This window comes from Saimiri boliviensis, chromosome 9 (genome assembly GCF_048565385.1).
Source record: "Saimiri boliviensis isolate mSaiBol1 chromosome 9, mSaiBol1.pri, whole genome shotgun sequence".
In the NCBI taxonomy this organism is placed as follows: Eukaryota; Metazoa; Chordata; class Mammalia; order Primates; family Cebidae; genus Saimiri; species Saimiri boliviensis.
In genome coordinates this window covers 122,119,076-122,261,703 of record NC_133457.1, presented here as the reverse complement: position 1 = coordinate 122,261,703, position 142,628 = coordinate 122,119,076, and the positions used below count along the sequence as shown (strand labels likewise).

At 47.4% G+C, this 142,628-nt stretch overlaps 4 protein-coding genes across 7 annotated transcripts; all 4 read right to left on the bottom strand.

Moving 5' to 3' along the window:
• Positions 1-25,307: 25,307 nt before the first annotated feature.
• Positions 25,308-95,993, bottom strand: GNAS (GNAS complex locus). 4 transcript variants are annotated; one of them, XM_074406709.1, is made up of 13 exons: positions 95,912-95,993; positions 40,763-40,835; positions 37,496-37,540; positions 32,680-32,734; positions 32,476-32,595; positions 30,610-30,707; positions 27,192-27,246; positions 26,993-27,066; positions 26,837-26,895; positions 26,612-26,732; positions 26,365-26,495; positions 26,113-26,180; positions 25,308-25,828 (listed from the first exon to the last, which is right to left on the bottom strand). In XM_074406709.1, the coding sequence occupies exons 1-13, from the start codon at positions 95,952-95,954 to the stop codon at positions 25,682-25,684; spliced, it is 1,089 nt and encodes a 362-aa protein (XP_074262810.1). In that variant the 5' UTR covers positions 95,955-95,993; the 3' UTR covers positions 25,308-25,681. The 4 variants fall into 4 exon arrangements, with proteins under 4 accessions (XP_074262810.1, XP_039335360.1, XP_039335361.1 ...); XM_039479426.2 differs by lacking the exon at positions 95,912-95,993 and adding an exon at positions 44,579-45,097; XM_039479427.2 differs by lacking the exons at positions 37,496-37,540; positions 95,912-95,993 and adding an exon at positions 44,579-45,096 and having other exon boundaries at positions 32,680-32,737.
• Positions 45,650-47,202, bottom strand: LOC141585717 (uncharacterized). Its single transcript, XM_074406711.1, has 2 exons — positions 47,119-47,202; positions 45,650-46,941 (listed from the first exon to the last, which is right to left on the bottom strand). Exon 2 carries the CDS (start codon positions 46,581-46,583, stop codon positions 45,729-45,731), a length of 855 nt encoding a protein of 284 aa, XP_074262812.1. The 5' UTR covers positions 46,584-46,941; positions 47,119-47,202; the 3' UTR covers positions 45,650-45,728.
• On the bottom strand, positions 81,253-83,628 carry LOC141585716 (protein ALEX-like). Its single transcript, XM_074406708.1, has one exon. It carries the CDS (start codon positions 83,278-83,280, stop codon positions 81,253-81,255), a length of 2,028 nt encoding a protein of 675 aa, XP_074262809.1. The 5' UTR covers positions 83,281-83,628.
• LOC104652116 (neuroendocrine secretory protein 55) lies at positions 95,954-96,712 on the bottom strand. Its single transcript, XM_039479419.2, has one exon. It carries the CDS (start codon positions 96,710-96,712, stop codon positions 95,954-95,956), a length of 759 nt encoding a protein of 252 aa, XP_039335353.1.
• Between the last annotated feature and the right edge of the window lie 45,916 nt (positions 96,713-142,628).

Sequence of the window (142,628 nt, the reverse complement as noted above, 5' to 3'; positions counted from 1 at the left end):
TTTTGTGGAAATTGGCAAGCTGATACCAAAAATCATAAGGAAATGCAACGAATCCAAAATAATGAAAACAATCTTGAAAAAGAACAACAAAATCGGAGGTCTCACTTTCTAATTTCAAAACTTACTGTAAAGCTACACCGATGAAGACTATGTGGATATATCACATCATATGTAATAGAATTGGGAGTTCAAAAGTAAACTCAGGCATACATGGTCAGTTGATTTTTTTTTTTTTTCTTAAGCTTTCCTTCAATATAAGAGTCAATTGATTTTTGACAAAGGTGCTAAGACAATTCAATGGGGGAAAGAATAGTCAGAATGGTGGCAGGACAACTAGATATCCATACCTAAAAGAATGAAGTTAGATCCTCTTTTGAGGTAATATCCAAAATATCATTGCCTAGGCCCTAGATCAATGTTATGGAGCTTTCACCCTGTTTTCTTTTACAGTTTCACATCTTCAATCCCTTTTTTTGTTGTTGTTTTAAACATGAAGCAAGAGTCTAATTTTATTATTCTTCATATGGCTATCCAGTTTCCCCAATACCATTTATTGAAAAGATTGATTTCCCCATTTTATATTCTTGGCATCTTTGGCAGAAATCAATTGACCATAAATACATGGATGTATTTCTGGGCTTTTTATTTTGCTCCATTGGCCTATGTGTCTGTTTTTATCCCAGCACCATGTTGTTTTAGTTACTGTAGTTTTGTAGTGTGTTTTGAAGTCTGATAGTATGATGCCTCCTGTTTTGTTTTTTGGCTCAAGATTGCTTTGGCTATTTGGGGTCTTTTATCATTTCATACAAATTTTAGGATTGTTTTTTCTATTTCTGTGAAAATTTCATTGGGATTTTTATAGTGATTGCATTGGATCTGTAGGAATCTTTGGGTAGTATAAATATTTAAACAATATTAATTCTTCTAAACTATGAACACCAGATATTTTTCCATCTATTTGTGTGTTCTTCCATTTCTTTCATCACCAATTTATAGTTTTCATTATACAGACCTTTCACTTCCTTGATCATATTTATTTCTAAGTATTTTTGTTTTGTAGCTGTTATAAATTGGTTATTTTTGAGATAGTTTATTGTTGGTATGTGGAAATGCTACTAATTTTTATATGTTGACTTTCTAACCTACAACTTTACTAAATTCACTTATTAGTTCTAACAGTTCTTTTAACGGAGTCTTTAGGATTTTCCATTTGTAAGATTATGTCATCTGCTAACAAAGACAATTTAACTTCTTCCTTTCCAATTTGGATGGCTCTTTTTTTCTTCCCTACTTGCTCTGGCTAGAACTCAGTATTATGTTGAATAGAAGTGACAAGAGCAGGTGTCCTTGTGTTATTCCCGATATTAGAGAAAAAGCTTTCAACTTTTTACCCTTAAGTATAACATTAGCTATGGGCTTGTGATATATGGCCTTGATTGTGTTCAGATACATTCTTTCTATACCTAATTTGTTGAGATTTTTATTCTGAAGCAATGTTGAATATTGTCTAATACTTTTCTATATCTATTGAGATGATCATATGGTTTTTGTCTTTTATTGTGTTAATAATGTACTACATCACATTTATTGCTTTGCATATTTGGAATCATCCTTGCATCCCAAGGGAAAATCTCATTTCATCATGGTGAAGTTTCTTTTTAATGTGCTGTTGAGTTCAGTTTGCTTGTATTTTGTTGAGAATTTTTGCATCTATGTTCATCGAGGATGTTGACCTATAATTTTCTTTTCTTGTAGTGTTCTTGTCTGGCTTTCATATCAGTAAAACTGGCTTTGTGAAATGAGTTTGGAAGTATTCCCTCTCTTCAGTTTTTTGGAAGAGTTCGAAATGGATTGGTTTAGTTTTACCAAATTCTACCAAACATTTAGTTCCTTAAATGTTTGGTAGAATTCACCTGTAAAGCCATTAGGTCCTGGGCTTTACTTTGGTGGGAGATTTTTGATTACTGATTCAATCTCCTCATTTGTTATTGGTCTGTTCAGATTTTCTATTTCTTCATGATTCAGTCCTGGTAGGTTGTATGTTTCTAGGAATTTATCCATTTTTTTCTAGGTTCCCCATTTTGTTGGCATATAATTATTTATAATAACATATTATCATCCTTTGTATTTCTGTGCTGTCAATTGTAATTCTTCCTCTTTCATTTCTGGTTTACTTATTTTAATCTTCTTTTTGTCTTAGTTAGCCTAGCTAACTAAGATTATGTTTGTCATATTTTCAAGAAGCCAGCTCTTAGTTTCATTGATCCTTTCTATTATTTTTCTAGCTCCTATTTCATTTATCTCTGCTCTGATCTTTATTATTTTTTTCCTTCTCCTAACTTTGGCTTAGTGTGTTTTTCTTTTTCTAGTACCTTGAGGTATGATGTTGGATTGTTTATTTGAGATCTTTCTTCTTTTTTTTTATGTAGGCATTTATTACTATAAACTTCCCTCTGAGAACCACATCCCATAAGTTTTGGTGTGTTATGTTTCCATTTTCATTAGTGTCAAAATATTTTATTTTATTTTATTTTTAGAGACAGTGTCTCATTCTGTTGCCTAGGCTGGAGTGCAGTGGCATGACCATAGCTCACTGTAACCTGGAACACCAGGACTCGAGTGATCTTCCCATCTCAGCCTCCCAAGCAGCTGGGACTACAGGCATGCACCACCACACCTTTAGTAGAGATGGTATTTCACCAGGTTGCCAGGCTGGTCTTGATCTCCTGAGCTAATGTGATCTGCCCACCTTGGCCTCCCAGAGTGGTGGGATGGCAGGCATGAGCCACCAGCCAACCACAATTTTTTTTTTTTTTTACTTCTGCATTCTTTTTAAAAATTTGTTATTTTTTATTTTAAGTTCAGGGATACAGATATGTAAGTTTGTTACATAGCTAAACATGTGCCGTGGTGGTTTGCTGCACCTGTCAACCCATCACCTAGGTATTAAGCCCAGCAAACATTCACTATTTTTCCTAATGCTCTCCCTCCCTATTCCCCTGACAGGCCCCAGGATGTGTTGTTCCCCTCCCTGTGTCCATGTGTTCTCATTGCCGGCTGAACTCTTTAAATGTTAATAAGAATAAACCTGCAATAGACCGAAGCATATAACATCAAAAACAATGTTAATATATACAAAATTATAGTTAATAATGATAGTTATCATTGATCACAGTTGGAGAATGCTAGGGGATCTATACATTGTTTTGAAAATGAGTAAAGAGAGCGGATCAAGCACTTATCTTGCCTTTCCTATACCAACTGTATATTCACATAACCAAACAGAGGGTGCGAGGAAGCTGCACTCTTGTTGCCTGGGCTGGAGTGCAGTGGTGTAATCTTGGCCCACCTCAACCTCTGCCTCCTGGATTCAAGTGATTCTCCTGCCTCAGCCTCCCAAGTAGCTGGGACTACAGGCATGTGCCACCAAGCCAGGCTGATTTTGCGTTTTTAGTAGAGATGGAGTTTCTCCATGTTGGTCAGACTGGTCTTGAACTCCCGACCTCAGGTGATTCGCCTGCCTTAGCCTCCCAAAGTGTTGGGATTACTGGTGTGAGCTACGGTGCCCGGCCTGAGGAAGTTTCTTTTTACAGAAGCATAATACATGGAAAGGGAATGCTAAAATTGGAATTTGACCATTTTTCAGCCTCTGGCGAATTAGTGAGTGCAAATACTGAATGTCAGTGGTTGTTCACAATGAGAGGAGAGGAAGCAAGGTGTTGTGTTTTCCCCATGGACGCACACAGCATCGCCTGTACAGTCATCTCGTAACCAAATCAGGCTTGAATCTGATGAAGCCTCTGGGCCCAATGGCCAGTCTTCGTGATAGAATTTAGGAATTCAATAAACTAATTCCAGACCGTGGGAAATAAACCATTTTTAAGGAAGAAAAAGGGGAGATACAAGAGGACCTACGAATTCAGAGACTTGAACTTCTGTCAAGGAATCTTCTTTTTTGAATTCTTATCTTTTTAATGCTAAAATAATTCATGAGACAATTTACAATTGAAAATGGATGACTGAGTGGTTATTTGATGATATTAAGGAAATGTTGTTGATCCTTGTAGATGTGATAATGATATTGTGATATTTTAAAAAGTACTTATCTTCTAGGATAGATAACATTTTCCAACAGAGACAGAGACTGATTTGCCGACCTCTTAGTGGTAGAGAGGTGTGTGGTTAATGGTTCCATTAGTTTTGCTACAAACAGAGAAGTAGAAATCCTTCAAATAAAAGATGGGAACCCTGTGAAGTTTTCAACCCTCCAATAGTCTGATGTTTTCCTGCCAATTTACCTAAAGGTCCAACTTCAGTGGCCAAATGATCTAATTCTCATAAGCAACCAGCCAGAGTTTAATACCAGCTTATCTACTACATAATAATATTTCTAGGCCAGGCGTGGTGGCTCACACCTGTAATCCCAGCACTCTGGGAGGCCGAGGCAGGTGTATCACCTGAGGTCGAGAGTTCAAGACCAGCCTGACCAACATGGAGAAATCCCATCCCCACTAAAAATACAAAATTAGCTGAGCGTGGTGGCACATGCCTGTCATCCCAGTTACTCGGGAGGCTGAGGCAGGAGAATTGCTTGAATCCAGGAAGCAGAGGTTGCAGTGAGCCAAGATTGTGCCATTGCACTCCACCCTGAGAAACAAGAGCGAAATTTCGTCTCAAAAAAAAAAAAATTTCCAACTCACCTCATCTTACTTTAGCCAGTTCCACATTTTAATATTCAGCTGCTTTTAACACCCTACTCCTGTTAGCAACTTTTATTTTAGTTGAGGCTAGGGTGGAGGGTGATTTTTTCGTCTCAGTCTGTTCAGGCTGCTATAACAACATATAGTATAGACAGGGTGGTTCATGAACAACAGATATTTATTGCTCAGAGTTCTAGAGGTTGAGAAGTCCAAGATGAAGGTCCACAGGCAGCATCTGGTAAGGGCTTCTTCCTTACAGATGGCACCTTCTTATCGTATCTGCACATGGGGGAAGGGGCAAGGCAGCTGCCTGGGCCCTCTTTTATGAAGGCACTAATCCCATTCATGGGGAAGCTCTTGCGATCTAATTACCCCTCAAAGTCCCTACCTCCTAATACCACTGCCTTGGGCATTAGGGTTCGTACCTGTGAATTTGAGGAGAACATATTCAAACCATGGCAGAGTGCTTTGAATTGCAAACTTCAGAAACCTTATTCAAACTAGATTGGTCAAAAGAGAGGATGATCTGTCTCATATAACTGGGGAATCCAGAAGCTCATTTTACATATAACTGAAACCGGACATCAGAGTTATCAGGATTGGACTAGGTCTTCCAGTTCCCTCCTCTCTCTGTGCCACCTCCTGCTGTCCCATTGTCAATCTGCTTTGCCTTGTGACAAAGAGGATGGCTGCCAGGACCCTACAATTCCTGTTTTTCCCATGCCTGCATCCCAAAAGGCATTTAGGTGGCTGGATAGTGTTTTTTTAATTTAACCAATAATTAATGAATATTTGCCTAGTTTCAAATCTTTATCCTATGTGATTCTGTGATGAAAGCCGTTGCAAGTAGGGCCAGCGGCACATGCTCTTTTTCAGATAAAGTCCCAGAAGTAGAAATGCTGAATCAAAGTTTATACATTAGTTCCCCCACCATGTGCATGCATGCACCCTCTTTCCCCAGCTTCAGTTTCATGGTCCACCCTGTCAACCACCCTCTTGCTAACAGCCTAAACCCATTGCTCTTTATCCTCTGATCACATGTGTTGGCAGAACCCCAGTCTGGGATGAATTGAGTATGTATCATGCATGTACCTGAGTAGCTAAGTTCTGCAGACAAAAGCCCACAACAGGATAACCCAATTTCCCAGCAATTCCTCATCACCAGCATCCACCAAACCATCTGTCCTCAAATCCTTCTTCCCTCAAATCAACACATTCTTCCTCTCTCTGCAAAGATGTGTCAAACTTCCTGTTCTCTTCTCAAACCTCTGACTTCACCATTTCCTACCCTCACCCTTCCCACCTTCTATTGCAGAGAGAAAACAGCCCACGTGCAAGCACCCTGCCACCCTCCTAGCTCTGAAGGTTTACCCCGCCAGCATCGGGCTGTTCCTCCCAGGGCCCCACCTGTGCTGAGAGTACTCTGCACTCCGCCCTCTCTGGAGTCACCTTCTTTGGATAATTCTTCTTTCATCTGCATGTTCAGTCTTTCCCTCCTTTACACTCAATATTTGAACATACTCAGATTGCTTCAATCTTAACAAGCAAAATGAAACAAAAACAACTGTTCTTGACTTACTCTGGTCACCACTCCATGTTTCTCCTCTGCAGACGAACTCCGTGTGAGAGTTACCTCCTGTTCCAGTTTCTATTGCTGCAAATCAGATGACCCCACACTCAGTGACATTTATTATTGTAATATTTTCCATGGGTCACAAATTCAGGCAAAGCATTTCGGCTGCACCAGGTCTGAGCTTCAGCTGTTTGCTTCAAAACCTGGGCTGCGATCACCCGAAGGTGAGTTTGCCCACAGGAATGGTGGCTGAAGGTCACTGTCAGCTGGGTCCTCATTTTCTCCTCGTGTGCACCCCTCTAGGTTGTCCTGAATGACTCTGGGCTTCTTCACAGCAGGACACCTGCATTACAAGCAAAAATGTTCTAAAAAAGGGAAGCAGAGATGGTCAGATTCATAGAGACAGAAAATAGAAGAGTGATCGCCAGGGGCTAAGTGGAGTGAGAGTTGTTGAATAGGGACAGAGTTTCAGTTTTGCAAGGTGAAAAGAGTTCTGGAGATGGATGGACAGCAGTGGGAATGTGCTTAACTCTACTGCATTGTACACTTAGAAATTGCTAAAATGGGCCGGGCGCGGTGTCTCAAGCCTGTAATCCCAGCACTTTGGGAGGCCGAGGCGGGTGGATCACGAGGTCAAACGATCGAGACCATCCTGGTCAACACAGTGAAACCCCGTCTCTACTAAAAATACAAAAAATTAGCTGGGCATGGTGGCGCGTGCCTGTAATCCCAGCTACTCCGGAGGCTGAGGCAGGAGAATTGCCTGAACCCAGGAGGCGGAGGTTGCGGTGAGCCGAGATCGCGCCATTGCACTCCAGCCTGGGTAACAAGAGCGAAACTCCGTCTCAAAATAAAAAAAAAAGAAATTGCTAAGATGGTCCATTTTGTGTTCTGTGTATATTATTGCAACAGACAGTGAGAGAGAGGGAGAACGAGAATGAATATGATTCAGGAAAGCTTATGCTTTTTATGATCCAGCCTCATGAGTCACAGCAGCAAATCACTGTTCTCTGTTGGTCCGAGAAGTGACAGGTGTGCACAGATTCAAGGGTATGCGGGTAGATGCCACCTCCTGACAGGGAGAGGGAAGGTTCTGGAAGTGCATGTGGAATGGAACACATTGCTGGTGGCATTCTTGAGAAATACAGTCTTCCATTTTGACTGTCCTAATCTTCATTTCCTCAGCTCCCACAAATTCATTTCTTCCCAGTCTAGCTTTTGCTGTTTACCCGCCTGTCTAGTTAAATTCATAAATGATGTAGACCAGGCATAGTGGCTCTCACGCCTGTAATCTCAGCACTTTCAGAGGCAAAGCGGGGTGGGCAGATCACCTGAGGCCAGGAGTTTAAGACCAGCCTGGCCAACATGGTGAAACCCTGTCACTACTAAAAATATGGGCATGGTAGTGTGTGACTGTAATCCCAGCTACTTGGGAGGCTGAGGCAGGAGAATTGCTTGAACCTGGGAGGTGGAGGTTACAGTTAGCTGAGATTGCACTACTACACTCCAGTCTGGGCGACAGAGCAAGACTATCTCAAAACAAAAAAACATAAATGATGTATATGTTGTTGATAAATCACATAGATTTGCGTTTGTTTGATGTATGTTTTAATAAAGAAATGTTCAGGCTGGGCCCAGTGGCTCACGCTTGCAATCCCAGCACTTTGGGAGGCTGAGGCAGGTGGATTACCTGAGGTCAGGAATTCGAGACCAGCCTGGCCAACTCTACTAAAAATACAAAAAATTGGCTGGGTGTGGTGGCAGGCGCCTGTAGTCACAGCTACTCGGGAGGCTGAGACAGGAGAATCGCTTGAACCCAGGAGGCAGAGGTTGCAGTGAGCCAAGATTGCACCACTGCACTCCAGCCTGGGCAATAAAAATGGAAGTCCATCTGAAGAAAAAAAGTTAAAACATATTCAAAACAAGAGAGACTAATAGAATGAACCTCTGTTGCCCAACTTCAACAATTATCAACGTTTGCAAATCTTGTTTGATCTGTCCCCTACTCCTACTGGACAATTTTGCAGGGATTTCATCTTTTCTGGCCCCCAGTAGCACGAGACAGAGGTGACCTCCCCATTCCTCTTGAAATACTGGCTGCTGTTGCCCATGTCCTAATCGTCCTTCCGTTCTCAGACCTTTCAGTCTTGCTTGGTTTCTCTCTTATTGTCTCTCAGAAACCTCTGTATGTTAGAAGCCTGTACCGCTTGGTGTCGGTTTATTCTCAGTCGCCTGTCTTATGCTCTGGAGAACACCCCGGCACTCCTTAGTGAAAATACGTGCCTGCTCTTCTACCCAGAAAGCCCACTCCTGGGTATGTGTTCCAAAGCTGTGTCATCTAGGTCTGTAGGGGCCTCGTGCAGGCATGAGTCCACACAGCCTTGTTTGGGGTGGCAGAGAGTGGAAGCATACTGGGAGGCCACAATAGTCATGAGGACTGCTCATAACTGTGCCAGCTTTCCTCTCTGACTGTCACATGCCAGAGCTCCACTTCCCTGCCCTGTGGGGTGAGGTGGAGCCAGGTAATTTACCTGGGCATGGAAATGTGTGCAGAAGTGATGTGCATCACTACCAAAGGAGTTGCTGTGCTTTTTAGTGTCTGGCATAGCAACTGGCAGTGATAGAGAGGGCACCTAGGTCCCTGGGTGATAAGAGCAGAGACTTCCTGTCAGTCTATGGTGGTCATGCAGCCTGAAGGAGGAATGAGAGTCTGTGGCTAAACCATTCCCGTCGCAGGAGTGTATGTTACAGCAGCATAACCTGCTCTATCCTGACTGACAGTGACACGTGTAGATGCTGAAAGCAATGGCAGCACATACACACAACGATGTGCATAGATCTGAGAACGGGGCTGGCTGGGGAAAACACAGAATGAGATCTGTAAGCATATCGTTTATGCCACGTAAAAATAATGTGTCCCTTGGCTGGGGGTGGTAGCTCGTGCTTGTAATCCCAGCAGTTTGGAAGGCCAGGGCAGGCAGATGACTGTAGTCAAGGAGTTCAAGACCAGTCTTGGTGACATGGCAAAATCTTGTCTCTATAAAAAATACAAAACTTTGCTCGGCATGTGGTGTGCGCCTGTAGTTTTAGCTACTCATGAGGCTGAGCTAGGAGGATTGCTTGAGCATGGGAGGTCAAGGCTGCAGTGAGCTGAGATTGCACCACACCACTGCACTCCAGTCTGGGTGACAGAATGAGACCCCATCTCAAAAATAAACAAAATAAATAAGTAAATGATAAGAAAAATGTGCCCCAAATAATGTACATGTTTTTCAATAACACATACAAAGAGAAGGAACACATCAGACATATTGGAGTTGCTGCCTACAGGGAAAGAGACGTGTAGCTAAGGAGAATAAGTAAATAAATGAAACAAGCACCTTGTACACACCGTGAAAGTCTGGCATGAAGTGCGGAAGATAACAGTTCTCATCTCTGGGGTCCAATAAGGGGGAAAAGATCACTGCTGTGTCTCTCCTCCCTGGGAGCATCCAGTAATACTAGTTAGGCATTTTAAACATATTCACACAAAGATACATTCTCCCCACAACACCACATGCACACTTACAACCTTTTATAGAAATGGAAGCATGCTCATGAATACACTGCTCAGCCTGTTGCCTGCTTCTCAGTCTATGACGGTGAGGTTGGAAGCGCTGAAGCTCGGGACAGGCTTCGTCACTGACTGAACAAAAGATTTGGTCTGGGAGAACGAGGCCAAATGCAGATAAACACCCTTGCTCTTTCCAGAATATTAGGAACCTGTCAACTAATTTTGTCTTTTGCTTAAGATATTTTATTTTGTGTTTCAGTTACATACAACAAATAAATCCTAACCAATACATCCAAATGGCCCTTTAATAATACATTAAATTTCCATAAACTTTGGCCTGTTCATGGTCTGCTATTTTGTTCCCAGACTCTGTCTATTCCTGTACTGGAACCATATTAGTACGTATTATATGTGTGATACCTGGCAGGGCAACTCCGTGGCCAACACCTTCACTGCTGGAACTCCATCTGCTGTTCTCTTAGATAATTTATTCTTCCAGATGAACTATAAGATGATTTTGCCTCATTAAAAAAAAATCAGGGATTGCATTAAATTTAGAGTTAACTTACAGCAGAGGTGCCAATCTTTTGGCTACCCTGGACCACACTGTAAGAAGAATTTTCTTGGACCACACATAAAATACACTAACAATAGCTGGTGAGCTTATAAAAAAAAAAAAGAAGATCTCATACTGTTTTAAGACAGTTGATGAATTTGTGTTGGGCCACATTCAAAGCAGTCCTGGGCTACATGTGCATGGCTAATGTTTGCATGTTTTGAAGAGACAAGGTTTTACCATGTTGGCCAGGCTGGTCTCGAACTCCTAGGCTCAAGCAATCCTCCCACCTTGGATTCTAAAAGTGCTGGGATTAAGGGTGTGAGCCACTGTGCTTCATTTGGTATTTTAAAAATAACTGACTGACACACACACACACACACACACACACACACACACTCTCTCTCTCTCTCTCTCACACACACACACACACACTCACATACATACACACTCTTGAACCCCCCCACACACACTGTTATACATACCCACACTCACATACATTCATTCAACTGTGGTCCTTGAGAGAGCTGTTGCTACTTCCCGTCGAAGTGGAGAATGAGCAGGCAGGTGAAGCTCCCCTCCCCCAGGGAAGATCTTGGGCAGTTTCCGAGGGTTAAAAGTGGGGCTTCTGGAACCAAAGTGGGCCTGGAACCCCAGCTCTGCCCCTGAGCTGCTCCCTGACCTCCGACAAGGGATGCCCCTCAGTGCCTCAGTTTCTGCCTTTATAAACAGTGAGATTTTAAAATATAATGTAATATAGTCTAATATATAAATTATACATAGTTTAGTATGTAATATGTAATTCTTACACAGGTGCAATTATATGAAATACACTGTGTAAATATAAATAGTAATGTAAAAATATAGTGTTTATAAAATAAAATAAAATAAATAATGTAGCACAGTATAATATCAATAATACAATTTAATGTATATCAAGTTATGCATCTATAATTATAAAATGATATAAAAGTTATAAATTTAAATTGAAGTTATATAGCCTTAATCCATATAAAATATATTGTCATGATATAAATTACATATAACTTAATATACAACATATCACTTTATACATGTATAAATTATACATGGATATACAAACATAAATATGTAGTAATAAATAATAATAATCTAAAACAATAAATTAAGCTATATAATATAATATAAATTACATGTGATTTAATATGTAATATATAATTACAATACAAAGTATATTATAGAAATCCATGTGTAGTAATATAATACATTAATTATATAATGTAACCGAACTGGGATTTAAAGCCTGTTAATTGTTATGAGTATTAAAATATGTCAGCAGGCTCTGGCACATAATAAACATTCAATGCATATAAAAATCTGACAGTTGTGGTTGTATGATGTAAGAACAGCAGGCACTTAAGCAGCACGCTTGTGATGGTAAGTACTCCATCAATGCTAACTTTTCTTATTATAGTTAGACCGTATACACGTATTAAGAGACTTAGAACAGAGCCTTGGCACTCAGCGAGTGTTAAGCTTTTATTATCGTATGTGTAGTGAATTTTCTGTGGGGATTTTCTAAGCTGTACAATCATATCCACATGTAATCACAATATTAGCTTCTCCTTTCTCTTATTTCCAATTTCAGTATTTTTTGGTCTAATTGTACTCACCATCACTTCCAGAACAAAATTACTCGTGCTGAGAATGGGTACTGTTTTGTTGTCCCTGACTTCAAGAATATTAAGAATATTGATGGCTATTGGATCCGCACATGCATAGGCACACACATGAAAGGATATCAAAGAAGTATTCTTTTATTGCCATTTTGCCAAGGGCTTTTGTTTTAAAAACAAAACAAAACGGAAATGGACTCAATGCTCATAGATGCCTTTCAATTCTATCAAGCTGCCAAAGGCATCTTCTCTTTTGACCCATTTACATGGACAGTATATTGGCAAATTTCGTGATACTCATCTTTTGCATTCTATGGTAAATGTTTTGCTATAGTCTGAATTTTGTTTGCTAAGATTTATCTCTTACTTTGTAAGAAGTGTGTCAAGCATGGGACAAGGAGACCCAAAGCATCAACATTGTTTTAGGAGAAGTCAAATGAGCAAGAAGCAAAGCCCAATATGGCAGTGTTCTTCTAAATGTTACTATGGTTAAAACAGCGCTAACGAATCCAATGCTGCCAAAGAAAATTCACTGGCATTGCTTATTTCAAGAACAATGACGAAGACTAACCCTCAAAACGCCAATGAACTAAAACTCTCACAGTGAAGATTTGGTTTTCAGAAGATGCACTGAATTATCCATAACCAAGTCCTCACTGTGGTCAGATGTGTAGATGAGTCAATTCTGTGCCTTTTTAATAATTGAAAAAAAAGTGACTTTTTTTTGAGACGGAGTCTCACTCTGTCACCCAGACTGGAGTGTAGTGGTACAATTTCGGCTCACTGCAATCTCTGCTTCCCACGTTCAAGGGATTCTATTGCCTCAGCCTCCCAAGTAGCTGGGACTATAGCACTATAGGCATACACCACCATGTCCAGCTAATTTTTGTATTTTTGGTGAAGACGGGGTTTCACCATGTTGGCCAGGCTGGTGTCAAACTCCTGACCTCAAGTAATCCTCCTGCCTCGGCCTCCCAAATGAAAAAAAGTGACAATGTAAATGTTTATTTGAAGTATGCAGGTGAAAAACAAACCTTCCCCCCCCCACCCATTTTCATGTTCATTTCATTCATTTATTTATTTTTGAGGCAGAGTCTTGTGGTGTGGCCCAGGCTGGAGGTCAGTGATGCAATCTGGGCTCACTGCAACCTCCACCTCCCACGTTCAAGTGATTCTCCTGCCTCAGCCTCCCAAGTAGCTGGGACTCTGAAACTGCAGGCACATGCCACCATGCCTGGCTAGTTTTTGTATTATTAGTAGAGATGGGGTTTTGCAATGTTGGCCAGGCTACTGTCAAACTCCTGACCTCAAGTGATCTGCCCACCTTGGCCTTCCAAATGAAAAAAAGTGAAAATGTAAATGTTTATTTGAGGTATGCAGGTGAAAAATCTTTTTTTTTTTCTTAAGAGAGAAGGAAAAGACAGCTTTTATTTTCAACCTAGGTACTACTTTTATGGAATCAAGTGCCACTGAGATTTGAACATGACTTGAGTGAACTCACTCACATTGTCACAGGCATACACCAAGAATTTCAGTGGCTTCTCCACTACTATTACTTCTTAGTAAAAGTAAAAACCTTAAGGCAAATTATAAGCTACTATTACAACTTCAATGTATTGCTAAAACTGCTATGAGAATATTTTAATTTCTGTAAGAAGGTAATAGAAATGCTTATAGTTGTGCATTAAAGCAATTATAGAATTCCATCTGGGGTAATTTCTCAGTTGATTGTACAACAAGCTATAATTTTATGGGTAAAGGTTTAACACTTTGTTGTCATGTACTGTTGCTTTGAATGGAACCAGGTAAAGCAGGTTCAATTCACAGCAACAGTACATGCGAGTAATCAATTTTTACATTTTCAGTTACTAATTAAGAAAAGGCCTCTTCTCTTTTGTGAAATTTCATGATTTCTGCATTCAATTCTTGTTCCTCGAAACAAATAAGAATTGTTTTAGCTATTCCAGAGACAATAAGACTCTTCTTTGAGAAGATAAGTAAAATTTAATGTTTCCTTAAAATTTTGCATACCAGCAGTCTGGTTTCTCCTTCACCTTTTACCATTCCTCATTAGGAGCCTCTGTTTCTTTGATCGATAGCTTTTTAAGGCCAATCTAAGTGTGATGATTGGTACAAAAATTTTTTTGGTTTGGAATGAAGGATAACATTTTAGCACCAAATTAGCTGAATGAAACTAGATTAAAGAGTTCCCCCATACTTCAGCAGCTTTTGACATTTCAATCACAAGAGTTTTCAGAAAAAAACTTGTCATTCTGAACACTGCTACTGAAGGCTATAATTGAGAAGAAAAAATGAAACTGAGAAGGAGAAAGATTGAATAACTACAGATTTACCAAATGCACTGTGATTTTTTTAGTGATCCTTCAGTTTTGAATTATAATACTCTGAAGAATGCAGTTCGGAATGCCTCACTGGCCAGTTCCTACAATTTCCAAGAATCTTGTTTGCTAATGAGCTGTAAAATACTAAAGCAAGTACCAATCAGGGGACATTTGATGAGAAAACACAAAAGCATTCTTAACCTTTGCTCCAGGAGCTTTTTGGTAATCCCAACCCTAAGTACAATTTTTCATTTCTCACCGTTTCTCTTTCCTCAAACTCAATTTGATGGAGACACTCTGTTTCCTTTGAGGCAATCTGACCTTGGGGAACAGGGTCACAATATTTTTTTTTCTTTATTTCTCTGCTTTTGGAAAAAAAGAAGAACCAATTCTTTTTTTTTTTTTTTTTTTTTTTTTTGAGACAGAGTTTCACTCTTGTTACCCAGGCTGGAGTGCAATGACGCGATCTCGGCTCACTGCAACCTCTGACTCCTGGATTCAAGCAATTCTCCTGCCTCAGCCTCCTGAGTAGCTGGGATTACAGGCATGCGCCACCATGCCCAGCTAATTTTTGTATTTTTAGTAGAGACGGGGTTTCACCTTGTTGACCAGGATGGTCTCGATCTCTTGTCCTAGTGATCCACCCGCCTCGGCCTCCCAAAGTGCTGGGATTACAGGCGTGAGCCACCGCGCCTGGCCCCCAGAACCAATTGTTTTTATGTTATTATTATTATTTTGAGATGGAGTCTTGCTCTGTTGCTAGGCTGGAGCGCAGTGGCATGATCTCAGCTCACTGCAACCTCCGGCTCACAGCAACCTCTGACTCCCTGGTTCAAGTAATTCTTCTCGAACTATGGGCACATGCCATGATGCTCAGCTAATTTTTTTGTATTTTTAGTAGAGACGGGGTTTCATTATGTTGGCCAGGATGGTCTTGATCTCCTGACCTCGTGATCTGCTTGCCTCGGTCTCCCAAAGTGCTGGGATTAAAGGTGTGAGCTACCACACCTGGCTGAACCAATTCTTATCTCTGGTTCATGGATCCTTATTTCCAGTGGCTGATCGCAATTTTTCTCAAACTTGAACTTCATCTCTGAAGTAGTGAAGTGTGTGTGCAAGGAGGACTGCAGGTACATGGGGTTCCTAGACTTACCTTTCCATTATTGCAAAAGCCACCTTGACAATTCCTAGAGAAAAGTGATGGAAACACCCTCCTATTTCCCCAGTTGGTTCATTTCACATCTCTTTAAGGACTGTTGGCTCTGTCAACAGTGAAGGAGGTAGAAGCCCTACCCTCCTTCACTCTCCTCTGCATGCAACCCAAAATCCCACCACCTCCTGGGAAAGCGTGCATCACCAATTTTGGAAACGAAAGATCCTTAGAGCAGCAAGACATGAAAGTCATTAATTACAAAAATACAGTAGTGTCTCAAAATGTGTACTGGAAATATGTGATGTGCCCCAGGGCCTCCCTCTTGGAGGCACCCGCCACCTCAAGCTCCTTCCTCCAAACTTCGCCCTCTTCCCACCCTTTGATTCCCAGTTCAAAGATCACCCCCTCAGAGAGTTCTTCTCTAGCCACACCTTTTGCAATGATACCCCCACAACCACCACACCACATGAGCTTGCTGTAGATAAACTTTGTGACCATCGGAATTATCTTAATTACTTATTTGGTTACCATTGTATCATCTCAATTCTCCCTCTAGGATGAGAATGGTTGTCTACCCCATTGGCTGCTGTCACCTGACAACCTAGCACAGGGCTTGGTGTATTGTTGAGTGTCTAATAAATAGTTGTTGAATGCTTAAAAGTCTGTGCTATGACAAAGGATGAAAACATTGGTTCTTAAAATATATATATATAAAAATTCTTAGTAGATTTATGCAAAGAAATTACCAGAGCATCATGGTGATGAAAGGTTAACCTGGAAATTTATATCAGTAATCCCCCTGTCCTCTGCCTCACCAAGCCCCATGTAGATGAGACCCCACTTTGGAAATGTGCTTTGTCTCACAGGATAGGGAGTGCCCCTTTCAAACTGAGCCAATCTGTTCGGGGCACCATCATCTTGTTCAGCACTGGCCCTAAGGAGGTATTCAACAGATTTGTGGTTGGGAAAAAGGATTTCCTAAACAGTGTATTATATGTCATTCAGCAAAACCATGGCATTGCTTTCCAGTCTTACAGTCTTGGGCGTTTTTTGAATCAAGTGTCTTGGGTTGGGGGTTTTCTCTTTGTTCTAATCCCCCCTCCTTCTGTCTCTGTAGGGTGGAGCTGTTTTCTTCTTCCTTCTTTCTTGCCTATTAAACTTTTTGCTTCTTAAAACAAACAAACAAACAAATTTAAAAAGTGTCTTGGGTTGGAATTTAAAGTCGTATGCTCCTGGTTACCTAGGTTTGAATATGGACTCTACCAATTATTAGCTATATGATCTTGAACCAAGGAAGTGGTTCAGCTTTCTACTCCTTGGTTTCCTCATCTGTAAAGCAAGCATAAAAGCATCTTGCCGGGCGCGGTGGCTCAAGCCTGTAATCCCAGCACTTTGGGAGGCCGAGGCGGGTGGATCACGAGGTCGAGAGATCGAGACCATCCTGGTCAACATGGTGAAACCCCATCTCTACTAAAAGTGCAAAAAATTAGCTGGGCATGGTGGCACATGCCTGTAATCCCTGCTACTCAGGAGGCTGAGGCAGGAGAATTGCCTGAGCCCAGGAGGTGGAGGTTGCGGTGAGCCGAGATCGCGCCATTGCACTCCAGCCTGGGTAACAAGAGCAAAACTCCGTCTCAAAAAAAAAAGCATCTTGAGTTATTCCCTGTAAAGTGCTTAAATTAGGGAAAGGTAGGTAGTAGGCTCTCAACATGTAGTTGCTCTTACTATTATCTTTTTTTTTTTTTTTTTTTTTTTTTTTGAGACAGGATCTCACTCTGTTGCTCAGACTAGAGTACAGTGGCTCCGTCTTGGCTCACTGCAACCTCCGCTTCCTGAATTCAAGTGATCCTCCTGCCTCAGCCGCTTAAGTAGCTGGGATTAAAGAGGCATGCCACCATGCTTTGCTAAGTTTTCATTTTGTAGAAAGATGGGTTTTTGCCATGTTACACGGGCTGGTCTCAAACTCCTAGACTCAAGGGATCCACCTGCCTCAGCCTCCCAAAGTACTAGGATTATAGGCATGAGCCACCATGCCTGGCCTGCTATCATCATTAACATTGGAAGTTTTAAAAACTTTAATCTGGAAATGTAAGATTTTTCTTTCTCTTTTTCTCTATGTTTTTGTTTATTTTTTAAATTTTATTTTAGAGACAGAGTCTTGCTTTGTTTCCCAGGCTGGAGTTCAGTGGTACAATGGTAGCTCACTGTAGCCTTGAACTCCTGGCTTCAGGGGATCCTACCATCTTTGCCATCTAAAGTACTGGGATTACAAGTGTCAGCCACTGCATCTGGCCCCTTGTTTGTAAACTTTTGCTTAAAATATCCAACACATAGAAAATTAGAATAGTATAATGGACCTCCATGGACTGATCACCCTGTTTCAACAAGCATCACCTCGTGGCCAATCTTGTTTCACCTCCCCACTCCTATCAGTGATGTTCTGGAGCCAACTGGCACTGTCTGCTCAGAGGTGACTGTGCACCTCTCCTCCCAACTCCATGTCCAATGGCATACTGCTGGGAGTTTGAAACCAATCATAGTGGGGGGATTTATACCATGGGAATTGGCAAACACATCAAGGCTCCTCTCATCCCCATTTACCATGGGAGAGCCTGTGGTAAAACAGTTACCAGCACAGCTCCAACTTCTACCTTCACCCCACCGCATGATTTTGGAACATCTTATTATTTTGTTTCGGTGGGTATATCTGAAAGATAAGAACTCTCGAAAATCACGATACTCTAATCACACATATAAAAGTTAACACTAGTTTTCTTAGTGTTGTCAAATATCCAGCCATTGTTTAAATTTCTCTGACGATTTCATACTTTTTAAAAAACAGTCGGTTTGTTCAAATCAGAAGGTTTATACTATGGGGATGCAATCAGCGAAATCTGGAATATGGAAAGCTCTAGAGGACAAACAACTCAGTTTCTTCAGCAACAAAATAGTGTAAGCGGAAAGAAAAAGAGAAGAGGTAACTGACAGATTACACAGGATTTAGGAGGTAAGTCAACCAAATGTAACATGTGGACCCTATGCAAGCAGCAGTCTCTTGTATTTTTTCCTTAAGGCTTTCTTGTTTTACCTTTCACATGCTATTGATTGAAAAAAAAAATTTTTTTTTTTTTTTTTTTAAAGAGACGTGGTCTTTCCATGTTTGCCCAGGCTGGTCTCAAACTCCATGGCTCAGGCAATCCTTCCACCTTAGCTTCCCAAAGTGCTGGAATTATAGGCATGATCCTCTGTGCCCAGCCTGCTATTGATTTTTTAAAATATTATTATTATTATTATTTTAGAGATGTGGTCTTGTTCTTGTTGCATAGGCTGGAGTTCAGTGGCATAATCATAGCTCACTTCAGCCTCAAACTTCTAGGCTCAAGTGCCAGGACTATAGGCATGCACCACCATGCCCAGGCTGGTATTGATTTTTACATGTTAATCTTGTAAACCTGTACTTTGCACTTTACTAAAGAGTCTCACTTTTTAGTAATTATTTCTCCATGGATTTTTAGAGGGGAGAGTTATAATATTTAATATCACCTGCAATATTTTTTTTTTTTTTTTTTTTGCAACAGGGTCTCACTCTGTCACTGAGGCTGGAGTGGAGTGGCATGAACATAGCTCACTGCAACCTCGGCTTCCCAGGCTCAAGTCATCTGCCCACCTCAGCCTCTCAAGTAGTTGGGACTACAGGCATGTGCTACCACATCTGGCTAATGTTTTAAATTTTTATTAGAGACAAGGTCTTGCTTTGTTGCCCAGGTTGGTCTTGAACCCCTGGACTCAAGCAATCCTCCTGCCTCTGCTTCCCAAAGTGTTGGGAATACAGGTATGAGCCACTGCACCTAGCAAAAAGATAGTTTTGCTTCTCCCCTTCCAATTCTAGGTCTCTCATTGCTTTTTTTGTCTAATTAAATTGCTTTATTCATCTAATACAATGTTAAAGAGTGTGATGATGTGAAGCAGCCTTATCTTTCTTGTTTCTTATTCCTGGCCTTAGTGGAAAAACTTTTAGAAGTTTCTCATTCATTAAAATGTTGACTTTTGGAGATTATATTTACATACATGATATATACTATACTATGTATAATATATAGATATATGGGATATATATAGAGAGAGTCATTATATTAGAAAAGCATCCATTTATTACTATTTTATTGAATTTCTAAAATATAAATCAGTATTAAATTTTGGCAAATACTACTGTATTTGTTCATATTGAACCAACCTTGAATTCCTAGAATAAATCTTACTTGGGCATGATGTATTATTTTTTAATGCAATATGGAATTATGTTTGCTTTTATTTTAAAATATTTACATTGATATTCATAAGTGAAATTAATCTGTAATTTTATTTTTGGGTGCAATCTTTGGCATCCTTTGGAATCAATGGTATACTTTATAAAAATAATTTTGAGGTTTTCCTTATGTTATGCTCTGGAATAATTTAAGAAGCATTGAGATTATTTGACTTTCAAAGGTTTAATAGAATTCCCCTGTAAAACTACTTGGGCCTGGTACCTTTTTCCTTTTCCTCATTTAAAAAAAAATGAAAATATAATGTATGTACTAAAAAGTTCCAAATTCTAAGTGTACAATCCAGTGAATTTTCTCTAATGAAATATATATGTATTGTTTCAGTGGGTGTATCTGAAAGATAAGAACTCTTGAAAATCATGATATTCCTATCACACATAAAAAAGTTAACACTAGAGTATTGATGTGTGTGTGTGTGTGTGTGTGTGTGTGTGTGTGTAGTTGTTGTTATTTGTTTGTGATGGAGTCTCACTCTGGGGCTGGAGTGCAGTGGCACAATCTCAGCTCACCTCCTGGGTTCAAGCCATTCTCCTGCTTCAGCCTCCCAAGTAGCTGGGATTACAGGTGCATGCCACCATGCCCACCTAATTTTTTATTTTTAGTAGAGACAGGGTTTCACCATGTTATCCAGGGATGGTCTTGATCTCCTGACCTCATGATCTGCCTGCCTTGGCCTCCAAAAGTGCTGAGATTACAGGCATGTGCCACTGCACCCGGCCTTCAAATGGAATATATTTGTTTAACCAGCATTTAGGTCAAGAACAGACACTTGCTAGCATCCCAGAAGCTTCCCTCATGTTTCCTTCTCATAATTAGCTTCCCATCCCAGGGAGAATCTGGAGCCTTTTTGTCATGAAGCTGTCTCACTGTGCTTTGTGTTTGTTTTCTATGGTCACTGCTCGGCTTAGATTTATGATGTCTCCGCTGGGGTCAATTTTGGTAAACAGTACTTTTTTCAATGATTATCTATTTCATCCAGGCTTTCTAATTTATTTACATAGAATTATGCAAGTTGTTTTCTGGGTTTTATCCCACCCACCCCCATTATCTTCCCTAAGCCTTAAAACTGTAGGCATTGGATACATTTTTTTCAGAAGTTCCATCAAGGTACATAAAACAGGACATTATAAATCCCTCTTGGCTGGGTGCAGTGGCTCATGCCTGTAATCCTAGCACTTTGGGAAGCCAAGAAGGATGGATCACCTGAAGTCAGGAGTTTGAGACCAGTCTGGCCAACATGGTGAAACCCCATCTCTAATAAAAATACAAAAAATTAGCTGAGCGTTATGGTGGGCATCTGTTATCTCAGCCACTTGGGAAGCTGAGGCAGAAGAATTGCTTGAACCCGAGAGGTGGACGTTGCAGTGAGCCAAGATCACACCACTGCACTCCAGACTGGGTGACAGAGCAAGACTCAAGAAATAAAGAAAGAAAAGGGGAGAAAGGGAAAAAGGGAAAGGAAGGGAAAGAGAGTAGAAAGTATGGGAGGGAGGGAGAGAGGAAAGGAAGGAAGAAAGGAGTGGGAAAGAAAGAGAAAGAAGAAAGAGATACTTTTCTGTTACTTTTACATTTCTAAGTATACATAAATAGCTGGAAATCTATGTGTATTTCACATGGTGAAAAGTGAATGAAGAGGCCTCTACGAAAGACTGACAAAAGAAGACAAAGGAGCTTTGGTTGAGCTATCTCTCCCCTCTCTCTTCTGCCTGCAGTTGTACTGTGACACCATCTTGCAACCATGAGAGAGAAGCCAAGGGAATTGTGGACACATTAGTCCTGTCATTGATGAACGCTGAAATAACAGGGACCACCTACCTCTAGAATTCTTGGTAAGTGGATACAAATTTCTGTTTGCCTGTGCCATTCTGGGTCAGGATTCTGTTACTTGCAGCTAAATGCATTCCTAACTGATACAGTAAATAAAATAGGCAAAATCAGATGAGTTTTGTTGTTCATAGCATACATATTTTTTAATGTGGGAAAATTATCCTAGAGATACAAAGTCCTCCAACTCTTAAACAGGAACATGTGTAGCAATTACTTAAATTAAGTACTTATTGCAATGACTTTTTTAGTGTAACCTTTATTAAAAGCACAATTTGCTTAAATTATTCCCAATGCTTTAGATATCATTTACCTTTTTAACGTTTGAGCTAACATTTGCACAATGGGATAGGACCTATTGTACAGATTATGGGATGCATTTTAATAGGGCTTTGAAAGGATTAAATGAGATCATCCATATACAGAGTCTAGAATAGCGCTTGGCACATGGTAAAGTCCTCCATAAGTGTTATTATTATTATTTTGAGACAGAGTCTTGCTCTGTCACCCAGGCTGGAGTGCAGTGGCACGATCTTAGCTCACTATAACCTCCACCTCCCAGTTCAAGCTATTCTCCTTGCCTCAGCCTCCTGAGTAGCTGGGTCTACAGGCGCTCACCACCACACTCGACTAATTTTTTGTATTGTTAGTAGAGATGGGGTTTTACCATGTTGGCCAGGATGGTCTTGAACTCCTGACCTCAAGTGATCTGCCCACCTCAGCTTCCCAAAATGTTGGGATTACAGGCATGAGCCACCAGGCCTGGCTGTTAATTATTATGTTTTAATAACAAATTTAAATAATGATGTTAGCTATTAATACTTGATGGCTGGCTTCTTCTCATTGTTTACATTCTCAGAAGAAAATGTGCCACATCAGAGAGGCCCTCCCAGCTATTCTATCTAAAGTGAAATTCCTCCTCAATTACCTCCCATTCCCCACTGCCCCCATCCTGCTTATTGCTTCAGAGATTTTGTAACAACTGTAATTCTTTTTATCATTTATTTAGTAAGTTTGTGTCTCCCTCGCTAGAACATGAACCCCACGAGAGCAGAATTCCCTCTGGCTGGCATAGATCTCACAGTCTCTATATATTTATTGAGTCAAAAGATGACCAAAACCATCCAAGAAAGCATTATAGTAAGAGGATGCCATGGCCTACTTAGAAGGGCTATTGCAGATGTGGCCATTTTGGGAGGCATAATTCTGTGTACATTTAAGTAAAAGTGGAGGTAAATAAAAATTCTGTCTAATTCTAGACCCTTCTCACACTGTGTGTGGGGGGCCTAATGGTTTATTATTATGTTCAATCCAAAAATTCATGAATAGTCATTTATAATATTTGGCTTACACATCTCTATGAAAGTGTGGTGCAAATTTTTACCTTTAAAAAAATAGGTTGTTTTGCACTTGAATAGAGATTTTAAAATCAGATTAAAAATTTTTTTGAAATAATGGCTTATTGTAATCAAAGATTAGTAAAATTCTTTATGATTTTTTGTTTTTTGAAGATCTTAAAATTTAGATTTTAAAATAGCTCTGTAGAAGTTTTGTTTGATGGCTGGGAGTGGTGGCTCGCGCCTGTAATCCCAACAGTTTGGGAGGCTGAGGCAGGTGGATCACGAGGTCAGGAGTTCGAGACCAGCCTGGCCAATGTGGTCTCTAATAGAAAACTACAAAAATTGGCTGGGTGTGGTGGCACATACCTGTAATTCCAGCTACTCAGGAGGCTGAGGCAGGAAAATTGCTTGAACCCAGGAGGCTGAGGTTGCAGTGAGCCAAGATTGCACCACTGCACTCCAGCCTGGGCAACAAGAGAGAAACTCGTCTCCAGGAAAAAAAAAAAAAAAAAAAAAGAAGTTTTGCTTGATACCAGGGTCAAAGGGAAAAGGGAAACAAAATATTTTAAATAGCAGGGATGAACCCTAACATAGGGAAGCGAGTTTCAAACACAACGGTGTGACCAATGGGGACAAAGCCCTGAGCTGGTAGGGAGGCAGGAGCATGGCCAGTGCCACGGTCTGTGGGACGAGACCCTACCCACCCCCCTGGGTATGGAACCCCATGGTGGCCTATAGGACTTTTGCTGGGGGTCACAGGTTATGGATTCCTGATAACTGATGTCATGGGAAGAACACCAGGAGATCTTTTCTTCTTTTCTTCTTTTCTCCAAAGCCTACCGCTGTTCTTGTCAAAGGGACCCAGCAGTAGGCTTTGGCTCCTTGAGTTTGAAGCTTATCTTCCCGGCTCCGTAGAGAGCTCTGTTGGGGCCTCTCTAGGCCTCATTGGCAAAATGGCAGCTGAACCTATCCCATTGGGCAATGGCTAGCACTGGTAGATGCCTGATAACTGTGACTTTTGTGGCCCTTCTAGAAGATACCATGACGTCTCTGTCACTTATGACCAACAAAGTGTCATTCCGGCACATCATTTTCATTGCCGTAACTGCCCTATGGCCTGGGAATTTTGTTTTCTAATTTTGATGGGTATGTGGCTAGAGCTGTGACAATCTCACGTGCATTATGCGAAGATTACAGAATTTCTATGTAAAAGGGGCATACAGGTGGCCATCTGGGAAGAGGAGCTAGGGACTGAGGCTCAACCTTGATTCTCACCGAGTACCTTTACTGGGATGTGTGTGTGGCACACTGGTCCTGTGGTTGCACTTGATAGCCGCTGTCCTGGTTTAGGTGTGTTTATTTGGGGTGCTTTGGAGGATTATGGAAACTTGTGGGCTGGTCTTTTGGCTATATTTGCATAGCAAGTCCCAATTTTTATTTGGATTGTGTATTTATTTGGGGGGCTTTTGAGGGCTTAGTACTACAAATTGCATAGCAAGCACATGTGGACTGAATGTTATGCGAAAAGTTTGATGGAAATGCAGGTATTTGCTACTTTCTGCTCCCTTTGGGGCTCATTGCTCACCTCTGGTGAGCTATACTGTATGATTAACTTGGGTGAGAGTAATCTGATCTGGAAAGTAGAACGGGAAGTAGATTTGGGGCCCGGATTACAGAATGAACTTGAAGTCCCATTTGGCCAGCTTCAGAGGGCACCATCCTTGATGCTGGTCTCTTCCACCCTTTCTGGGAGCCACCCAGGAAGTGACCACAGCTTGGGGGATAAGCCTAGGGGTGAAAGACTAGGGAACCCCAGAACCTCAGATATAAGCCACACTCCAACCCTTGAGTGTGGACCCCTATCCCCACTTTCAATTACGGTGAATGTTTGCTTTTTATTATGAGTGACGTTCCACATATCCCCAGAGGTTCTTTAGCTATTTGTATCTCTTCAGTTGCATGCTTATATACTGCGCCCATTTTTCTGATGGTTTTGCTTATTAATTTATAAGAAGTCTTGGCTTATTAGGCAAGTCAACCCTTTGTTAGATTTCTACCCACCCCAGGCCCTTACCCCATTCAAATTTTAAGTGTAATTTTCGTTTTGGTAGTCACCCCCAACCCCCTTTCGGCCTTTAGGTCTGAGGCCGTAAGAACAGATGTAGTAGTGAGATTTTACACCCACTTCACCTTGGGGCCTCCCAACTTTTGATGTGAGGACCGAGTCAAAACCATGAACCACGGGAGCTCGCTCCGAACCGCAAACAACTCACGGGAGTCCCAGCATTCTTTGCTCACATTTAATTTTTATTTTGATTTTTTTAATGCTGCACAACACAATATTTATTTCATTTGTTTCTTTTATTTCATTTTATTTCTGTTTGTTTGCTGCTGTTGTTTTATTTTTACTGAAAGTGAGAGGGAACTTTTGTGGCCTTTTTTTTCCTTTTTCTTTTTCTGTAGGCCGCCTTAAGCTTTTCTAAATTTGGAACATCTAAGCAAGCTGAAGGGAAAAGGGGGTTTCGCAAAATCACTCGGGGGGAAAGGAAAGGTTGCTTTGTTAATCATGCCCTATGGTGGGTGATTAACTGCTTGTACAATTACGTTTCACTTTTAATTAATTGTGCTTAAGGCTTTAATTAAATTTGGGGGTTCCCTTCTTAGAGCAGCTCGTACTGACGAAGGTGCATGCGCTGGATGATGTCACGGCAGTCGTTGAACACACGGCGGATGTTCTCAGTGTCCACAGCGCAGGTGAAGTGAGGGTAGCAGTAGTGGCGGCCGTCCCCACTGGCAGTGCTGATCCTCTGCGGGCACAAACGCAGGGACTCATCAGTGACACCCTCTCCAGGAACCACCCTGTCACCAGTGGGGACACCCACCACCAGGGACGGCTGTTGGCCAGCCTCTGATGTCATATTAAAACAAAAGCAAAGGAAGGGGTGCAGAGAACTCAATTCCATACTGGATGCGTGTGAACTAAAACCGCGGAACTGGGTAGCTGAACCCCTGAATTTGGAGTTACGTAAATTTACATCCATGAGAGAAAGAGGAAGGGCAAGAGAGGAAACTAGAGACGGGCTCAACTCACCAGAAACTCATCTCGAATGAAGTACTTGGCCCGGGTCACGCGTGGGTCCTCTCCGGGCTCGGGAGTAGCTATTAAAAAGGGGAACGTGTATTAATGTAATTAGAAGTTCGAGCAGAGCTGGGGTGCTAACATCATGGTAGCTCCTGAACTCTTCAAAACTCTGATTTTTCCACAGGAGAATCAGTAGGAGTGGGGTGAGGGTTTTCAGAACCACTGCAATGAACAGCCAGCAAGAGTGGAAGCCACACGTACCGTCCTCAGGAGTAGTGTAGCGAGCAAATTCTGGAAAGTAGTCCTCAATCTTCGATTTCCCAGCAAGGACTTTCTCAGCGAGCAGATCTTGCTTGTTGAGGAACAGAATCACAGAGATGGTACGCAGCCATCTGCAAGGAGGGAGCCCGTGTGAATGCCTGGGAGAAGCAGGCTTTGGGCCCGGGGTCTGGAATGCGGGCCAGGGCCTCCTGGGCAAGCACAGGGGGTGGGCTGTCATTCTACAAACCTGTTGTTCCAGATGCTCTTGAAGAGGTTCAGAGCCTCCTGCAGGCGGTTGGTCTGGTTGTCCTCCCGGATGACCATGTTGTAGCTGCTGCTGGCCACCACGAAGATGATGGCAGTCACATCTGAACCAAAGAGAGCAAAGCCATGAGCGTGAGCAGCGACACTGATCCCTAACAACACAGAAGCCACGCGTTCTTCGCCAACAGCCAAGCCCACAGCGTCCTACCGTTGAAGCACTGGATCCACTTGCGACGTTCATCACGCTGGCCACCCACGTCAAACATGCTGGCGGGGAAGAGGACAGCTGGTTAGTACAGAGGGCCTGGGGTGAATGTCCAGAAACCATGATCTCTGTGGTATAAAAAGGTAACAGTTAGCTTACTGGAAGTTGACTTTGTCCACCTGGAACTTGGTCTCAAAGATTCCAGAAGTCAGGACACGGCAGCGAAGCAGGTCCTAGAAGAAAACTGAGGTCAGTGCATCTCCCCAAAGCCAACCGAAAGAGCAGTCATTGGCAATCGAAAGCAAGAGAGTCTTGAGGGGTTTGGAAAGAGTGCTCTGGTGGTGAGGGGTTTGCACACCTGGTCGCTCGGCACATAGTCAGCCTGCTTGATCACATCGATCTTGTCCAGGAAGCTGCGAGAAAAAGAAAGACACGAGGGGTGTTCACAGCGCTCACAGCAATTTGCCAACTATTTATTTATTTGTGTCTCTCTACAAAGTCAGGCTCAACAGAAGTGACTGTCCCACAGCTACACAGCACTAAGTCAATGGCACGTTTGCTTGTGCCTTGGTTACATTTATGACTCAAAGCTGATGCCTTAAGGAGGTTAGGGCAAATAGGATTTAAGATGATTTTAGGAATCGGGGGACTACGGATGTGTGCAGCAGCTAACCCGTGACCTCGGCGCAGTGGGGCCACCAAACAACGCAGGACAGTGGTGGGGCTTTGTTTTTCATTTTTATTTTTTTCTATTTCTATTTTATTCTTTACTTGTTTACTCCTGTTGCTCTCTGGTAATATTCTTGATTTTTAAAAGGTTTTATGCATATCAACCAATAGAGAAAGGACCCCAATACCAGGCTGGCCTATCACAGTCTGTGCCATTTGGCAATGCTTGACAAAAACATTTTAATTTTCAAATTGCTTGACTAAAATGGCAAGCAGTTTGAAAACTGTGTATCTCTGTATCATCAGTTTAAAAAATAAAGTGACATACTTTAAGGCATCAAGGACTTTCCCCTCAAGGGCACACAAGATTGTTTTAGTAACTCAGAATCTGGATCCCTTCCTTTTTACTTTTTAAGAATCTCATTGATTAAAGAGAACAAAAGAGACTGGCACAAAGGGGCCCTTCTTGCCCTAACCATCCTGAACAGGAAATAAACACGGAGCTCTCTTCCGTTCGGTTTCGTCCATGAAATAGAACACTCCAGATACTACACTTTTCCTTTAAAAAAGTCATCTTGTTTGTGTTGCTTGATTAGACACACAGAAAAGTTTACTTTTCAAAGAGTGGGGTAATTTAATTAATATAGAAAATGTTAGAACCAGTTTACTTTTTGGAAGGAGGGGCACACAGAGATTGGGATTGTTTTAAAGTGGGAGAATGAGAAAAGAAAATCATCAAGAGAGAAAAGTCTATTTAAAGACTCCCTAAGTTTTGTGTTCCCCTCTTCCTTTTTACTAGTTCAGAGTTAGTCTGGCTTAGAGGATATACTAACTTGCCCAATCAATCTTACATTACAGCACCAGGCCAAAAATAGCTCCCCAGCCGCCCTGGCCTCCAGCATGTTACCATGGCAACAGAACCACAGTTCTATAAATAGCTCATCAGCACCAAATCTTGTGCGAGAGACATCTGGAGTGGAGCCAGCCAAACCCCAGCTCAACAAATAAGAATAGGCAGCTTAAGAAATGGGCACGGCACCAGTGTCTTAACTTTAACATAAAGGCAGTTCAACCAGAAATGTGCCGGCCACGGCAGATGCGGGGCTGTTGGGGCCACTGGGAAGGGAGGACATTTTTAAAGTTTTAAGCTGCGTTGTTCTCTTTTTCTCTGAGTTTCCTTAAAACTTTTCATGATCTATGCAAATGGTGCAGTTTTCAGACAAAGTTTCAAGAGTAATTAAGTGTTGCTTAAAAAAAAAAAAAAAACCCAAAATCTTTTAAATGTTTTGAGAGAAAAAATGAAATCGAACAAAATTCAACAACCTGGCTAAACTACTGTTAATTAATGGAACTGTGTCTCCCTGCCCCCCAGCATTCAAAACTGGGACGGTTAAACTCTCCTAATCTTGTACCTGTACTTAACTTCTGACTTGGATCCAAAATACAAAACGCAAACAATTCCAGGATTTCCATTTGTTTTGTGTTACTATAATTAGCGTTTCCAGCTTTTACTTCAAACTTTTGAGAAAATCAGGGACTTTGTTGAAGAAGGAATGGGGACTGGGGGTTATAGAGACCAGCCAAGATGGACTGCTTTTCTGTTCCTTGAAAAAATATACAAATTTGCTCGTATATTAAGCCGTGGAATATCTATGTATGTGACAAGTGAAAATAATCAAAGATATTTCCTATGGGAAGGCAGGGCTGGGGAAAGATGAATTGATAGATTGCACAGAACCTAACGTAAGCTTGTATGATTTATAGATGAACAGTACTACCACCTCTTCCTCCCTCCTGCTCATTCACGTAATTTTCACAACCAGTTCCTTGGGCTTGGGGCTGCTAAGTAAAGCAATCCTTGCCCTTGGTGAGTCAGCCTGGCACCTTGGTTCCAATGAGTTAATACCTCCTATAGTAAAATCAGTTCCAAAATTCAACTGCTTGTAATAAGGATAGCTAAAACATCAAACCTCTACTAGACTCCGAAGTCACAGGACATTCCTACTTCAGAATATTATTAACTGAGATTGCTTTGTGCATTGTGCAGTATCAACAAACAAAAGATATTTTTACTTTTTTTTTTTTTTTTTTTTAATAACCCTGACTACTATATGCTTGCTATGTCATGTGCAGGATAAGGGAGGCCACAAACTATTTAAAAAGCAACTTTCTAGCTATGGGGTGTGATGTCCTCTGGGAGAAACCATGAAGGGTGACAGGGACAGAGGGTGGTCCCTGAGGAAATGGGAAGTCAGGTGTGAGGCAACAGGGGTAGCGGCTTGGGCATCAATCTGTTTTTGTGCAATACAATCTGTTTTATAATTTCCTTTCTTCATTTATCAGCACACTAATTGGGTGAGCCCACCTTGTGAGTGACTTTGGAGAAAGATGCCTTTCCCATCGCTACCGCAGGCCTTCACCTGTCCTCGCCGGCAGGAATTTGTTTTATTTGAGAATAACCCCACCATGGTACTGTATTGCTTAGGTGTACAGTTTAGGATTTAAAATCCACTGACCACTTACCATCCTTGAATCAAGACCGGTGTGAAGGAATAAATCAGGATATGAAAGAGTTCAGAAGTCAAGACAACATGAAAATAAACTCTACCTAGAGTCACTAAGATCTAGTAATACTAGGCAGCTACTAGAGTCACTTACCTGAGAGCAGAAAGAGCAATCAACAACTACCAAGGAGAGAGGAGGCATAGCTGTGTCTTCACCGTTCTCCTTTGTTATGTTTTAAAATTACAGCAATAAAATATAGTATGTTTACATTATTTAAAATGTGAGAGCTGCCCTATTTTCCTAAATGCTTGGGGGTCAACTCAATTAACTGCTTGCCACTAATTATGAATATTGTGAAACTAATCACCATTTTGCTCTAATAGGCATTAAATGTTTATATAATGTCACTGCATTAAAAAAAATGCAATTAAGGACTTTATAAACAATTGAATCAGACTAGAACTTTCTGCCAGTGGGATAACTGGTTGGCTTCTATGAAAGGAATCATTGACAAGTAACTGTCAAAGCAGAAATCACAGGTTTTCATGTTTTCCCATTTTTGCCTGTTTTACATGCTGATGGGTGAGGCCAGTGTTACTTACTACTGGGCGCAGTCAATCAGCTGGTACTCGTTGGAGCGTTCGTAGCAGGCACGCACTCCTTCATCCTCCCACAGAGCCTTGGCATGCTCGTAGAATTCCTGAAAGTGAACACAAGGAAGTTTAGAGAAAGACAAGACCTTGAACTAATCAAGAACGCTGTCATTCGAACCCTGAGACCAGAGTTCCCTATGTGACCAACACTTGGTGCGATTCTGAGTCCAGTGAATGAATGAATGCTCACAAAGAACTTTAATTCAACATGTTAAACATATTCAAAAGTTCACATAATTAGCTGCTGCTCTTATTGTGAATTGCTGGTTTTGGGTAGTTTCTTCTGTTATTTTGTTGTGGGGAGGGGTGGGGTAAGCTACTGAATAATTTACTTTCTTCACAGAATTGTTTAGGAAGAACATACACTAATCGGCTGGGTGTGGTGGCTCATGCCTGTAATCCAAGCACTTTGGAGGCCAAGGCGGGCAGATCACCTGAGGTCGGGAGTTCAAGACCAGCCTGACCAACATGGTGAAACCCCGTCTTTAAAAAAAAATAATAATAATAATAATAATATACACTAACCTATGTTAGGAAAATATGCTAATAAGTGATTCAATGTTGTGAAGACAAGAAACTTCATGTGTAAGATGTGCTGGGACTAAATTTTCCTTCTGGGAAAATGTGACTCTTACCAAAAAAATATGACGATGGGGGACTTGCAGTAGGAACACAACTGTTCAGAAGTTAGTAGGACTAATAAAAGGTTATTGTTCTGATACATGTTTAATAGGCTGCCATGTTTCCTTTTTCCTATTAGAAATATCGAATCATAATTTCATGGAAGTGGTTTATATTATACATATTGTTGACTGCTTTTTTTTCTTCAAAATGCTATTTTTAAAAATTTAGCTATCTATATTAACTGAATACTATTAATTTCTCTGCTAATGTAAGTTTGCAGCCAAGTCCGTCTAAAATATACAAACACAAATTCCCACGAAAGCCTGACAAAAGGCAACAGTAACTCATTGTTTTCGCTGTAGACAAGTCTCTTCCTTGTGGGCCTTACAAACGCATCCATCTTTCCAGTTCCCTGCTTAGAAGCCACTCTCCCCACAAAGGGGCCTAAACGTGTATGTTTGGGCTTGAACAGTGTTTTTGTTCCCTAAAAATAGTTCTTCAGGGAGCCAACAGTGTCATGCATCCAGAGGAAAGTCTTTTCCATGTGTTCTATTTCATGATGTATTTTTGAGTTGCAATTTAGATATATTTAAACATTTTTTTGATAATGAGAAAAGATTTCATTTGCCCAAAGACCAGGACTGACTTTAGGAAACTCTTAATAAATAACGGAATGTCACCTGTTTAAAGTGAGAATGTCTTCCATTTGGCATGTCACCGAGGCATCCCAAGGTACCTTAGGGCACTTCCAGTGGAGTCAATGGACAATGAGTATTTGTGTGCCATATTTAACATACAGCTTTGTTTGTCCTAAGATGTGAATGAGGGCATAATTAAGCCTACCATAGCTCAGGGACTTTTTTCCTCCTGAAAATTTACAATCTAATTAAATGAGATTGTAATATTAAAGAGTGATGTTTCTTTGCGAGGACAGGCGAGCTAAGATGTACAAGCTGTGACAGAATTTTGCTCATCCATCTTGAACAAAGAGCCCTAATGATGATCATTATTAAATTAGGGTTACACAGGAAATTAACTTTTTCCTAAGGATGGACGTCACTGAAATGTGTTTTTGCCTGAGGTGTGGTTTGGACACTCTTGCCCACGTGCAGGGCTGTCACTGATGTTCCTTTAGGAACGCTATGCTCAGGTGAGTGGGGCTCAGGCCACGTAAGTCGGGCTGTAGCTTACGGGAGGGAAGTCGAAGTCAGGCACGTTCATCACACTCAGAATGTAGTCCACTCTGAACTGGTTCTCAGGGTTGGCCAGCTCCACAGGGGGCACCAGGTTGCTCATGGCGGCCACAATGGTCTGAAAATGATTTAGCAGAGTGGTTAGGGAACAGCCCTGGCTGGGAGGGGCTGTAAGACAGAAAGCGCAAGGATCGGCACGTACTTCGATCGCCTCTTTCAGGTTGTTTTTGATGTCCTGCACTTTGGTTGCCTTCTCACTGCAGTGGGATTGAAAAAAGAAGAAAATCATATTGCATCACGTCAATTAAAAGTATTGCTTTCATAAAGACATTCCGACTAAAAAGCATAGTATTCTGTTCTTCCAGGAGTTGTGGGTTCAGATCTGTGCAAAGATTGGAGGCAGCTGAATAGACATGGTTGCAATTATAACCTCCCAAATGTGTCCTGAGGACATGCCCAATGGGACAGATGAGCAAATTGCCTTAGCAATCATGACTGTACCAAAAGTTGCACACAAGTCACTGACTCTTTCAGGCGGTCCCAAGGGCTTGAAGCTCCACACTACATACTAACACTTCTCTTGACCCTGTCAGCATCTGAGTAGGGGTGAGGCTGGGGTGACAGGTCACTACGAGTTTGTAGTGGAGCAAAACAGTCCCCTATTTTGACTTGGAATTCACTCAGTTGCTAGATTAGCATACTGAGAGAACCAGTGAGCACAGGTAGTGGCGTTAATAATAGTTCATTACAGGGGGCTGGGCACTCATTGACTCACGCCTGTAGGGCAGATTGCCTGAGGTGTGGAGTTCAAGACCAGTCTGGCCAACGTGGTGAAACCCCATTTCTACTAAAAACAGAAAACAATTAGCCAGGTTTGGTGGTGTGCACCTGTAATCCCAGCTACAGAGTGAGGGAGGCTGAGGGAGGGGAACTGCTTGAACCAGGGAGGTGGAGGTTGCGGTGAGCCTAGATCATGCCACTGCACTCCAGCCTGGGTGACACAGCAAGACTGGGGAAAAAAAAAAAAAAAAGGGGCCAGGTGCCATGGCTCATGCTTGCAATCCCAGCACTTTGGGAAGTTGAGGCAGGTGAATCATGAGGTCAGCAGTTCCAGACCAGCCTGGCCAACATGGTGAAACCCCATCTCTACTAAAAATATAAAAAATTAGCTGGGTGTAGTGGCACACGCCTAGCTACTGGGTAATCCTAGCTACTGGGTAGACTGAGGCAGGAGAATCACTTGAACCCGTGAGGTGGAGGTTGCAGTAAGCAGAGATTGCACCACTCCAGCCCAGGCAAAAGACTGAGACTCCATCTCAAAGAAAAAAAGGTTCATTACAGGTCTCAGGGCTTTACCACAAGTCATGTGTGTGCTGCTCCAGGTGCTGCAACTAACAGCAATGAACTTTCTAGTTCATGATATTAGTGCATGTTGGTCCATGTGCATAGGTATCAAATTAAGATTCCACCCTGTAGAAGTTCTTATACTCTATGGGGGAGGGGGTCAGATCCCTCTGGTAAGTAGAGGTTGAAGGTTTTGTAGCTTTTCCTTGACTAACTCGGCAAAATGGGATGGCCTGTGTGGTCTTTACGGAATGATCTGTATTCAGGGTCACTGGTCCCACAGGTAAAGGCTACACCCTCTGGCTTCTGGGGACCCTAATGTTAATTTTTATGCCAGATTACACTGATCCAAATGCCGTATGTCTTCCAGAAACGAGCCTTCTAATATTAGAAGCACAGCCAGGGAAGGTTCTGGAGTTTGTGTTTTTAGGGGGGCAAGAAAGGGCCTCTTGGGAGTCTCACTAGGTCTACAGCCCAAAAATGTGCAGCACACCCAGCACAGCTGCTGTACCTGTTAGGCCCTGGGAGGTGAGGGCATTGTCCTACAGAAGGAAGGTGCGAGGTCCTGCCCCTCTGATGGGGAAACTGAGGCTGAAAGGGGGAAAGCCTTGAGTTGTAGAGGCAGAAACCTATGGGGGTGGGAGATGCAGGGGATGGGGTTCATCTTTTTCGCTGTATTTTTTTTTTAATCTTTTTTGAGATTCCCAGTTTTTTAAGCATTCACTTGGCTGACGCACCAATTCATAGAATGGAGGTAGAAATTAAACATATAATTCCCTCCAGACTAGAACATGACAAAGTCAAGGCAGAGAAAAGGAGGAGGGAGGTTAATTAGAAACAGCAAACGAGCAGGGCAGGGCGGTCAGTGGGGGGGGGGGGGGGGGACGGATGGCGGGGTCAAGTGCAAGCCTGCCCACAGGCCTTCCACAAATAATGTGGTCTTCCCTTTCTCAACTCTACTCTCAAATTTCTTTCTGAATTAACATCTGCATACTTATTTGAGGGGGCCTTCACAGGTATCCACACCCTGTTCTTCTACACTGGAGTGAAGAGCTGGTAAAGTTCAGAGGGGCCATGCTCATTAGTGGTGGGGGGTGTCTGGGGAAGGGAGGGGTAACAGATGGTGCCAGGAATCCCCTCAGGGCCATTTAAGTAAAAGTGATGCAGGTCCAGAGAACCTCAGAAGCACCATGACAGGGAGAGGTGAACTTCGGACCTTGTGCACAAATCTGAAATCTGATTCTGGCCCTCAGACTCTTAAAGCAACCACCAGAGGGAAAGGGACCAAGTCCTCACCATTCTGTGGGACTGTCTGCTTTGTATGTGCAGAATCGAAGCTCATTTCTAAAATTAAGAATTTCTGGCCTTGGTATTACAGTCTAACATCAATTATTTCGATGTTATAAATTGAAAGGGCATGTGTTTGATGGTCCCCAATGCTCACTCTTGAATGCAGAATTTACCTAAAACCCCCTAGGACAAATCTATTCCCATTCATTAAAAGCAGGCTCCATTTCACAGGTAATGAAAGCTATTAACCTTTGGTTTTGAGGTTTCACAATAGTAAAATTAGATACATTTGGGTACTAAATATCCAAATCCGCATAGAGCAAGAAGAAAGTATTTCCAGAAACAAGTTTCTTTCATTCAGTTTGATATTTTGGTCTAAGCAGTAGTATGATAATTGGAAAACTTCCCGTCTTAAAATACGGATATTTTGAGAACGTGTTCAGTATTCATCTACGTATGTGAATAGGTGTGGGAGTATATCAAGTATAAAACAGCTAAAATAGAAATCTAAAATCTAATTCGGGTGTGTAATACTAAAACATAAAATTCTTCCATTGAAGCAATTACTATGTAGATGGAGATATTATACTGGGGGTTGGCAGGTTTATCATCACTTTTACTATTGCTTAATGAATTTAAACGTTGATCGTGAAATTCAGAGAAAAATCCTTAGATGTGTTTAAACTACTTAACAAAGGCAAAATATACGCCAGTAGCTAGAATTGATTGGCTACAAAACTGGGGCAAGGGCTGGAAGTACTTTCAGGGTCTTGGTGCTTCCTCCTCCCCCATCTATGTATAAAGCAGATGAGCTGCGTTCAGTTTTTCAGAGCTCCTCCCCTCCCCGGCTGCAGCTAAGTAAGTGGTGGTGGGAGGGGGGCTATTCAGGTCTCCACTTTATCCTTGTGCTTTGGTGGGAAAGGACAGACAAAGGAAGACAGAAGACAGACGCGAGATACAGGGATTGCTGAAACATGCAGAGAATTTTTATTTATCACGAATGTTAATACTTATATTTAGTTGCAGAACAGTCACAGAGAGATGTGCAGGCAAGGTATTAGTAGGGTTCAAGGGTTTAGCACAACATCTAGTACACGGCAGGTTGTTTACTAAGGAAGGACTTGTCGTATTTTGCTCAAATGCCAACTTTTGGTACAGTAGATTGTCAGTCATTTCTTATAGAGATGCCTTTTTGGATAGATGTCATACTACATTTCTGCCAATTTAGGATTTCAGTCCATTTTTTGTTTTTTCAATCATCGTTCAAGGTCAGGTAGTAGGGGCCCCTCCCCGCTCCCCCCCTCCCCCCCAGACAACAGAATAGTATTCTTATTAGAAGTTCCTAAGACCGAGCAATTCCAGCATGCAAATTGTGATAGGACATAGCCGGGAAGATGAGAAACTGTAGCCATCATCTAGGGATAATATATTCTAAAAGAAACAGATGAACAAACATGTGTCAGTTACTTTGTCCCCAGACCCCAATATTTTGCCCCTCCCCTCCCCGGCCACAGCAGCTATTTGAGATCCTCTAAGCTAAGTCAGTGGTTCTGCATGTTCTCAAGAGAAATAGCCACTCCACCACTGCAGGCTAAATACACGGCAGAGCTAGAGTGGTTACCTGGCATGCATGTGTGTGTGCGCGGCGCGTGTGCATGTGTGTGCGTGTGCATGTGTGTGCGTGTCTGTGTATGCATGAGCATGTGTGTGCGTGTGTGATGGGTGTGGGGATGCAGGAAGCAAAGAAAAAAATAATTTGATAATGAATGGAAAAATAATAGATGCCACCATAAATTTCCTTATCCGCTAGCTAACGTAAAGTGCCTTGGATTCAAAGACACTTGATCATTTTTAAAAGGCCAGAGGCTTTTCGAGATGATTCTTAACGACGACCTGCCGTAAGGTACCAAGTCATTTTTCAAAATTAAAGACGGTGCAGCATTGCGTATTTTAATAGATGGAAAAAAAATTTGTTTCAAAGAGGTCTGAAATTTTAAAATCAGACCAACAGTGGTGAATGGAATTTAGTAGACAGTTTTAAAAACAAGTAGCTGGTTCAAATGGAGAGCTAGGGGAGAAGCAAAACCGTATGGAAAAACATCAATTCTTAAAATCCTAAACTGATCATCTAAAGCTGCAATCTATAACTTTCCCCAAGCTGGATCTCATTCTACTTTAAGCATGGCCAAAAAAATTATGTTACACAGTTTACTTGCTCCAAAATATTAGGAAACGGTCTGTTATTTGCCAATGTATGCCAATATGGCTGATGGTCCTTTAAATGATTTTTATTTTCTTCCCGGGTCTCTGGCCTCAGTTTCCCAGTATGATCTTCATGTTTGTTTTGTTTGTTAAACAATTTTTCTGTTTTTGAATGTGCCTACCCATCGCTGTTGCTCCTTGCAGCCTGCGGGTCCTCTTCGCCGCCCCTTTTAAAGAGAGATTGAAAGCTCACCTAATCTGCAAGGCACCGCAATTTCACACAAACCCCACACAGTCTCTCTACATTCCGAAACAATCAGCCAAGAGCAAAAGCAACAATTCGCGCGCCATCCGTCCTCCCGTTAATCCTTGGGTCGCCTTTCTGTCTAAATTGGCCCGTCTACTGAGACTGCAGGCCATGGGGGAAGGATCCCACACCTCTGCTGCAGTATTAACAGACCTCTCTGGAGACTCTGGTCGGATACGGGAGGGATGGATAATTATTTTCTTGTGCTTTCACTAAATGTACATGCATTAGGGAGCTAAAGCAGTGATTTATCTCACAATTCTTTGGAGAATATGGCAGTACAAAAGGCTCTTAATTTTCCCAGGTCACAATCTTCACAGTGTTGTATCTAAAGGTACAAAGGCATACATGGGGGAGACTTCTGCCGTGATTTCCTGCAAAACTAATGACCTCACTTCCTGCAGTGGGGGGCAACTACCTATAAAATGGTTTTATTTATAAATAATTGTTCCCCATAAATTATCATTAAACTATGTCTGGACTGTGATGCAGCAAAAAATTTAAAAGAACCCCAACCCCCACCCCCAACCCCCACAGAAAAAAGGAGAAAAAAAACCAAAACACCCAAACCCGATCTTCATAAACAGTAGGAATTCCTCCTTGAAGGCCGAAGGGCAGCATTCTACAGTTTAGTAATTAGTTCAGCCAATGTTAACAGTGTTTATGTTTTTTGTTTTGTTTTGTTCCTGGCACTAAATGTAAGAAAAAGAGTTAGCTTTGAGTTAGGAAAATCCAAATCCAATCTCTGTATTTCTGAAGGTCAAATCAATATTATCTTGCTCTTAAAATTTTAACCGGTATGGCAGCCCGCAGAGAGTTAAAGCAAATTTAATAGCTCAGCCTAGCCCTAACAAAATGCAAGATCAAGCAGGAAAAACCCTGTACCACACAGACCACCCTTTAGGGACAGATGTCACTGTCTCATAGGGAATTCCTAGTTAAGAAGGAAATAGCTTTTGTTGCAGTACCGCAGTGAGGAAAAAGGAAAAAAAAGAGGCAGTTGGACGAGATAAAAATAAGGTATCTAGGCTCCCATGAGGAATACCCCCGTCAACCCTTTCACAGGCTAAATTTAACGTATCTATGCCCTTGTCTGCAAAGAAGGCAAACTGGGAATGTTGCTTCCTCTTTCCAAAAAGAAAACAGAAAAGAGAAGTTCTGGTTGAAAACCCTTGCTTGGTGTTATAGCCTGGCTCACTTAGGGAGGAGAATCCTTGCTATAAAAATTGTTAAATTTCAGAGCAGTCTGTAGAGTAATGAAGCTGTCAGTAGTTTATTTCAAAGGTGACTTAGCTTCCAACCGAAACAAGCTAAGGTAAACAGTGGCTCCTGCACCTTCTAAAAGTGCTAGCCACGTCCAGTTTTCATCGAAATCTTTATCTAGAGGATACATGGTCAGATGATTTTTGCTGAACTACCCTCACGAAGAAGTACTCTCGCAAGTTGCAGAGGGAAAATGTATGCAAGATTTTTCTTCAAATTACAAATTCACGGTTGGAAGTCTATCTCGGGGTTTTTATTTCGTGTTAGGATGGCAGTCTCCGCTGGCAGGGCTTCATCAGGGTGTGTCAAGATTTATGAATTTTGGAATTGGTTGGTGACAAGTGATGCTGACTTACTCAACAGCACATATGTGCGGACTGACCACCCATGAGAGTCATCATCACACAAGTAAAGAAGCCCATCTCTCTGCATCCCAACCAACATTTCGGAATTCAGGGTTAAAGTGTAATAAGCATCCTAAACTAACATGACTGTTTGTATGGGTGATGTCATCCTTTTCTAAACAATTATTTGATCTAGCAAATTCTAGAATTATCCGTAAGGAGCTGCCAACCTTGTTCTGAAAAGTGATAAAATTCACCTTTGTTTCCCGGATGCTTAGTGACTAGCAAAGGTTTTTTTTTTTTTTTTTTTTTTTTTTGGTGGTGGGAGGAGGTGTATAATTAAATGCTACCACCTTGACTGCATCTCCCCTTCTGAGATGGAAGCCAGTACAACTCAAGGTTAAGTTTTCAAATGAATCCAGGTTTAAGAAAGGGGATGGGGCTGTGCTAATCAGCTAGTAATTACAAACTAGTGCCTTCAGGCGCTTGTAATCTAGTATGGTTAACGCTGTCACACCAGTGAAAAGAGAGACAGGTAAACTTACTTTTTCTGTTTTTTGTTTGTTTGTTTGTTTTGTTTTTTTTTTTAACACATTTTGTTACACGAGAATGACGGTCAGGCCCCATGTGGGGTCTTGGGGAGAAAGGCAAGCTCCCTGATTTACTGAATGTTCCCTGTTTGCATTCCTCATGCGAGGCAGGGCCCCCTAACTTGTCTCACACGTCTAATATATAAAGTCTCTCCTGTTTAATCTTCATTCTCACTGCGGGACTGCCACACTGCCCTATACCAGGATACCTGGGAGGACTTTTCAAAGGCAAACATGCCCCTCAATGCGGCTGGGAGTACCTAACCTCCCGGTCTTTCCATCCTTCAAATGAATGTTCCCTTTTTCTTTTCTTTAGGCAGGGGTACCGATTTGATTTTTGTTTTAAAGGGAAACAATGATTTGTCCATAATTTAAGTGGGGGGGGGGCAAAAAATGAGTAACTGTAAACAAGGGCTGCCACTTCCAAATCTGTTTCTGGCGAGAATATTATTCAAATGATGTTTCCCTAATCGTTTAAAACATCCCGTGTGGGTTCATTACATTGAAACCTGCCTGGGGTGGGGTGGGGTGGGGTGGGGTGAATCTGCAGTGATCAGCATGGGCCGGACAAGGGGGCGGCGGCCAAAGCCACATTGGAGACACTGCAGCAAGTCTGGAGGCTGCGGCAGGGACCTGACCCAGAGAGGGGGCTGTCATGGGGCCCTGTGCTGTCAAGTGTCCCCTGCAACCAGGCATGATTTTCTTGGGATAGGGAGCTGTTTGGCATGAACACCGGGGCTTCATCAGTAGCAGTATTTGTTGAACCAACGATTCAAGGGAGGGGGGAGATCCTAAAGAGCCCTTCCCAGGATTTTCTAATATGTCAATTAGGAACAATTAAGTGAAAACTGGCTGCCCAGCCCCCAAAGCCTCCCTAGACTTTCTAAAGGTTAGTATTGAGTCTGTTCCTCTTACTTGGTGCCCCTGCACAGATTTGACACTTACTCTCCATTAAACCCATTAACATGCAGGATCCTCATCTGCTTCACAATGGTGCTTTTACCAGATTCTCCAGCACCTAGAAAATGAAAGTAAGTCTCAGGTTATGAAGGAGGCATTTTACACACTTGGGGCAGGCAGGACTGCTGCTGTTTTGTTTTTCCATAGAAGCAACACGCAGAAAAACAAGACACAAAATCAGAGACTTGCAATTTTCCTTGACATTTTGACGCAGAGAAAGGAAATCAAAGTCCGACTCAGTGTCTACCTGCAGTATTTCCCCAACAGAATAACAAGAATTAAAGGTTTGCTCATTTTAATTCCCCCCTTGATTGTTTAAAAAATTTTGGGGTGGTGAAGCAAAGGGGCAAAGAGGAGTGACGCGATTTTGTCATTTGATGGGTAAACAAGAAAACTGAAGTTAAAACTGTGAAGCAGAATCCCTGATTAGGAACATTCACACATAAACGTTTATCTAGACACATAATTTGTTGTCAGATGTTTCATGGTTAAAATACCCGGGATTCCCAACAATGCCCAGACACCGCAGTCTCTTCCACATCACGTAGCGATGCAGCACTTTCCTTGCTAACATTTTCACAACGCAGCTTCTTTCCATGCAGGTTTCCTACCCCTTGGGCTACTTAAAAATCCACCCCTAAGAGTGCATTACATTTTTTCCCCTTTCCACCCTCCTCTTCCCTCACAAACTATATCTTTCTAAAGATAAATTCCCTCTGGGTACAACTATGTTGCTGAGGGAAATGGAAGACCATCAATTATCTGTCATCTTCTGGAAAAACCACATTTTAATATCAAATACAGTTCTTGAGACCCTATTAGCATTAGGTAAACTGCAACAACAACAGTAAAAAGTAATACAAGAACAAAACTTTAATCCAGAGGAAAACTATTCCTGGGAACTATTGATTTTGAAAGAGATTCCAAGACCTTCCCAACCAAAAGGGTAGGAACACATGCCTCCATTTTAAATCATCTTTCATTTGTAAAAATACATGTATGTTTCATGGAAAAAACACATTTCCATCAAGCTAGAAGGAGGATTGCTATTCTGCATCTCCTTTTTAGCAAGGCACATTTTCAAGATAATACACGTGTGAACAGTTTTTTGCCCTCCGTCCACACAAATCTGCTTTTTACCCTTTTTTTCTTTTTTAAACTGTATTGTTTTGTTTTAATGCCCAGATAACAAAGCATTCCTCCTTCGCTTGCCTTTTCACAAGCTTGTAATCAATATCTGTAAAAGTTAAAATTAGTTGCCACAGAAACATTGATTTCAAAGCAAACACTCTATCTTAATTAGCCTAACTCTCATAAAATATAAATGGCACTATTAAGAGATGCTATGAAGAGAACGTCTAACATTCAGCAGGATCTTTAATATTCTAATTTCAGAAGTGTTAAACTGCGTAACGTCTATCTTTTACAGGCAACAACAGATCCGTGCCTCAGTTTCCACATTTATGAAATGTGGCTGAATGATTATTTTAACATCTATGTAGTTCTCTAATTCACTTAATTTTTATGTCATTAAGATGGAGTATAAAGAGGATTTGGGGCATTATTAGGTTTCCTCTTTTGGGGGAGGCATTATTTTGGTGAGAATCACCATTTAAAAATGCAAAATGTTGTGTCACTGGCTTGGGCTGCAGATTCCTAGGCCAGAGGCCATCAACGCATCATGATGTAATGTAGTCATATAGACTAGGACACTTAGATTAGTCTCTGTGACGCAAGGTGTGTTCTGGGTAACAGTCTCAAATTAAGTGGAGACTTTGTGATCACTGCAAAAAGGTGTTGGAAATTTAAGGTGCCATTAGATTAAATTAAAAGATACTATTAGCATCACATTTGACTTAAATCAGCATTCAGATAGCATTCACAGAAAAGATTCTAGACTTTTCCAGAGTTATACTTTGAAATCATGTTATACGCATATTAATGTCCCAATAGCACAATTCTGCTTTTAAAAGTTTTAGACAAGATAGCAACACATGTACCATTTAATTACTGATATTGCAAATGCATAAACACCAAAGGCACTTATTTTCACTTAATTTTCTGCTTTCATAAATCTGGACCCAGGAGAACAAAGTCATGACCCATCCAAAAAGCAAACCAAAAGCCATCAAAGGAAAAACTATCTTGGCCTTTTAGATTTTATTCTTTATAATCAAGCGGTTTTACTGAAATGTGACCACGAACGAGGTCTTAACTTAGCAAATTTACAAATTTATTAGATAGCTAAATCATCAAGGAAGTGGAAAACTTCCATTTTTAATTAATGCTGTGTAATTCTTTTGGTCATTTAAAATCTCTCCCCCCCCCCCAACAGCACCTTAAGGAAAAAAAAGGGGGGGGAGGCCGTTTCCTTATAGTTAACCACCTTTTTTTCTTTTTTTTGCCAGAAGAAAAGTCGAAATCCAAAAAAAGAGAAAAACCCAAAACTAAACAACTAAATGTGACTTGATAAACAACTAATTAATGTCTTTTAATTTCTTCCCACCTGCAGGAAAAGTCTCCTTAGAGCATTTTCAACACCCCCTCCCACCTTGAAAAGGACAAAAAAAAAAAAAAAAAAAAGAAAAGAGAAAGAAACCACGCCATTTCCAGACCAAGAAGCCATTTACAGACAAATGTCATTTTCCAGTTTTATCTGATTTGTGAATGTCTTTGTTTTTCTCTTTTCACAAAGCATTCTCAATGTGGCCAGCCAGCAAGAAAATGTGTTTTTTAATGGTTTATTAAAATAGTGTTGGGGGGGGGCGCTGCTTGGTGTCTGTGTGTGTGTGTGTGTGGGGGGGGGCGGCTGCTACAATTAATTCTCCGCTCTGCTTTTGAAAAAGCCTGCAAGTCTGGAAGGGGAAAAAAAGGTCATACTGTAAAATGACGTGTCATTTGGCTTCACTGGGCACTTCTGGTACTAACTATCCATTTTTTGGTGGTGGGGGGTGGTCTTATTTTATTTGACTCTCCTTCTCCTCCTTTCACCGCCCGGCCTGGCCCGGGACACGTCTGCTCCGCGCACACACAGTCGGTCCTGCCCGAAACGCACCAAGTCGCGCCCAGCGGCAACCGCCCTCCCTCCTCCCCTCTCCCCCCCCCAACTCCGGCGCCACGACTCCCTTGCGCCCCCCTCCCCCTCACTGCACCACCTTTACCGCTCCGATCCTTTCCGAGGGGCTGATGTCACCAGCCCCCCCAATCTCCTCGGCCACTTCTCCCCGCCAAAGCCTCCCTTTGGCGAGGCCCCCTCCGCCACAACGGCGCCCCCCAGCGTCACCCCCCCTCTTCTCCTCGCCCCTTTCTTCCCCCCTTTCCTTCTCCCAACAAATCTCACACCCCACGGAGGCGGGTCCCCCTCCCTCTGCCCGCCACCCTATTTCCTGTCCCCGAAACCCTCTTTTTGTCGCAGTCTCCGAAGCCCCGTGGGCCTCCCCCTCCCCCTTCCCAACACGCACCCAAACCCCTGGCGTCGTGTAGGCCTCGCGGAAAAAGAGAGAGGAGAGAGAGGTTGGGGGAGAGCGAGAGACAGACAGAGCGGACGGGCCGGGGGAGGGGGACCCGCTCCCGCGTCGCCACGGCCCCCCGCCCCGTTTTTGAGCCCCCGCCCGGCCGAATCCGCGCCCCGGGGTCCCCCTTCCGGCCTCGCCCCCCACAGACAGAGCCCGCGAGCAGGCGGGGGGCCCGGGAGCGCGCGCCCGGGGCGGGGGGCGGGCTCGGCGCGCGCGGCCTGCGGGGCGCCCCTCGGGGGCCCCCGGGCCGGGCCGGGGCCGGCCGGCGCCCCCCGCCCGCCCTTACCCAGCAGCAGCAGGCGGTGCGTGGCCCGGTAGACCTGCTTGTCCTTCTGCAGCTGCTTCTCGATCTTTTTGTTGGCCTCGCGCTGCGCCTTCTCCTCGTTGCGCTGGTCCTCGGTCTTACTGTTCCCGAGGCAGCCCATGGCGGCGGCGGCGGCGGCGGCGGGGCGCGGCCGGGCTGCGGCGGCGGCGGCGGCGGGCGCGGGCGGCCTCACGCGGGCCGGGAGGGCCGGGGCAGCGCCGGGCGGGCGGGCCGGGCGCGGACTCGGCTCCTCGGCGAGGAGCGCGCGGGGCGGACTACGGGGCGCGGGCCGCGGGCCGCGGGGCGCGCGGACGGGCGCGAAGGGGAGGGTGGTGTCGGTCGGACCGAGGGGCGCGCGCAGCTCCCCGCCCCTCGAGCCGAGGCCGAGGGGGCTGATGGCCGCCGCCGGGCCGAGGCGGACCAGAGCAGGAGCTGCGGGAGCTGCTGCCGCCGCTGCCGCCGCCGCCGCTCTTATTGCCTCGGCCCGGGCCCCCGCCGCCACCCCGAGCCAAAAGCGCCGCGGCGGGCGGGGGGAGGCGGGGGGAGGAGGAGGCGGCGGCGGCGAGGGGGGTGGAAGGAGGAGGAGGAGGAGGAGGAGGGCCGAGGAGCGGCCGCGGCGGCGGCGGCGGCAGGGAGGGCGGGAGCCGGCGGAGGGAGGCGGCCCCCCGGGAGCCCGGGGAGGGGGTCCCTCCGCCCGCGCCCGGCCAGGGACGGGACCGGCCGGGGAGACGCCCCCCACCCCCCGGGCTCGGGCCGCAGCCGGGCCGGGCCGAGGGGGGAGAGGGGGCGTCTCCGCGCCTGTGACGACCCCTCGCACGACGCCAACGCTCCACCTCCCGGGCCGCGTCGCCCGGCGCCCCCGAGGCCTCCTCCCCCTCCCGCGGGCGCCGCCGAGGGGCCGGGGTGGGCGGAAGGGGAGGGAGCGCGCGCCCGGACTTAGGAAAATTTTCGAAAGAGAGAGAGACACAGAGAGCCAGAGAGCAGGAGTGTGGAAAAAGCGAGGCGAGCACGAACCAAAGGACAGAGCAACCGAAAAGGAAAATGTGTCCACACACAAACACGAACACGAATAAAAATCCACACTACACAGCGATGGTGGTGTCTGGTGGCGGTGGGGGGGTGGGAGGGCTGTCTAGATGAGCCGCTCCTCGCGCCCCCGGCGCCGGGCGCCATGGCCCGAGCCGAAGGCACCGCTGGCCCCGGAGCGCCCGCGGCCTCTGCGCTTGGCGCGGCCGCCCAAGTAGGAGAAGAAGGCGCAGCCCAGGAACACTCGGAAGCAGCAGGTCGCCCCGAATATGAAGCCGCAGCCGCGGCCCTGCTCCGTGCGCTTCTGCAGCAGGAAGTTGAGCACCCACGAGGGGCTGCGCACGGAGAACACCAGGAACACCACGAGGGGCAGGTGGGCGCTTAGCGCGCCGGCCTTGAGCGGCCCGGGCCGCCACACGACGCCCCCCACGCGCGGCGCCGCGTAGTAGGCGTCGTCCTCATCGCCCGAGTCCGTGTCCCACTCGGCCCAGGCCCTGCTCGTGCCCCCGGCGGCGGCGCCCCCCTCGGCGCCCCCGGCGGCGCCCTCCTCGGCGCCCTCGGCGGCGGCGGCGGCGGCCGCGGCGGCGGCGGCCTCGGGGCCTCGGGCCTCCTCCTGGGCTTCTGGCACCTTCTTCTTCTTCTTCAGCATCTTCTCCACCTTCTTCCTCTCCTTCTCCCTCTTCTTCTCCTCCTTGCGCCTCTGCTCCAGCAGTTTCTTCTCGAGCTTCCTGCGCTCCTTGTCGGTCAGGAACTTCTCGGGGGGCGCCTCGCGCGCCGGGTTCGTGGGGTTCTTCGCGGGCTTCTCTGGGTCTCCGCTCTTCCGCGGCGCGAGCGGCTCTCTCGCTTCGGCCAACGCCGCAGCCGCCGCTGCAGCTTCGGCAGCCACCTCGGCAGCCGCCGCGGCCGTCTTCTTCTCGCTGTCCGCCGCCCGGGCTTTGAGCTTCATGGCCATCTTCAGCATGGTGGCCCGGCCACCTCGGGGAGCTCGGCTCGCGCCTGGCCCGGGAGCCCTGCTTACCCCCGGCCTCGGGCTGCCCGGCCCCTGTGCGCCCCGTGTCGGGGGGCTCCGCTGCGGTCCTCGCCGCGCTGCTCCGGGGCCGCGAAGCGCGGCTGCCCAGGCTTCGGGCTGCTGGGCTGGCTGCCTAAGAGTTAGCGCCAAAAAGGATGAGCAAAGAAAAAGGGGCGAGAACAAACCAAAAAGCACCCAACAACAGCGAGAAACCAAAAAGCACCAAGAAATGTCAACTCAAAAAGAAAAGTGCAAAGGCGCGCGGATGGCACGAGACTGCTGTTACCCTCAGGCGCTCCTTGGTTTGGCTCTTGGGCACGCCAATGGAGAAGAGAAAAGAAGAGAAAAGAGAGAATTGGAGGGTGCCCGAAGGCGCGGGGCAGGGCAGCGGCGCCCGGGCGCCCCTGCCCTGTCCCGGCTCCGGCGGCTCTTGCCCGCGCCGGGCGACTCGGACTTCCGCGGGAGGCCCCGGGGCTCCCCGACTTACATGTGAGTGAGGTGCACTCACACGCAAGGCAGTGCCTGCCTGCCGGCCGCCCGCCGCCGCCCCGCGCCGGGACAGGGGCTCGCTCCAGCCGCGGCGCCGCAGCCCGGAGCCAGAGAGCAGGGGAGAGCCGCGCCGGCCAGCCACCTGACGCAGCCCGCTCCGCGGTGCCGACGCGACTGAGTGTCCCCGCCGGGGAGCAGCGCTTCTAACCGGCCCCGATGACGCCCCAGCCTCTTCAGAGGACCGACCCATAGCAGCGGCCCCTATAAACCGAAGGGGAAGCGTGAAAAATCGGCCCACCGGGGACGCGCCCAAATGGGCCGCCGCGCACCCTGGGGGTGCGGGCCGGTTTGGGGACAGCGCGGGTGTGGGCCGGGGGCGCCGGGGGCGCGGTGGCGGGGGGCACGGGCGCGCCCAAGACGGTGGGCGCGCAACCCCGCCTCCCAGACCTGCCTCCCAATTTTCGGTGAGTGGTGTAGCCCTGGGCGGCGTGCAAAGTGTGCGACGGCGGCGCTTACCCCTGCTGTGCGCCTCCTTACCTCCAGCCACCCACCCCGCCCTCCCAGCGGCGCGCGCCCGCCGAGGTAGGTGTCTAGGTGTCGGAGAGCCGAATTCCAATTGTTTGCGATGTCCGCACGGGGTTTCTTTCGGATCTTCGGACGAGAAAAGTGCGTTGGGATTGCAAAGCTAGCCCTGCCCGAAGCAGCAGGCCCGCCGGTGTCTTGAGAGCGGAGGAGCGGTGGCCGGGGCTGTGGAGTCGGTGCACGAGGCGTCCTCCCAGGTGGGAGAGGTGGCGGCCTGGCCTGGGCGCCCTGGGGACTCTGGAACAGAGGGAAAAGTAGTTTACGGAACGTGAACTTATTTGAGGGTTATTTCAAAACTTTCAAGTGTCCCGCCCCACACTAGGATGCAGCACAGTGCAGGATTAGGAGCAGGGATACAAAGTTTTCAACCACTGGACTCCAGCCCGCCTTTCCTGGGACCTTGGTTGGGTCATTTGCTGCCACCGTGTTGTCTGCTGGGATACAGTTCATTCATTCAATAAATGTTTGGTGAATGCGGGTTCCGCGGCCCACCATGTGCCCAGGTGAGCCGAGGCGGCTAGGTAATCGGGCTAAGATGTGAGTAGTGTCTTGGATGGGACACAGGCCTGCATCCCGGGAAGCCCAGATATGCAAAGTCCACAACTGTCTTCCAATTTTTTCTTTGACTTCTTAACAGAGTCCATGGAACTTAAGGTGTTTGGGTGAAGAAGGAGAAAAAAGAAAAGTCTACACCTATAAATGGAAACACTTCTAACAGTCCCCAGGACTATGGGGCGACTGATACTTCCAGAGCCCTTGAGCAAACAGCTGTATCGTTTTAAGTTAACTTTGAAAATAAAAAGACACTGTTAGCCAACAGGATGACTGAAATTCCCCCCTTGTCCTCAGTTTGCTCCACTTCGAGTAAGAAAAGGTGTGACAGATGAAGACGCCACGTGTTATTTTTCTTGGCCCCTTCCGGTATACCGGGTACACCGCTATCCCCGTTGTACAAGGCCTCTTTTTTATGTATCTGAAAGGACAACAGAGGGCGATTCAAAGTCAGCAAAGAACACTTGGAATTAAGAACAGGAAGCACAGCCTAGACAGCAGACCCTCATAACCTGCAGGCCATCCTGCCCTGGGCCACTGCAGACCCCTGATTTTCTTGAACTTGGCTGAAAAGTTGTTGCCCAGCTTAAGCCAGGTCTTTGTCACACTTCTGATCATGGCCTCTGTTCCACACAAAAATACACCTTCTTTTGAAAATGCTTAAAGGAACTACTCTCCTAGCTTGATGCTTTTCACCTAACCAAAGATGGATAAAAATATTGTGTGGATACACCTAAATGTGCTCATAGGAAAACTCAGCAGTTAAGGAGGTCTCAGGATCGATGATTCCAAGGCTGCTGGTGACAGAGATAGTGAGGCTCCCTATCATCCACCACCGAAGTTAGAACTGCTTGATGACAGGGCACAGGTGCTATATCTTTAGATGTTAAATTAGAACTTCCTGGCTGAATACCATTGATTGTTATTTTAAAAAATTGTTAAAGACTTGTAAGAGGGAAGAACAGGCCAGACATTTTTGTTATGCTCCGTTTGTTCAAAAGCATCTTCCTTTCTGCTTCTAGTGTTGGAAAGCACAGATACATTGTCTTTAAGAGTACGGGGTAAATAGTAACAAATAGGACATTGATGCTTCTGCCAGGAGCTACACAGTTATACAATGTATATAATGAAGAGTCCCCTCATTTGGAAATCTCTAAGCTCCATTACCACCTTCCCCTTTTAGATAAATATCACACCTGAACTTTAAAAGGAGTGAAACTACCCCATGTCATATACTAACATGCGTTCTAGGCCAGGCACAATCGGGACCATTGTCCTAGAATGTGTAATGCAAGATCAGGCTTTACTCCTTTCAGCTCTCAATCTATGACACCATTCTTGAAAACAAAAAAAATTTTAAGTGTAGGTTTCATATATATCTTATTATGGCTACTGATGGATAAATAAAGCATTTACTTTGTAAATAAATAACAGCAGGTGGAATGATGGGTTTACAGATAAGCAAATGACACCTAGAGCTTTGAAACAAGCTGGTTTGTGGTCTGCTAGGCTCTGTTTTCACTCCACACAAAGTGGAGGAAGAAATTTTACTGAATTTTTGGCTTCAGATTTGACCTCTCCAGGCCCTAAAAGTTGTCATTTTTTTTTTTTAAGTCTTTCAGATTTGGAGGCTACCATGTGTGACCTTTTCATATGAATTAGTAATTTATTTTAATTGATCGTTACTGTTTTAAGTACCTAGTTTATGCTTTGAAAGTAGGGCAATCTATTAGCATAATTCTTGGAACAGTCCAGACTAGAGCTTTCCAGTGGAAGGGGCCCCTGGACTGGCTCAGGAAGAGAAGGGAGTTACAGAAACTTCAGCTTTCAGGGAGGGACAAAGGACAGAATGTCTTGGGTATAAAATGCCCCAGGAGATCACAGATATCTGGCTCAGGAGACTTGCTTCGTGCCCAAGCCAGCCAGTTGAGATCATAATACACGTTCCTAACCTAAAACACTAGGTCACCTAACAAAACAGCTTGGTTAAACAGATGGTGTCACACACTACACAGAGAAATGGCCTCGAAACATTTCTTTCCAACATTCCATAATTGACAACAATGGACAACATCCCCCACCAGGGTTTGAATTCTGTGGTCTTGTCAACTTTGTGGCAATAAAGGCAGTTTGTGATCTTTGGCCCCTGGTATCCTCCTTTCTCAGTGATAATGCCTTCTCTGCTTTTCGAAGCAGTGGACTTACTACAGCTTAGAATCTTGAAAACATTACTCTCCTTAATGATGTCACTCAGTTTTTGGACAAGAATGTTCTCTTTTGCCATTCATTGGTTGGGATCATTTTAAGTTGTTTCCCAAGAGCCCAGGGCAAATATAATTATAATATTATTTTAATAGCCTAGGAAACAATAAATAGGTTTCCACTGAAACAGAAACTTTAGCTGTAAGGTTTTAATAATAGTATTTACCACTTCCACAGTGTTTCCTGTGTTCAAAGCACATTCAGCACTTTAATTAGCTAGAATGACTGAAACTACCATTGCAAATCAATGTCAAAGCCTATGCCAGGCGTCCCCAAACTTTTTACACAGGGGGCCAGTTCGCTGTCCCTCAGACGGTTGGAGGGCCACCACATACTGTGCTCCTCTCACTGACCACCAATGAACGAGGTGCCCCTTCCTGAAGTGTGGCAGGGGGCTGGATAAATGGCCTCAGGGGGCCGCATGCGGCCCTAGTTTGGGGACGCCTGGCCTATACCATGTAGATGATGAAAGCAGAAATTGTAAAAAGGATTTCCTAGTCCCAAGTAAGAAGACTCTATTACTTTAGAACATAAAAGTTCTTAAAAATCGAATGTAGTGATTAGGGCATTTTTTTCTTGTCATATTCACTAGCTAGTAACTCTAACCACAAAGTAACCCTAAACTTGTATTCAAAACTAAACGTGATATAAAACTTCGTTTCAGAAGACTTGAAGTCAATTACTGAAGAATTAACTACATGGCCATATGATATTTTCCTATATAATATCCATCAACTAACTTTAAAATCATCTGTTTTTAATTCAGAACATACTCTAATTCAAACAAAATGTGGAAGTACATTGGTCAGTGTGTTTGGACCCAAGTTCTTGAGCCAGAGGCTTTGAGATGCTGTTCAAACATCTACTTAAAACAATGGCACACAATATGAGGGCAACCGGGATGTTTTGCAGCTCTTCTTGATCTTTCCTGACTCTCTGATGGGCAGGCACCATCTGTGAGAGAGGCTTCCTGGTCTCTGTGGACAGATGCCCAATTCCCAAGGCCATCAGTGTCTTTCTCACCACATCCCCATGAACCCCAGAGTGGGCAGGAATGGACTTTTAACAAAGCCACCATCTACCTTAAGAAGAGAGAAGTTAACAAAAAGACATGATATGTATTACTTTGTTCCTTTTAGGAATCTAAATGATACGATGCACATTACCCTTCCTTGAAGATTCTAGGTGGATAAACAACTTGGATATCAACAGGGAGTGGAAAACAAACTCACTAGTGGAACCAAAAGGCACAGCCATCAGCAGAACACAGGCAGCAGCTTCGACAATTAATTCCAAAACTCAAAGTCAAATCCAGGAGAAGACTGAGCAAGCCCCATTCTCTTTTGAGGCACATCAACAGATCAATGGACCCACTTAATAGAGCCCTTAATTGGATTTTTTTTTTTTTTTTAATTAAGAGTTTTACCACTCTATGGCAGGAAAGTCAATTTTCCTAAACTGAAATATCCTTCACTTCCCTTGGGAAAAAATTTCATGAGGACTAAGGTAATGGGAAAACCTGTTGCTTAGAACTTTTAACTTGGCCTTGAAGATGGAAACTCATCCAGGATGGAGAATAATGTAGGGAGACTAGTTAAAAATAGACACAGACCAGCTCACTTTCATGCTTATTTACAAGGTGCCTTATTTAAATGACACTTTGATCCAACATTTTACTAAAAAATGACAACAGGAAAAAATAAGAGCCAGTTGGTGCACCTGGAGATGTGATGCTGAGGCCAGTCAAGAGGTCTGAAGTCCTAATACAATATCCTTAGATAAGAGAAGCTCTGTCATTGCTCTTATTTTTAAAGATTTTAGGGTTTCCCCCCACCCCCCATGGTATTCACTTCTTCAAATTTAGCTCCATAGAATTAGAGTTTAGACAGTCAAAAACACTGGATGAATTTGCAATTCATTTCTTTTCGTTAAATGCTGCTTTGTGGACATATACAAATGAAACAACTGCTAAATGAGAGTTTTACATCTTCGGATTCTATTTTATCTACCTGCCAAGCAAATGTAGGTGATCATTTTCAAACAGCCTTGGCGTGAGGGGCTAGCCTGAGTTTGGGAAACTGAGATACAGACTGGGCCTCGGGTGTCATTTGCCTTCAGAGCTGAAACCCTCTCTCCAGTCCCACTTCCATCTGCTGTTAGTAAACCAGGAATTAAGCAATTAATGTGGCATAATTAGTCACACATTTAATTCATCTAGAAATGTGATACCTTTTCATCGTTTTGTATATGCCCACACATGTTTAAGTTGAAATTGAAGAATGTGTAATTATCGCTTAGCTCCACCTATTTCCCTGGCTTTTATTTTGAGGGGGGAACTAATCGGGGCCCAGGCTGCACAGCTCCTAACAAGGAGGGGTGCACCCTCCTTTCACACTGGCTCCAATTCTCCTCCCCACAGCCACCCCAGCCTTCCTCTGCTTGATTTCCATTTAGCCTCCAGTTGGTCAAAATTGTTTGCCAGGGAGCTCAGGGCTGTGCCCTCTACTCTCCCACTCAGCAGTTTATTGAGGGCTTGGCAGTGTGCACAGAGCTCTCACTGGCCTGTCAGGAGCCCCCTCAACATCAGCAGAGCCCAGATGGCACTGTCTTTCTAAGGTCTTTGCCGACCACTGGAAGTTATAAGAAGGGGGAAATCATTCAGCCCAAGCGTCAAGCTTTTGCAACTAGTCTGGGGATCAGATGAAAAGGAGATTTTTTTATGAGCTACAGACCTCAGCTCTACCCACAGCCATGTCCCAGGGTCTCTGCATGCCGCCCAATACTGGGAAGGCTGCCTCTGCCCACTTTCTTGAACATTCATGTTTTTTGGTTGCCTAAGTCTCTACTACCTTCTCAGATTACGGCTCCTTGTGTGCTAATTACACCGAAAAAACTGAAAGAATGTCGCTGACTTTACAAAGAACACAAAGCAGACTTGCCTTAAAAACTAAATAGAGCCCGTTTCTTACAGAAGGCAGACAGACTCGGCCTTCCAATGATTTGTACTATGCAGATTAATTGCAGATGGCCAATTCATTTATTGAGACCCAAATGACAGCAGGGCTTAGCTATCGGCAGGATAGATTAAAAATGTGTGTTGCTCTTGGGGGCCATTGACCTAAAATGAGAAGGTCTGATTCATGATAAACATTTTTTTTTTTTTCCTGGCACTTAATTGTAAATTAAGATTTGCTGATGATGACAGGCTAATTTAAGCTACGGTGGAAAGAGGAAAGAAATGGAAGCTGCCCACCATAGGAAGCAGTACTTGTACCGTGCAGGTAAAATTATAGATGAAATGAAAGAAGAAAATCTAATTTCTCAATATGGAAGGCAGTGGCTGCCACAGATCAAGAGGATATTGTTTTTGTAGCCCCTGTTCTCCATTATGTAAGAAATGGCCTTTTAAAAGACAGACTTGGGAAGGGGGTATTATCTCTGTTAGCCAAGCAAATTATAGATTACTCTCCACCTCCACCCCGCCACCATGAAATCCCGAAAGGGTTAATAGGTGAACAGTCGCAGCTTGGAATGATTTATTTTTTTTCTAAGGAACATTAAATACTGAATTGCTCATGCTGAAATAATGCTACAGCTGTGATCCATGGGGTTGAATTTTGGACACTGGCTCGAGTGACAGGTGTACTCATTGTATGCCCAGCTCGGCTGAAATTGTGATGCCTAACTCAAATTTTTTCCCAATTAACTGGTGAGGATTCTGGAGCCAGCCAGGAAAGGGCCTTTTGCCACAAGCACAGAAGACATGTGTGCTCAGCCTTCAACAAAAATGTCAGCCCTAAGGGAGAATGGAGCCATTGCTCCCTGATCATAAAAACAAGAAAATGGAGATCGACCTGAAATGTCTAGAAAGGTAGAGAAAAGAGACAATCTAGTTGGGACCAAGCCCTTCTAGGTTCTAAAGCAAACAGGTCTGTCCTACAATTCAAGTCTTGGAGGATTTTAGGGATTGAAGCAAGTCCAGGATTCTAGGAAATGTGTCACCAAAATTGGTATTATTAGAGGAAGTGGCACAAAGCTACAAGTGCAGAGTCTGATCTGTAACATGCTAATTACACCTATTTTTATCCCAGGGTTGCAGTGACCTAACACCAAGAAATTAAAACTCTGGAAAACTAGCCCTTCGCATATAGAAGGTATGATTACTCTGGGGTCTGGGAGCCCCGGAGAACACTTTCATTGGGTCCATGGGTCTAACCTGGGGTGAGAAAGCAGCAGTCCCCCAGGAAGGTGGTTGATTTTCAAGAGCACTTGGTAGCAGTGAGGAAAGGCACATGGGGAGCTGTGGGGTGATGTCAGCATGCAGTAAGAGGGGAACTCTGAAATGTCCAAGACCAGCCCAAGCAAACTGCACCATCTCCACGTGGTGCCCTGGTCTGGAGAGGAAAGGAAGGAGGCTATGTTTTGCCAAGCCAAGACTGATCAATGAGGAGAAAGGTTTCCTCAGTCCATTCCACTGACAGCAAAGGCCCTGGATCCCTATCTTCTGGCAAGATGATGCCAAATAGCTGAACCATACAAAGGAAATGGATATAAAACTTAATTGAGACCCAGAGACATCTGATCTCCAAGTTAAAGGACTACTCCTTATAACAGTTGGAGGCATCCCAAAGTCTAGAAAAGCCTAAATGACCCTAAATTCATACTCGTGCTATTTAACCCATGCTTCTGGGAGGCGATCAAGAACAGGATTAATTTCATCCTCAGCCTGAAAAGTTAAGTTCCTTAGTTTTCTTTTAATTAAATAATTATTTTAAGTGCATCCTTTTAACAGGATACCATGAGTTAGTTCAATGAATGAATATAAAACCAAAATGTTGACTAGTATAATCCCTAAATCGACTTACTATTTTAATTTTAGGTACTTTCATTTACCTTACACATTCTTAAATGTGTTAAATAAATGTGTTTTCCACAATTTGGCATAACTACATATTCACTAGATTTATTGGGTTGGGGGGAGGCAGAGAGGCAGAGAAGAGAACTTTTTTTTTTTTTTTTAAAGACTATGATTAAATGATAGAACTCACAGCAAACATTTAATTTCTACAATTGATGCCAAAGGTAGAAGAGATTTTGAGAAAAAAACAGATGGATAATTTCTAAAACATGTAAAGCGAAACAGCAAATCTGCAAATGCAAGAGAGAGAGAGAGAAAAAAAAAAAAAAAAAACCACCACTACTAGCAGCATGAAAACTCCAGGGAAACAAACAAAAACACATCATTGTAATTGATAGTAATTGAACCCCTGCTTAACTTTCCTTCCCATATCTGATAATTCTGTGAAATCACCTAGCTGTCAGTCTTGTCCTTTTAGAAACATGACATTGATTTGCCTAGCAGAGACTCATCATTAGAATTCTGAGGTCTGCTTAATGGGGCTACTAATAAATCTAAGTCATCAATTCTTGACCTTTTGTTTCCTGAAATTCTCGGTATGTGGTAAACTGCTGAAAACACATTTTCAAGGTCTGTGACTGTAACATGAAAAATAAAGGATCAAGGTTGGGCTTTGAAGGTCTGATCATATCTGAGTTCTGCCCTGAGTGCACCCCAGAGGGAAAATAAGTAAGATGGATTAGGAACAGCATCTGGGGGTCATATCAATACTTTCTTTTGGGCTGAGCTATTTGCAAATAGAAATGGACTGTAAGCCTGAATTACAAAGGAAGATGTGCCAAGGAGCCATTGCCCCTTCTCCTGCATTTCCTTGTCCCCTTCCTCCCCCATCTGCCTGGCTTTTTATTGCATTGAGAGATCAGGAAAAATTCCAGCCAAGAGAGTCTAAATTGGCTACGCACGAAACAGAAAGAGAGAGAGAGAGAGAGAGAGAGAGAGAGAGAGAGAGAGAGAGAGAGAGAATATCTAGTCACAGTTTTGGTGACTTTGAAATAAAAGGATTGGGTTGAGGAGGGTCAACTTTTTTTTTTTTGAGAAACAGAATCATGGACACTTTTTCTTTTTCTATAAAAGCAAAACGCTTCTCACCCTTATTTTTTGCTGGCTGGATTAAGCTGCTTGTAACCTAAGACAAAATGCAGTCAGGTAGCTTCAGCTTCCTCTAAATTCTAAGATGGCTGCAGGCACCAGACTCTGACAGTGATGTTGCTGAGAGTCTAGCCATAAAGATTTCTTTCCACACTGTTCTCCCTCCACATCTGCCTAGAAGGACTAGCCTGCTGCTTCATTTCCCGCATCCTCTGCAGTCGATTTCAGACGGCTGCAGCAGAGAAAGCAAGACCCCCACACCTTGTCTGTGTGTACCCTTCCTTCTGTACCCCTCTGAGTGCATTTGGACTACGTTGGGGTGACATTGGGACAGGTGGTTGGCTGAGCTGATCCTCTCAAATATTCAGGCAAATTGGTTGCTGGTAGACAAAACATCCAGATGCTTTTTCACGACTGAACTTTTGACCAAACTGATTGGATGCTTTGGTGTCAAGAAGACAAAAACCCAAGTCAAAAAGGTCATCAGAGTAGGAAATTTGTAGGCAGTGAATAGCAGGAAGCATTACATATTTCTAACAATGAAAAATGTGAATTTTCAGATTGTGCTAAATGACTCAAAATTGACCAGCGCAAAGCTGCAGAGTGAAAGAACGGATCTTGTTAAGGGATATTATTCCCATTTATTTGGCTTTGTTACTGCCAGAAAGTGGCTTGGAGCCTTTCTTTTCAGAGCTCTGTAAAATGTAAATGGTCTAAATTAAGACGCCATCTAATCTCAAACAATATTAATTGTGACATGAAAAATGAGACCAATTCTTCCGACATCACAATCACCAGCACCCCACATTAACTGATCATCTCACTGTGTTTCTCAAAAGCCTGAATATTTTCCTTTTCCAAAAGTCTCTATTTATTTATTTATTTATTTTCTGAGATGGAGTTTCACTCTTGTTGCCCAGGCTGGAATACAATGGTGCAATCTCAGCTCACTGCAACCTCTGCCTCCCAGGTTCAAGTGATTCTCCTGCCTCAGCCTTCTGAGTAGCTGGGATTATAAGCATGTACCACTATGCCCAGCTACTCTTTGTATTTTTAGTAGAGATGGGGTTTCGTCATGTTGGCCAGGCTGGTCTAGAACTCCTGACCTCAGGTGATCTACCCATCTCAGCCTCCCAAAGTGTTGAGATTACAGGCGTGAGCCACTGCACCCAGCCATGCCTATTTCTTTTTAAGAGGAGGGAAAAAAAAAATCCTCGAATACTTTACTTATTCTGACACTGAAAATGCACTCTCCTGAAGTGGGCTTCTTTTGACCTCCCGGCTCGGCAAACCTCTGTATCTGATTTGTCTTGTTTCTTTCCCCTCTCTGAATTAAAACACTTTCTAAAATAAAACCGCTAAGCAGCCAGCCGGTCGTACGCCAGGATGCTGCTCCTGCCTCTCTCTCCTTCCAGACAGAACTGCTGGACTCTAATGTTGCTTTCCAGGACGAAAAGGAGGAAAATGCATTTTCACATATTTGTCAAGTGTTTTCCCCTAAATGAGTCCATTAAAATCAGCAAGACCACTGTTCCTCCATCTCAGTAGCAGGCAGAATCACCATGCATGGATATAGGAGCAAATCTGTATTTCCAGTTGGCTCTGATAGGGAGATTGCCGTTGTTCTAGAGAAAGGAGGTATCTCTATCTCTGCAGTACTGCCTCACAATTTCAAGACCACTGCCTCCTCCCATAAGATTCTGCAGATGTTGCACTTGGTTTGTTAAACCTCTTGCTAAATGTAAGAAATAAAGTTGTTTAACTTGTAAATGTCCATAATTTACCTACTGCAAAGCCCTGAGTGCTTGCTGTTTCATTATCAGCTGCCCGTTAATAATCATCAAATTAGAAGTGTCTCTAGCAGTATGGCAATTTAGTGAGGGGAATAAGAACAGAAAATCACGAACTGTTCAGGGAAGTTGCCGCATAGCGGGCCTCCTGGGGCTGGGGCCCAGGGCCCCTCAGTATTTAGTTCAAGGCCACGGGGCTTTCTTGTGCGACATTACTTCTAACATAGATACTGTGTAATTCAGTTACACAAAAGCAGCCCAGACGAGCAGGCTCACATCATCTCTTGTGCTCTGCGTAAGTCTGCACCAGAGGCTGTCAACGCAGCCTGCACTTCCTGTTCCATGTCACGAACGGGCCCTAAAATTAAGGAGGGAGGTGAAAGGAAGTACAAAATAATGTACCTTTTATGCCTTTTTTTTTTTTTTTTTTTTTTTCCCCTCTCTGTTCCCTTCATCTCTAGGGACTCCACAGCTAACCCAGACACATTTTGTTACTTCCCATTCCCAGAGGGAGAGGTTTTTTTTCCAGCTGTGGGAGTCTAGAATTCACTTTTATCTCTTTCTAAACACTACCAGCCCAGAATCCTTGGGCCACTTTACGGCACTGTAGCAACAACACAATAGGGGCCTCCTGTGGACCCCATGCCTCAGATCATAGCAGGGATTCCAGGCCAGGCTGGGAGGCGGAAGTCCGGACGGCGCCATTCCCTCATCCTTGCCTGAGCTGACTGTAGTCTCTTAACAACATCTTGGCCTCCAACTCTTTCCCCATCCCTAAAACACAGCTGGCCTCCGCCCCTCAGAACATCAGTCCCAGGCTTGCTGGGCTCTGTCCCTTTATCTCGCTTCCAATGCTATGTTGAATGGTCCTTAAGTGTTCATTTCAACCTCACACCTGACTTAGCACCTGACTTTAAAGAAAAACATCCTTTACAACAATAAGTATGTGACCACTTGAAACCCCTCCAAGGCTTTCAAGGCTGGTGGAGCACAGCACAAGGAGGAGGACCAGCCCCGGGGTTAAAATCTCACAGAAGGAAAGGGGGAAGCTGGCACCTAGCAGGTGGCTCCGTCTTGCCCTTTGGGCTATCTATTCACCACTTGCCCCTGGCTGACTAGTCCTGGGCCCCACAGAATGGGCCAGGGGTGCACAGGCTCAGGGAGGGGCTTCTCTCCCCTTCTCCAAGTGCGTCCGTCATTTGGTGGTGACAGCTGCTTTGCACTCCAAACCTTGGCAACTCAGATCTCTTCTTTCAGAGGCCCCCTCCTTTTCCCCAACCAAGAGCCTCCTCTTTAAAAAAAAAAAAAAAAAAAAAAATCATGTTCTTTCATCATAATTAAAGTGCTGTCAGGGAAAATGGCACAGCCGAGTTTTGCTGGTTAAAACGACCCTCCTTCTCCACGCCTCTTTGCTTCTCTCATTTGCTAAAGTGGTCCTTTCTCTGCCTGAAATCAGGCCCTTTGGTGATGGAAATTTTAACTTAAAGCAGCGAGTTCTAAGCAGAAGCCTAACCTTGGGAGGGTGGGGAGAAAAATCAATGTTTTAAGCTGGACTCCGTCTTCAGCAAGGTGCTGGTGAGGCCGTTTTCATCAGGAGGAACGGCGGCAAAGGCTACCTCTGGGATTTAGATCCATGCAAGGTCTCCTAATTACGAGTCACTGTCAGGGTACACAATTTAGCAAAACTGGGAGGCGAATTCTCCCTGTTGACTTAGCTAAGGGTCAGGAGGAAGCTATTTAGAAGGAAGTACAGAGGTTCTGCACCTGGGAAGATAAAATCCAAATGCCTCTCATGCTCTGAGGGAAAGCATGCCTGCATGTTTACTGTCACCGTTGGCCTACGTGTTTGTGTGTTAGAAATAAAGCATGTTCTCGCTCATAGGCAGGTGATGAACAATGGGAACACATGGACACAGGGAGAGGAGCACTACACACTGGGGTCTGTTGGGGGGAAATGGGGAGGGACAGTGGGGGGTGGGGAGTTGGGGAGAGAGAGAGCACAGAGAGAAATGCCAGATATAGGTGAAGGGGAGGAAGGCAGCAAATCTGGTGTACACACTGCCATGTATGTACCTATGCAACTATCTTGCATGTTCTTCAAATGTACCCCAAAACCTAAAATGCAATAAAATATATATATATAAGTAAAAAAAAAAAAGCTGTAGCTTACAGGCATAATTCAGTGCTCTCCTCCTAGCTGAGTGTTACTGAGTCATACTGGGGGGGGGGGTACTTCCTGTGTGTTGTGAACACTGCATGGTGTAGGGGTCTTTTTAATGTCTCCTACCATTTTGTGACAATGTCACTCTAATCTTGTTAGCCATCATAGAACTTTCTGAAAGAAACCGACACTTCTGAGCAACTTTGAACTCTGCCATTAGAATCCATGACATCTATTCAAATCCACATTATGGGAGGCACTCATAATATTCATCCCAGCCATCACCTACTTACACTATAAGGAAACTTGAGTGTCAGGAGCTTTCAAAATTAGCTTAATTTCCTTTTCCTAAAGATGGTACATCTCGGAAAGGCCCCTTTTAAGTTACACTGGGGAACTTAATTGGCAGGCTTTTGGGTTTCTGTCAGGGTATTGCTAATATCTGGCAAGTCAAGATGACAATCTGGGCTGCCCTCAATGGAATCATTAGCTGTTAATACACCTCTGAGTAACTCTAAGCTAAGGTGTGAAATCAACCCAAGTGCCACTAAGCCCCAGTTTCTCCTAAGGCTATAAACTGCAGGACAGTTGGGGGGGTGCTGTTTATGTAACACACGAACAACAAGGTTGTTTTGCTGCTGGCTTACTTGCTGGCCTGGCCTTCTGCTTCTTCGCTTCTTCCCCAAGCACCCCCCATATTATATTTCTTTTTTAAAGAAAGCAAAGCAACCGTGTAGTACTCAAGCCTCTTTTATTTCCTGACTGTTCTATGTGTCATAGCCGTGGACGCTGGAGAAAAACATGGGGCTTGTCATTATCGACCAGAGCTGGATGAGTCAGGCACCCTGAAGGCTGCGATCTGAACCTGACTGTGCCACTGAATGGGGTGGAGGGCACCCGCTGCCAGGAGGAACAACACTAAGCAAGCACTATGCTGCTACTTGGAGATCTGGGGTTGAGGGGTCTGCGTGTCCTGGGGTCACAGTGAAAGAAAGTCAATTAATTGCTTTGGGGGCTGCTAGGCAGCCACAGACTTGGCTTGAGAATAACAGGGAATGGGGCTGGAACAAGAGGTGGGGAGGGGGTGACTGTCCAAAAGCCCTCTCCGGTTCCCCCCAATGCCTTTTGTTAGAATGCTACTCTTAAGGACCCCACTATTAAAAATGTGACTCTCAGGGCTTTTGAGCCTCATAGAGCTCTTTATTAAAATGCAAATGTCCCTAAGAGTAGCCCCAGACGCCTCTGCCAGCTAATGGGATTAACCGAAGAGAACACGGCCACCTGCAGGGAGGTAAGCAGCCTGGGGCCAAATCGCTTCTCAGATTTGCCGTGTGCTCACGAGATCACCCAGAACGCAAAATTCAGGCATTCCCGTTTCAGCGGCAAGTTTTAAGAAGCCACAACTTAATAATTCCATAAATCTCAATCACATTCACTATGGAACCAAATTTATCTGAGAGTTCTTTCAGTCCAGTCATCTACGCAAAAAAACCTTCCCTTGTCATATTTTTAACATAAAAAAATAGCTAGCAATCTGTGTTACGCACTCATATTTTCAAAAAAACATAAAGGTCACTATCACGTGCTGTGATAGTTACAGAGACCTATCAAGAAGACATATTATTTCAAGGGCAATGAATAGATAATTGAAAAGTATTTCTGAAAGGAAAGTTGGAAATAAAATTCTGGAAATTAAAATGCGTTTTTCTTTCCACAATGGCTGGGGATTTATTATAGAATTTGAATATATAATATCTCTATCTGCATTAGGGAACAAAAGAGACCTGAAGCTCAGGATCTAAGAAGGAGGACTAGAACTAAGAGAGAGGGCAGGCCGGGAGGGAAGATGGACGACTAGAGCGAAGATGGGGGCCAGCCCAAGAGCTAAGATGGAGGATGAAAGCGCGGGGGTAAAAGCACTCCACAGTACATCAGGACCTGGCTGCAAACGACACTTTCCCATCTGACTCTCAAAACACTAATCCTAGACATAGAAGATTTCTAAGGTTAGGTGGGAGACATTGGGCCCATTCTCCTAAGAGAATTTTAGTCTTGAAAGATCCTGGAAAGCATAGTTCGGATCCAGAGAGAGCGCAATGAAAGAAGGAATTTGGTAAAAGGCGGTTCTCAGCACCACTCCTGGGCCGGGCCTCTGCAGCCCTTGCTGGAAGCAAGCTGGGCTCCTCAGCATGACCGGTAACCCTCTGGGATATGCCTCCTGGAGAAAGGCCTCGTTCAGTTGCATGACTGACAGGTTTTCAACAGGGAGGTCTACCCATGACTAGAAACGGTTCGATCGGTGCTGTTTGTGCAGAAATTTTCAGACTCAGAGTGGCACGAAAATCTGAATGGCTGTGCCTGTCAAACGTTGTTTGTTTTGAACCCAGCAGATCCTTCTGGCTTTTCTGCAGTTTGATTATAAGGACTCGTGACACTTTTAAGTCAGCTCTGATTTGGTGTGCTCAGCTGGGCTGGAAGACTCTTAGCAGGTTGTTGAAGTCTTTCGGTCGACAACCTCCATCTTGCCTTATTTATTCCCTGTATAATGACTGAGCGGAGACTGCTCACTCTTGCTAACTCATCGGGTTTGTTTAGATTCCATCAAGGGAGTAGCAATGTCTCACACCTTTGTCTTCCCCACCGGGAAGGGCACAGATCTGGCACTCAATACATGTATATTGAATGAATGAATGAACAAATGAAAATGCCTGAATTGAGGCAAATTCACTGACCTGGCAAGGATTCATCCTTCTAAGGGACGTGGCAGATACATGAGTGGCTACTGCGAGCTTTGAGAGGCCACTAGACAGACAAAAAGGAGTAAGGCTATTTCAACCTACAAGTTAACCAAAAAATTAGGAAATAACTTAGCAGTGAGAAAAAAATGGGTATATGTGCTAGTTCCCATGTCCCAAGGACTGGGTAATAGTCCACACTTTTGCCAACTTGGGCATAACCTACACATGGGTAAACCTCAGATCTGCCAATAGTCAAAAATTTGAAAAATTAATTTGTGACAACTGTTTTCACTTGGAACCAGGATAAATTTAAGTACGTTCTTAAATTAGGCATGCCACTTTATGCTAGATTTCCATTAAACGTTTCCCAACAACATTTCTTTCTTCCTGAAGATCCACCATGACCCCTAACTCCCTGGCAACTCCAAAATGTCACAGAAGGCCCATTTTTAAAACATATTTGTGAATGAGTTCCTTTGCTTAGCTATTAGATCAGGAATTCTTTTCCCCAACACCGGCCCCTAATCAGCCATTTTGTTAAGTCTCAAAGCAACACAAATTTAGCTCAAATCAATTAGCAACACATTTCTAACTCTTGGCGCTGGGGGAAGAGTCTGAACTCCTCCTGGTGGAACAAGGCGGACGCCTTGAGAATGGAAGGAGAGGCGGGTCAGCCCAGGAAGCGGCTTCCGCCTCTGTGGGTGTGCTTCACGAGAAGCCAAAACGTGGGAGAATGGGGTCCAACCACAACAAATTAGGATGAAATTTTGATTTCATTTTTTTCTCTTGAGCTGGTGAATAAAGCCCAGGACATAGGAAGGAGCTAACGGAATGTTTTCCCCACCAATGCCAGGAAGCTGAAGGTCTGCTCTTGTGATTTGCAACTGGCTGGGATGTTCTCTCTCTGCCCCCTACCCTCAGCCCAGTACAGAGCAATCAACCTTGCCCCTGGTCTCTTCCTGCTGAATTCCCCCCTTCTCTCTTCCCCTCGCCCTTCCTTACTGAACAGAATTGTCTTCCCTCTCTAATGAACATACCCCAGGAGAATAAAACTTGTTTTTCAAAGTGGGGAGTGGGAGGGAAGGAAGAAAGGAAGGAAGGGAGGAAGGAAGGAAAAAGAAAAAAATGAAACAATGCCTACAGCGGGTCTGGCTAGCGCCCAATTCTCGAGGACGCCAATTGTAAAATTCAAAGGTTTCCCCAACATTAAAGATGTATACTTAACGTGTAAGATGCCCACTTTTCACTTGAGGGGTTGCTTTGTTTTGTTCTGGATAATTATCAAATTTAAAATTCATGTTTTTTTTTTTTTTGTTTTGTTTTTTAAAAGAACTAGAAGGTTCTCTGCATGCCAGACTTCCTAAAACAAAACAAAACCGCTTAGTGGGATAAGGCTCGTGAAAGCACTTGGAAAATGAGGCTATATGACAGGCAGGGTATTCCTAACTTTAAAATAAAACAAAAAATGGACCATCATTTTAGAATCAGGAGATAAACATTTGGGAAAGCAATAGAAGGTAAGAGGGCGGTGGTCAGAGCTTGGAGGGTGGTGGTGGCCCCATCTTGGCACACAGGACAGGCCTCTGTTCCAGCTCTTCTGGTTGGCACTTGAACCAACAAAGGACCTCATGGGGCAGTGGGATGCGGAGGAGAGGATGCCCCAGCCTGGACTGTGGGGCTGCCTCTCCTCCCGCTGCTCCTGGCCCCTCAGCTGTGCTGGCCACACCCGCCTCAGCAGTGCTCCACTCCCTGCCTGGTAGAAGGATAATCACTTGCAACCTGACCCTCTCTTCTGTTCTGGACTAGAAGTTCCTAGAGGGCAAGGACCCTATTTGGTGCTTAGAGCTAAACTTGGCAAAGGCACTCTTTTCTTTTCACCCTCTCTCCCTCCTCCCTCCCTTCTTCCTTATTTCTCTTTCCTTTCCCTCTTTTTTCCTCCTCTGTCTCCCTTTCAATTTTTTTTTTTTTTTTTTGACATGGTGTTTCGCTGTTGTCGCCCAGGCTGGAGTGCGCTGGCATGAACTCAGCTCACTGCAACCTCCACCTCCTGAATTCAAGCGATTCTCCTGCATCAGCCTCCCAAGTAGCTGTGATTACAGGTATGCACCACCACGCCCGGCTAATTTTGTGTTTTTAGTAGAGACTGGGTTTCTCCATGTTGGTCAGGCTGGTCTCGAACTCCCCACTTCAGGTGATCTGCCTGCCTCGGCCTCCCAAAGTGCTGGGATTACAGGTGTGAGCCACCACTCCCTTTCAAATTTTTAAATTTAATTTCTATTTACTTCTTTCCTTCCATTTGCACCTTCACTTCTCTCTGTCTCTCTCTCTTTCAACAATAAACAACTGGCCAAAGGGAACGGGTTTTAACTTCTGAGTTGTTCACAAGGACCTCGGGATTTCAAAAGATCAGAGAAGGAAGAACAAAGGGAGGAACGGCGATCCGTTCCCTGCTCTTCCCTGGCTAGGAGAAGGACTGAACAAGTGACGGAACTGCGGAGGACGGTGGGGAACCCGGGAAGAGCGCTCGGGAAGCCGGCCCTTAGTGTGTGCTCGTGGAGAAGGCAATTAACAGGAAACTGCACACCGTGGTTAATGCCCTAAGACTATCCATGCACCTGAGTAAAGAGCAGGGAGAGGTAGGGATCAATATAATCACAGCAGGGTGAGGGCAGGGTAGGGGGCTTTCCTGTAATATGATGATGTCATTTTAACAATAAATACAACTTCTAGGAGAAAAGGCACCAGGTCAAGTGTGGGATGTAGGTTCCGTGTCCTGTGGGAAGTGAAAGTGGGCATTTGGACCCCAGAACGGGGGGTTCTAAGAGGGTGTGGTTCCCTCTAAGGGAGGGATTTGTGCATCTGGCCTGGGGAGAAGACTGGCCAAGAAAGCCACCAAATAAACAGACCAAAACCCTTCCCCCGAGGAAAGCACTGAATAGCTGGATTGGTGTTAAAAGTAAGGTCCCCAGGCCCCAAGACTGGATGAGAATCTCAACCAAAACACCAATGGAAACATGGGGCTTTTCTCCCTGTGCTCATCCTACATTTCATCTAGAGAATTCCAAGAGCCCACTTTCTGAGGGCAGACCCAGCCATTCTGAGCTCTCTGCTGACCTCTGGTGGGCAGGAGCTCCAGTAGCCCAGGAAAAGTTGGAAAGAGACAGCCACCTGTTCTGGTCACCTCTGCTCCCCACCTGCCCTCAGCCAACACTGACGGTCACTTGCCTCAGGGTCACCTGCCCTCAGCCAACACTCGGGGCTAGAAGTCAGGAACTGTGAGTAGGAGAAACTGCAAGAAAAGCTTTAAAGACTCCCCAGAAGAATATGGGCATAAGAGAATAATGTTGTAGGAAAGTTATCGACTAAGAGAAAAATGTTTAAATAGGAGGGTGGGAGGGACCTTAAATCAATCTTTTGTATTCAGTTTCTTTCACTTTACAGTGTTAAGAGTGAGGGAAGAGGGAGTGTGTATATGAATGGGGTACGGAGGGTAGGTAAGTGGCCCTTCTCAAATAGACGACCTCATCATTTTCCAGCTGCTGGGTGGGGTGTCGGGGGGCAGAATGAAAGGGAATGGCGATGCCACCTGTTCTTGGAACCAAGGAATTTGGCCCAGACACCATCAGACCCAGCTTCCCCTCCAGTGGAAAGGAGGCCTAAAGAAGCCAGAAGCGGTCTGCCTCAAGGCAGTGCTGAGCCGCAGATGGACAGTGGGGGCCCCAGGCTTAGAGAAGACGCCTTCGCTGATGAGAATGCCCTGGTGCGCTGTCAGTGTGAAGCGCTGAGAATTAAAGAGGCGTTGAGGAGGGGGCAAACTGAGAACTAGCCCTGAGGTCTCAGAGGTCCTGAAAAACCCAATGATGCTTGCATAAATGGAAAAATAGTGATTTATCCCTAGCAAGTGCCTTCTCTGTAAGAAATCGTCGACCATGCAGCTGAAATTCTGCTCCGTCTCCCTGCATCTGCCCACATGATTTTAAATGCTCACTCGTCCAGGAAGGCCCTTCGGATTTCCCTGGTGGAACCCGGACCTCTGCTTACCCATGAACCTCTTTTCTAGCCTCTGAAAGAGTTCACCACGAAACTCTGCTCCTACAAAGATTCTCCCGGTGACGGGGACCAGAAAGTATTAATTATTTACCAAAGGACAACAGAGGGCCCTGCCGTTTGATTTCCTATACGCTCTGCCATTTTGGAACAGACATTTTAACAAGTGTGTGTGGGATAGGCTGTTGGCATACCTTGTCTATTTAAACTTTATAGGAGAATTAAAGTCATTTTAAAGTGAGAAAGACATCCCTTCTGTTTTTCCTGTTGAGGAAAACTAAGACCAGAACATAAAGGGATTTGTCCAAGACCCCAGGACCAGTTTCCAGGAGACTCGGGGCACCGAGGCTGTGAATCTGGAGGTTGCCTGATAGTGTGCTTTCCTGCCTTGGCTGAACTCTACAGACCCACTAGTTAAAAGTGACCGGAATTTGTCCTTAGATGTCAATTGCTCAACTGAAAACTTTTTAAAGCATTCCTCAGCCTTAGGGGTGGGGGCTGTGTCCCTGGGAAAGAGGCTTTAGAGAGGGGGATGCGGGTTCTGCCTTAGGCGCCAGCGTGAGAGGGAATTTTTGAAACCAGGCTGTCAATAGCAAAAGCCGAGCGCCATCTGCCAGCCGGTTCTGAGCAGCCTTGCTTTCATTGTTTCCACTTCCCAGCCCTGAATAACTCGTGTTCTCATTTGTTTTCCGCCAAAAAAAAGGGTAGTTCCTGCTCAGAAAGCCCCCGCAAAATAAGAACACTATTTAAAAAAAAAATCTCAGAAGACAGAGACAGAGACAGAGAGAGAGAAAGAAAGAAAAAAAAGGAGAGAGAAGGCGAGAAAGAAATTCAAGAGTTCCTCAGGAGGCTGATTTCTGCTCTGCATTGTGAAACTTCTGAGAAAAATAAGAGATGAGCCCCCTTTCTCCAACTAAGGCAGCCCTCATGGTCTTCCTTCCTTCTGACCCCTTCCCCCACCTTTCTCTGGCAGAGCAGGTGCCCCACTTTGAGCCTGCCTTAACGTCTGAAATCAGGCCCTAACTCTGGGGAATCAAGACTGTAGAGCCAGAAGGGGAAAAAAACAAAACAAAACAAAACAAGTCTGGGCACTGTGACTCATGCCTGTAATCCCAGCATTTTGGGATGCCAAGGTGGGTGGGTCACCTGAAGTCAGGAGTTCAAGACCAGCCTGTCCAACATAGGGAAACCCTGTCTCTACTAAAAAGACAAAAATTAGCTGGGAGTGGTGGTGCACACCTGTAATCCCAGCTACTCAGGAGGCTGAGACAGGAGAATTGCTTGAACTTGGGAGGTGGAGATTGCCAAGACCATGCCACTTCACTCCAGCCTGGGTGACAGAGCAAGACTCCATCTCAAAAAAAAAAAAAAAAAAAAAAAAGGAAAGAAAAGAAACAAGAGAAGTGTCCACTATCCACTCACTGTTAGCTTAAGTCTGAGGCTGAGATGCCTGCAAGCATTTTGGATTCATCCCTGGCACCTGAGTCCAGGTCTCTATCTCAAGCCTCCTTTCTCAAGCTGTCCCTGTCCTGTCCCCATCTTGGGTCTTTACTTCTTCATACATAAAGCTGAACACAGAGATACCCTCTGCTTCCTCCTTGACAACCCATCAAATTTAAAATGCTCTCCTGACCATGGCAGGACCCCAGGAACACTTGGCAGAATCATCCCCAAATGAAGCCTTGTCAATACTTTCAAGAATAAAACTTTAGCCTTTTCTGGATGTCAACTTGGTAAATTCATGAAATCCTAGAATAAAGTACTAGAATGAACCAAGATCCCAGGAATGAGAACCTCCAACGTCTAATCTAGTGCTTTTTGTAGTATCCCAGGACCCTCCCAAAGAGCTGTGGGTCCTCTGCCCACGGCCAACTCCATTAGATCAGACCTACCACAGAAGACAGCAAGGAGTAAACACCGTAAGCTCACAAACACCAAACTGCCCTAGGATGCACGATTTCGTAAGAGAGCTCTAGAATGGCTGGATCGCATCAGCAACATTTCCAGACTCCCACTCAGAAAGGGGAACCCTCCTGGGAGTGTCCATCCTAAAACCCGCCCTACCCATTTGTTTTGCAAAACAAAATGATCTAATGTGTTTCCCTTTTAGCAGCTGAAAATGCTTAATTATAAATAGCTAGAAGTTTTTTTCGGCAATCCAACTTAAAAAAAAATTTTCCCCTAACGTCTGGCATTTATTTTTGGGTTCTGCCCTGAGTCTTCTAAGCATTTACTTGGAAAGATGTTAAACTTCCCCAGGCAAAATGTCAAAATCAACATTCAAAAAGCTTGCCTTGGGTAATTTCTAGGATTCTGCAGTAAGAAGGTTTTATAGTTAGGGGGCATTTTGCTTAGCTGAACTTGTGACATAAAAAGCTAGTCTTCAGACAAGTTTTGATTTCAAATGCTATTTTAAATTTTACATGTCTGATATATAATTTATCAAACTGCCAATGTATTTCTATGTCTTCCCCTAAAGAAATCCTAACAGTGAAAGCTAAAGTGTTGAAATACATGTGCAAGTCTGGAGTGGAGAGTGGTCATTGTCTTTATTTATTTATTTTTCTGGCCTTTGCAATGAACTCAGAGGCCACAAATTCCAAACTCCCTTAAAAAAAGAAAAAAAACCTCCTTTGTTTGGAAAAATTAGATCTCTGATGAATCTGTAACATCTGAAAACTCTACAGAAAGACCAAATGGGGGCAAAAATATAAATGCGTTACAGTCAAAATGTAACAAAGAAGTTATAAAGTCATCTTCCGTAATGGTTACTTGGGAGAGAGGCCAGTCACATGCAAGTTAGGGGCTTAGACCACTGTCTAAAACTAAGATCACAACTTAGTCCTGCTATGATTATTCCAAGAAATAACAGTTTTAAGAGTCTGTTTTAGGATGGAGAAGGGGGTGTCCATGTTATCAAAGACTAATTGCAAGACTGTTGAGCAAGAAATGTCTTGTGTTGTTACTTCTGTTGGCTCAGCTATGTTTTATTCCTAAGAGATCTTATGCTCTTTCTCAGTATGGTCATTCAGAGAAGTGCCTCTCTCTCTTGCAATCTAACTTCCTGGCTTGGAAGATCAGTTGCTAAAGGTTATACACTCCATGCAGCAGGGTGGTTCTTTATGGGCCTGGGACTAGGGAGACCTTAGGGAGACCCAGCAACGGGGCTCACACACACTGGTTGCTAGTGCGTACACATGATCAGTTAAAGGCTCAGCTACTGTTCTGGGGGAACACATATGAAGTGGGTCCCCTGCCACCCTAGAGCTGATACGTTGTCAGCAGCCATCTGACAGATGGGTCCTTCAGGTCTTGGCATCCTTCTCTTCAGTTGAGTGTGCACCAGTCAGAGAGAGGATTCCTAGCCTGCTACAGGAAAAGGCATCCTTAAGAACCCCTACGTGGTAGATGTGATCATTTAAGGGTAAAGGCTATTTAAACACTAATTTGGCCCAGCTATGGGACTGACTTGGTTACTCAAAGTCAGCTCATTGTTTACTTCCCTGAAAGAATTCCCTTTTCTATTCTAGTTAGAATCATGTGGTTCCCTTTCTTCTCTGAGATTTCTAGAAATTACTTCTACCCAAGAATACAGGTCACCAAAGTCAATATGCACATTTCTGACTGGTTGATAGTAACTGCAGGCTGGGCTCAGTGGCTCATGCCTGCAATCCCAGCACTTTGGGAGGCCAAGGTGGGTGGATCACCTGAGGTCAGGAGTTCCAGACCAGCCTGGCCAACATGGTAAAACCCCGTCTCTACTAAAAACACAAAAATTAGCTGGGCATGGTGGTGGGCACCTGTAATCCCAGTTACTCGGAAGGCTGAGGCAGGAGAACTGCTTGAACCCAGGAGGTGGAGGTTGCAGTGAGCCGAGATCCAGCCTGGGTGACAAGAATGAAATTCCATCTCAAAAAAAAAAAACCAAGTAATTGCAGTGGACAAACTTTTCTCTGAAGATATACATAATTTTGAGATGCGCAAGTTATAATATGTATGATCTGGAACTTTCCCCAGAATTTGATACTGACGTTAGGGCAGTAGTTGTCAATGAGGGTTGACATTTGGCAATGACTAGAAACGGTTTGTGTGTTTGTGTGTGTGTGTATGTGTGTGTGTGTGTGTGAGAGAGAGAGAGAGAGAGACCGAGAGAGAGAGAGAGAGAGAGAGAGAAAGAGAGACCGAGAGAGAGAGAGGGAGAGAGAGAGAGGAAGAGAGAGAGAGGGAGAGAGAGAGTTACTGGTATGTAGGGGTCAGGGATGCTGCTACTCATCCTACAGTGCATAGGACAGCCCCCCATGACAAAATGTCAATGGAGCCACTAAGAGGACCCCTCTGTTAGACTGAGCCCCTGAAAATGCCCCTAAAATCCTAGCACATAGTTAACTAGGAGAATTCACAACAGAAAAGTAAAAAGCTGTTCTCGCTAAAGCTTTGGGGCCTATTTGAATCCAAGCTCTGTCCTGGGGTGGGAGGTGGCGGTAAAAATAAAAGGGAACCCTTCCTCACGTTGGCTGGCCCTGGCCATCTCTCTCATTTTTACACAGACATGCCATCTGTTTTCTGCCTTATACTGTCTCACCATCTAGTGGTCACCTGAAATATTAATTCACCTTCACCATCTTTGGGCCCTTCTGGAGCCAGTTATTTAAAAATTCCCACGTTGGGGGGCAGTGGGCAGAAGAAACCCCCTGAATGACATCAGTGATTTAATTAATAAGTTAATTCAGCATCTTGCAGGCCTAGTAGAGCCACAGAAAAAGCAGCTATAAGGAATTAGGATGGACACTTCCTAAGATTTCAAAAGCATGTGAAAGCCAAAAAAATCAAGGGGCTGATTAAAAGTAAGGTCTGTCTTTTTAAAAGAGAAATCCACAAGGCTTCTGCTTAAATCCCCTGGACACAGATGTTACGTAACCATAGATTTTTTTAAAAGTTACCTGTTTAAAAGGGTATGTTCAAGTGGTCTCAGTAATGTAAGTACCTATATACTTCCTAAATAACACCATTGTTTTTTTTTTTTTTTTTTTTTCTTTTTTTGAGATGGAGTCTCACTCTGTCTTGCCCAGGCTGGAATGCAGTGATGCAATCTCGGCTCAGTGCAACTTCTACCTCGGGCTCAAGCAATTCTCCTGCCTCAGCCTCCCGAATAGCTGGGATTACAGACATGTGCCACCACGCCCGGCTAATTTTGTATTTTTAGTAGAGACGGGGTTTCTCCATGTTGGCCAGGCTAGTCTCGAACTCCCAACCTCAGGTGATACACCTGCCTCGGCCTCTCAAAGTACTGGGATAACAGGCGTGAGCCACTGCACCTGGCCAATAACACTATTCTTGACAGGTTTCCTGTTTTCATTTTCTTAAACTGGACCACCAGCTATCACAACTCTAGTAAAATGGAGGCACAGATGTGTGGGTCCCAGAGCCCTGGGGCAGTTGGAATGGATAATCACTAAGACACAGGACACATGCTCCTCTTTCCTTTGGAAGGGTCCTGTCATGATCCTTCTTGGGTTCTGGACAGTCCCACAATGGCTGACTTTGGTTTCTGTGGATCATGATAAATATGACTCCTTTTTTACCCCCCAAATATCCCACAGCTTCAAACTTACCTGAATGCAGGTTCCCTGTAAAAATTCCAACATGTAATTTGCACACTAGCAATCAGTTTGATGGATGGCAAAATTATTCAAATGGGAAAGAGGAGAGAGTATGGTGTTTTGATGGAGGGCGAGAGGCAAGAGCCAGATAACTCAGAAGAGAGGCTCTTGCAGCCCAAGTCTTAATTTCCTTATAAGAATGGATGCTCACTCAGTGGTGACACTGAGCTTGTGAAAGCTCAACTGTGACACTCCTTAGAAAGTAGTACAGAGATTTTTTTCCTTCCCATTATGAACTCATTAAAGGAAGTTTAAAGTACTTACTCTGTCCCACACACAGAATGTGTGTGACAATGTCGGAAACATTGACTGACTCATAATAAATCTGAGGTCGGATAACAATTTCTACTACCTTTATACCTCTCTCCTCGCCCCAAATTGAATCATTAAAAAACATTTAGTAAGATCCAATGTGCAGTTCTGTGGGCAGAACTCCACGAGTCAAAATACTCCTGAATTTAAATACTCCTGAGGTTTAACAAATTACTCTGCAATGCAATTTGGGATTTTATTTCTAAGGAAGTACAACAGAGGCACACTCCCTTAATTTCCATTGCTCCATCACAGATCAGTTGCCTAACATTCTTCCCTTAGAATAGCTCCCAGTTGTTGCATGCAGGAAAGTGCTCCACTGATTCTAACTTGAAAGGTGTGTGCCTCGTGCTTAAAGCATCCTACGTTTCAAGAGAGCATGTGATGATCAACATAATGAAAAGTCAAACATGGTTTTATTGTGTCGTTCCCTACCTCTTTCTTGGAGGTCTCTTCGTCTTCAGTTCCCATGGGCTGGCCTGCTTTACCATCTGGCGGCTGGAAAGGAAGCTAAATACATTTTCTTTTTTCTTTTCTTTTCTTTTTTTCTTTTCTTGCATGTGTAATAACTGTAGAACAATCCAAGCTCAGGTCCTGGAGTTCAGCCTTGGTATTGAGTTGATTTATAGTTAGGAGCTAATCAAAACAGAAAGGGGAGCTGGATATGCAGAGGTGACAGGTGACAAGTCAAAAAGTAAGTTATTTCCTCATCTCTCCCTGCAACATCATTCACCTGAGAGGGACTTCACACAATTATAAATTTGGTAAGGTGGCATTCGTCTACTGCTCGAGTTGATCTTTATTTACAAAATGTAAACAAAGCACATACTCTTAAAGGTGGAGAGAGAAAGACAGAATGAGATGGCTGGTACTTTTAGAACTTACGCATGACTAATCTTGCAAGAAATACAAAAAACCAGAAAAAAAAAAAATTAAAACCCAGCAACAACAAAAAACTAACCAAACCAAAAACCTCACTTGTAGCAGGGTGAAAAAAAGTCTAGAAGAAATATGTTTCTAAAAATAAAAGTTAAGGCTTGGTACATTGGCTCACGCCTGTAATCTCAGCACTTTGGAAGGCCAAGGTGGGCAGCTCACCTGAGGTCAGGAGTTCAAGACTAGCCTGGCCAACATGGTGAAATCCCATCTCTAAAATACAAAAGCTAGCTGGGTGTGGTGGCGGGCACCTGTAATCCCAGCTACTGAGGAGGCTGAGGCAGGAGAATCGCTTGAACCCGGGAGGCAGAGGTTGCAGGGAGCGGAGATTGCACCACTGCACTCCAACCTAGTTGACAGAGTGAGACCCTGTCTCAAAACAAAACAAAACTCAAAACATTTTTGGGGATGTATATGCGCCAAGCACTGTGTGGAGAATCTGCCCTTTAAAAAAAACTCTAGATTTCTCAAATGTAACTTTGCTTCTAGTAGCTGGCCATCTTTTTTGGGGAATTAAGAAAAAAAAAAGGATATATCCTTTAATGTCTCTCTTTTCCCTTGTTCAGGAACTTTTTCCCATGAGACCCCCATGGCCAATCTGTAGCCGTGCCTTCCTTCCAGTATCTGCATTGCATAAAGGCCGCTCAGGGCTTGCAGACTCTTCAGCAGAACTCCCAAAGAGAGGCTCAGGCCCATTCTCCTCTTTCTTCCTAAAGACAGCATGATCTTATGCTCAGGGTGACCACAGGCCAGAACAGGAATCTGATGGGAACAAAAGCTCCATTCAGTCTAATTCAATGAATCTGTGAAGGTGTGTGTTAGGGCCAGAGTCCCTGAGTGCCTATTCCAAGGGGTCAGAGATGGTCAATTAGGCTGACCAGTGCTTTTAGTTCCCTCCACTGACTTGTTTTAATTGATAGTGGGGACCTTGTGACATCAATTGGCCCTGTCCTTTCTATCTCGAAAATTGCTACTCCTCCTGAGAAATTTGATTTTTAATGGGCAAATGGAGTGAGTGGGTTTGAGAGGAACCTCACATTTGCTACTACAAGTAAAAGAAACCAAGAAGTGTAGAATGAATTGTTGTTGCTACTGATGTGTCTCCTGAGAGTTACTTTATTTAAAGCCATTTGCAGAGCCACGATTTTGCTGGGGTTGGGAGTAAGTTTTATTGGGAGGGAAAACTAACTCTAAAAAGAAGGAGCATGGCTGGTATTGGGAATTTCAAATCTAGGCTAGCTTCTCTAAAAAGAAATGTATTTTTTGCTTAATACTAACCTTCCTGGCTGGGCGCAGTGGCTCACACCTATAATCCCAGCACTTTGGGAGGCTGAGGCGGGTGGATCACCTGAGGTCAGGGGTTCGAGACCAGTCTGGCCAACATGATGAAACGCTGTCTCTACTAAAAATACAAAAATTTAGCCAGGCGTGGTGGCGCACGTCTGTATTTCAGCTATTTGAGAGGCTGAGGCAGGAGAATCGCTTGAACCCGGGACACAGAAGTTGCAATTAGCCAAGATTGTGCCATTACACTCCAGCCTGGGTGACAGAGTGAAACTCCATCTCAAACAACAACAACAAACCCACAAGTAAACTTCCTGCATAAAAGTCAAAGGTGATTTCTAAGACCACATACTAACTCTTGCTAAATGGAAATTAGCCTGGACTAGAAGCAAGGCATACTTTAAAAAAAAAATCACTAGGAAGAATATGGAGCAGAGTTATTTCAATAAGATCATGAGATCCAGACCATCATTCTAAACATTCTAACACTATACTTATAATAGAGCTATCCATAAAAGTAACTGCATTTTGTTTTAATAATTATTATTTAGTGGAAATCTAAACAAGAAGAAAAGCTTGGCCGGGCGCGGTGGCTCAAGCCTGTAATCCCAGCACTTTGGGAGGCCGAGGCGGGTGGATCACGAGGTCGAGAGATCGAGACCATCCTGGTCAACATGGTGAAACCCCGTCTCTACTAAAAATACAAAAAACTAGCTGGGCATGGTGGCGCGTGCCTGTAACCCCAGCTACTCAGGAGGCTGAGGCAGGAGAATTGCCTGAACCCGGGAGGCGGAGGTTGCAGTGAGCCGAGATCGCGCCATTGCACTCCAGCCTGGGTAACAAGAGCGAAACTCCGTATCAAAAAAAAAAAAAAAAAAGAAGAAGAAGAAAAGCTTTAGATCCTGCTAAAGAAAACAAATGTGAGATTTAAAAAAAAAAAAAAACTTTACAGAAAATCGGCGTAAAACAAAAGGAAAAGAGAAGCTCGATAAACTAACACTGCAAAGTTGCAGTGCCGGCAGACGAGTGAAAGCAAACGTGGAAATGAAATATCACCATAGCAGTGACAGCCATCTCAGAAATAGGGGAGCTCACGTTTCATGTACACTCAATGGACATTTATAACCGGGGATCTGTGAGTTTGGCTATAATTCAGAAAGCAGCAGATGACTTGATATGTCATTTGACAAGGGATTTTAAGAGCACATAGTATACTTACAATAATCATGCTTTACATTTAAATAATGCTTTAAGCTTATCATAACATTTCTGGTAAGCATTATCTTATCTGAATTTGAAACTTGAGATCATTTACCTACCTTACAGTCTTTGAGGAGAAGTGCCTGCATTTAATCTCTGAGCTTTTGGTTTATTTGTCTGTGAAATGGGGCCCTATCGTGTTTTTATTGCCCAGGACTGTTTCAAGAGACAAATATGACTAGATGAAAGCCTTTTAAGAAAAGTAAATTGTGGCCAGGCATGGTGATTCATGCCTGTAATCCCAGCACTTTGGGAGGCTAAGTGGATCACCTGGGGTCAGGAGTTCGAGACCAGCCTGACCAATATGGTAAAACCCCCATCTCTACTAAAAATACAAAAAATTAGCCGGGCATGGTGGCGCACACTTGTAATCCTAGCTACTGGGGAGGCTGAGGCAGGAGAACCGCTTGAACCTGGGAGGTGGAGGTTGCAGTGAGTGGAGATCCTGCCATTGCACTCCAGCTGGGTAACAGAGCAAGACTTTGTTTCAAAACAAACAAAAATGTAAAATGTCATCAGAATATGTTGTTATTTTTATTATTACTGGTTACTAATACTGAGAGCAGTGAGATTTTCAAGTTAGGAGGGTATATACAGAAAGGGGATGATCCCCAATTCTTTTTGCTTAAAACCAGTTTTCCATGGTAGATAATGTGGGTAAATTTTAAAAAATTAATCTACCTATATGGGAATTTTTTTTTTTTTTTTAGAGAAATCTATAGGAATTAAAACTGAGGCAAAATTTCAGACTTTGAGAAACATGAATCTTATTAGGAGATTGAGAAGAAAAAATAATAAAACTATTTGGACTCCAAAATGTTGTGGCCTCATAAGCCACGCCCTTCCCACTGCACGAAAAGCTCAGTGGAGGCATTTAGAATGCAGGAAACTGGCTGTATGTTTAAAAAAAAAAGAAAGAAAGAAAGAAAAGAGAGAGAGAGGAAAAAAAGATACTTCTGCAAGATGGGATGCATTGCATTACTGTTGCACTTAGTGGCATAAATAAATTATCATACGATTAATTGTGATTCATTGAATAAATAAAACATCATAGCAGAATAGCCATTATTATATATAGCTTTTGCCTGCACAATTTTAATAAATGTGGCAGATACTAAGAAACTCTGATCTATTCCCCCTCTTCAGTTCTCAAACAAGGATGAAATCACACCTAAATGAGGTTTTAAAAAGTGGATGCAGTGGCTCACGCCTGTAATCCAAGCACTTTGGAGGCCACAGCGGGCAGATCACCTGAGGTCAGGAGTTCAAGACCAGCCTGACCAACATGGTGAAACCCCGTCTTAAAAAAAAAAAAAAAAAAGTGTTTAAGCCACCAAAATTATTTTAAAATATAACAGAAACATGAAAACAGTCTATTGGTGGATAGTGTTGAGTGAGAAAAAGAATTCTTTTAAAAGAATATTAGAAATTTAGATATTTATATTCTTTAAAAAGAATATTTATATAATACCTAAAAAACTCTTTAGATATTTTAGAATTTTCATCATATTATTGATTTCTATCTACCTTTTTTTCTGTCTCTGATTTCTTAAGATTCCCTGTAATGAGGTTAAACTGGGCAATAAAAACAAAGGTTATGTACATAAACACATATTTTTCAAGCAACAGATGAATTTGCATGTCACAAATTAGCAACCATATCAAAGGACAGCCATTTGATCTGCATTTTCAGTGGTAGAGATGTAGGGATGTCTTGTTTTATTTGTTGGGACTAGAAAGTTAGTAAAAAGTCTTGTCCTACATGTGAGTAAGTTCTCATCCTTCCTCCTCTACCCATCCCCAATCAATACTTCAGGTCCAGAAGAGGAACCTCTGGTCACCTCTGCAAAAGGAAGCCTGATGGAAAACTGTAGCCTGATTTGACAAACTGCCTGGTCCAGTTTCAGCTGGCAGCTAACACGGGCTATGGTAGTTAAGGCTTATGCTAGACATGGCTCAGGGTTTACCAGCCCTTCTTCTGGACTATGCTGATCCAAAGGTATTTGGCCACCAGCACCTAGGAACAAAGCCAGGACAAGGTGCAAGGTGACCCCAGCAAATCTCCTTTTGTTAAAGTTAATTTTTACTCCTGGTGACAAAGGGAGGCAAAGGAAACTTAGAATATTCTTAAGACCTCGTCCCAGACATGGACAGTTTGCTGCAGGATTGATGGCTGCACTATCTATGGTGTAAGTAAGTCTTCAGTACTCATGTAAATGAAGACTTACACCCTCCACCCCCACCCCCAGGAAGAATAAAGACTCAAATCGTGGAGCAAAAGCATCCGTTAGTGGAGATCTGCTAGGAAAGCTTCATTTCACAAAGGAGGCAACTGAGGCCCCACATGTAAGGTACACCACCAATTTGATAATTAGGGGTCAGGTGCACACTGCCACTTGGGTCTCCTGTCTGTGCTCACTTGTGTCCTCCCACCCCCAATTTATAGGTTTGCTTCCCAGACCTGTGCTTAGAATATTGAAATGGGTCTGTTACGGCAAAATCAGTTTCTGCAGGGAAACCAGTGCATTGTTGTTTAATGTTTGGTGGCTTTAGTGTAGTTGGGACATTGGAAATTTAAAACAACTTCCATGTTATATGTTTTTGGGTAAGTGATAATGTCATGATCTCCCTGGATGGGCATATATAAAATGATCCTCACATTTAAAATTGTGATTTGTGAGAGCCACATCACAATAGCACACAGTTATATGCCAATAATGCCATTAATAAAACCATCACATGTTCTAACATACTTAACAAATATAGCACAGCCTTAAAAACTGTGATCTTGAAATCCCTTGAAAGGTCTCAGAGAATAAAATGTAAAAATTAATCTCGTCAAGTTTGTTTGGAAGTTTTCATTTAAAGGACATATTCAGACCATTGCTAATTGCTGCTTTGATTAAATGTGGAAAAATATTTAATGCCCCGGATTTGAAGTTAAGAAGTCTCGGAGGGCTGGGGGAAGGGCAGGGAACTGGGAATGACCAGGGAAAGACAGAGATACAGGAAAGGATCTTGCTGTGGGGTGAGGGAGATCCTGGAGAGGGGAGAGAACCGAATGTGAGCAGAGGAGAAGGGGGAAGGTAGAAGGCCACCGAAACACCCTCCTGGGGAGAATATCATGATTTTAACTTCTGTAATCAGAAGACCTTTATATTTTTTTGTACCCAGAGCCAATTTGCAGACCTTACCTTTGACAAGCCTCTTTGCCCCCAGCTAAAGCTGCTTGAAAAAATGCACATTTAAACATTTACATGTTTCACAAGTCATATTCACGGTTTTTGCCATACTTTGTCCACATACTTAAAATACACTCAGAGCATTTTTTGAAAATTTTTATTTCTGTTGCATTTCAAATACAAAGATGACATTCCACTCCCAACACATAACCCTCATCTTTTTAAACCAAGCCCCTTCTACTGTACTTTTAGTAAAAATGATTGGCTTACCTCTGGCTCTTCGCTAGGAAAAAAATTAGTTCACATTTTTTAAGCACAGCCACGCCCACCCCCTTGGAACCAGCCCCCGAGTGGTTTGGGATCCAGACTTGTCTACAGCAGGTTAAGTATTTCCCCTCTCCCCCATCCCCCCACCAGGCGAGCTGAGTGTGTGCAGAATACTGAACTGATGTGTGCAGCCCCGGGCGCCCCAGGTACCTGTGTGTCTGGTTTTTCAACTGTAAAGGCGGGAGGGTTTGGCGAACGAATGAGAAGTGAGGAAACGCTTAGCGCAAAGGGAAAAAGAGAGAAAGATATACAGGAACAAGGTTACGGAGGCCGGCGAATAGCGACCCTCCTACTCCCCCAGGCCAGGAGCCCTGCTTATTTCCCGGGAGGTCCCACCACCTTCCCCGCGCGTCCTCCGCACGGCTCACCGCAGATCGCCCAGGCGCAGGTACCACCAGAGTGTGCGGACACCGAAAGTTTTTTTGCCCGCGCCATGGCGCAAACCACAAGACAGGCTGTTCCCAAGTACAAATACACAGTCGGCGGGTAATTTGGGGGTGCCGGGATAGGAACAGGGGACATTTGAGCGTATCATGCACAGGCGAACACAGAATATGGACACCAACACACATCAACGACAAGCTGTCAAGAGTCCAAGCAGCCGTGCCAGGCGAGGCGGGGGCGCGCCTTCCCCAATGACTCCAGCCCACCATGGCCCGCACCAGCCCTAGCCAGGGGAGCCCCGGGGCCCCTCCCAGGCAATTCCTGGCTCACCTGAAGCCCCTGCCTGCTGTCCAGCTTACGGTTGCTGGCGCTGGCCTGTCCAGCCGGAAACGACCCTCAGTGTCGCTCGGCACCACTTTTCTCCCTGGAGGGCATATACTTCGGCCACCCGAATCCACCCAAGATCCCCTCCCGCTCCCAGGGCAAAGTTAGGGTCCCTCCCTGGAACTTTCTAGTAGGCTCTTCCTGCCTTTGGCGGAACCCCCTCCTCCCACTGCCGAGCCCCACGCGTCCCACCGGGCAGCCCTGCCACCCCCTCCCCGGTTCCCTGGCGGCCCTGCTGCCGGCAGGCAGAGTCCGCCGCATTACCTAGAAGCAGCAGGCGGTGCGTACACATGTAGCCCATCTTTTCGTCCTGGAGTTGCTTGTCGATGAGCTTGCTGCGTTTCTTCTCTGCGCGCTTCTGGGCCCGCTTCTCCAGGGCTTCTTTGCGCATCTGTCGGCGCTTCTCCGCCAGGGGTACCTTCTTGACCTTGGAGGAGCGTGAAGCTCTGGGCTGGGGACTCTCAGATCGACCGAAGCAGCCCCCGAAGGCTTGCATGAGGAAGTTGCGGAGTAAGTTGCGCCGGGGCTTTCGGCGGCGGCGATTTCGCCGATGCTGAAACCAGCGGATGCATCCGAAGGTCCCATCGTCGGACTCGTCTCCGCTGGAGTCATCGTCGCTGCTGGCCACCCCTTCTTCGTAGTACACGCGGCGGCCGCGGTCGCGGTCGCGGCCGCGCTCGGACTTGCCCCGCCAGGCAGACGGGCGAGTAGGCCGTGGAGTAGGCGGATCGGCAGCCTGGATTTCGGGGCTGGGGGGTCTAAGGAGATGGAGCTTGCGTCTGGCCCCGGAGGCAGGGGCTGCAGAGGCTGCCCGGGCTGCTGGGGCTGCCCGGGCGGCAGGAGCGGCTGGGGCAGCTGGGGCCCCGGCGTCCGGCGCGGCTGGGGCGACAGGGGCTGCCCCGGTCTCAGCAGCCGCAGGGGCGCCGGGAGCGTCAGGGGCTGCCCGGGCTTCAGGATCGGCTGGGGCGTCAGGGGCTGCCCCGGCATCTGGATCGGCTGGGGCATCAGGGGCTGCCCCGGCATCTGGATCGGCTGGGGCGGCAGCAGCTGCCCCGGCATCTGGATCGGCTGGGGCGTCAGGGGCTGCCCCAGAGTCGGGATCGGCTGGGGCGGCAGCGGCTGCCCCAGAGTCGGGATCGGCTGGGGCTGCCCGGGAGTCGGGATCGGCTGGGGCTGCCCCGGAGTCGGGATCGGCTGGGGCTGCCCGGGAGTCGGGACCGGCTGGGGCTGTCCCGGAGTCGGGATCGGCTGGGGCTGCCCGGGAGTCGGGATCGGCTGGGGCTGCAGGGGCCGCCCCGGCTGCGGGATCCGCTGAGGCTGCCCCGGCGGCAGGGGATCTGTCCCCCGGAGAGGGGACTTTTCCTCCCTCCATGGTATCGGTGGCTGTGCCTCCTTCCATCTCCGCTGCTTCCTCCTCAACTGGGGGTCTCTCTGCTCGCTCTCTCTTATCTGGGGCTCCGGGGACCTTGATGGGCGGGCCGTCAAGCGCGATTGGGGGGCTGTCCATGTTGACGGGAGCGTCGTCGACCCCAGCGGGGGCGCTGCCAATCTCAAGCCGGGGCCCGGAGATCTCCATCGAGGGGCTGCTGCCGGTGAAGTTAGGAGGTCTGACAGCCTCTCGGGATGGGCTGCCGATGGTGCCTGGGACCCAGAGGGGAGGCGCGTTCCCGGCGGGAGTGAGGCTGACCGCACTCGGGACCGCGACTGCCGCAAACTGGCCGCCGCCGCCGTCGACTTGTGTGATGACTCGGGAAAGCCCCGGGGGTGGGCTGTCTTCTCCAAAGCCTTCTCCATCAAGCTCAAATGGCATAGCCTCCTCAGGGGGAGGGCTATATCCTCCTCCGAAGCCAGGCTTTGCAGGCTTGAGGGCTTGGGGCTCCTCGGGAGGAGCTCCGGGGACCCCTGCAGCACCTGGGCCTCCTGGAGCAAGGTCTGGGACCTGTAAGAGAGGTTGACTGCAGCCTTTCTGGGCAGACTGGTCAAACTCAAAGGGCATAGCTTCTTCTGGTGGAGGGCTGTATCCTCCCACGCCTGGTCTGCTACCACCGAAGGCTCCGGGCTCCATGAGTGCCGAGCCGAAGGCCTCAAGGCCTGCATGGGCCCCACTGGGGGATCCAGGCTGCTCCAGTGTGGGCCAGAAGCCTCCCAAGCTGGGCTGTTCGACCTCGAAGGGCATGGCTTCCTCGGGAGGTGGGCTGTAGCTTCCATGGGCTCCAGCTTCCTTGAAGGGCGCATTGAGAACCTGAAAGTTGGGCCTGGAGACCACTGGGGTTCCACAGGCCTCGCCGTCATTCTCGATGGGGATGGGCTCGCTGTAAGGCGGTTCGGTCTCCATCTCTTCGGCTGGGCTAGGCCCAGCACTGGGGGCAGCTGCCCCTGGGGCCTCCAAAGGTGGTTGCTCGGGCTGTTCCCCGATTTCAGGGGAGATATCGTGTTGTCCTGACATATTATTGCCGTCGAGGCAGTTGCGCACGCCCATAACACGGTGGCGGCTTTTTAAAATAAGTTTGGGGCTCCGTAGGACGGAGCACCCAACCGAACTAGGGTGAAAAAAAAATTTTAGAAAAAAATCAAAGTACCAGCTGGAAAGTTCTCCAGCCTCACTTTCCAACCCTTGTGAGGTTGGGGGATTCAGAGCCTGGAACCCTAGACCGAGGCTGAAGCAACTCAATTGTTGCTGGTGGAGTCTTGGCTCCTTCCTGACCACTTTTTATCCCCTCAGGCTGCACCCCCAGCCCCCCTTCCTTGGTCTGTCCTTATACCCTCGTCTCTCTTTCTTTCTGCTCCAGGCCGGTCCCGCCTGCTCGGATCTGACGAGCGTGCCGATTCGGTCCGAAAATCGCCAGTAGCGCTCTCTCTCTGCCACCAGAGGACGCCGGTTCCAGTGCCAAGCTGGCTCCGGCTCCAGGAGCCTGCTCCCGGCACCAGCAGCCCAGGACTTTGGGTAAGGGGGCTGATGAGCGCAGGCCTCGCAGGGAGGTTTCGGCTCCTTCCACTCCTCTCCCCGACTGATTTGGAGTCTTTCTCCTCGCTTCTCCCCTGTCCAGAGAAAAATCTCCTGCGTTGCGGGACACGTGACGCAAGACGTGGGCCTCGGGACGCTGGAGTACAGGAGCTGAAACCCTCCCTCCCCAACCCAACAGACTCCTCGGGGGAGGGGGGACTGAAAAAGGATTTCATCACCCCAGGATACCCCCAAACCCCTGAGTCATAGCCCCCAGCCTTCAGGCAGCCCTGGATCTCAAGTCCCTGGTCCAGAGCGCAAGACTTTTGGTGCTTAGGAAGGGGGCGCAGGTGCACGCGGGGATGCGACAGGTGGTCGTGGGCCCACCAGAGAAGCAGAGAGAGGCGAGGGCGAGGGGATGCCGAGTATGCGAGCACACAATTTGTTTTTTAAATGCCTTGGGTGTACTTTTTGCTGCTTTTGCTTGTCGCTTGTCGAGTTTGGCTCCGGTAAAGCACTTTAAGAGCCCCCATCCCCATCACACTCTGGGGGTCTCTGCAGTAGCCCATGGCGGCGCAGGCAGGGTGTTCCGCCGTTTATGTGGATGGTGACGCAGGGGAATAAGAGGGTCTCAGGTGCGCACCGCCGAGAGCAAAGCCCCCTAGGCAGTAGCTGCGGTGGTACCGATGGAGGGGTGGGGGGCGTGCTGCTCGCAGGGGGACCCCGCAAAGCGGTCTCAGAGTTTCACAGGTCCTACTGTTCTATGGAAGGATTAAAGGGGATTCTGGTTGCGGTTTATGGCCGGTTTGGGGTGGTTTCGGAGACTGGACTGTGCCGTGCGCACTGAACCCACTGGTAAACACCGTGCCGCGCGGCAACCACAGCCGAGGTGCGTGGCTCGCTGCTTCAGGCGCCCGCCGCAGAGCCGGTCAGTCCGCTTCTTTAGCCCCACTACAGCCTGTCTCCAGCACCCTTCCAGACCCTCTCCTCTCGCTATGGGTATCTTAGTGTAGCCACTTCACTTTTCCACTGCTAGAGCCCGCTGAGGCGGCACTAAGCCAGCCATCCAGCCACAAACCGGCGGTTGCCCGCGCAGCTGCGCTCTCGCTACCGTGCTGCGGTGGGCTCAGAGCCAGCGGAAGGTAAATACCCACATCACCTGATGGCCTTGGTGCGTGCACAGGCTGTCTTCTGGTCTGGGGTCTGCAGAGAGATTTGAGCCCGTGAGAAAAGCTGTTGCTAGGGGGTCACATAAAACCCGGCAGGTGCGTATCAGGTCTGTCTCAACAGTGATTGACCGATTGATGAGCCACGTTTAGGCATAGAGTAGCTGGGTAGGGGGTCGCCTGGTCTGCAGAACCCCGGGGGAGAAGAGACTGGATGAGTGTTACACAGGGCGGGCTGCAGGGCGCAGGGCGCAGGGCACGGGCCGCTGTATACCAGCCGCAGGCGGGCGAACCACTGCACGGGGCTATCTGGTTTAGTCTAACACATCCATCTTAGAGCCAGGGTACCACAGGCACCGCGCGTCCTTGCCCTCCTGCATCCACCATCCTCGTGGCGGCTGGGCAGCACGGGGGGTGGGGGGGGAGGCGAACACAGTCGGACCCTGGGAAACGTTTGGGGTCCCCCAAAGATGTATCGCTTTAGCTCTATGGGTCTACACACTTGCAGATGTCAACACTGAACTTTGGTTCAAACTTTGGCCAACTACCCCTACGCAAAACGGCTTAACCACTCGGACATCCACTGAATGGCCCAACTGGGTCCCAACACCAACTCACTCCCCTCCGACCCCAGTGCCGGGTCAGCCATTGGGCTGGGGTCATGCCAATCAAGGCTGCCTGGCGAATGAGAAGGGGGCGTCAGACCGGAAACCGGATATGGGTGGGAGGTCCCATACGGGGCGCCGCGTTGGAACGCCCAAAGAGGTTGTGCCGATGAGGTGGTTGGAAGCGGTTGGTGGGCGGGTATATGGCGGCTAGGCCTGGAAGGCCACGAGGACTGCTAGCGCTGTAGGGTCAGGCTTCCTCATGCCACAGGTCGCTGAGGCTTGGGGGAGAGATCGGGGTCCCAGGGGCCAACCCTTGGGCGCATTGATGGCGGCAGGCTAACCTAACCAACAGGGCGCCGCTGCCGGGCGAGGCGAGGAGCAAGAAGATTTCCAGGGCTGGGAGGTAGAGGGCCAGGACCCCGAGGAAAGGGCTTACTGCGAGGAGCAACCCAGGATGGATAAGGAGTTGAGGCCCCAGGGATGCTGAGCCTGCACAAGTGGAAGGTCAGTAGACATTGGGGTTGGAGCCCCAGGGAGGCTGCGATGGGTGCTCTTGAAGGGACGATTTGCTGTCGTCAGGCCTCGCGCTCATCCCCAAAGCACCATTTGTCAAGGAACGGGTTCAGGGTCTCTGTTCAATACCCTCATGTGTCTGTGGGACTCCTTTGTTCATTCTTTCTGGTATCATGATTCTTTGCCAGGGGAGCACATGCATCGAGGTGATAAAAAAAAAAAAAAAAAGTCAGACAAATGGCAATCCCTGTCCTAGGGGGTAGAGCAGCATAAAAATGAAAGAAAAGACCTCCACTTTGGAGGACCTTAAAAGTCTTGATGGAGAAAATGGCTTTTTATATGAGCCTCCAAGGAAGGGTAGACGCCTTGGCTGAATAGAAGGTGGTAGTGGGGGATGGGAGACGTTTGCCCACCACGAACAAAGGATTTAATGGTAGGAGACATGGGGCGTGGCCGGGTAAACACAACTGGCCACCTTGGCTGGCTCTTGGGGAGCAGTGGGAGAAAAGGCAGGAGAAATTAGATAGAATCTCTCTGAGGATGCCATGGAGTATGAAGGCAAGCACATTTGAGGCTATTTTGGCAGGAAACGGGAGAGGATGCTGAAAGTTTGTTCTGCAAGTGAGGATTTGAGCCTACTTTTAGGAAAGGAAGAAGCAGCATGGAGGATCATCCTGATGGAGAGAGAACAAAGGAAAGGGGTTATGCACAAAGGAGAGGTTTAAAGGAGAGACCTGGCACGGTGAAGGCAGCGGACAGGCTGAAGGACGGCACTCCGGAGGGGTCCCAAAGGACCCTCCTGGATGTGGCACCCAGATGGATGGGACACTGGGAGTGGGACAGGGAAGCCAGTGGGAGGGGCTGGCAAGGTGGCAGAGCCAATTTGGTTTTAGACATGGCAGAGTTGAAGGAAACTTGGGCAGTTGGGATGGAGATTTTTGCAGCCCATTATTTGGGAGGAAAGGTCTGAAGTTTAGAAAAAAATAAAGATCATACATTCAAATTGGCAATCATCCTAATAAAGAGGTGAAATCATGGAGTCAGATAAAACTCTCTAGGGGAGAAATACATTTGGTAATAGAATCTTGAACAGTTGGTGCACTGGACAGGAAAACGGGAGGCAGTCCAGGAGTGAGCAGGGAGAACTCAGAAGGGAGAGATGGGAGCACACCAGAAGACAGGGTTTCAGAACTCAGCCCACCTAATCTATACTTGGTGTTTTAGCCCCTGCACTGGTGGCATTTGGGGCCAGGTAATTCTTTGTTGTGGTGATTGCCCTGTGCATCGTAGGATGTGGCACAGCATCCCTGGCCTCTACCCACTAGATGCCAGTAGCATCCCCTTAACTTTAACAACCAAAATGTCTCCAGACTTTGCCAAATGTCCTCTGGGGAGCAAAATCACCCCCAGTTGAAAATCACCACTATAAGTGAAGAAAGGACCCTTAGATTTGAATAGGGATTGCCTTAATTTAAAGGTAAATTAAGACCAGGTAGAATAAATCCCAGCATTTAACCCCGATATTCCCCCTTTTTCCCCACTCTTGTTTATTTATCTGTAGTGACTGGCTACCAGACTCTGAAAAACCTGTCTTGTAGGTGAGTGGAGCTAAGAGCTGAAACATCAGCGTGGGGTCAGGGGCCCCAGAATTGTGGCCAAATGTTTGAGGAGTTGACCCACATGAAAGGCAGCTGGTGGTCTGGCCACAGGGACCTGAGGAATCCAGTATGGTAAGAGCTGGGGGTGATTGGCTAGTGGTTTACTGGGGGCCACCTTGTTTGGCCCCTGATTGGTTGGCTTGTGTGGTGATCCTCCTGAGGGCTGGTAATTTTGCTAGCTCAAGACAGAAACGTGGTCTTGACCTGGAGAGAGATGGCCAATGCTAGATGTCAGTGGGCAGTGTCTTCTGGGGCCTAACCCGACCAGTGGCATTTTTAGGATCTGCCTTTATAACCGTATAGTAGCAGACCTTAAACATAGATTTCCAGTGCTGGATGGATTGCCATCATAGGAAGAGATAAATATGTGATAGGACTGAGGAAGATGAGTCTATTGATGTGTTTATGCGGCTAAGGAAGAGGAAGTCAGGAGAGGTTGGTGCCTGGAAAAAAGGCTGATTTGGGATGAACAGAAGCTATGTGCCAGGGTCTTGACCCCTGTCCTGAGGGGCTGTGTGCTGAAGTGCAGGGCTGCCGTGAGATAACGTGTCAAGGAGGGGAGGATTGGATTGACTGTTGAAACCCGGGGATGGCTTACTTGAAAATAGTAGTTTCTACATTTGATGTACTAAGAAAGGGATGGGAAAAAACTTCTCATGCTTCCATTAAACTGCATTTCTGAGGAAAGCCAAATGGCCCACGTGCCACAGGTGGCAAACAGTGGCTTTTTGAAAATATGGAACCCCGGCCGGGCGCGGTGGCTCAAGCCTGTAATCCCAGCACTTTGGGAGGCCGAGGCGGGTGGATCACAAGGTCGAGAGATCGAGACCATCCTGGTCAACAGGGTGAAACCCCGCCTCTACTAAAAATACAAAAAATTAGCTGGGCATGGTGGTGCGTGCCTGTAATCCCAGCTACTCAGGAGGCTGAGGCAGGAGAATTGCCTGAACCCAGGAGGCGGAGGTTGCGGTGAGCCGAGATCGCGCCATTGCACTCCAGCCTGGGTAACAAGAGCGAAACTCCATCTCAAAAAAAAAAAAAAAAAAATATGGAACCCCAAATGGAAAGAATGTATTTCTTTACTGCTGACTCTCTGAAGAGCACCATTACAGCCCCATTCCGTGGTAGCCCCATGTGGTGCCCTGGGCTTCCCAAACTTAGTCTCAACTCTCTATTGACGCTTTCGTGGCACATGTATTCAAGAAGTGATTGTGCTTCTATTTACATTCTGGGATGCTTACTCATTGCCAAAAGCACAAGGCACATCCCAAGTTTAGGTAGCTACCTGTCAGCTTTCTGGATTTATCCCTGAAAGAGAAAGCAAAGTAGAGAGAGGGAGGGGAGGGAGTGGGGTGAAAGGGAAGGGAACCAAAACCATGAAAAACAGGTTTTTTTGGTAGTCATTTTCCTTTTGGTCTTCGGCTTTGTAGGGAGGTGGGTGGTGAAGTTTCTAGAAGCGCCTTCTCTGCAGCCTATTTGTGTCATTAGTTGTCAGTGAGTTTCTTTGAATTGTGGGAAAAGTAAAAGCAGAAAGAGAAGGCAGGAAAGAAGTTAGGCAACTATGAAGTTTCTCAGCCTCCCAATGACAAATGTTTTCTGAGTGCTGACTGAGTAGTAATAAGACTTTGAAGCTGTTCAATTGATTACTTTTCAATCAAGACTTGCTGCTGCCATCCGTTTCCCTTCAGCCTCTCCTCTGCCCACCTTGGCCGGTGGAGGCAGCAGCATACTGCTCTCTGCAGAGGGGTCTGCGTGGCCAGGCTGTTTGAGGCAAATCCCAGCTAAAGAAAAAAGCCTCAAATGGATGAGGCAAGATACCGGGTTAGAGGCAGGTGCAAGGCTGATTAATTAGAGGTAGGGGAAACAGTCTTTATGAAAATACTTTAAAAGCCCCTATCGTGAATTCACACCCCTTCACTCAGCTAATTAGCTATAGCTCAGCAGCCTTTTCAAAAAGCATACCGAATTCTGCTTCAGCCAAGGCACGCCACTGTCATCTGACCACCTGTGCTTGAACAGTGGGTCCAGACATTTTCTCTGTAGTTGCCTGAGCTGGGCTGTGGATTCTTTCTCCAGACTAGCTGATGATGCAGCAAAGAATTTCAGGGGAGAAGAGGTCATTCCAGAAAAGGCGAACAGCACCATGGGAAGGCGACTAAGAGAGGGGCAAAAGTGGGTGCTGGAGGAGGGAGAGGGAATCCCAGAAGGTAAATTTGGCTTTAGTGGAAGCTCTGTTTAAAATTTCTGCAATTCATGGTGGAAATTCCAGCCACTCTGGGGGCTTTTGGGCATCATTGTTTGAATTTAAGGGGAATGGTATATTTCATCTTCTCAAACGACGTCAATTACCCAGAGCAAATTTTCCTAATGAAATCTAATTGAGACAGCAACATAAGCCAGGACACTCAGAAATCAGTTTCCACATGGAGTTAGGGGGATAAGAAATGTGGTCTTCTGCTGTCTGCCAGTCCTTGGCTTGTGCCCCTTGGACCCCCCCAAGTTTGAAAGTGGGGACCTTGAAGACCAGCCTTGCTGTGAACCAAAACACAAGGCTTAGCCTTGGAGCCAGACGGCTAGATTTCTAGGTGTTAAATCTTTCTGTTTAAGTGTAGCACTTGAAGTACTTGTATGAAAACTCCATACCTGTAAAATTGGAAGTTTGGGGACAGGTCTGTAAGAAGTTCTCAGGGGACAGTGATGTAAACAGTATCGAATCTGTGAGCCTCATTAGTTGCCCTCCAGTGCCACATCGGCTGTTAAAAATGCCCTTCCTAATGCTGAGCCGATGTCTGTCCCTTGCTGCACCTTGTTCTAACCCCTTCAGCCATCAGATACTTGAAACTGCCCACAACTTTTTTCTCTTCAAGACTCTTTATTCCTTCAAACAACTTTATAACCCCCACATTTCCTGGCTTTCTGACCCCCTACCCCATTTCTAAATCTTCTTTTCTGCTCCTTCCCGGGGGTTCTCTTTTCTGCCCACATCTTCCTTTATTCTGTGATCCCTCAAATTCTTTTCCTTTTGTCTTCCTTAAATCTCTTCCCACTTTACTGCTGCCACCTACCCTCTGTCCAGGCAGCCTGGGTTTATGTTGGCGTTTCTCATAGCCATGTGCCCCTGCTAATTTGTAACATGCTTACTCTAAAATAAACCCACAGAACAAACACACAGGCTGTGCCCAGTGGGAGCGGGGAAGGCAGCCTCCTCATTTCTACCCGGGAATAGTTGCAGGCAGAGTCCTGCCTCTGCTGGCTGAGCGCTGTCAACAGGTGATGGTGGCTCCTCATCTCGGCCTCTGGGCCTTAGGAGAACTAAGTCACTATGCTGTTTATTCTGGCTTCTTTGCCCTGTGAATTAACTGGCCACTAGTGGTTGGACCAGCATAGCTATTGGAGGCTTTTAAAAAAATTCATGAGATTTTTAAACTAGGGGAAAAAAACAAATAGCAGTAAAAAATCCCCCACCCTCCACATATGGCCTTTTGATATAAGAAAACAAGAAACTATAAAACAAAATTGGGTGCTAAATCATTTAATTTGACAGAACCAGATTTTGTTTTGCCTTGTTTTTAAAATATTTGCCTTGTTTATCCCATGCATCTGTGATGGAGGCAAAATTGTTTGTTTGTTTTTTGAGGGGATGGCAGTGTACTAAAACGTCCTAGCTGTGATAAGGTCCTGAAGTACATAAACCTAATGTATAGTTATATGTCCATGGTATTAAAATGTCATGGGGAGGGGCAAATAAAAAAATACATGTTTAAAGAAGCCAAGAGGGGGATGATCATGAAAAAAGCAAAGGTTCAGAAAACTGTTTTATTTCAAATACCTGTAGCTTCTGTCCCATTTTTTCAGGTTTAGCTTAACCAGAACACTTAAAACTGTTGCCAATCAACATTCACCAACACTTGTGGTTACTTAACCAACGTCCCCATCAGTCTGCTGTCTTCCACAGCAGTTACCCTCTTTGAGCTGCAGTACTAGGTCAGTACTTGCAACCATGCTGCCTGCTCCTGCTCTGAAAAGCTTGTTCTTAGACACTGAGGTCAGAGAGAGAAGGTGGGGAACACACACACACACACACACACACACACACACACACACTACACACTAAGTACAACTTTCAGGGTGGCTAAATTTTTCCAGTTTAGGGAAAGGACACAGTAGGATTCTGCATTTTCTAAACTGCCTTTTAAGAACATTTTGCAACCAACTGTAAAGCAGATTTGACGAAAATTTATATGAAACCAACACAACAGATTTCTTCATAGCTGTGCTTTTTATTTGATCAACATTTAAAGTTTTTTTGGAGTCCCATTAGGGTTAAAATCACTAGTATAGAGTCAAATTGGACAAACCCAGGTTTCTTAATCAATCTAGACATTTGGAGCTGAAAGGGATAAAACATCTCATTCAGCAACTTAATATTAGAAGAAACTGAGGCAGAGGGGTGTTGGGTCTGACCTAAGGCCACTTGGCAAAACCAGGACTAGAAGCAACCTGGGCTGCCAGCCCCGGGCTTTGTCTTGGATCCCATGGCTCCGGTCCGGGACATCAAGTTATAGGAAATAGAGTCATTAGTGTCAAAACTCTACAACAGAACAAGAAATTCCATCCCTCATTCTTGAACATGGGGATTAAAGATGTCATTTGAGCATCTCCTCCCTCTCCTGGGTGATTTGTTAGAGAAGAGCAGGGCTTGAGCTGGCATGTGACATCACTGGCCTGAAGCTCAATTTTATTTTAGTGATTTGGTTTTTGTGATAGGTCACCTTCCTGTTAAGAGACATGCTTTACCCACACCATAATTTCTGCTCAGTTTCCTCTGAAAAGCTTTCCTCTATCTTAAAGAGCAGTATAATAATAACTGATAAATGAAGTAAATCCATGCAGATTATTTAAAAACCAAAAAACCTGATTCTTACCAACACTGAAGTTTTAGTTTTCTTTCTCCATAAACCTACACAGCTGCGAAAAGTGAAGGCTAAAGAGTAAAAGGCTGTAAGCAATTCCAGGGTGAAAAAAGCTTGCAGTGCATTAAAGAAACATCTCAAAACAATCCCAAACTGTAACATTTCTAATTCTTGAATTCCAATGAACATAAAGAGTTTTGTTTGCAAAACTTTAAACCTACACCAGGTTGATGCCACACAATATTAGAACATTGTGACATAATTTCTCAGCTCAAATAAGTTCAATTACAAGAGCACCTTTGGGTCATCCTCCCCTCCCCACAAAAAGCCAATGTCCATTAAGTAAATGATTAATGTAGTAAAGGAAATAACCTCAATATTGGGGCACACCATCATGTTTAACTAGCTTTAATCTCCTGCCCCTCCTCCCTCGCTCTCCATTTGAAATATTAAAACTGGCTGGGAATTCATCTGTGGTTAATGGTAAGATCTGCTTTATCTTGAGAGCATAGCCTTACTCCATAGACCTCACCTAAGTAAAAGGGGCCAAGTGGGCCTATTCAAATGCTAACCCTAGTTGAGCAGAGTGAGACAAAGGGCCAGTTGGGAGACTAGTGATTTAGGAATGCTTGGAGAACTTGCTAGAAATAGCTCTGGAAAAGGAAGGCAGCTGAACACCAGTTTCTCAGGCAGAGAGAAGGCTTGATAAGTCTATATAGCAAAATCTTGTCTCCTGCGGGGAGGAGGTCATGGGTACTTTCCTGTGGGGGAGTTGGTCTTTTGGTCTATCTCTCAGTTGCTTTGTATGGTCTGCACTGGCTTTTCCACCATTGAATCAGGGTGTAAAGAGGGAAGTTGGGGGAGGGGAATTGAGTGGGGGAGGGTGAGTGCCGGTAGGTAACAGGTTTTTCCAATCGGGCTGTAATGCGGTTGCGGAGGCAGTTGTGGAAGACTGTCTGAAAGACTGTTCCTAGATTGTCCCTCCCTGCTGAACGTGAACATGATGCAATGCTTACAGTTCAGGAAGCCTCCCTGAGTTGGGCTTGGTGTGGGTTCGACACGGAAGGCTTTTGAAAAACTTGTTTATTCACCCTGCAACAAGGCAACATGCTGATTTCTCTAGTGAGTAAACCGAGCTCTGTGAGAAAATGGGTCTCCCAGACCACTCAGTCTGAAGATCGCTCCCACGCTTGAAAAGCACACCAAAAAATTCAACATAACCCCTGGCTTCTCCTGCTTGTCCCTAGAAACCTTTTTGCTTGGTGAACTCAGACGGCTGAGACATTACCAGACGAAAAACTGAACACTTTGTCACAGAAAGCAACATACCATCATTGTTTACATTGAGTAGGAATTTCAAGTTAGGGGCAAGCCAAAAGCAGGGCACGCCTAGCCCGTCTGCAGCCTCCAAACTTTGGAGACTAACATGACTGCCGCAGAAAACCACTTGCAAATAAACTGGCTTCTCCGTATTTACTAGGGAAGACCGCAAAGGCATCCAACCACAGTTCGCGCTGCAGCCCGGCAGGACTGACTCTTGGACGCTGCGACGTCTTTCCTACGGAGTAAGTCCTGGAAGGAAGACCATTTAAGGTATTTTCCTTATCCTTTCTTAGGAGGTAAGAACCTGACCGTCATTCATCTCAAACCATCAAATCGCTTTACTTTTTCTCCAAATAATTGTCATCATAATAAGTAAAGCCGGCACAACAGGAGAACGCAAACCAGAAAAAAAAAAATCAATTTCCAATTCGGATGAGATTTTGTAAAGTCATTTCACATATCAGTCTTTCCCCCCAGGACTGGTGAGGAGAGCACGCCTTTCCCTCCGAAGGTGCGTTACCAGATTACAGCCGTTTTTGTGCTGGGTCACCAGGGCAGATTCCCCTCCACGTTACAGATTCTAAACCTAACTCCACCCAAGCTGAAAATGGCCGGAGCACGCCGCTTCCCCTCCCTCAGCCGCCGGCCCCTGCCCGCTTTTCGACTGATTGTCCGCGCACTGGCGCCGGATCCAACACCTTTCCCCACCTCCGCAGGTGCCGCGCTCTTTGGGGACGAATTGTAAGTTATCGTGATGTTAGACGCGACCCCCTCTCCAGCCTGTCCCTTGTTCCGCTTTACCTTTCCGCTCGCGACCACCTCGGGGGCCTCCCGGGGTCCTGCGCAAACAGCCCAGGACGTCAGCTAAGCTGCATGCAGCCTGGCCAACCTGACCAGCTGCGCCAAAAGCTTGCCAATACCCCGACGTGACCGTGTCTGTGCGTCCAACCCTGGTAGCCCGTAGAAGCACCCCCAGGGGTCCCCTTACCTCTTCTGCCTTTCCTCCAAGTACTTTCCCCCAACCGCCAGCCGCCCGGAGAGGTCTGCTCAGGCGCGCGGGCAGGTGCGCACGCTCTTTGAGGCGGTCTCTGCGCCCAAGAGCGCCCGGGGACGGGCTGTGGCGGCCAAGCCTGGCGCGCGGCAGCGGGGGAAACTGGCCCGGAGGTCCCGTGGCTTCAAATTGGCAGCGCTGAGACCTGGGCTCCGGGCTCTGAGCTGCTTAGGCGCCGCGCGCGCGCGCGGGTGATTTCCCTCCCCGGCTGTCAGCCTCCAGAGTTCTCGCTCAATCCCATTCTGACTACTTTCAGCACATTGCAACAGTGTCCCTATAGCGCAGCTGCTCCCGAATCGTGAAAGTTGGCGCACGCACCTCCCAACCACATTTTGGGCGCCTGCGAAACCAACTTACTTGAGACTAGTCTTTCTAAGAGGTAGAAAAGCGCGCAAAACAAGTGACTTACCAATGCCGCTTCGGTGTGCAGCTCCAAATCTGGGGCTCGTTCGGGATTCCGTCGCGCAGCCAGTGCACCAGCACCGGGACCTCAGGTTGTCTCCAGCGGGACGCACCGGGTGCGTCCCGCCGTCCAACAAGCCTTTGGCCACCGGGGCGCTCCTGGCATCCTGGGAAGTTTGGGGAAGCCCTCGCCGCCTCACCCTGACCCGGTGTCCTGGTTTGGCCAGCTGAGCCCCTCTCTTCCCGCTCGCCCCTAACCTGCCCTTCCTTCTCACCTCCTTTCCGCCCGCCGCTCCCACACCGCTCCCCACCCCGGGCTCCCCAGTTTAGCGGAGGGCAACTAACCTGAATCCATGAAAACAAGGAGAATCTGGACGGCGTCCTCCATTAGTGACGCCGGATGGGGATGGGTCCCTTTTTGGAAGGGGACTCCGGGGACGCCTCACGGCGGGTGGGCTTCTTCTTCGGCTTGCAGCGACGCCGCTGCTTCTTCTCCTTGGGCTCCTCAGACTCTTCGGGGTCCCTCGGATCCTTGTCCTCGGGCTTGAGCTCCTGCTCCTCCCTGGGGCTCTGGGGCTCCTGAGTGCTGGGCGGCGCGCGACTCGGGGAGGCGTCGGGGCTTCGCAACTTGAGGGCGTGCAGGCGCTGGGTGAGAGACTGGCTCTCCACGAGGGACTGGCCGAAGGTGGAGCGCTTGGGCACCACGGGGCCGCGCTCGTCTTCCGGCTCAGTCTCAGGCTCAGTGGCAGGGGCGGTCTCAGGCTCGGTCTCGAAGTCGGTCTCAGACTCGATTTCGGATTCGGTCTCGCTCTCGGTCTCGTAGTCGAACTCTTCCTCGTACTCTAGGCACTCGGGAAGGGACAGCTCAAGGTCTGCCTCCTCGTGCTCGTGGTCAGATTCCGATTCGGGGGACTCAGGGAATACCTGGGCGCCGGAGCGGTGGTGGGCGTTAAGGAAGCTCCGGCGCTGTTGGGCAGCTGCGCGCTGCTGGGCACGGGCGTTGGAGGTGGCAAGGGCGCGGAGGAGCGCGATGGAGCAGGAGAGCCAGAGGAGCGCGGTGGCTGCCCGGCGGCCTATGGGCGGGCACAGGTCGTTGTAATTTTGGCGAGCTCGGCGCCACTGCTGAGCCCGGGACCTGCGATCCATCCTCTTAGGCGCACACCGAGAAGCAGACCTGCCCTCTGGCTCTGCAGAGAGCGGCTCCAAAGTGCATCGGCTGCTGAAGCCGGGAAAGGTACACCCTACGATGTGAGAAGCTGGCCTGGAGGTCCAGCCTCACCTCCTTGTGAAGAGAAACAGGGAAGACCTACCTTCTTGACCACTTAGGAACTTTCTAAAGCTCCGCGCCTTGCTTGCCTCTCTGAGCAAAAGTGGGGAAAGGTCTGTCTCTTCCCGGGCTCCTCTCGCTGAGTCTTAGGCTCTGCAGTCTAAGACTCAGAGAGGTGCCTCCGCCGGTCCTCTCGCCTGAGAGAGGACAGAGGAGACTGAGGCGAGGAGGGACGGGCGGAGAGGTTCTGCGAAGTTGCGCGCCCGGACTTCTGCCGGGCATGTGCAGTAAGGAGGTGGGGGCCGCCTCCCCGCGAGCTGCGCGCTGGCGCCGAGCCTGTGGCGCAGACCCTAGTGGGCCGGCAGATGGCAGGAGGGAACCTTGTTTGAAAGGATTTAGGCGAAGCGATGGGCGGGGGACCTGGTGGGTTGCGAGGAGCAAGCGGGCAAGCTAGCCCGGGGTCCAGCACTTGGGCAGGTGGGCATCGGCTCCCATGGGGTCGTGCCCCTCCCCAGTTCCCCCAGTTACTGATGAAATAAACATAGCCCCGGAGCAGCTAAAAACCCAGAACCCCAGATAGCAAATATTAAGGGGAATGAGGGTCTCTACGCAGGTGTTAATGATCCCCAGCCCCCAGTCTTTTCCAAGGGCTTAATAGTTTGAGGATGGTAATTTCAGGCAGTCATTAATCATGAAACTGCCTTTAGCAGATCTGTTGTAGTGACTGTAATTAGAGAAATGTCCAAAAAAGACATGCCCAAACAGTCTGAATTGGCCAATCACCTCGACTTTTTCAACAAGGGTCTGCAGGGTTGAGGTAGTAGTTTGCAAGTCTGCAAGCCTATCTGAGAACCGCCCTGAGCTCTATTTAGCTGAGAAGGTGGTGCTGGAACTCAGGCTGGAGGTGAGAACATGGGTAAAGGGAAGCTTTTCCTCTGCTCTTAGTCCCCATAACCACTTCTCTACTGTGGGACAGTTCAGGGGTGACACGGAATTCTCACTGGAGGCCCCTTACAGCTATTTTGTAGATAGATTTTTAACTAAGGTAACTCTTTCAGCAATACTCATTGGGTGCCTCACACGTGCCAAGCTGCGTTCTAGGTGCTCAAAGTAAAGCAGTGAACAACAACAAAAGTATTGTATTAAGGACAAGACATTTTGGATTAATTTGCTGTTAATCGGGAGATTGAATCAGTCAGAATCCCTCTGTACCCACCAACATTGTTTAATCTGGCTTGAATTCCACATGAGAAAATGATCGGATCAGGGCTAGGGGGCGGCCAGACACCACTAGATCGTGTTGTTGAACTCTGCAAAGGCTGAAGACGTGGAATAAATACTGCCACTCTTTCTTGGGCCTAGAAAATCAAACGATGGCCTGCAGGAGAGATCCCTGCAGTGGGAGCTAACCTGGCCGCTGCTTTTGGTGTGTGCATGTCTTCAGTCTGGCCCTCCAAGATGATCATGGAGTGCCTTTTGGCCACAGTGACAAGTCCAAAGGCCAAACAACTCAAAGCAAAGCCATCATCCTAGAAGCCATGGGAGTATCAAGAAGGTTGTTTTACTTGAGATTCATGTCATAGATTGGGGTCCTTTTCTCCTTCTTGAGTCAGTACGGGGAATCTTAAAAGATGTTCTCCCACTGGGTGGCCCACCAGGTATTACCCTCCTGGTACTTCTGTCTGGTGTCAGCCGTTCTCACACCCTCAACTTATCCTCACACCCTCAACACCACACCTGCACTAAAGCTACCAAGCGCAGAGTTCATACCCCAGGGAGAAGCCAGTAGCCACTTTGGATGTGTTGAGGTTTTCCTTTCTGCATCTTGGCTGTGTCTATCCTGCAGCTTTCACTCTGTGTTCGTTTGTAGCATGAAAATAGTGATTGGGCTGGGCATGGTGGCTCTCGCCTGTAATCCCGGCACTTTGGGAGGCTAAGGCAGATGGATCACTTGAGGCCAGGAGTTCGAGACGAGCCTGACCAACATGGTGAAAGCCTGTCTGTACTAAGAGTACAAAAATTAGCCAGGCATGTTGGTGCGCACCTGTAGTTCTAGCTACTCGGGTGGCTGAGGCACAAGAATTGCTTGAACCTGGGAAGGTGGTCTAATAAAGTGGGAGTGATTTGTCAAACCCCACAAAAGGATAAATGTCTGTGTACCTGTTGTGCCCTGCTCTGCCACTTTTCCCGAGGAACTGCAAGGGTTTGATTATAGCAAGTGCCTGTGTGGCTGTGTCATTGTGTGGATATTATGGGACACTGGACAGGGGCATTTAGAGCTGTATATTTCAAATCCTGATCTCTGCCTCTCAGTCCTGACTGACGGGGCACGTTTCTAGATGGTCTGCCTACGCTGACCCACCCACTTTATTTCTTCCAATTAGCACAGCTCCACCGACAGCATATGGTACAGAAAGATATCGTTCAAGCTGATTTCAGGGCCTGCTGGCAAAAAAAAATCAGGAATATATGGGTGCTAGTAAATGCCCTTTAAATGGAAACTAATGTCAGCTATCAGCAACGAGGTGGATTATGATTCTTTAGTGTATATAAGAAAGTACTTCATTCTTCAGATGGAGTGCTTTATGCCTATAAAGGAGATGGCAGCCCAGAACTGATTTACTAATATAGATACACTGAGATTGCCTGCATTATTTAAAAATGTGCATTGCATAATACCTATTTTTGGACTAGATTCTGCATTAGCAATGTGCTTTCTTTGCAAGATGCATTTTAATCGGCAAACAGACATTTAACAAAACACTGAATTTTTGAGTCCCAGTCCTGCATAGTTACGAATACATCTCAGTGTACATTCAACACAGGCTCTGGGAGGAGGGAGCAAGGTACTGCACTGAAATCCGTTCCAGCTCACACTTAGTGCCGAGGTCGAGCAAATGGAGCTGTGCAGAATATGCTCTTTAAAATGCAGTACGTGCATGACTTTAAAAAGTGCTTGCTGCAGAGTGAATTTCAAAAAGGAGCCAGTGGGTGATGAACAACCTCTGTTGTTCCTGGACTAAGGAACAAGGGGCTCTCTCCGTCTGCCAGTAAATAAAGTATGGACGTATATCACCTCCGGGGCTCTGCTGGAGAGAGGCTCCTAAACCAGTTGGGCAGGAGAGCGCAGTTCTCAGCTCACTACAGTATCATCCAGTAAGCTTCTGATTTGGATGGATTGTGAAGAATATTGTCTTTAACCCCTTAAAGGATTTTCCTGTGGAAGAGGCTTTTAAGATCTATTCTGTGTGGCTCTAGAGGGCAAAATTAGAACCTGTCGGTGGTAGTTGTAGCAGAAAGCCTTCAGCGCAACCCAGAGAAGAATCTGGCATGGAGTGGGCTGTCAGAAGGTTGTTGGTGCTTTGTCAGAAGCACTGTAGTTGAAAGGACAGGTGATCGCCCCTGGAGATGTTTTTCATGGTATGAGTGAGTGAGTAGCGTTGGAACTTGGTGCCCACCACAGTCTTAGCAGGTTAGCCTCTGATTCCATTGAAGGCCTCTGGAGGCCATGGGAGAAAGGGCTTGGGGGCTCTACTGATAGACATGATCTTTTCTCTCTAAAGTAGTAAAATACTTTTTACTATTTTGGAAGCATTGAAAGCGTAAGTGGCTCAGTGACAGGAATGTTGAGATGACAGTTATGTGTTTTTTGTTTTTTGTTTTCGTTTTTGTTTTGAGACGGAGTCTTACTCTGTCACTAGGCTAGAGTGCAGTGGCATGATCTCGGCTCACTGCAACCTCTGCCTCCTGAGTTCAAGTGATTCCCCTGCCTCAGTCCCGAGTAGCTGGGACTACAGGTGCACACCACCAGGCCCAGCTAATTTTTGTTGTTGTTGTTGTATTTTTAGTAGAGATGGGGTTTCACCATGTTGACCAGGATGGTCTCGATCTCGGCCTCGTGATCTGCCCGCCTTGGCCTCCCAAAGTGCTGGGATTACAGGCATGAGCCACTGTACCTGGCCTGGGGTGGCAGTTTTAAGGCATGGCAAACAGATGTGTGCGATGGACCCAGTGGTCTACAGAAGAGCTTTCCTCACTAAGGCAGGCTCTTTGCGCCACAGCTCACTACTTGTTGAAGCAAATAAATTAATCAAGTCCATCTATTAATTACATTGGTCCTCTTTGCCTCCTTCTCTGGAGCTGTCTCGGAAATTACAAGTGAAATTGGCTATTTCATTTGTGAATTGAGCCACTTCTATGATCAAGACACTATTCCAGGCATTGTGGGGAGATCGCAGTAACTGAGGAATTCCTGCCATCCAACAACACACACATTGATGTGAAATGCTCCCAGATATGAAAACCAGATTGCTGCCAGGTGTAGAGTAATACATTCCAGCCCAGATAGACAGGGAGGGAAGTTGAGTAACTGTGGTTAGAATCAGAGGTACGGTTTGTCTGGTGGTTTTCAGAAAGAAATAAGTCTTTCCCTGGTCTGACTTTGAGATTTTCTTTTGATTTTTAAAAGCCCATGAGAATTGGTTTCAATCCACTTGTTCCTAACCATGTGTCTACCGAGTGCAAAGCCATGTGCTGGTGGCTCCGGGGGAGACAGATGAATCATGGCTTCTCAGAAGGCTTGCAGGCTATTGTCATGGGTCCCATAGAGATCAACCCATTTTCCAAGATGAAACTCAATATAATGGATTGGTTCTGCTCTGCCTGGTGAGCGGGTATAATCACTCTTGAAGATATTTTTTGGACAGTCATTGGAAAGGACTATTTTTGAAGATGAAGAGCTTTTCAAACTTTCCTTTGGACAGAAATGAATTCAGGGAGTTTGAAGCACTCCCCACCCCTCACTGTGGCAATCAGCCAGTAAGGCTCAACCCCACTGAGAATTTGGCATCGGCCCCTCCTGCCTGTTCCCTGGAGAGGACTGGGTACAATGTGGAAGCATTTGGCTCAGTTCTCTAGGGTGCTTTTTTGCTGTTATTCAGACTGCGCTGATATCAATTGGCTCTCACCAGTAAAAATGGTGAAAACCTCGAGCTCCTGATTTTGAGATTTTGGGGGAATGCCATATAGAGCTAAAAGCAAACAATAGGGGGAAATAATCACCTTTTTGACATGGCTGGTTTCTGTCCAGGCCATTGTTAGGATTACAATACTGTATTTGTGCCCTTCGTTTTTAAAGGGAGTAGGATCAGAAAGGAGCCTTCGTTTCGTGCGCAGAGATTGCTCGGAGCTGTCTTACCAGGAGCTGCCTTACTTCCCCTTCACTTCGTGCTCTGTCGAGCTTCTCCTACAGTGCCTGTCTCCCTCTCTCTCTCCCTCTGCCATGGGAGGGGCAATTTCTAGACTCCTGATCCAACGGGAAGCATCTAGAAGCCCCCTTGCTCAGGCAAAGCATCAGCTTTGGGGTACAGGCCCTCTTGGACGTAGTATCTTGTTTCTCTGCTGTGGCCCTGGAGCTTGATATTCTTGTGTTCCCTGGTTCAGCCCCTGGACTCTGACACCCTGCCTTGCTTCGTCCTGAGCTCCGGCTGTCTGCCCGGCCTGACTGACACTGAGCTTGTCTGGTTCTTTCCTGCAGCCAGCTGAGACATCATTGTCCCAGGACATCCCCAGTCCATGAGGTTCTGGCCCCAGATGTCTACTTCTGCCCTGCCCACCAGTAGCCAGTAGCCCTGCAGCCAGAGGGCTGTAGGTGAAAGCATTGCTGATTGCAAAGGACCGCTCAGCTGTCAGAAAAGCTCTCGGCTCATAGCTTTGTCTTTTGTCCAGCTCTCCTGGACATTCAATCTTTCCCCCAGCCCCCAGCCCTGACAGAGAGCGTCAAAGTTGTTTTCATCTCATCTGTTGAGGATCTGACTCACCCCTTCAGACCTGTGGGAGGGAGGAGGGAGCGAGCACACCTCGAGCCCGAGGGGAGAAACCCTTAGTGGTGTCACGGTTCAGGCACACGTTCATAGAAATACTTTCAGCTCGAGCTCTTCAAAATATGATTAGACCAATTTTACATGTCTAGTTACATGAGGCTCTGGTAGATTGGGACTATTTCTATATGTGCAAAGTGAAGTGGAGAATTGAGGCAATTATCCTCAGGCAAATGAATCTGGGCACTGTAATCAGTCCATCCTGATAACTGGGGGGAAATCGGCCTCATTCACAGTAGCATTGCTTTGTGTTAAAGAAAATTCTAAGATATTTGTTTGTTATTTTTGCTTGGCTTTATTTTTCCAAAAGACTGTCCGGTGAAGATCAGGCCCTGCCTCGTGCTGGTGTTAGGATGTGTGGCTCCCATAGGCCTCAGAATACTGTGAGTCAGTCAGGTGTGTGAGGGGCTGATCTGGATGGGTTGATAATGAGATCAGTTCCCTGGCAGAGCGGATCCTTTGCTTCCTTGCAGTGGATACTTTGTTTCCATGTCAGTATTTTCTTTTTCTTTCTTTCTTTCTTTTTCTTTTTTTTTTTTTTTTGAGACGGAGTTTCACTCTTTTTACCCAGGCTGGAGTACAATGGTGCGATCTCGGCTCACCGCAACCTCCGCCTCCTGGGTTCAGGCAATTCTCCTGCCTCAGCCCCCTGAGTAGCTGAGATTACAGGCACGCGCCACCATGCCCAGCTAATTTTTTTGTATTTTTAGTAGAGACGGGGTTTCACCATGTTGACCAGGATGGTCTCGATCTCTTGACCTCGTGATCCACCCGCCTTGGCCTCCCAAAGTGCTGGGATCACAGACTTGAGCCACTGAGCTCGGCCCCATGTCAGTATTTTCTTTCCACTCCTTCTTCCTTGTGTATGAGAACCCTGAGGTGCTGGATGCGATGGTCTGCAAGGTCACCTCCATTGCCAGGATGATAGGATTCCTAATAGGGCCCATGACTTGACATACATTATGCATGATCCAATGTCATGGAACTCGGAAACTGAAAGGCAGGGCCTCTTGACGTCAGAAACGAGAGCACATTGGAGCTTGGTGATTACTTCTGGACCCCCTCTTCCCCATCCATTGTTTGGCTAAAAGTCATCATAAATTGGGAGTCCTTTCCTTTGTTGTTCTAGAAGCTCCCTCATGAAGCGGCCATCACTTCTCTCCCAGCTCTTCATCAAGGAGGGAGGGAAGAGGAGCATGGCAGAGCTGGTTTGAGGCATGTGAGGACTTCTAATCAGATCCTAGCCCTTAAGCAATCATCTGGGTATTTAGGAAGCTTACGGCCCAGCAGGAAGTCCAGCAGTGCCTTCTGAGTGCCTAGGCACTGAGACGGTGCAGGATCCCTGGCAAAAGAGCCACGCAGGCCTGGGTATAGATCTTGCCTCTGGCTTCCTAGCTAACCAGTGACTATGCCTGGTGGCAGTGAGGGTGCTGACCAAGAGGTGAGAGAGTGAAGGGCAGGATTTTGAGGAGCCCAGCCAGGTGAAAAGAGCCTAAAATAAAGCTGGAGTTGGCAGTCAAGTTGGATTTTTTTAAATTTCACTTTCCACTTTTCTTTTAGTGGCTTCTTGATGGAAAGCCTTAGAAGCCATAGAGTTTGGTCTGCACAGCTGCACTGAGTGCCCACTGTAGGTCCTCTGCTCTGGGGAATGCAGGCAGTGAACGCAGGCAGTGAGGGGGATCTGGAAATAATGCATCATCGCTCTAAGGAGGGTCTCATTACAATCTGAGCTAAGGACCCTGGAAAAGAAACATGCTCTTTTGTTTTTTTTCCCCCGCAAGTATACAGCAGAGGAAGCCACCCTAGATTTGGGCAAGGCAGGGAATACTTTCCTGAAAAAGTGATACGTGCACATTTGAGGAGAGAACTGAAGGGTGAGCATGTGGCAGCAGTAGAGTGGGGCAGTTCCAGGCTGAGGAGTAGCCAGAGGGTGGTGCAATTCCAAGCCAAGGAACAGTGTATTCGCGGGCCCTCTGCTGGAAAGGAGCTGAGCCTATTAGGGGAGCTAACGGTCAGCAGGGCTGGAGGACAGACATGAGTGTGGAGGGGTGGGCAGGGGACTCTGGGCCCAGCAGGTCACACTGCAGTCTGTCCGTTGTCTTGAACAACCATACACAATGGGAAGCCTTTGTCCTGATGGCCATGAGGGACCGAAATCAAGTTATATATTTTAAAGATCTCTCTGGCTACAGAGTAGGGGGATGGAATTTGAGACGAAGCTAGAGTAGATAGTAGCTGGGTCTAGGGAGGTGGTTGGTTCTAGAAGTACATAAAGCTGAGGATAGTGAGAGTGGCTTTTAGAGTTATTTAGAAAGGTGACTTACAAGGCTTGGCGATCATGGATGTGGGGAATTGGCTGTGTCAGGATGATACCCAGTTGGAACTAGATGGAAGCCAGTACTTTATACTGAGCCAGAGAAGCAGGGAAAGAGGCCACGAGTTCAGCCGTGTTGAGGGGGTTGGTGGGAGGTCAGGAGTTCTGCCTTTGGCCTGAAGAGTGGAAGGTACCTTTGGGCTGCACATGACAAGGTATCAGACAGGTAGAAAGATGTTCTAGGTCTTGGGCACAGTGGAGAGGCTGTCACAGAAGCAGAAAAGGTCTAGTGCTAAGTGGGAGACAATAGAGGAGCACTCCAAATTGAGTTTCCAACCAAAGTCATTATCAACAGGAGTCATCCTGGAGCTGGAAAGCACTGGAGAGATAAGTCTCAGCCCTTTTGGTTTACAAGCAAGGAAACCGAGGGTCAGGCAGGGAAGTGGGACCTGCTGGCTAGCGGTAGAACCAACTCTTAGACTGATGGTTTTCTAGTCCTAGTTCTGTCCCTGAATTTTTTACTACACCAAGTAGAGAATCTTCCTGTGGAGGGGAACATGAGCCAAGGACTCAGATGTCAACCCCCTTGATATCAGGTCTATTTTTTGTCAGCAACCAAATGGACAGCTCACAGCTTCACATTCTTTTCTCGATCACTTTAGAACTGACGTTCCTCCGGCTCCTTATTAAAGAAAGAGCAAAGCAAGAGCTGGCTAGAAGTGGTTTGGAAGCTAGAAATAGACTATACCATGTCCTTAGTAATCATCCTGGCAAAGTCCACATGGCAGCCGGGAAGGGTTTGGCCAAGGCTAAAGCCAGTGTGACTCGGTGGCACTCTCTTTTTCGGTTGGTTGTTCCAAAAGCACCAGTTATTACTTAAAACTGGCCCCTAAAATGGGAGGATTAAGGTAAAAGAAAGGCAATTTAATTTTTCTCAAGATCCTTTTCCAAGATGTCTATACTGTGAAACTGATGACATAGCAGCAGCTTCTCCCAGCCATGACTTTTTAACTTTAATGTTTAATTGCACATGCAATGATATGAATTACTAGTATTATCTAATAGTTTTAAAACATTGCATAAAACTATGGCTGATGTCTCTTCGATGACCCTGCACCAGCCAGTTTTCATACACCACCTCGCAAATTCCCCAGAGATTACCGACTTCACAAATAATGGGTTTCCATAGAGGATGTCATCTTTAAAAATGCAAACATAGCTGTGTTTTTTTTTTAACACAGCTTATCATGTGTTTCATTGGGCTTCACATTGCAGACTTTTCACGTATCTGCATATCTGCAACCTGTTCCTGTGGGTTCCTGTAGGATCTGCTTTGTTATTTAACCGTCACCTCATGGTCTGTGGGCTGAATGAAGACAGTCACTTCCCAGTCCACAGGCCGTCAGCTCTTTCCACTCTGTCCCTGTTAGAAACTGCACTGCAGGCCCTGTCGTGGCACACACCTCCATGTACATGTCACAGGAGTTTCTCTGGAGGTGTATCAAGCAGTGGAATTGCTGCTTACAGGTAAACAGAGAACGTTGGCTACATTGCACTTCTCTACGAGGCAACCAGTGGGTCCCCACCAGCAGTGCCTGAGGATTTGTCTCCCATCCCAGAGGGTGGTGCTAACACCACCTTCTTCCTTCTGGTAGAGGAAACAGTAAGACCTGTAGCATCCCCAGACCCTCTGAATTAGGAGAGAGGGCTTGGAGCTGTTTTCCTGCTCTGCTTGTGGGGTTGGGTTTCTGAGGCCCATGACCTTGGATTTGTCAATATTTTCTCTAGCCTGTCAAGAAAAGAATTTGAACTTCAGTGAAATATATCTCAGAAATTTGTCACAAGGAGAGGGCTAGGGGAAACCTAACTAAAAGATGTTAAGAGAGGCCAAGCGTATCCCAGGTTCTGTGGCCAGTTTCTCTTAGTTGTTCATGAAGGTGACTGAGCTGTTTTAGAAATAACCTAGTTCAGCCGGGCGCAGTGGCTCACGCCTGTAATCCCAGCACTTTGGGAGGCCAAGGCAGGCAGATCACTTGAGACCAGTCAAGAGTTTGAGACCAGCCTGGCCAACATGGTGAGCCACCATCTCTACCAAGAATACAAAAAAAAAAAAAAAATTAGTGAGGCATGGTGGTGAGCACCTGTAATCCCAGCTACTAGGGAGGCTGAGGCAGGAGAATTGCTCGAATCTGGGATTGTGCCACTATACTTGCGTGAGACTCTGTTAAAAAAAAAAAAAAAGAAAGAAAGAAAAACAGAAGGAAGGAAGAAAAGGAGGGAGGGAGGGAAACGAAGGAAGGAAGGAAGTTGAAACCGCCACTGGCGGACTCTTAAGGTGCTCTGATTACAAGGCATGTATTTCTCCCCCTCATCATTTGATCATTTTAAAGCCAAATCTCCTAATCCAGGATCTAGACGGTTTAGGTAGGGAAGGGCCTCACTTTCAAGAATGCTTCCTCCAGCCTTTGAGATTCAAGTCTCTGTTCCCCTTGGCCTCCCCGCCCCCTTCCCAACTCCTTGTGCGCATAGATGAATTGGTCATGGTGTATAACTAGGGCTCCCCTAAAATTTGTCATCCAGCCAGGACATTTTTAAGCATGAAAGGCAGTGCCAACCAGGGGGATGCTGGGATGACGGGCAGAGCAGGCTGTCTGGGCCCCCCAGTCCTCCCATCATGACAGCATCCATGTTGTTAATAGTAGTGTGGACAACATTGCAAAAAACTGTACACGCTCAGTAACATAACTATAAAAATAATCAGTATTAATGTTATATTATTATTATTATTATTATTTTTTATTTTTTATTTTTTTTGAGATGGAGTTTCGCTCTCGTTACCCAGGCTCGAGTGCAATGGCGCGATCTCGGCTCACCGCAACCTCCGCCTCCTTAGTTCAGGCAATTCTCCTGCCTCAGCCTCCTGAGTAGCTGGGATTACAGGCACGCGCCACCATGCCCAGCTAACTTTTTGTATTTTTGGTAGAGACGAGGTTTCACCATGTTGACCAGGATGGTCTCGATCTCTTGACCTCGTGATCCACCCGCCTCGGCCTCCCAAAGTGCTGGGATTACAGGCTTGAGCCACCGCGCCCGGCATCATGTTATATTATTATTAGCACTTTTCAAAGAGAAGTAACCTCCCTTCTCCCATTATTCTTAAATAGACTTCAATGAGCTGAAAGTCCTGCCACTGAGAGCACTTCTTCAGTTAGGTGAACTATCTGCATGAAGGTGACATTTGCTTATCTGTCTTTCTTGCTGAAGTCATCGTCTAAAGGTAAGCAAAAGAGCAAGCTAAGGAAAAAGAAAATGATGCCCTCTCTGAGACCTTTTCCTGGGGCTGCGGATTGGGACGCACGAGGCCTGTGGATCAGTTGTCAGTGGCTTTTCTGCAGCAGCAGCAGCAACAGGGACTCTGGGCTTCCACGCTCCTTTCTCACCCATGCTGGGAGCAATGCAGCCTCTTCTAGCAGGGCTGGGATGATGCCCCGCAGCTCTGGGCCTTGAAGCGAATAGAGGTCCACTCAGACTGGGGGCTGCTGGCCTAGGGTTATGAGTGGCTTTTGTTGGCAGAGACTACAGTTAAAACCATCTAAGTGCGGAAGTACCTTAGAAATTAGAAGAAAAGTTATAGTCCCTTAGGAATACCGAGGTCATTTTTGCTCAGACTTCAGTCATTTTCACGCCACCTTCACAGTTTTTGCCATATGCCTGTACTGAAACTGCACTTAACGGTTTTCTCTGGGTCAGCTATTTCTCTATGTAAATACATTTGTTGTTAAAGGAAAATTACACAACTGCTATTGAAAGATTACCAGTGTCCCTGGATTCTGGTTAAGTATTTTGAAAATACACATGAAGCCAAGTGCATGCTCTGAAAAATGGCAGTGTGGCCCGGGTCCTTCCAGATGCGGCCCTGACCACCTCCTTGATCCTGTCTGCCATCCACCCAGCCTCTTCACTGACCTGAGAAACGTTTGTCTGGACTCTAGGAGATGGTATGAGAGGTGGTCTTGGATGACACTAAGATTTCCTACCTTGGGGACTAATGAGGTTTTGCTGCCAGTATCTACTCAGGTGCCTCTTAGCTGAGGAGTGGTAGGGAGAGTTCTCCTTCCAACCAGCAGCAGCCTGTTGAGTTTCAACAGGGCTAAATCACTTGGGGCACATTTTCTTCCCATGACATTTGTCGTCTAATAATAAGTCAACAGATGGAGTTGTCTCGATCTGCCTTTACCATGACATGTGCTCCCACTTCACATGTTTATGTTTGCAGATGCAGCCAAGAAACAGTCCGTAGAGCTGTGTCTCAAACCCCAGCGAGATGAGCCCGGCCACTTTTCACTTCCTGCTGACACACTCTGAAGTGGTGTTCCAGCCAGAAGGCCTCTCACAGAAGCCATCCGCTCACCTTTGTTCTCACTCCCAGCTTTTCTGCAGATTGGGTGCAGGGAGCTGGGTCTGTTCTCCCGTTGTGCTCTCTGTTCTTGATGGGATGCCAGAAAGTACAGTGCTCTCATCAAGTTCAAAAGTAGGCAAAGCCAAGTAATGCATACACGGTAAAATGTTTACAGCGAGCATATGATAAAACCCAGCTTCTGCATTTGGTTCCTTCTGGCGGGGAAGACCACAGGAGTAGGAGAAAGACATTCTGGTAGATGAAGTTCCTGGTTGTGTTCTTTCTTGGGTTGGGCTGAAAGGTTCACAGGGGTTGCTGACAGCATTTTTAAATAGTAAGTTTAAAGTATGTATTTGGACTGCCGCCCCGGGTCAATGGTATGGGACAGCTGAAACCGATCCAGAGCATTTGGGGAATGGGGACCTGCTGTGCTATGGCAAGAGGAGGTGGTTTTGAGGCTGAGCTGTTGCTGACCAGTGTGGCGGGACCTGGCTCACCCTTCTTCTTTCTATACAAATGAAGAAACCTCAGAAGAGTTCTTAGCACATATTAGGCCCTCAGTAAATATTTGTTGAACAATTTTTCACATGTGTATTTTTAAACTTGTTGTTTTGGAAATTTTCAAGCACACCAAGGCGGAGAGGAGGCCAGCGAGCCCCGGAGCGCAGCTGCGCTGCCCGTCAGCTTCGGCTTCTCTGGTTTCCTCTGTCACCCCCCACCTTTTGTTCTGGAGGCTTCACAGCAAATCCCAGAAATCATAGTGTTTCACTCCTGGCAGTTTTGGATAGTAGAGTGGCTTCCTCTGTTCTTTCTTTGTGGGTTCTTTTGGGATATGTCGAAGGTGACTTCTTCCTCCCCAAAGAGAGCATGTCAGGAAAACGAAGCCTCCTGTGTCTGTATCTCCCTTTGAGGGGGTTCCTCATTGCACAGGTGTGTACTTGGCTGTGTGTTTGTGTTGGGCATTGTGCTGGACCCACGCGTCAGTGATGAGAAAGGAAGCCTCGGGCCTGGGGCCTCCGTGCTAGTGTAGGCTGATGACGCGGTTAGGGGAGCGGACTCTTGCTCCTGTGAGCACTAGGAGTGTCCTAAAGTGACCACCCATCTTTTGAACCCTGTTTCACCACTCCCGAGTTGATCATTGGTGATTTCTCCCATTGCCAAGGCAGAGTGGACATTTTTAGCAGACAGCACCCCAGGGGACTGCAGCCCTGCCCCTTCTGACGGAAGGTACATTGGGAACATGCAGAGCACACATCAGGGTGATGGCAGTTGTCCCCATCCACGTGGAAAGACCTGGCCCCAGCCAGCTGCTGGGCCTCTTTGCACTGTATTAATAGCAAGGCCATGGGGCCCACTGGGGTCGGGAGACAGGGAGAGGACAGCTGTGACGGACATCACCCCATGCTCCAGGCATGTGCTTCCGTCACAGGCGGACACCGATGGCCGCACCTTGACCTGCCTCTCCAAAGCCCCCCAAACCTTGCCAGCCTTCTTGTAGGGGCAGGAATTGGCTTGCACTGATGACCCCTTTGACAAAGGAGCTGAATTGCGAATGGCATGATTGGAATAGAGGGTTCCAGTGGCCTCGTGTTCAGGGTCAGTTTGTGCTTTTATTGGATACACAGGCATGGGGGCCGAATGAGGCAGTGGTATTTAAACAGCTGGGGGGGATTGGGTTCTATATGCCAAGGCTAGACAGAGAGTTTTAAATGTCACAGGCCAAATGGAAGCTCAGTTGGCAGCAGGATGGAGTGGCAGGGGGATTTGGAGGCCACTGCCTCGCTGTGGCTAGATATGGCCAGGAGAGCCGAGTGGGATTAGGACCTGGGAAGAAGCCCAGCCTGTGGAGTGCCCGTGAAGAGGTAGCAGGAAGGGTCATATGAGTGAGCGCCAGGCGCCAGGGATGGCAGGCAGGAGCGCAGGTGCTGGGGCCAGGGGCAGCAGAACTGTGTGAAAGCACCAAGGACAGGGCCAGAGGGGCGAGGCCAGAGCCCAGCCCTAGCTCAGGGGGACACGCAGGAGCAGAGCCGGTGGTTCAGGGCCCTGTTCTGGCATCAGAGAGATGTGAGCGTTAACCTCAGCACCCCACTTTCCACCCCGGGGCCTTGGGGCAACTGATTTATCTGCCAAGGCAGTTTCCTGACTTCAGGGAAGGGGCCAGGAGAGGATTAAGTAAGAGCAAGCAGCACATGACACTCGGAAAGGTGATCGCTGCTATTATTAATAGTAAAAATTAATTGGTGACCAGCCACCATCGTGGAATGGAGCCGGAAGCTGCTCTCCAGGCCTGCTCCCACCCAAAGACGGTTTCAGCCACATAGGAGTTCCTTTAAGGAGGAACGATGACAACCGCCAACCGTTAGGTGTCAGCAGATTTTACAGAAACCTTTGGCCATTTGACTTCTCCTGGCCTCATGGAGCCTCTAGTTTTCTGGGGTCTGCCTCTTCATGTCCGTAGACAACCATAGCTAGGGGACGGCTGCCCCCTGTTGGCCAGCAACACATGCACCCGGCGCCTGCCCCCACCTGTGCCTGTCACTCATCTCTGAGCAGGGCCTGGCCTCCCTAGGCATTCGCACTTGCTCCCTCCCTGCAGTCCAGTGGAGCTATTATTATCTTATAAGAAACAAGGGTCATCATCAGAATTGGGCAGGGGCCCAGCAGCTGCGTTCTGGGTGGGGCCTCCTTGCCTTTGCGGTGACACTGGTCCGGGAGACCTGATGGATGAGCATTGAGTGGCCAGGCCTGGTGACGGGATGGCAAAGGAAAGCGGGCAGTCAGCTTCCACCAGAGGCCGGGCTGGGGCTGTGGAGCCGCATGGCTGCCTGCTTCCCTCTTGGTGGGCCCCTTAGTAACCTGAAGGGAGCACCACAGGGCTAGGGCAGTTACCATGGCAATGTCACATCTGTGTGTCCCTGGGCCTCCCTCATCTGCGTTGAGGTGGGGATGGCTTAGGAAAGCTGGGGGAGGCCCAGGCTGGTCTTAACCTGGGCCTTGCTTTTCAGCACAAGGGATTCAAGGGAGGAAGGAAATTTCTGTTGGGGCCTTTGCGGGCCTCAGGCCCCTGCGTTCATCCCTATTTGCATTCAGAATTCCCTCATTTTCCTTGGTGGTTCAGAGTTTCTCTTGCTCATCCAGGCCTCAGAGAAGAATCCATGGTAGTTGTGACCGTGGTAGTTGTGACCATAGCTAGGCCTTAATTCCTTCAGGGCCATCTATATGAAGGCTTCGAACATCCCCTCATCTTCTGAAGAAGTGCAAGTCTCCTCCTGTGGGCTTCCAGAGAACACTAGGGTTAACCTCTGCTCACACGGCCTGCCCTATGCTCAGGCTTCTTGGCACGGAGAATCCCTTTCTCTTACTGATTTGTGGTGCCTACCCTGTTCTAGGCATTAGAGGACTGCATTAATTTATGTACTCTTCATAGCAACCTCGTGGGGAAACTGAGACACACCCAGGTCAAATAGCTTGCCCAAGGCCACACAGCAGGAAAGTCACGGAGTCTGGATGTGAACTCCAGTGGTTGGTCAGGCTCTGGAGGTCGCCTTCCAAACCCCTGCCCTCAAATGCTGCCTGGAAAATGGTGGGGCTGATGGAGGGGTCTGAGGTGATGCTCTAGTGAGTCAGGAGCCCACCAAATCACAGGAGCTGGGGAAAGAGCACACTGGACAGAGGGGACAGCCTGTGGAAAGTCCCTGAGGTGGGAAAGAGCAGGCCATGAGCTCTAGGGAAGCAGGAAACCGGTCTGGTTGCAGGAAGTGAGCAGGGGCCAGGGAAGAAGGTGGGTGGCCGAGGAGACTGCAGGGCAGCCCATGGATGTGGCACTGAGGTCTGATTCCAAGTGCAGTGGGAAGCCCTGAGGCCTCTGAGCGAGGCCCTGCCAGCCTGACGGTCTCCCCGACTGGAAGATGGAATTCTTGTGGCAAGAGGAGGGCAGAGAGAGCAGGAGCTGAGCTGAGCTGCCCCACATTGGGTAGCTGGGTTCTGTTCACTGAAGGGGGTCTAATATAGTTTGGCGCTGTGTCTCCTCCCAGATCTCACCTGGAATTGTAACTCTCACGATTCGCATGTGTCGTGGGAGGAACCCAGTGGGAGGTGATTAGAGTATGGGAGGGGCTCTTTCTTGTGCTATTCTCGTGATAGTGAATCTCATGAGATCTGATGGTTTTCAGAAACAGGAGTTTGCCTGCTGCTATCCATGTAAGATGTGACTTGCTCCTCCTTGCCTTCCGCCACGATGATTGTGAGCCACCCCCCCAGCCACATGGAACTTTAAGTCCAATTAAACCTCTTTCGTTTGTACATTGCCCAGTTTCAGGTATGTTTTTACCAGCAATGTGAAAACAAACGAATGCAGGGTCTGTCTGGGAGAGGTTGCCTTTCTCTGAGGCCTCTTGCTTGACAGCGTAGAGAAGGTTTGCTGGTGCTTCTGGAATCTTCCTTGGCCCTTTGGGACTCAGCCTGTAGTCAGAGCTCTTCCCTAGACCTTAGATGGGGCACCCTTGGAGAGCTTCCTGTGGTGGGTGTCTAGGTGCTGTGTGTGGCTCTGGAGATTTGGCCTCTGGTGCCTCCCTCCCCTCGTCGACCTGGTATTTCTGGAGGGCTCAACTCAGCCTCACCTTGGCAGCTAGGCCAGGAGGCAGGGCCTTGTGGGCTTCATGTTTTTATATCTCGATAGGTGAGGAAATGAGCCTCATCTGTGTGGCTCAGTGGTCAGTGCCCAAGGCTGCATCTCCAGTTCCATGACGAAAACACCAGGTCAGGTGCATGAGTGGCTGGCGCTCACTGTGGCAATGCCATGAAGGCATCTCTTTGCCATTTTTGGTGCCCCCACTGGAGCAGGCGTCTGAACTCTGGTGATTGAGAACCTAGGGACTCTGGTGGGGCACAGAGTGTCCAAATCCCTCTCATAGCTGCAGTGATCGTACCGACCAGCATTTGGCACCCCTTTCCCCGAGAGGGTCACCTGGGGTGGGGATGTGAGGGTCCCTTTGCCTTGAGCACCTGTTGGACCTGAGGCTGGGTCTCAGCTGTTCTACCTCACACTGAGGTTGTGGTCGCCTGTGTGGGCCTGGGTTTTTTTGTGTGTGACAAAGGTTGGGACCAGAAGTAGATGGGTTCACCTGCTCTACCATTTCATGATAGGCTGGGTCGCAGGCTCATTTGCCTGGTTTCTGCTTGGGTTCCGGTTCCTTGCCCTGGCTCTGCAGGGTCCGTAGAGCACCGCAGCCCTGCCTCCTTCCTCCTACCAACCAGAGGACTGCAAAACAGGCTTCTCTAAGCCTGGCTTCTTGCACTCTGTTCTTGAGGGCCCTGAAGAAGTTGAATCTGGGTAAGATGGCTTGTCTCAGATCACACACAAAGGCCTTGGATATTAGGACTCCACACCCATTTCATAGAATTCTGCTCTCCCCCATCAGAAAAAGGGCCACGTTTTCAAAACCATAACTGCCTTTCTCTTAAATCAGCAATAAACAACAACCTAAAATTTGCCCATAAAAGGAAGTTTCTCTGATGGCCGTTCTGGGCGTTGGAAGCAAGATATCAAGTTGAATTGTGACCGAGGGGGATCACGCGTCAGGTGAGTGTGTGCGCTTGGTTTTGTTTCTGTTATTAATCCTTTGCCCTGTTTTTCTCTTTCTTTTTATCACAAACCTGTCTGCTTCCGAGGGTCCCTGGAGCCTTCTGCAGCTGTGCCTCTCCAGAGCTCTGCCTCATTAGCGCCATGTTCCTGGTTTGAAAACCATGGTACTTCAGCCTCTTCTAGATGGGAGTTGAACTTTGCCCTCTGAAGGAAAGGTTTGATAAGCAAGGAGTGTTTGGTAAACAAGATCCTTGTGGAGGTAAGAGCAGGTCTCTGAGTCCGCCGGGCCCCAGCTGCTCTGCGGGGTTTCTGTGTATCCCATTTTCCGCACGCACGTGTCCAGTTCGAGCTGGAGCTGGGCGTGTCTAGTTTTGAATAAAGGCCTATCAGACGCTCTTCAGATGTACTTGCCAGTCAGAGCCTACTGTGGAGCCACCACTGAACTTCTTTAGAAATGGCTCAATTCATTCTTGGTGGTAACTCCACCACCCACAGGAACCTAAAATCAGAGGACTTTTGGTAGCTGATTACCATCAAATCTCCACAGACAATACATGGGAGACTCCAAACCAGTCGCTATTTAAAAAAAAAAAAAAAAAAAAGGCAGCAGAGCAGTCGTGGAGCAGACCCTTCTTACTGCTGCATACGAGACGATCCCATGGAATGCAGGCAGCCACAGGTTTCTCCACGTGTGCTCTGTGGTTAGATTTCCGGTCTTCTTCTTCCTGAGGAGGTCCCTAGAGAGAGCCAGTCTGAGGCCTCACCGTTGTTTCTTCACTGGCAGCACTCAAGAGTAATCCTCAAAGACGTTCCCCTCCAGCCCCTCGCTGGGTTCCTAACTTTCCGGCTATTTCGTATCTTCTTTGTGAATGTTCCCAGGCAGAGTGGCCAGACCAACTCACACTGACAGTTCTCATCAGCCAGTCCCATCCTCCTAGAGAGATCCAGAATCAGCCACATGAACCTGACACCGGAGGCCCGTCAGCACTGAAGGACACGGAGAAGCGGCTCAGGTCTTCAGCAGAAGCAGGGCTGTTCTCCCAGTGGCTTTCCTCGACTGTGAGGAACTGGCCTGCCGCTTTGCTGGGGAGTGAGCTGCCAGCTCCTCTTTGATGTGCTGTGTTTGTTGAGAACCAGGCAGGGGTGCTTGAATTAGGGAATGGTTCATGGACTCTTCGTGCGGGGGCCCCGCACGAAACATCATTAGCACAGACCTGCCACTCAGATCGAGGTAGCCGGCAGAGCCAGCAGAGAGTAGCGTTCAGAAGAAGAATGGCAAGGCCAGACGGCAGCGCGTGAGGCCGGGGCAGAGCCGTGCTGAACTGTCGATGGCGTCCTGAGCCGGCTGGCAAGGCCGCCTAGGAGCTGAGACAGAGACGGAGTAGCTGGGAGGCGAGTTTGCTGTGCATGTTTGGGTAGAGGGCCTTGGCTGAGCACCGCGTGAGCCCTTGTGCAGAGAGGGCCCATGTCCGTGGGTCTGGTGTCCACCACAGGCCACTGAGATGGGGCGTGGCTGGGAGGGTGCAGGAGGCGAGATCCTGAGTAACATCGTGAAATTGGGCCCAACTTCGCGTGGAAGGTGAGAGAAAGGATCCTTCCGGAGGGCCCCCCCTCAATCCTGTTGTGCCGGATTCAGAGGGTTGGGTGGAGGCTCTCCCGAAGGGCTCTGGAGAACACCGCACCCACAGCCATGCCGGGAGTGGAGAGGGCAGTCGATGCAAGAGGGGCCTGTCGTGTCACCTGCTGGGTCCCCTGGAGTGGCCAGGGGCTGGGCAGTGGTTACCTCGCTGTGCCACTCCTCTGCCAGTCTCCCATGGGTCCTCACTGCTGGGATTTTCACCCATCCCCCAGCCTCAGCGGCAAGCACCTACAGGATGCTGTGCCACCCCCTTCCCATCCCCCTTCCCCTTCCTGAGGCTCCCTCCACCCTCACTACCGCCTCCTTGGGTACCCCACCGCACAGCATGCAGGGCCTGGGGCTTCTGCTGGGAGCTCATCTGTTGCCACCCCTGCTAGGCAGGAGCTCCAGGGCGAGGCCGTAGCTGCCTTGTAGATTGTTCTGGTGCCCAGCTTGTTTCCACACGTGGCACCCAGCACGTGCCTAATAAACTTGTGTAGAAAGAGTGGTGGGTGTTTGCTCTTTTATTTATTCTAAATAGAGCCCAGCTCTGCCTGCTAGAGTCCTCGAAGCAAGTGCAGTGTCTGACAGTCTTGGGTTCCTTCTGACCCATGGTGGCTGCCTGGGGGTCGTGCTGGAAACGTGGCACCCCCTACTCCTTCGTGGAACCAGTTGTCCCCACTGTGATTCCTCTCACTGCAGATGGCCCTGCCTCATGGCATCAGCACAGTGGGGAGTTGTAGGCTCACCGTCCTGGCGCCTGCCTCCCTCACCAGACTAGACCACAAAGGGCAGGACTTTCTCACACACTCAGGACAGAGCAGATCTTAGGTTCTTGCTGGATGAACCAACGGATAGGTGGATGGACAGAGCAAAAAAATGAAAAGACAAGAAAACAGGGGTGTGACAGGCAGGGTGGCCTGACCCTCCTTGTGTGGACAAGGCTTGGTGGGAGACGCTGGGCATGGCTAGGAGGACTTGGGGTGCAAGGTGTCCCCGCAGGTGTCCTGAGCACAGAAGCCAGGGTGAGCCTCCTTCCTGCTAGAGCCGGCGGAGTTTCCAAAATGAAGTCTGGACCCAGAGGAGTAGTGGCGCTTCCCCCACTGCAAGAATGGCACTCAGAGTTGAAAATTCTGGGGGCTGAGGGACCCCTGAAGTCCATTCTTGAGCCCTTCCACTAGCTGTGTCCTCCCTCGGGCAGGGGAAAGGGGGCCAGAGGGGAGCTTCCCCAGGGCCCTCTCTGCAGAGGCTGCCTTTGCCACATGGCTGGTTGCTTCCCCAAGCTAGATACTGGGAGCCACCACCACCAGCGCCAAAAAAAAAAGATAGATGCCTTTGCCACATGGCTGGTTGCTCTCTGTAAACTTGATCTAAACTGCTGTCCCGGGAAGATTGACGTAGAGAAAGTTTGTGACTTTCCAAGGGTCCTGATGATGTGAGGATGTGTAGCTTAATACAATGTCTGTTGATGGAAGAAGCAAGAATTCTCTCCACAGGTGTGCAGAGGCTTAGTATAAGCACATCTATTTCCTGGCTCTCTCCAGGAGCATGACACCACCCAGGCCTTAACGGTAGTACCATTCTCCAGTCAAAGGAACCAGGCTTTTGCTGAAAGGAGCTTATTCTGGCCAAGCATGGTGACTCATGCCTGTAATCCCAGCCCTTTGAGAGGCTTGAGACGGGTGCATCACTTGAAGCCAGGAGTTTGAGACCAGCCTGGCCAACGTGGTGAGACCCTCATCTCTACTAAAAATACAAAAGTTCCCTGGGCGTGATAGTGCACGCCTGTGGTCCCAGCTACTCGGGAGGCTGAGGCATGAGAATTGCTTGAACCTGGGGAGGCAGAGGTTGCAGTGAGCTGAGATCGCACCATTGCACTCCAGCCTGGGTGACAGACCTTGTCTCAAAAAAAAAAAAAAAAAAAAAAAAGCCCAGAGCATCATGTGGTGTCAGGAAGGAAGTGCCCCAGTAATGGCCGCAGGTTCCAGGGACACAGGAGCTGACAGAAGGAGCTCCCAAGGGCCGCAGCTGGGACATGGGACTAGCAAGGCAGTACTGGACTGTGACCCAATGCATGGGATATCCACGAGTCCAGACTGATAGACATCATTAAATAAGTAGGTGGGAGAGACAAATCTCTCGCACAGCATCATTCCAAATAATTCTGGTAGATACTCCTCCCTTGAGGAGATAGAACGTAGCTCCCCACCCCTGAAGTGTGCACAGTGCTTAGTGACTTGCTTCCAAATAGTCCCTATTGAAGGCGGGAGATGGGGCTTCCCTGTGGAGAACCCTGGGCAGCTGTGCCTTAGCCAGGTGATGGAGGTCTGTATCATCAGGAATCCTCCTGTGCCTAATACATATCCTGGATGCCACAGGATGAGGGGTACTTCATATGGTCTTCCTCCTCCAAGCCCATCATCCCAATGTAGCCATGAACCAAACATCAGATCACCCAAATTGTGGGAAAATCCACAAAATAACCCGACTAGCACTCCTCAGAATGGTCAGTTATCAAAAACAAGGAAAAACTGAGAGCTCAGCTGAGCCTGGAGGAGCCTCGGGAGATGTGATGATGAAATGTCATGTGGGCTTCTGGATGGGGTCACGGAGCACAGAGAGGGCATTAGGGAGGAGCCAGAGATGTCTGCCCACTGCTCAGGGTTCAGGCAATATTGTTCATTTGTGGTGACAAATCACATGGCAATATAAGCGATAGAACCTGGGTGCTGTGGACACAGGAGCTCGGCACTAGCTTTTCACCTTTTCTGTAAATCTAAAAGTTTTAAAATAAAACATTTATTTCAAGTGTGTGTGTGTGTGTGTGTGTGTGTGTGATATAAACTGCTGTGACCCAGCACTCATGAGCTTGGCATGGTGCGGGCAGACTCTAAACACAGAAATGGAGGCATCACGCCTTCTGGGAGAGATCAGCGGCACGGCACAGAACTAGAAAACACAGGGCTGTGAAATTGCAACCTGCCCCCAACACCTGCGTGCCTGATGCCCTGATCTACCACGTGCAAGCCAGGGGAAGAGGAGAGCAGGCGAGGTCAGAGAGGGTGGGTCCCCTGTGGGCCATAGGAAGGACACAGAGATAGGGCCCCTCCAAGCACATGGTGGGGACATTCTGGGCTGAAGGGTGTGGGGGAGCATGTGGAGTGTGTGCACATGTGTGCAGCGTCTGTGTGTGATGTATTTGTGTGTGAGTGCACATAACATATGTATGTACACTTGTAGCATGTGAACTTGTGCTGTGTGTGTGTGTGTGTGTGTGTGTGTGTGTGTGTGAGACATGACCACGCCTGTGATGGGTGAGCAGAAGCTCCCAGTCCAGGCAGCTGTGACAGCTCCAGTGAGAGAGGACAGCCCTTACAGGGGGTGACATTAGGAAGGTGGGTGGGCAGCGCACACACTGAGGGCAGAGTCGGTGTCCAGGTGGTACCTGGGGCTTTGGCTGGAGCCACAGATGTGCAGTGGGCGAGATGGAGGGGGTGGGTGCTGGGTTTGAATGGGGCTGCAGGCAGGGCATGGTGGGGTGTCCTAGAAGCTGCTGCATGCTCCTCATGTCTACAGCACAGGACATGCTGCTAGGGGAGACCCAAGCCTCCTCCAAAATGAAGGCCAGGGTCAAGAGACTCCCTGGCCAGCTGGGGCAGCCTGGCAGAGATGTCCTGGGCCTGAGGCTCTGCTGGCCCTGCCTCCCTGGCTGTTGGTAGTGGTTTCCACAAGCTGACGAAACCCAGAATGAGCTCCTGGCAGGAGAGCCTGCCTGCCCGAAACTTCTCCCTACACTCCCCTGAAATTCTTCACTTTCTCAAAAGGCAAGATGTTCTTGTAATTAGAGGTGAATTGGGGCTGATGCCACCCTCTCAAAAAGAAAATGTGCTCATGCACTAGGCATTTGCACCTGCTTTCAAATGAAGCCATCTGTGGCCTGCTCCTTCACACCGAAGTGAGACACCGGGGCCTGCAGTCCAGCCGGGTGGAAAGACACACCTGGCCCTGCTGCAATGCTGAGTTCAAGGCTGGGACGGGGATAGGAATGAGGACCCCCTCCACAGCTTTCCCAAAAACCAGCTTCTTTCTGGACAGTCCTCGAAAGGCTAGGGGAAGAGGAAGAAAAGATGGGTCCCTAGCACCATCACCAGCTCCCTGCAGCAAGTCACCACCCATGCCTCCCAGCAGACAGTCCACAAGACGAGTGCCCACCTACCACTTGCCAGACCCTTATCTGGGCCCAGGTACACAGGAGAGGGCATGAACCTGTCCTCATGGAGCTTGAAGCCTATGCCTGAGACAGACCCTGGCCAAGTGAACTGCAGGGGCTTAGCAGGGAGATACAGGGAAGGCTTCCTGGAGGAGGTGGCATGTAAGTGGAATAGAAGGTGGCAGCCAGACAACCAAGCAAAAGGGAAAGGTGCCCATGTGGAGATGACCAGTGTGTGGGAAAGCCTTGACCTCCTCTTGCCCTCCAGCTTTGATTTTCCCTAGGGGTACGAGCCATTGTTTCACATAGACAGTGAAACGCCCCACTTTGCATTTTGTAAAGTTCCTTCTAGAATGCCATCGGAGGCCAGAGTGGAAGTCAGGAGACAGGGAGAGCGGGTGCTGTTGGAGTCTTCCTGGGGCAAGGTCACAGTACCTGAACCAGGGAGGATGTGACCGAGGGCTGACAGAAGAGGAGCAGGGTCTGAGCAGCCTGGAAGGTGCCGCCTGCAGCTGTGAGGAGTGCAGTGAGTCATGCAGGGCGTGGGCTGGGCCGCCATGTGGATGGGGATGGGGAAGCTGGCGAAAGAGGCTTGCTGATGAGTTTGGTGTCTCCACACTCATCTTCCAGTGGCCATTTGTAAAATGAGGGAGGTGGATGGACTATGCTCCAAGTCCCCTCCTAGCTCAGACCCCTCCTCGGCGCCATCGGGGTGTCCTGCGGCCATGGGGAGAGCTCAAACCCCGGCACCCCTGATCCTCCAAACTACCTGTGGCACAGCCTTGGCTCACTTTGATTAAATATTCAGCCATCCTCAGCGGCAGCCCACGTCCACAGCCGATGCCTTTTCTGCATGGATGACTCACCAGAATTAATGTTCATTTGATTTTTACTATAAATTACACCTCACATAATTTCTCCATTATGGACAGAGGACAGCTCCTCGGGAAAGGCTGGAGCAGCTACTTGGTCACTCACGCCGGGGAAGCGCTGAGTCATCGCTTCTCCCACACGCAGCTGCTGGCGACAGAGAGACGCAGCCCCTGGCCGGGGGCAGGTGACCTAATGGATGCATCTCCCGAATCCTCTGATGGGAGTGGCTCACCTTGGCCCCCAGAAGAGGAAGAGGGGAGGAAGCAGCAAGAGCTCCTGTTTTCACGAACCACCTGAGCACGGAGGACTGTGAGGTGGAAGGCCAAAACCAACAAGAAATCACACTTTTAAAGATGGAAGCGTCTCCTTTCTTCCCCACTCCTTTCCTTCAAATATCATGGCCTGTCCCCAGAATCCATACAGTGGTGGGCAAGATGAGTCAGGTCCCCATCCCAGGGTGCTCTCGGGCTTGCGGGGAGACAGATTGAGCAGGTCACCTCGGAAGCCAGCACACCGCAAGGTACTCGGGAAGAGCTGGGCCTTTCCCAGAGGAAGTGGTGCCTGCTGTGGCCGCAAAGCTGAGGGGCAGGCAGTGTGCACCTGCAGGGGAACAGCGTGTGCAAAGGCCCTGGGGAGGCCAGGCCCGAGGGAGAGGGGTGAGCATGGAGCACGAGTGGAGCCAGCTCCCACCCCAGAACTGTGCTCCTTCGTTGGAAGAACAAGGAGGCGCTGATGTCCTTAAGGAGAGAACAGGGCACCATCCCCGTTCTCTGCTTAAGGACAGAACTTCCACAGATGTCCCGTCCACATGAGGACCTGGCTACAGCGGGCCTTGTGGCCTGCCTTGACCACCGGAGGGTGTGAGGGAGGGCCTGTTGCAGAAATGGAGGCCGGGCTCAGGAGACGGGCCGGCAGCGAGAGGCTGCCGTCTTCCTTCTTTTCACCAGTTTTGAAACCACAGGCTACTTTGTAAAAATCCGACAAAACCAGGACTGTGACTCATCAACCCCGATCCCCAGTGGAATAGACCAGTCTGCTTAAGCCTCCCACTGATCTTATACATTTGTCTTTTTTTTAATATCTGAAGCTCGAAAGAAACTAAAGTTTACATGAAAAAAAGCACCCCAAAAACCTAGCATACTAGATTGAAGCAGACTGTGCTTATCTGTTTTCCAAAGGAATTGAATTAAAAAACAAAGCCCACAAAGAGAACGTCACGACTTTCGCCTGCGCCCGCCCCACCACTGCCACTCAGCCTGGGTGCCTGGAATCACTCAGCCTGGGGCGCCCTCCCCTGCCAGCCCCCACCGCAGGAACATGAAGCCAGGCGCACAGGGGGACCCACCACTCAGTGGGCCCCATGGGAATCCCCTCCCACACATCATTTCTGGGACGCAGCTCAGTGACCTGTGGCACAGACACTGTCGGGTCACTGTCCCTGAGGCGCAGGGTGGTCATTTACCTAAGGTTCTTTCCTTGTAAATATCTGAGTGGACCCTGGACTCTGCTGCAAAAAATGCCAAAGGACACAAAAGTCCTAAGAGAAAACCTTCCCCTGTTCTTCCTCCAGACACCGGGTTTATGCAGAAGAGTAAGAGCATGATTCCATTTATCTCAGTGGTTCTCAACTAGGGCCATTTTGCCCCCCAAGGGAGCATTCGGCAATATCTGGAGAAGTTTTTCATTGTCACGACTGGGGTGGCGAATTGCTACCAGCAGCTAGTGGCTAGAGACTGGGGTGCTATTAACATCCTACAATGCACAAGGTGGCCCCCATAACAGAGAATAATCCAGCCACAAATGTCAATAGCGATGAGGTCCTGGAACCCTGATTTAGGGAAAATGGTGTTGGTGAAATATGTGTATACCCACACGCAGAGAAAGTGCTAGAAAGATATGCACCCAAATGTCTACATTTGTTTATCTCTTGGTGAAAGGATTTGGGTCATTTTTTATTTTTCTTTCTTATGTTTTTCTATACTGTTTGAATTTTTTAAGAAACAATGTGCATGTATCATTTTTATAATCAGGAAAAAGCTGTTTTCATTTTGTAAAAATAAAAAAGAGCTTCAGGACGTATCAATTCTGATCCAGCCCCCTCACTAACTAGCTGTCAGGAGCAGCTCTCTGGGAAATACGTCTATCTGGAAGTGAGAAGAGCAATCCTTCTTGCATTATATTACGGGAATATAAAGTAACATTGTCCTGGAAAAGCTCTCTGAGCTCAGAGGAGAAAAATTGTTGAGAATCCTGAGATACTACTTCTCTCATGTATTGCCCCTCCGAGATGCCGTGTAGATTTTTGCAGCACAGAGGTTTAGGAGACGTGGCCATAGTGAGGGCTCCTTACTTGCCAGGGACCTGGCTGGCGAAGGAGGAACATGGATAGGCCCAGTGAGCCTCCTGTCAAGGGTGTGTGGAATGGGCACTCCCACCGTTCAAAGACAGTGTTTAGTCCCGGGGTGATTTGGATTTTGTCTCGAGGGCGGATCAGGTCTGGCTTTTCCAGCTAGGGCCTCACTGTTATTCGGGGTAGGCTCATTCTGTATCGTGAGGGCCGTACTGGACATTGTAGGGTGTTTAGCAGCGCCCCTGGCCTCTGCTTGTGAGATGTGAGACCTCCCTTGCAGTGGAATCACCACGTAGTGCTAAACAAGCAGAAGGCTCACTGTGTGGGGACAAGAGCATCTCCACCACCAAATCCGAACACCTGAAAATGTCCGCAGACCAGGGCACGCCCCAGGGTGGGAGTGACAAGAGTCACATGGGTGCAGCCCCCTTGGCTCCAGCCCACTCGGTGTTCTGGCCAGAGGACTTTGCAGAGATAACGCAGGCTCCTGAATCAGGATACTGGTTTGCTGCATTTCTGAGTCACTGCTCATGTTTTCCATCTTCGAAATTTTTCCATTTGTGTCTTCCCCCTCTGAGTCAGTCCAGCACCAGACAGGACCCCTAGTGGTCTGGACACCCCCAAGTCCCCCAGACACAAGTCTCACTAGGCCGTGTGAGGTGTGGGGCCGGGGGTTCAGTTTTCCTACAAATAATGACATGGCAGGGAGGCTGTGTTCCAGGCAGCCAGGGTGACAGGAACTACAGAAATGAGCCCATGAACACTGAAAACACACATCCCTCACTTCCTGGGATTGCATAAAGCATGGACTAATTGTGAGAAGGCCCAGAGAGATGCTACCGTGGCCGCTCGGCACCAGCGCCTAACCTCAGAACGAGAAGATCAACTTTAAATTGAGGAAGATAAAACCCATGTGGGGAATGCAATATCTTACCTACCTTCCTGTCTCTTTAAAAATTTATAATTCATAGAGAACCCAGTCAGGGGTATGCCTCCCAGACTGAATTATCCTTTTTTCTAAAGACTGAGGCTGGGAGAGGCATTTTCTTGACATGGAGAAAATAAAAAGCAAATTTCGGAGCTCACGTCCCCTGCTCTTGACTTCCTTGCCACAGAACCTTTATCCCACAGGGATAGGAACATTATAAACACATGCTAGACAGCGTTCTAAAACGCATGTGAATTACACGGCTAGGAATTTATCACGCTGCTGTCCTCACACAGGCCCAAAGGATGAATACGCAGGTTTATTCATTGCAGAACCGTTGGTAATAGCAACAGAGTAGAAACAACATAAGCACCATCATAGAGGATCGTTAAATAAACCCCATTCCTCCCTTGTGATGGAATTACCACGCAGTGCTAAAAGAAAAAGCAGAAGGCTCATTGTATAGTGATTGGAGACACGTCGTTGCATTGGTGAAGCAAGGTGCCAGACAATCTAGTAATGCTACCATCTGTGTTTATTTGAAAGAGGAAAAAATATACACATGTGCCCTGGCGTGGACATACCCCGTGTCTGCCCAGGCTAGTTGGTTCCCAGGAAGAGCGGGGTGGCAAGAGAGAGACGCAAAGACACCTTGCGTCCTGTGCTTTTGTACGTTTTGCTTTTTGAACCAGAAATAAGTGCTCAGAAATCAATGTATAAGATGAAACTTCTTCAAAACCAAAACCAAAACCAAAAATAGATTGCAATAATTTGTTATTTAAAAAAATTACATCGTAGGGGAGGGAAAGTGAATTCCTATGAAACAAATCCATCCGGGTGTTGCCTTAGAGGAACCCGGCCCATGAGCTGCACCTCAGCATTCTTTGTGCAGTGGTTGTTTTCTAAGGCTACCCTGCTTTTCTAGTATTTTGTGACACTTTGATGTCTTCCAAATAACAACATGGGGCCGGCATGGTGGCTCATGCCTATAATACCAGCATGTTAGGAGGCTGAGGTGGGCAGATCACGATATCAGGAGTTCGAGACCAGACTGGCCAACATGGTGAAACTCCATCTCTACTAAAAAGACAAAAATGAGCCAGGCATGGTGGCATGCACCTGTAATCCCAGCTACTTGGGAGGCTGAAGCAGGAGAATTGCTTGAACCTGAGAGGTGGAGATGGCAGTGAGCTGATCTCACGCCCCTGCACTCCAGCCTGGGTGACAGAGGGAGCCTCTGTGTCAAAAACAAACAAACAAACAAAACATAAAAAAACCTCCAAATAACAACACTGCCATCATACCCTCTAGTCGTGGGCTAAAACTTATTTCAAGCTTTTGTCCCTTTAACCCTAGTTTCCCAAAGCAAAGTCAAGATGGTTTTGGTTGATACACGGACAATTACCAGGCCAATGTGCATGTGTGCCTCATGATGGCTATTCTCCATTTGTGGCAAGTGATAGAGATTTGTCCATTCACTATGACAGAGTAAAATTTCCTGGCCAAATCATGTATTTAAATAATGAAAGAGCAAAACAATGTTAAGAAAATCATAGCACAGCTAGACCTGCAGGTGCAAAAACCAGAGAGCTGAGACCCTGCTGGCTGAAATTTGGGGTCCATGGCTCTGCACACACCACCCCATCTCCGCAGCAAATCTACTTGATTTTCAATAACCGGGCCTTTGGATTCCCTTAATCAGTATGATGAGAAGAGAAAAAAACTAAGCATTTGCAGTGAGCTTTCAATTACTCTGCCGAGCAGCAGATTCGGGCGTCCAGTCATCAGGTGCAGAGTGGGGAGATGGTCTCCTCAAAGCACAGAGAGCTCTGCCCATCTCTGAATAGCAATGATGAACTTCACTTTCGACGGCATTTGAGAGCGTATTTTCCATTTCCCGTTTTGTCCATTCTCTGATGCCTGTGGTGGCTTAAGTTCTGCAAATCCTAAGCTGGTAAGCGAGGCCCTAATGAGTCCTGGGTTTGGCTGGATCGACACTTTCCTGCAACCCTTTCGTGGAGACGTTGTGAGTGGTGTCAGGGATGGGTTAGGGGAGAAAGCTCTCCCTCTGAAGAGCTGTGGTCCAAGAACTGGTTAACAGATGAGATGGTGATGTTGCATTATGGGATACTTAAATGCAAGTGATCTCTAAATTACATTGCAGAAAAACACAGGAGCGGTTCCAGTGGACCGGGACGTAATGGCTTCTCCTAATTGGGGCAAAGAGAATTCCAGCCGCGGGGGCTGAGGGTAATATTTGCAGAGTCACTGTCACACAGAAGCAGCATCTCACAAGCCCCCAGCTCTCCCTTTTGCCTTGGAAATACCCAAAGTGCCTGTTTATTTGGAGTGGGCTATAGCATGGCCCTCCTTACGGGCACTCTTTGATAGACATCTTCCCTCTGCTAGAAACTTGTTAGTCCTTCCTTTCTACTTTCACTGGAGGCTGTGAACTGGAGCTGGGGAAAAGCAAGCTCCTGGGAAACCAGAGTTTCTGGCTGTTCTGTAGAGATGTTTCTGGAAGGTGAGCCATCTTTTTGACGGTTTAAGACAATCCTGAATATAGTGCTGGAGACTGCTAGAGGTGGAACAGACATGAGCAGACTTTGCTTCAGGGAACCACCTGCAGCTACCCTACTGAAGACAAAAAAGAATCTAAACTCTTTGACATGGTTTGAATGCGGACTGTGAGTGCTGCGCACACCTCATCTCACTGGATCATACGGGGAAAGTGCTGGCACGATCCCCATTCACAGGTGGGCAGACAGAGGCTCTGAGAGCTTGGACAACCTCCCCACAGCTACACAGACACGGGACATTGCAGATGGGGACTCAACCCCAGGTCTGACTCCAGAGGCAGGGCGCCGCCCCCAGAGGCATGAGGGACTCCGGAGGAGCCAAAACCAGCCCCTGGATGCCTGAGGAGGGGCAAGGGCTGTCCACAGCTGATCCCAGAAGGCACTGCCTGTGACAGCTTGTTCAGAACACACAGCCACATTGGAGAGGGCCTGGCATGCCCACACTGGGGATCGTTTTACGTCTTATCAGAGGAGAGGGCAGCCTGGCAGGAAGAAGCTGGAGAGGAGGCTCATGGACATAGAGTCCTGCCTCCTTTGTCCAGCAACTCAGTTCTGGCCCAAGACTGCATCGGCTACTGGAAGCAAACCCCAGCATCCAGAGAGGGGCTGGGCTCCACTCAGGGGGCTCAGTGCTCTCCTCCTAGGTTTGGACAGTCTCCCAGGAAGGCATTCTGGAAAATGCAATCTGTTCATCTTCTGGTGTCGTGGTTTTGCCTCCTCACCCGGGACAGCGCGTGTTCCTGCAGGTCGCTGGAATATGCTGCACACTCCCGCCCTCTCCCCGTTCTCTGCACAGAAGCCCCTGACCCTGCTCTCCTTCCACCGCAGCGCTTAGTCCATAACACATCCGTGGCCTTTGCTTATCGTCTCTTTCTTTGCCTGCAGTGCATTTAGTTGAACTAAATGAAACTGCTGCACTTGCAGGTCAGGGACAGCCGCACACTGGCAATTTTGCGTGTTCTTCTCCATTCCATTCTGCGAGGATGGGGCTGTCCTTGGTGCCCTCCAAAGTCCAGCACCTGACACAGCGCCTACCCCAAAGTGGGCCTTCAAGAAAAGCCGTGGGATGAGCAGATACGAGTGGCCATTTGAGGGCTTGGAATGTCAACTTCCTGGGCTGTCAGCCTCAGAGGCAGAACATATTCTAGGCGATTCTGGGAAGGCAGGAAGCCTGTAGACTCTAAGCCACCACAGCTGTCCTGCGGGGTTGCTCGTGATCCACCCACGCATGGTCCCAGGTACAGGAAGGGGCGACTGTCAAGCCTTCTCACCGCCCTGCTAATGGTGGGCGTCCAACCAGCAGAGGAGGAAGCCTAGGAAGAGTGCGAGGTCATCTGCTCCAGCCCCCCAGGATGCTTCCTCCTGCGCAGGAAGGAGGGAGCCTGGACCCCTCACCCCCCACCCACGCTGGAGGGAGTGGGTGTGGAGTGGAGGGCTGGGGTCAGGCACCAGTGGCGCAGTGGGCCCAGTTGGCCGCATATACCCAAAGATGACCGTTTTCCACACCAGTGTCTAATGAAGGTCACAGGTGAATGTGAATGGAACTAATGAGAAAATAATTATCCAAGCAAGGAAGCCATCAAGGCTCCGGATGCTGCGACTTCAGTGCTAATGGAAATGTGGCGAAGGGAGCGGTGACTGAAAGGAGAGGCCACGTGTGCTTCCCTGAACTTGAAGTTTCTGGTTCCAGAAAGTTCTCAGTGGAGAAGAGTCGAGGCCAACCATGGGAATTCACCGCAGCCTGTCCCAGCCCCAGCTCCACTCCCTTTAATCCCAAGTGGAGCAGATGGAAAGAAGTTCGCCTGAGGGTCACCACTGGCGCCTCCTGAGCTCCACAGACCAAGTGGGGCTGCGTCAGAGGGCAGAAGGGCCTGCGGGGGATCAATTCTTTCCACCGTTCAGGCAACGCCCGTCCTCCCAGAATCTGAAAAGGGCTTGGTTGGGGAGACTGGCCGAGGAGGACTGGCAGGAGGCAGCCAGGGGCCCTGGCCTCAGAGGTGAAGTCTGGGTTTCTCTTCCGAACCTGCCACCATGCTCCTTGCTCCCAGGTAAGGCCCCTGGATTGTTTTCTGAGAGAAAGGGACATTCCACCAGCAGAACCACCATCTGTGCCCAGAGATTTCAATAGCTCCAGCCTTTTCGGCGGGTTCACCTATTGTTTCTCATGGATTTTGATAAGGCTGCAGGAGAAGATAAGGCTATAGGCCGCCCCCCCCCAGCCCCCTCCCCATTTCCTGGAAGCCAGGACAATTATGGGATAGAAAAACTATACCCTGGTGACGCTCCCGGCGTTTCTAGGGGCTGGTGGAGTAACATAGTTTGCAAATTCAGGTCATTTCCAAAGACCCCATGTGCATTTCTTGGGATCTAAATTGCAACGGAACTGGCACTGCCAGAGAGGAAAACCCATCTTCCTGTTCAGTCTTAGCTCCAGCCTTCAGGTTCAGCCTTGGGTCTACAAATTGCCGCCTGTCAGGAAGCAGCTAAGTTAACCTGCCTCGTTTAGCATTTTCTTCCCATTTTGCGGTAGAGAGCAGGGAGTATGAGCATGCGACACAGACCTGAACAATACAGGGTCCGGGGCCCCGGCCCAGCCTTGCTGGTTTTGAGCCTCCAGGAATGGGGTTGAGGCATCTGTATTCTTATTAAAGTATCCCCTCCTCCAAACCAGCCTTGGAAACGCTGGCCTAAGGATAATTCCAAAATGGATTCTTCATTCAAAAGGGTTCAGGGGAGATTTGAGGTTGAGTTGTGAGCAACCAAGTTGATTTGCATGGGGGCGGGGGAGAAGTTTTCTATTACCTTGAGACTTGCTCTCCAAACGACTAGAGGCTGTAATTATACATGCAAAATGAAGCTAAAATTTCAGAGAAGTATCTGGAGAATTCAAGTCAGAAGAAGCACGTTCCTCAGAAATACCTAGATAATGAAAGAAAAAAATACATTCATTGCATAAATTGCTCATTAATTCACTCCTCTGTGGGGGCACACAGCTTAAAAGCAAGCACTTTGATTAATCCAAGCTGTATTAAATCCTCAAGATGCTTTTTTTTTCCCCCTCTGTGCCTGGATCTACATATTTCTTTCCTCTAAAAAAATCATAAATAAAGTTGTCCTTTTGCAAAAAACGTATTTCAGATTTGGCTTGGCAGAATGAGCCCTGTAGTTGGCAGAATCAATTTAGGTGCGCCTTTTCAAGTACGCATTTTGAAATCAGATGCATTCTTTCCAGTTCACTGGAAATGCTAATTTTTTTTCCATCACATTTCAAAGTTACATTATGTGTGGCTAAGTGAATAACACCCAACACAATAGCACTTCAGCAAGACTGAGGAGGGGCACAGTCCCAATCAGGGGGAAAGCCAGGGAAATGGTTAATTTCAAAGGCAGGCAACTGATTGGGGAAAAGAATCTATAGAATTATTTATTTCATTTAAAAAAAAAAACTGTGAAAATTCAAAAACCGCTTGGAAATAACAAGCGTCTAATCCTGGCAGGTTGATTTTTCAAGACCCTCTTAATGAAATCTCAGCATATCTGTTCCTCACTTGTGGATGTGGGACTGTCTGTGGGATCGTAGACTCGGGCACTTTCTTTTTCTTCTTTAGCTATTTTATGCAGCTACAATGGATGATCAGTTGTCTACTTGGCTTTTCTGCTTCTGATTCCTCTACTCCCCAGACCTTTGGCCAGTTCCATGAAAGGCAGGCCAACCCCACATGGAAAGCGTCCTACAGGTGACGAAAATCATACAAGCAACTGGTCTAGTTTCCATCATCTAGTGCTTTTACAAAAGAGCCTTTTTATGTTGCTGGCTTGACCCAGTAAGAGTTTCCTCAGTATCTTCCCAGAAATTAGTATTAAATACTTTGTAATGACGTTTTTACACAGGAGCACGAAAATGTTCTGTATTTAAAACAACAACAACAAAAATGCTTTGTAGTAAATAGAAAAGATGGATAAACATGAACGATTTCAGGGCGCTTCAGAAATACCCCATTCCATTCCATGGTCACTGGACCCATTGTTCTAATCTATTCATTTATGGAAGCAGGCCTCAGATTTGGGATTTTATAGACCAGTAAAAACAAAACAAAACAAAAATAGGAGATTGCCAGGTTTTTTGGTTTGTTTGTTTTGTTTTTTTGAGATGGAATCTCACTCTGTCATCCTCACTGGAGTGCAATGGCATGATCTCAGCTCACTACAACCTCTGCCTCCAGGGTTCAAGTGATTCTCCTGCTTCAGCCTCCCAAGTAGCAGGGACTACAGGCGAGTGCCACCATGTCTGGCTAATTTTTGTATTTTTAGTAGAGATGGAATTTCACCATGTTTGCCAGGCTGGTCTTGAACTCTTGACCTAAAGTGATCCACCCACCTCAGCGTCCCAAAGTGCTGGGATTACAGGCATGAGCCACTGTGCCCAGCCACCACTTTTAATTTTATCAAGAAAGGGCATAAAAAAGCAACTACATATCATAAAAAGAAGAGCATTTGAATTCCCTAGGAGCAACATAGGCAAGAAAAAGCAAATCTCAGGAGTGATTAATTAACATATTCATTCCGCCAGTGTTTGCCAAGTGCCTCCCTGTGCTGGTGGCATCTCAGGCTCATGGGACAGGCACACACAAGGTCCCCCCAGGGGACAGACTTTACACTGATCGAGTGTAGCCTGTGATAGGCTTGCTCTCTGCTTCCCATTGGCTGGCTTCCCTGCAGAATGTGTGACCAGGGCCGATCCTATCCTGGGCCGGCGTGGGGGCCCCAGCCTGGGGAGGTCTTGCTCTGCTTGATAGCGCTTTGCCAGCCAAATGCGTGTTTCTCCCTGTGTCAGGAAGTCACATACATTCTCTGGGGAATAATGTGACGGTGCCACAAAGCCAGTATGGCTTCCCATTGAACCTGACAGTGAGCATGGAGTTCCACCACAGCAAGTGAGTGCCGAATGAGCAGACAGCGGACGGAGAGGGGAGTCACGGGAAGCAAACCTGGCCCCACTTCACCTTCCTCCTGAGCACCCGGAGAAAGCTACCACCCAGCTGGAAACCCTCACCCAATGATCCAGTTGTTGCCCACGGCAGGGCCTGGTCTCAGAGACCCCTCTGGTACTGCACGGACCCCCTGACCGTTCATTCCCCCTCTTTTTCCAGGAAGCACCAAGCACCTCCTGCAAGCCGCCCTGCCATCCCTTTCCCTAGATGGCCTTTCACTGAGCCCCCCTCTGCAATGACCACTTTTACTGCCATCTTCCACAGCTTTAGTGCACAGACCAGTGAGTCGGAGGGCTGATGGACTCCATCATCCATCACATGCCAGTACCAGCCCTGTGCCTTCCAGGACAAGTGTCTTCTTAAAACTCAGCACCTCCCACCACCGCCCCAGCGGATTCCTCAGCCCCTTATGTAAACTCACTTGAAAGGAAATTTCTGGGCCGCAGCACCAGAGAGGGTGGCTGGGTCCTGGGGACTCATGATGAGAGGGTTTTGTAGAAAGATGTTCTAGACCAGGGATGGGCAAATCTGGCCTGTCTGCTAAGAAAGAAAAAAATGTATTTATTCATTTTCTGATATATATAGACACATTTTATATCGATTTATGCACATATATGTGTATAGGATATACATGTATACTTTTTCATACACATACATACCTACATATTTTGAGACAAGGTCTCATTGTGTTGCTCAGGCTGGAGTGCAGGGACGTAATCATAGCTCACCTCGACCTCACACTTTTGGACTCAAGCGATCCTTCTGCCTCAGCCCCCTGAATAGCTGGGACTATAGGCATGTGCCACCATGCCTGGCTAATTTTATAATTTTTTGTAGAGATGAGATCTTGCTATAGACCCAGACTGGTCTCTAACTCCTGGCCTTAAGCCATCCCCCCACCTCGGCCTCCCAAAGCACTGGTGTGAGCCACCATGCCCACCGAAGAATATCTTTCTTAGTACACAGAGATGACTATGGGAGTCCAGATTTCAGCTTCTCATAACATTTTCTTGGGACACAGCCATGTCCACTTGTGTAGCTTTCATCTATGGCTGCTTTTGCTGAAAATATGTACTATCAGCTGGGCACAGTGGCTTATGCCTGTAAACTTAGCATTTGGGAGTCCAAGGCAGGTGGATCATCTGAGGTCGGGTTCCAGACCAGTCTGGCCAACGTGTTGAAATCCCATCTCTACTAAAAAATACACAAAAAAAGAAAAAATAGCCTAGCATGTGGTGGGCACTTGTAATCCCAGCTGCTTGGGAGGCTGAGGGAGAATAGTTGTTTGAACCTAGGAGGTGGAGGTTGCAGTGAGCCGAGATTGGGTCATTGTACTCCAGCCTGGGCGAAAGAGCAAGACTCCATCTCAAAAAAAAAAAAAAGTACTATCAGGTGCTTTACAGAACACATTTTCCAAGTCCTGGTCTAAATGCACAGACGGACTTTCAAAGGGCCCCTTGAATTCTCTGGGATTGTCTGCAAAGTGGGACTTTTCTGGAAGCAAGTCCACAGTTTTCATCAGGCTCTCAAAGGGGCCCCAATCCCCAAAGCCAGGGCTGCTAGATGGAGCAAGTACAGTCCCAGCGCCCCCACCACCGGCTCACTGGAACTTTGGATAGAAACCAGGGATGACTTTTGAGTACAGGTATATCCTATGAAATATTTGGGACACACTTGTACTTAAAAAAAAAAAAAAACTGGGTGCAGTGGCTCATGCCTAGCACTTTGGGAGATCGAGATGGGTGGATCACTTGAGGTCAGGAGTTTGAGACCAGCCTGGCCAACATGGCAAAACCCTGTCTCTACTAAAAAATACAGGTGTGGTGGTGCATACCTGTAGTCCCAGCTACTCAGGAGGCTGAGACAGGAGACTGCTTGAACCTGGTAGGTGGAGGTTGCAATGAGCCAAAATCATGCCACTGCACTCCAGCCTGGGCCACAGAGTAAGACTGTCTCAAAAAAAAAAAAAAAAAAAATTGTAGTTTATCTGAAATTTCCAGCGTAACTGAGTGTCTTGTGTTTTATCTGTAACAAAACCAGAAGAGTAAGAAGGACAAACTCCTAAGTGTCCCCTTCTCATGATCCCACTTGTACTTCTTGGGCTGATCCCCCCCTTCAACAAGGTGATGGATCTCCCCCTCTGACTCTTCCTGGACCCTCCCTCCAATGGTTCTTGCACCATTTGGTGGTCTAGTAAGGAACACAAAGTGACACCTCATGTGTATATAAATGTTTTATGCATATATAACATATATAAGTTTTAAAAATACATATATAATTAAAAAAATAAATGACACTTATTTCCTTTAAACTTATTTATATATATTTTACGGCATAAGCTCTTTTCCGATTACAATTGAAATCCATGCTTATTCTAAAAATGGAAATCCTGGCCAAAATGGACAATAGAGGAAGGGAAAGTCTTCATGAAGGAGCTGCCGGCCGCCACGTGATGGCCACAGACTGTTCGGGGCAGGGATGGGTTCTCCTGCGTCTCCCCAGCTTGGGATGTCTTCTGAGCACGCTGGCTGCATTGTCTTCTCCGTGTAATGATGTATTGGACATCTCTCAAGAGCAGAGCACGAGCTCCTCCTCATTCTTCTTAACTGCTGTGTCCTACTCAATTGGCAGCTACACCATCGCTGACCTGCAGATGAAACTGACACGATCCATCTCCATATCATTGAGGCTCCCATCCCCTTACTCCGATCAGATGAATTTAGGAAATCTATCATTGCATTGTTTTCCTATCAAAGTAATACACGTACATAATTTAAAAGCCAAAGAACTGTGTAGGTTGAGGACGACAAATCCAGCCCTCAGCGCCACCCTCTCCCGTGACTCCTCCTTTCTGCCCTCCTAGCTACTGCCTGTGTCCTCTGCCAGTGTTTTTTCTTTTGGTTTTTTTTTTTTTTTTTTGAGATGAAGTCTCCCTCTTGTCCCCCAGACTGGAGTACGATGGCACAATCTCGGCTCACTGCAGCCTCCGCCTCCCTGGATCAAGTGATTCTCCTGCCTCAGCCTCCTGAGGAGCTGGGATCACAGGCGCCTGCCATCATACTCAGCTAGTTTTTGTATTTTTAGTAAAGACAGGTTTCACCATCTTGGCCAGACTTGAACTTGAACTTGGTCTTGAACGCCTGATCTCAGGTGATCCGCCTGTCTCAGTCTCCCAAAGTGCTGGGATTACAGGCATGAGCCACCACACCTGGTCTTGCCAGCGTGTTTCTAAAGAACGTGCTTTGGTGGCTGTCTCTCGATTTATCTGTCCTGGACATTATGCACTGAGCTCCTTCCCTGGCAATGAGGGGTTCGCCTCCGCAGTCCCCATGAGAAGCTTCCCTGTGAAGCTCTTGTCCTCCGCTGTCCTCAGGACTCAGCTGAGAGGCAGCCCCCAGGCCTCCCCAGCCTCAGGGGCTCCCCTTCTAGCCCCCATCACACTCACCCTCCTGCAGGGCTTGTTCATGGCCAGGTTGCCTCTCCTGGATGCGGGACGATGCTCCCTGCCCTCGGCGGGGCTTGGCCCTCGGTGAGTGAGTGAGGACACGCAGGCTCTCCCACCTGCTGACGGCCAGCTGGGTAGACGCAGGCCCTTCCCACCTCCTGCAGAGGGCATGGGCCTCTGCCCCTCTAGGTGTGGACCTAACAGATCTGAGACCACTGCGAGGCTTCTCTTGCTTGGGAAAACCCAAATTTGCTCAAATAATTCTGCCAGTATCTGCCGAGTGCCAGGCACAATGCTGGGACTGGGACGAGAAAGACCCTGCCCACAGCCTCATCCTGCGGCCCAGAAGACACCTGTAAGGCCAGAGCCCAAGCCGCCATCTTTTCTGTAGGTGCTGTTTGGGAGAAGGTTCTAGGACATCTTAGAATCATTAGGTAAGGGGGTGGGGGCTTGGGAATGAGGGTGGGCCCTGGACAGGTTACTACGGCTTGGTGTTGGGTGCATTCAGACCTGCCCAGCTCCTATTTCTTGAGAAGCTCCAGGCTGCCCAGTCCCAAGTGAGCAGAATAAGACCTGGTCCTTCCCCAGGGAGCCTGACGCCTGGGTGAAGAGTCAGAACCCACTTGGAAAAGACCAGGGCAGCGCCATAGCCCCCAGTATCATGAAAGTGCCAGAGGAGTCAGAGAAAGGCCAAGAGGGTGCCCAGCAAGTGATCGCCATGATACAGAAAACACACAGCATGCTTGGGGGCCCGCCACGCAGCCCTCACACATCCACCCATTTAACCTCATAACAGTACTCCTGATGGGGAAAAACACGGTGTGGAAGGGGCAGTGACTGGCCAGGCTCTCGCAGCTTGTAAGTGGCAGCGCTGGAGATCACATACACCAGGGGGCTCCAAGACCCACGCTCTTCTAACTGCGCACCATGCCGTTCCGCTGTTGTTAGGAGAAAATAATAATAGGCACGTTGACGATAACAGTGTTAATGCTGATTTAGCTACAGAATTGTCACCACACTCACAGAAGGTAGGCTCCGGTATCTTCCCACTTCTCAGATGAGGAAACGCAGGTTCAGCAATGTAGCTAGTGAGGGATGCCTCCTAGGGCAGGCAGGACAGCACGTGGCTCTTGCTGGAGAACAGGCACAGTGTTGAAGGGTGAGGGGAGAGAGAGAGACTGAGAGAGAGCTATCGTGGGCGGGAGAGCACCAGGCTGCATAACCCCCACACAGACGGGCGTCCTGTCTGTGGCCCACCCCTCCCAGGGAGCCCGCAGGTGTATGCCTCTTTCCCATCAGGCTCAGCCTCGTGGATGCACCTGCAGCCTCCAGCCCCCGGGATGCTGCTTGTGGGCCTCATCATCTGCAGCTGAGCCATAAGCTGTGTCCTCTTGGGAACAGTCTTTCTCGTCCAACATCGTGGGCCATGAGGAGCAAGAAGAATGGGGAGGTGCAGCTGGCACAGGTAGGTGGAGTGGCGGGACAGCCTGTTTCCCGAGGTGTGTAGGGACCACATGCTTCACAGAGTGCTGGGAGGTGTTTGCAGGTGGAAAAAGAAAGAGAGGGAGAGAGAGAAAGGGCAAGTTCTTCAAAGTTAAAAAGAATTCTTCCTGCAGGCTTTGTCAGTGCCTTTGCAGGGCTGTGGACAACAAGACCCCCTCCACCCCCTGCTGGCAGGGGCACATTGCTCCTGCAGGTGGTAGTTTTGTCTATTTCTGTGTGTGTCCTGGGCACCTGAGCCATGCCAGGCCTGTAGTAGCTACTCAGTACATATAGCAGGAAGAAAACCTGTCCAGTGTGAGGTGAGGAGTGAGCTCCACCACAGCTGGCCTTGCCCATGCACTGGGCACACGGTCCTGAGAGCCAGGGTCAAGGGAAGGGACTGTTCCTGTGCTGCTGAGGCGCCCCAAACACTCTGCACCCCAGTGCCTGAGGCTCCAGCCAGCATTTGGGATTCAGCCCTTCAGCCAAAACATACAGACGCATGCACATAGGCCATTTAAATGCAGAGCTCCCTAAAAGGACCAGGGAGACTTTTGTCAGTCTTCCTTAGCTTAAGGTGGAAATAGAGATTCAGATAGAGGTTGGGTCAGTGTCTTTCACGAGTTCCCGAGTCCACCCTCCCATTGAGCTCTGCTGGAGTCTTCTCAGAACTCAGCACAGCTGTGCTCACAGCTACAGTTCCTCCAGTGAAGTCTGCCCGGGGAAGGGCACATGGGCCAGGGTCCAGGAGGGCTCCAGGTGTGAATTTCAGCTCTCCTCTCTCAGGAAGTCATGCGGACACCACTTACCTGTATGATGTGTGACTGCACACAAGTGCCACCAGCCCAGAAGTAGCTACTGGGTCTCTACCACATAGATGCGTCCACCCATGCAACTGACCTTCATCTCCAGTCCTCTGGGGGTTGAGCCCAAGGCCCCTGCCATAAAGCATATTGTCAGCATAAGTGATCTGGGGTGTCCCAAGACCCTCAGTTAAACAAAGACACTCTTATCAGGCAGGACATCCCAAGGGCTTAGCGGTCACCTCCCAGGAGTCAGGGGCAGAGGCCAGCTCTCTTTGGACAAGGTTAATGCTTCACTGCACAGTCACTGCTGTCCCGAGTTTAGAATCTTGTAGCCCTTAGCAGCTGACCCAGCCTGGGAGGTTCTGCTTGAACGCTTTGACAGCTACCTGGGCCCAGGAAGGGCCCCCGGGAAGGAAGGAGGCTGCTGCAGGATAGCTGGGGGCGGGGAGGGGGGTGGGGGGCACGGGGCAGGATGCCAGCGACAGGCTTGGGTGACTTTACGGCTTCAGAGGCCCAGCCTGGGCTAGAGGAACGATGAAAATCTGGTTTGATTTGTCAGGTGCTGAGATTTGAGCCCAGGAAGCGTAGGCTCTTCTCTGGGCGCATAGGACCAGGGAAGCCGAGAACATGCTCTGTGACCTTCAGCGAGCCGTTCCCCTTCCCTGTGCTACAGTCTGCTTCCATGCAAGGCTGAGGCTGGGCTGGCTCCAGGCGGATCCTCACTGCTCGTTAAGGAGTGAACTGTGGATCCTTTGGGGTTCATCTCCAGATTCCACAATGATCTGCCCCCCATTTTTCAGGCAGGGAAAAGGCATGGGGACTCTTTCTGGCTGATATTTTTCACTTCTGACTTTTCTCAGGTTGCTGAGAATGATTCTGGGGATGATGTCACCAGCTCTTGCTCAGAGAAGGCTAGGAGGCTGAGGGCCTGGGCCAGGGCTTTGTCCTAAAGGTCACTGCCTTCATTTTGGGCTTGGAAACCATCGTGGAGCCTTTCTTCCCACGGTGGCGAAGGGCCTGGTGACCCTTCTCCTGGGCTGGGCAGGTGCCAAGAAGTTTACCGTGGTAGGGCCAGCATTGGGCTACATGATGGGTAGAATAGACTCTCGAGTGGCTGGAGCAGGCCTGTAGGCTAAGCTCCCCAGCACAGCGGTGACACAGTCACAGTGAGAAGCAGAGGGAGAGCGCACTTCTGCTTGGTGGCACTGAGATGGGGTGTCACCTGCCATTAGGTCTTGTTGCTCTTCAGATGGAGGGACAAGGAGTTCCTGGAAGTGGCCATCCCAAGGAAGCCCAGGCTCGGGCCCTGCAGGGTCAGCCTGTCCAGGAGCAGCAGGCTGCTGTGCTTTTGGGCATGTGTCAGCGGTCACTAGGCAGTGCAGGCTGTTTTCAGAGCATTTCCTGGCTGGGTCTCAGGGTGCGTGGTCAGGGTGTGGGGTGGGCAGTGCTGCCAGTCACGTGGGTGGGAGCTGTCTCCCCCGAGATGGTCTTCTCTTCTGTGGCTTCCGCCTGGGCTCCTGGTGGCCATACTGTCAGGCTCTGAGTGCCGTGGCTATTGGCAGGCTCTGTGTCTTCATGGCCATCTTCACCGCAGGCCATCTGGCACGCTTGAACCTCTACCAGCTCCCCTTCTTCCGGGAACTCATGCCTCCCAGTGACATTGATGCCATGCAAAGGCCCATTGGTCATCACCGCCCCGGGCAGTGCTGGGCTCAGCCTCCCTGGTGCTCTGCAGCTCACTGAGAGGCCAGGGCAGCATTGAATGTGGCCAAGAGGGGTTGGCCAAGCCCTCTTCTCCTGATCGTTCTTGACCGCCTGAGTGGATGGGTGTGGGTGACTGGCAACTACCCCTTCCCATGTCTTGAAAGCCAGGATGAAGGTGTAGACAGCTCAGGAAAAGGTTAGCTTTGGGGGCAAAGTTCAACCCACACAAACCTTGGGTCTGTGCCCATCATCACAGTCTACCAGAAGGAGAGAAGTCACCAGCTACCCCCGTGCTTGGCCATCTGCTGTCCTCATTCATTCATTCATTCATTCACTCCACAGCCTGTCATTAAGGCACAGGCCCAGGTGGCTGGGGACAGGATGCACAGGTAACACACGGCCTTGTTTGGCCTTTTTCTCCTCCAGACTGGCACCCGACACCTTTCAGAAGGGAATGGAACTAAAGTTGGGTGCCAGGCACGGAGGATGCAGCAATAACCAGGACAGGTGGGGCTTGTAGCCTGATGGGGGAGACAGGAGGAACCGGATGGTGCAATGAGTCCCATAGCAGAGAAAGGGCAGAGGCCATGCAAACATGCAGGGGCAGCCCCTGAAGCTGGCTCCGGGGTGTGTTGGGGAAACGGCCATCTAAGGAGGGGTTCGGTCTGAGGCAGCCAGGGGAGGACCCCTGGTGTGCCCTTGCCCTGTCTCCATATCCCTTCTCTGTGCCTGGCCATCTCCCCTCCACAAGCAACAGGTGGGCTAGGGCACAGAAGGCTCAGGTGATGGTGCTGCCGCCAGGATGGGTGTCAGCCCTGAGGCCGCCATGGTGGCATCTGTGACTTACTGCTTGGCCTTCTGCACACAGGCTGCTGGAGATGATCGCACTCCTCAGGACCAACCGCACAGTGTCCTGGAAGCTCCACCGCCATCCAGGCTCTCACTGGCCAGAGCTGATACGCCCTTTCGTTCTGCCGCTGTCCTATTACACACTGGTCCTCCTGCTGCCTCCGTGGGCCCCACAGCCTGGAGTAAGTGGACCCCAGATAGCTGGGAGCATCTGTTCACCTTCCCACCCCTACAGAGGAAAGCAAGTTGATGGGCCAATTTCTACTAAAGTGTGAAGGACTGATATTGCTTACTCGGTTTCTCTTCCAGTGGTACTAAACAGATTGAGTGTGAGGGTTTAGAGTGGGAGAGAGAAAGACTAAGGAGGTGGGAGAGTTGCCTGAGAATTGTGAGGAGTCGCTGCATGGCTGAGGCAGCCAACTTGTCTTCACTTGGCTCCGGGTTACAAAAGGAAGGTGGGAGCATGTAAGCTACAAAGAGACAGGTTTTGGCTTAATATGTGAAAGAATTGCAAAAAAAAAAAAAAAAATCACAGCTGCTCCCTGACGGAGGCATAGGCCACTGAGCATTCAACCCACGCCAACCCTGGGACAGCTCTCTGGGTGGTTGTCTTGTGACAAATTCAGGAGCACTGGGAGGTTCTGCCAGCTATGGCTTGGACCACTGTGGTGGGAGCCGGTGGACCGAGGAGCAGAGGTTTCCTGTGACTAATTAAAATGGGAAACGGTAACACCTGATTCAATGATTGGAAAACTCTAATGCTTGTTTGGAACAACCCAAATATATGAATCTGTCTTCTACTTTACATTTTATGAAATCTAAATACAGATCAAATGTTTCTGATGAAAATGCAGCCTCTGAATTGAGATATGCTGTAAGAGCAAAACACACCAGATTTTGAAAACATGATATAGAATGAAAAAAGAATGTGAGTATTGCAATACTTTTTATCTTGCCTCCATGTTGAAGTAACCATGTTTTGGATGTTTTAAATAGCCACACGTGGCTCAGGGCCCCCGCCCTACAGCAGTGAGCCTGTCTGCTCTGAATCGCTGAACAGAGCTGAGATTTTGGAGACGTGCTTCCTGCTCAATGGCCCAGAGACCTAGAGACAGGATTTTCCAGAGCAAAGTAGCCTCAATTTAAAATATCCCACTCTAAGGTCTCTTCTTCCTGGGGCAGGCTTTTACACACCCGTCAGTCTCACCAGGGACTCTAGAGAAGGCGAAAGATTTAAAATCTGTGTTTTCCTTGAGGAACAGGGAGAGATGGGGTGCTCCTCCCAAAGCCACAAGGCAACAGTGAAGATTGTGAGCTGTGCTCTGTGCCAGGGGCCTCAGGCAGGGAGGAAGGCCAGGCGAGACATCCTCACGTGGCTGCGCACACTTTCTTTTAAAAGTAGCATGATAGTAACAGCAGCAACAGCAGGTCAGTGTATTGAGAGTGTCCTCCATGTCAGTGCTTCACACAATCTGCCCTTCATTCCATTGAGAGATTGTCGCCTGCTCACGTTACAGCATTCAGTGGCAAAACTAGGATTCGAACCCAGGCAGTGCGACACCAGAGTGTCCACCTTCACCGCCTGCTCCGTTGTCTCCTTAGCAAGTGGAGGGTGAGGAGCCTGCTGTGAAATGTGTGTAGAGTTGAGTTGAAACAAACCCCCATGGAAATTCCAAGCTCAGTGAGCCGAGGTAGCGCCAGCCGGCAATGTACCTGCAGTTCCGTGCCGCGGCCAGCGCACTCGTGGTACTCAGCAAGTGCTCAGTAAATGCTTGCTTAATGAA

Bases quoted from the DNA above. Each gene is read 5' to 3' on its own strand.
- GNAS (XM_039479426.2), bottom strand. From the start codon at position 44,717: ATGGGCTGCCTCGGGAACAGTAAGACCGAGGACCAGCGCAACGAGGAG. The intron at 30,708-32,475 runs GTAAGCTACAGC...GTTCACTTTCAG, and splicing joins CTGACTTCGACTTCCCTCCC to GAATTCTACGAGCATGCCAA. The intron at 26,181-26,364 runs GTACGTGTGGCT...CCTTTTTAATAG, and splicing joins CTACACTACTCCTGAGGACG to CTACTCCCGAGCCCGGAGAG.
- LOC141585717 (XM_074406711.1), bottom strand. From the start codon at position 46,583: ATGCTGAAGATGGCCATGAAGCTCAAAGCCCGGGCGGCGGACAGCGAG.
- LOC141585716 (XM_074406708.1), bottom strand. From the start codon at position 83,280: ATGACGGCGAGGCCTGTGGAACCCCAGTGGTCTCCAGGCCCAACTTTC.
- LOC104652116 (XM_039479419.2), bottom strand. From the start codon at position 96,712: ATGGATCGCAGGTCCCGGGCTCAGCAGTGGCGCCGAGCTCGCCAAAAT.